Source organism: Rutilus rutilus (assembly GCF_951802725.1).
Source record: "Rutilus rutilus genome assembly, chromosome: 9".
Lineage (NCBI taxonomy): Eukaryota > Metazoa > Chordata > Actinopteri > Cypriniformes > Leuciscidae > Rutilus > Rutilus rutilus.
Window position 1 is genome coordinate 11142340 of NC_140223.1, and position 126751 is coordinate 11269090.

The window sequence follows — 126751 nt, forward strand, 5'->3', positions numbered from 1 at the left end:
ATCAGAGGAGAAGCTGGATGAGTTTGATTTTAATGATTTTGTTGTAAGAGACAATAAAACTGAACAACTAAATGTTCTTCAGAAGCTGCTTCCTGTGATTAAAGAATCCAGATCAGTTCAGTAAGTACATGTATCAGTCAGAACAATCAGTTCACTGTTAAAACATTAGGAAAATAAAAGTTCATAAATCTTCAGTGCTGCAGATGTTGTCTAGAGTTCTGTGGTCACTATTTTGATGCGTTTCCCAAATCGTGACAATGAAAAATTAATTTAGACATTCAAATAAAGTCAGAAAATTTGTGTATGAATAAATAATTAAATGTTCTTGCACATAAAGAGGGAATTTATATATTTGAAATATATATATTTTTTTAAATAAATAAATTGCATAAAATAAATGAAGACAATTAAACATTCACTAAAACTTTTGAAAAACCCAATTTTATGAAGAATCAAATCACTGAGTATCTGAAATTTGTGAGATGCAGAAATTAGTTCAGATGTAATGTGTAGCAACGGCTCCACCCTAACAAGAATAGCATTGTACAATGAGACATTTAAGATTATTTACAAGTCATTGCTTTTACAAATATTTGGAATGGAATATCAAAAATATATTGATATGAATCTTTTTCTGTTAATCTATTAGTCTGCATTTACATTGTGCGTATCTATTTTGACATGCCGTTTTGCAGTGTGTAATTGGCCATCGGTTCTCTCAGCAGCAGAAAAACAAAACTGTCATTCAATGGATTATGTATAGCCTAGAAAGAGCGCTCCCTTTACAATAACTAAAAGCTGTCACTCATCTCAGTTCACAATCTCACAAAGTTCCATTATAAAAAATAAAGATGTCTACACTACATAAAGAAAATCTTACTAGCATCATGTCTTTTTGTTAATGAGAGGATTTGCAAACATGCAGAAATCAGCACTGAACAAAAACTCCAGCGTTTTAAACAGTGAGTGGATTCTGACTAAATGAAACACCTCTGATTGGCCATTGCGTTCAAGAGATCAGCAAACATGTCTGTGATTGGCTACATTTCTCACTGTTGCAAAAACATGTTGTAAATAAAACATTTGACCATGAACCTTGGATAAGAATTTGACATTGTTAAATAATATTGGAATTAAAAAAATTTGGAAAGCTATTTGATGGTGTTTAAATTATGCTATTCGTTTTTCATCTCTCTACAGGTTGTATGATTGTGGCGTCACAGATGAAGGTTTTGCTGCTCTGGCTTCAGCTCTGAGATCAAACCCTGAACACCTGAGAGATCTGAATCTGTCTAAGAATAAAATAGGAAAATCAGTGAATCTGCTGTCTGATGTACTACAGAATCCTCACTGTAAACTGGAGAGACTGTGGTAAGATTTGACTCTCACACATGAATCACAATGTAAAGTATATTTGAAGTGTTCAGCCTCTTTCTGCTGCTGTGAGTTCAGGTGAACGTGATTTCACCAAGTACCACATGTTCCTGGATCAACAGTAAAGTTTGGGTAGGGTTAGGTTTAGGGGTAGGGATAGGGTTAGGACTAAATTTTGGGGCAGGAATGTTATTCCAGGATCAACAAAATATGTTGATCCAGGAACATGTCTTACTTGGCAAAATCACAGTAAATGATTGAACACATGAGCTGATCCTCAGTAACATGATACCGCAGGACTGAGAGTCACACTGAAGTACACACTTTCACACACAAATGTAAAATGAAATCACACACACACACACACACACACACACGCACTAATTGATACTCCATACATATTACATACTACAGATCTAAGTAACATAGTAAAACTAGCCTATGTATAGGAATAGAGCAGTCATTCTCAAACTTTTTACACCAAGTACCACCTCAGAAAATATTCGGCTCTCCAAGTACCACCATAATGACCAATATTAAAATACAGTAGCGTAGTAGGCCTAACTATTCAGCTACAGCTATGCACAGCTCAAAAACAAGGCAGGTTTATTCCTAATAAGACATTTTTTAATGTCAGCCACTTTAAACATTGTAAATACACAGTTTGAACATTAAGACTGCATGGTGCTGCTTACATACAGGTAAATAAAAGCTTAAATAATTATTAAATTAAAATGTACTGTACCTAAAATTGGTTTCATGCATTCATTGCTAAGAACTTTGCCACATACCACACACTGCGGCCTGGGCTCTTCCTCTCTCCCACTCCAAATAAATCCAAATTTGATGCAGTTTGAGTCATAATTAGTAATAACTTAATGAATCTGTTTGAGATCAAATTAATGCTAGATGTTTTGCTATAAATTACGGACATGGCATCTGAGGACTATTTCTCTTTTTTTCAGTTATTTTGCTTTATTTCCAGATTCAATCATAGGCTCGTTCTTACGTAGGCTACTAGAGCACGTACTCGCATGCGGACACTTAAAACAACGATGCTTTAAATCTCTTTAAAAGACGTAAATGATGACAAACTAAAAGACGTAAATGACATTTGTATGAATTCTAAATAAAAGATACAGATTGTACTGAATAGCTTGCTTATTTGGCTCAAGATAAGGATTTACTGAGTCCACATGGCATGAAACTAGAAACTATGCTTCTAACCACAGGTTGAGAGCTGTCGTTCCTACCACACAACTTTTCGATGTTTAATCTGAACTGAGAGAGTGAAGAGTGTGTCATTGTTCTCTACAGGTTGAGGGATTGTGGCGTCACAGATGAAGGTTTTGCTGCTCTGGCTTCAGCTCTGAGATCAAACCCTGAACACCTGAGAGTACTGAGTCTGTCTGGGAATAAAATAGGAAAATCTGTGAATCTGCTGTCTGATGTACTACAGAATCCTCACTTTAAACTGGAGGAACTGAGGTAAGATCATATTTGGCTCTCACACATAGGGTTGCCAACTGTCCCGTATTAGCCAGGACGTCCCGTATTCTGGGCCTAATTTATTTGTCCCGTGCGTGACCTACCTTGTCCCGTTTTTTGACTAGCCTACTACGCTTATCTAACCACTGACTGATACAACAGCAACAGCAGCAGTGCTGATCACGACACTTGAGAATGATCACTGACACCTGTCATCATCCAATCACAGCTTTTTTTAATCATTGTTTTGAGACAAATCATTGTTTGATTTGCGAACATAATCCTCTGCCGTGTGGTCGCTTCCGCTTCAAGCCGGACTCGTCTCGCGCTAACGGTAATTCCATTTCACTGCCCACGTTTTGATTTCAGCAAATCTATTTTGCCGAATGCAAACAACGTGATTATTGTTCATGAGTCCAACATCCAGCCACGCAAGAAAACATGTAATCTACCTGAGGGAATAATATGCTCAAAAAAAATATTTCTGATTATTATTTTATTTTTTCCCCAGGATTCTTTGATAAATATAAAGTTCATAAGAGATTTATTTGAAATAGAAAGCTTTTGTAACATTATAAATGTCTTTACTGTCACTTTTGATTAATGTAATGCATCCTTGCTGAATAAAAGTAGGCAATTACTTTCTTTAATTTCTTTCCAAAAAAAAAAATCTTACTAACCCCAAACTTTTGAACTGTAGGCCTGGTGTATAATGTTAAAAAAGCTTTCTATTTTAGATAAATGCTGTTATTTTGAACGATGGTTTGTTTGTAATGTGACATTTTTTTATGTATGACATTAAAATTCTTTTTAGAATTAAATTGTACATAAATAGGTTAAGCAATACAAATGTGTTTATGTCTGATAACCTTTTAAACACATACTTAACTGCAGACACTGAAATGACGTACACTGTGTGATACAGTACGAATATTTTGAGTGTCTCATTTTCCTATAAAGAACCACGATTGTCCCGCATTTTCCTTTTCTGAAGTTGGCAACCCTACTCACACATGAATCACAATGTAAAGTATATTTGAAGTGTTCAGCCTCTTTCTGCTGCTGATTGAGCTGTAAATGATTGAACACATGAGCTGATCCTCAGTAACATGATCCTGCAGGACTGAGAGTCACACTGAAATACACACTTTCACACACAAATGTAAAATGAAATCACACACACACGCACACACGCACTAATTGATACTCCATACATATTACATAGTACAGATCTAAGTAACATAGTAAAACTAATCTATGTAGTGAATAGTGTCATTTATTATAACAGATTTTGCACAAGACATACATTTAAAATAGTGCAAATAAGAGATTATTTTTCCTGATTGAATGATACTTTAGATGATCAGTTGAGCAGTAAATATGATCATGTTTGGTGACATTTTAGATCTCAATCTAATGATCCATCAAACATATTAATTTGTGCTTTAAGTTTGAAATTTCTCTTTAATAATGGATTCACTACTAAACTGATGTGATCTGATCTGAGAGAGTGAAGAGTGTGTCATTGTTCTCTACAGGTTGAGTTACTGTGGTGTCACAGATGAAGGTTGTGCTGCTCTGGCTTCAGCTCTGAGATCAAACCCTGAACACCTGAGATATCTGGATCTGTCATTGAATAAACTAGGAGATTCAGGAGTGAAGTTGCTCTCTGATCTGAAGGATGATCCACATTATAAACTGAAGGAACTATTCTACTGTGAGTATATTTTTATTTCAAGCTTTTAAATTGACCCAATTTCAGTGACAGGTCCCATATGTGTGTAACTGGAGAATATAAGATAATAATTCAGCTCCACTTTTGTCTCTGTAAACCTTTTTTAATAAGAGTTTAATTTTGTGATGTGAATATGAGCTATGAATAGGCTAGGTCTATATGAATATTTTCATCTCTTACATGTTTACACGCACAACTTTTGTTTCAATTGGAATTAATTAATTCAATCCAAACATAGTGTTTACATGAATGATAAATAAAATGATCGTGTTGATGTGTGCGTTTATATGTCACAAGCTTCAAATCAGAATTGAGTTTTTGACATGCACACACTGCACGAATATTTATTGCTGTTTGCACATAATGTTTTTCTACATTGTTTGTTTGTTTGTTTTAAACTGCAGACTTAATAATTATATATTACGTGTCAGGTCCTAATAGGAGACAATGAGCATATGAACCGCTGTGCCTTGCTGCTTATATTTATCAAGCAGTAAAAACACCCATACCTGCACCCAAAACAGCCTGTGGATGAGAGTATGAGAGAAGGACTGGTGGGACGATGTCCTGCTCCACTTCACAGATTATGAATGGAAGGAGAATTTTTGAATGACACAAATATGTACGAATAGCCGTGAGATTGTGTTGGTCATTCATGACACTTCATTCAACAACTACAACAGCTCGTACGCGCCATACGTCATTACATAAATTCTACGTCATTGCACACGCACAGCACTTTCCAGTTTGGGTTTTCAGTCTGATCAAGTGTTTATATGTCCTCTCGATCGCATTAGAAAAAGAATAAACCAAATCCGATCGAAATTTCATTCCGATCAAGCTCATTCGATTAAGGTGTTTAGTTGAAGGCTTTTCAGTGCGAGCCGTCAATCTGATTACTAACGGATTATTTGGTTGGATGTAAACATGGTGTGTGTGTGTGTGTGTGTGTGTGTGTGTGTGTGTGTGTGTGTGTGTGTGTGTGTGTGTGTGTGTGTGTGTAAGTGATAAAGTGAGTTATCATTTACAGTTATTAATCTATTAGTTTTTCATTAATATCTATGGCTGTGTTTTTCCTGAAATGATCTCCAGATGTGATGTGACAGCAGTAATGTCTCATACTCATATGTGACTGTCTGTGTTTTATTGTAGGACTCTCAGTATTTAGACGTCAGTCCAGTTTCCTCAGGATCAGCTGATGGTGAATAAGGAGCCGCTACAGAGACTGAAGACTCAGAGACACACAGCGATCGCACTGACATGTGTGTGTGTTACTTCACACCAGTTTCTTGTTTTACAGTGATAGCTCATGAAAATGAGTGCTGAAAATAGCAGCTTTGAATTGTTTCAAAAGTCTGAGACTACAGAAAAGACAAATGTTGTACATTTTTCTACCAGCAGAGGGAGACAAAGATTATGCAAATAATTTCACTGGACATTTATTTCTGTAAAATATTTTTTAGTATTTATCTATTTTTGTATATGACCATCTATTAAAGTTTACATCACCTAAATCTTCACATTCTTTTACTGGTTTCTTTTCTCCTCCTGCCTCTGAACACCATTAACTACTAATTGCTATATGTTGACACTTATTCTTCTTGATGGCAAGTATTTCTAAAGCCAACAACAAAAAGCAGTGATATGACAGACACTCTTGCTTAATTTCTTACTTTATATTCATAGGAAAAGAACTGTCTTCTGTCAAAGAAACAGGAATTCTGAAATTAAATTAAATATTTTTAATGTCCATTTCATTTGCATGGAAATGTGTCTTTATCTCAGGACACTCAAGATCTGTACCATTTCAAGCACATCTTTACTCACATCAGAACTACTTAATTTCCTCAAAATATATAGTCTCTGCATAGACTTCTTATAGATACAGTCCATATTTAGAGTTAAGTTCAAATTATTATCCAGAAACAATCCAATATATTTAAAATTTCCGACCTTTTCAACAACTTGGCTGTTAATATTATTGTATAACTTTATCTGTTCATCATTATATAACTTTAACTTTTAATCATATAAAGCGATCGCGTTTATTCAGAAAATTTAATAATAATAATAATTCGTTACATTTATATAGCGCTTTTTCTGAGACCTCAAAGCGCTTTACATAGATGGGGGAATCTCCTCAACCACCACCAATGTGCAGCATCCACTTGGATGATGCGACGGCAGCCACATTGCGCCAGAACGCCCACCACACACCAGCTTACTGGTGGAGAGGAGACAGTGATGAAGCCAATCAGTGTATGGGGATGATTAGGAGGCCATGATGGACAGAGGCCAAGGGGCAAATTTGGCCAGGATGCCAGGGTTACACCCCTACTCTTTTTCGAAGGACATCCTGGGATTTTTAATGACCACAGAGAGTCAGGACCTCGGTTTAACGTCTCATCCGAAGGACGGTGCTCTTTTGGCAGTATAGTGTCCCCGTCACTATACTGGGGCATTAGGACCCACACAGACCACAGGGTGAGCACCCCCTGCTGGCCTCACTAACACCTCTTCCAGCAGCAACCTGGTTTTCTCAGGAGGTCTCCCATCCAGGTACTAACCAGGCTCAGGCCTGCTTAGCTTCAGTGGGCAACCAGTCTTGGGCTACAGGGTGATATGGCTGCTGGATAAAGCGGTCGCGTCTATTCAGAAAATTTGGACTAGACCGCTCAAATCATATGGATTGGTTTTACGAAAGTAAAGCTTAAGTGGTAGTTTTGTGAACTGTCAGCGGAGGGACAGAAAAGGTGTGTTCAAAATGATACATTTCATGTGCAAAAACAGGTCAGTTGTGAATAAAAGTCACTTTCAAACAAGCAGCTTTCTGTTGGTCAGCGCGCCGAATTCACATGACCAACTTGTAAAACTCTTGATTGCGCGTACAATCTTTCAAATCCTGAAGTCAGTCACAAAACAGAATAATTGGGGGAGGAACCACAAAAGGAAGCCAATGATAATTTCAGGGTTGATCAAAGTCAAAAAGACAGCTAATTAAATAATAATAAAAATAATAAATAGAGACAAATCATGACAAGACAAATGAAAACCAAGTCATGGAAAAAGGAACTAGCAAACATGTTAAAGCTTCTTTTGCAGAGATGAGCAAAATAATTAAATGGTTTTCTGAAGCCAAATACAAAGCAGGCCATTATTGAATGCAGAGCTGAGCATTAAACATAATCATCATCATCAACAACAACACAATCCGCTAGTGTGCATGTTTTAAAAAGTTTTCTTTTACATTTTGAAAACTCTCTATTGAAGAAAGAAAAGAACAAAAGATTTGTACAATATCCTGTTAAGCAATTATTATCCAAGCACAAACTAGAGGGAAATGTGTGTCCCACTTTACCAATTGCACTTTCCCAATTTACCTGAAACCGGCTGTAAGAATGGGTTCTTATCAATTTTGAATCTCTGTATATTTATATAAAAAAAAAACAAAAAAAAACGTATTTGTTTAAAATATTTAGTTTACCAAAAAGTGTCCCAATTTCGCTGACTTCACCGACAATAAAAGCTCATGTGGCCGTATGTTCTTTTAATTTATGGAGACCTCTGAGTGTAAGTACTGTATCACAGTCGTACGACTGTTCGTTCACGCATGATTGTTTAACCCTCTGGGCTTCTTCGCCCGGAAACGGGCGAAAACTTGAACGTTTCGAATTGTTTAATTTTTTTGCTTCATCGGATGGGGGTGAAACTTGGTGACTTTTGTTTTATTATATGAACACACACAAAAATCAAGGAGATGATTCTGATATGTTAAAGGGTCGTTAAAAAAAAAATCACACTTAGCTTCCTCCCGCCCGAAAACGGGCGACATAGGAAATGAATGGGAAATACGAAAAAATAGGAAAACTCAGAGAAACTTTTGGTGGTACAAGCTACAGATCAGCCACTGTGCTGAAAAAAAGTGTACAGCAATGAAGGGGTGACACTCTAAAACATCAAGAGTGCAAATAAGACACCCTCCCCCCCCCCCCCACACACACACCCACACACACAAACACACACACACACACAGAGAGAAATGAACTGGTAAGACTGAAACAGTATGTGTATGTATGTATATGTGTATGTATATGTGTATGTATATATATATATATATATATATATATATATATATAAATTTATGTCACGGAGTGACAAATGAGGGCGGAACTAAAGTTCGCCGCAATTGTGTCCCCTCCGGTACAATAATAAGGAAACACTACCCCTCCGTGTAAGTGTATATCTGTTGCCCTGCCAACCGGGATGAGGAAATTGACACCAGGTGTGAGCAATTAATTTGGAGCCATGACAAAGCCATGTGGGCATTGAGAAGGATATAAAAAGCCAGTGAAGAGAGACTGTGGTGTGGTTCTCTCCCGTGAGAAGTCGTTCTATTTGAGTGTTGCAGAGAGGAATTGCGGGGTGCAAAGGGAAGTGCTGCTGGAGGGGACTTGAGGAGTGTGGAAGAGTTGTGAAAACACACCGTTTGCCTGGAAGGGAGAGAGATAAGTAATCGACCATCGTATCTCGTACCTGCATGTTTCAACACTGAATTTGAGGTGGATTGGAGTGCTTTGATTGTGCTACCTAAATGTCACTGAGTGAATTATATTGATTCATGTTCGATCTCTTGCCCTCTTCCCCCGTGTTGGAACGGTGATGTAAATCCGTCTATGTTTGTGGAGGAAAACCCTGAAACATCTTTTCCCCAACATTGGAGCTCGTTGCTTGTGGCACGGAGACCCCTGGGTGAGTGCTGGCCTTATCTGCACTTATTGAAGTGGATTGCAGTGCTTAAATTGACGTTTCCCCCCTCACGTTGCATGTTTGGAGTGAAATTGCCGTGTGTGTGTGGAAGATTTATTTTCTCTTGCCGTGCACTCCCCACGTGCCATGCTGGTCTACTGTCAGTAATTGGAGCTTAATAATTCGATCGGTCCCATCTGTTGAGGACTAGAAGGAATAGCATCTGTGAGTCAAACTAACCTCTCTGTTTTGAAGTAGTGATTCTGACTGTCTTAGAAGAAGCTCTGTCCAGCCTGTTGACTTAAGTTCGCTACTTGCCTGTCAACCCACCTGTATGGTGAGAAGGTTTGCCCCCTTGCAACACACGTGAGACTGCACACTCTATCTGCAATCGTGATTTTGTCTGTCTTAGCAGGAGCTCCGCTCAGCCTGTTGACTTTGAGTCTGCTGCAGCCCTAAGCCCACCTGTACGGTGTGAAGTTATCTGTCCCCTACAACACACGTGAGAACTGTATACTGCTGTTGAAGTTGATTCTGTCTGTCCTAGAGAAGCTCACCTCAGCCTGCGACTGGAGTCTGCTACAACCCCAAGTCCATTCTGCATGGTGCGAAGTCATCTGTCCCCTGCAACACACGTGAGAATTGTATACTGCTGTTGAAGTTGATTCTGTCTGTTCTAGAGAAGCTCCACTCAGCCCGCGACTTGAACCTGCTACAACCCCAAGTCCATCTGCATGGTGTGAAGTTATCTGTCCCCTGCAACACACGTGAGAACTGTATACTGTTGTTGAAGTTGATTCTGTCTGTCCTAGAGAAGTTCACCTCAGCCTGCGACTTGAGTCTGCTACAACCCCAAGTCCATCTGCATGGTGTGAAGTTATCTGTCCCCTGCAACACACGTGAGAACTGTATACTGCTGTTGAAGTTGATTCTGTCTGTCCTAGAGAAGTCCACCTCAGCCTGCGACTTGAATCTGCTATAGCCCCCGGTCCATCTGCATGGTGTGAAGTTATCTGTCCCCTGCAACACACGTAAGAACTGTATACTGTGGTGAAGTTGATTTTGTCTGTCTTAGAGCAGCCCTGCTCAGCTGCTACAATCTGTTACAATCCCAAGTCCATCTGCATGGTGCGAAGTTAGCGGTCCCCCGCAACACACGTGAGAGTGGTATATTGCTGTTGAAGTTGATTCTGTCTGTCCAGGAGAAGCTCCGCTCGGCCTGCACTTTGAGTCTGCTATAGCCCCCGGCCCATCTGCATGGTGTGGAGTCACCTGTCCCCGGCAACACACGTGAGGCCTATATACTGCTGTTGAAGCTGACTCTGTCTGTTCTAACTGTCTGCCCTAGAGAAGCTCCGTTCAGCCTGTTGACTCGAGTCTGCTGTAGCCCTAGAGTTCCAACTGTCTACTCACCTGTGGAAACTCACCTGTCTGTCGTCGGTCCCTGTGAACCCTGCATCAGTGTGGGAAGAGGAACAGCCCGACCGTCTACTCACCTGTGGAAACTCACCTGTCTGTCGTCGGTCCCTGTGAACCCTGCATCAGTGTGGGAAGAGGAACAGCCCGACCGTCTACTCACCTGTGGAAACTCACCTGCCTGTCGTCGGTCCCTGTGAACCCTGCATCAGGGTGGGAAGAGGAACAGCCCGACCGTCTGCTCACCTGTGGAAACTCACCTGTCTGTCGTAGGTCCCTGCGGACCCCGCATCAGTGCGGGAAGAGGAACAGCCCCGACCGCATACACACCCGTGGAAATCCATCGATCCATCTCAGGCCATTGCGAACCTTGTATCGGCGTGGGAGTGGGCCCCGGAGACTGCTGCATTGCCTCGATTCCGGGGAAGAAGAGGAAAGGAAGATTTTAGCTTAGGTTATTCAAATTACTTTTAACTTTAATAAAAAGAACTGTGATTCCCTTGAATTCTGTTTCCGTCTCGTCTCTGACACGCTCCTCAGGGTGGTCCTGGTTCAGGGGTGGGCGCAGTCCGGCTTGGCCCATCCCGACCTGTGACAGATTTGGCGTAAGTCGGCAGGATACCACCTTGAGTTGAGCGATCAGAGTGAGATGGCTGAAGAAGAAGAGCCAGTAGTGCGGCAACCGGCAATGCCGATTTTTATGGGAGCCCCGTGGGCCCAGAAGTACGGAGGCCCTGGATCAGAAGTGAGTTTGTCATGTTGGAAAGCGCAGGTCGAGTACTTAGCCGGACTTCAAGGTCTGAGTGCCCCCCAGAAAGTACAGTTTGTTTTAAATTCCCTGGAAGGAGAAGCAAGAAGAGAGGTACAGGCAGCGCCGGAAGCAAATCGAACGACGGTCCAAGCAATCTTTGAATTTCTCACGGGGCAATATGGAGACACCACCCCGGTAGCTGTCCTGCGAACGCAGTTTTTCAATTGTAGACAAGGGCCTCGACAAAATGTCCGTGCATTCACACTACAGATGAGGGAACAGTTCTCCCGTTTGAAAGGAAGACAGGATCACGGTCTGGGTGATGAGGAAGTCCTGTTGAGAGATCAGTTTCTATTAGGATTACGAGAAGGCCCTGTGCGTCAGAGTCTGCGGGTCCAACTACGACGAGAACCCGACCTCACTTTTGAAGAGCTGCGTGGAGAAGCTTTAGCCCTTGAACGTGACCATGCTGCGAGCGTAGACCCTCCCAGTTGTCTGGCTACCAACGCCACTAGTGTTCCACCGCCCCCTGCTACATCGGACTGGAAACAGGCCCTTCGGGAGGAGCTGAAGAAGGACGTACGTGAGCAACTGTCCGAACTGTCTAAGTCCCTCGTGGCAGAACTTCGCCGGGAACATCCCCGTTCATTGCCTCCGCCACGGGAGCGGGCGTACTCCGATGGGGGCCATCTCCCAGAACGCCGTCCACTTCGGCCTTTGGGGCCTCGATTCCAGTGGGATGAACAGGGTCGTCCTCTCTGCAATAACTGTGGAGAACCGGGTCATTATTTCCGTCAGTGCTCCTCCAGACGGGCATCGCAGGGGGGTTTTTAGAGCGTCCGGCCACTGTGGGTCAAGTGGTCGGGACCCCCTTGTTAGACCCTCAGCTTCCCACACTCCCCAACGAACACCTGGTGGGCCGTTGCCCGGTTGTGGCGATTCAGGTCAACGGCCAGGAAGTACAATGCCTCCTGGACACCGGGTCACAAGTAACCTTGTTTGCGGAGAGCCTGACTCATGAGTTATTTGGTGCCCAGGGTCGGTCGACGGCCGAAGCCCCCTGGTTGACCCTGCGTGGGGCAAATGGACTTGACATACCATACGTTGGATATTTGGTGATGGATCTGGAGATACACGGGGTTGTGGTACCCCAGAAGGGAGTAGTGGTGGTGCGAGATGGCTGTCTGGGGTCTCATCGGGCCCTACTGGGCATGAACGTGATCTCTGAGTGTTGGGAGGAACTGTTCCGGGGCAGACCAGTGCGAGCTGCCTCGTCATCGGATGGCCAGGAGTGGGATCGGGTGAGAGCCGACTGTCGCCGGGTTTGCCTGGCCGAGCAGCAGGGCGAACGGGAGAGTACTGGGAGAGTGGCCTGCCGTTATGCCTTGTCCGTTCCCGCTCGAAGTGAAGCCGTGGTCTGGGCCAGGGTGCCCTCTCGGCTTTATAGCCCCCAGGAGTGGGTTTTGGTGGAGCCCTACCCGGATGGCCCCAAGGTGGAAGTTGCTCGGGGGCTGGCGTCCGCAAGGAGAGGCCGAGTCTCAGTTAGAGTCCGAAACACAAATTCTTTCCCGATCCATCTATACCGCCACCAACGCCTGGCCCGAGTTACCTCGGTGAAGCCCCATCAAATTCGAGAACAGGGAGAAGTGGAATTCTGTCGAGTAAGTCCAACAGTGGTAGAGGTGGCCCTGGCACAAACGGGTCGACACGTGGAAGAGGTTGGAGGAAGACTGCCGACACACCTGGAAGGAGAGTCGTTACGCGGAGAGGGATTGAAAGAGGACCAAGTCCAACAACTCCAATGTTTCTTGACGAAGTGGCAACATTTGTTCTCTACCCACGACGAGGACTATGGCCGTACGGATGCAGTTAAGCACCAGATCCCGACCGGAGAGGCCACACCCAGCAGGGAGCGTTATCGACCCGTGCCTCCGACCCTGTATTCAGAGGTTCGCACCCTCCTGAGGGGGATGTTGGATAAGGGAATTATCCGGGAGAGCAGCAGTCCTTGGGCCGCGCCGATAGTACTGGTACGGAAGAAAAATGGTTCTTGGAGGTTCTGTGTGGACTACCGGCGGCTCAACCAGGTGACCAAAAGGGATGCTTTCCCATTGCCCCGAGTAGAGGATTCTCTCACCAGCCTTACCCAAGCAGCTTGGTATTCGACACTCGATCTGGCCAGCGGATACTGGCAAGTCCAGGTGGATGAGCGGGACAGGGAGAAGACTGCGTTCACTACCCCCTTTGGGTTATATGAGTGGGACCGGATGCCCTTTGGCCTCTGCAACGCCCCAGCCACCTTCCAACGGCTCATGCAGCGTTGCCTGGGCGGCCAACTAATGGAAACCACGCTTGTCTACCTCGACGACGTGATCGTCTATTCTCCGGATTTCGGGTCCCATCTCCAACACCTGGAACAGGTCTTTCTCTCCCTGGAGAGGTATGGGCTGAAACTCCAGCCGGGGAAATGTCAGCTTTTCCGAAAGGAGGTAAAATTCTTGGGCCACATTGTGAGTGCTGGAGGGATTTCTGTCGATCCGGAGAAGGTGGCGGCTGTGCAGGGGTGGGCCACCCCTAAGACGGTACGGCAGGTTAGATCCTTCCTGGGCTTCGTCGGATATTATAGGCGGTTCATTAAAGACTTCTCCAGAATCGCCAAGCCGATCAACCAGCTGCTGGGAGGTACGGGACGAGTTCGGGGTCGAGGGTCGCCGTCGATCCAGTGGGATCCGGCGTGTGAGGAGGCCTTTCAGAGGCTCAAACAGGAGTTATTACAGGCCCCGATTTTGGCTTATGCCGACTTCACACAACCTTTCATCCTGTACACAGATGCCAGTAACCTGGGGTTAGGAGCTGTTCTGGCTCAGAAGCAACAAGGAAAGGAGAGGGTAATCGCTTGTGCGAGCCGAAGCCTGCACCCCACCGAGAGAAACGACGCCAATTACAGTTCCTTTAAACTCGAGCTGCTGGCAATGAAGTGGGCGGTGAGTGAAAAATTTAAAGATTACCTGTGGGGAGCCAGGGTGCAAGTGGTTACGGACAATAATCCGCTCGTACATCTGCAGACCGCCAAGCTGGGGGCGGTAGAACAGAGATGGGTGGCACAACTGGCGAACTTCGATTACCAGCTCCAGTACCGGCCAGGGAGGGAACATACCAACGCCGACGTCCTATCTAGGCTGCCAGAGGAAGGATCATCGGGCCCGGTATTGGCTCATGAAGCAGGACATGATGAAGGACTAATGGTGGGGATTGTGGAGGCACCAGGCCAGCCCTTGGAAGAACCCCCGGGTTGTTGGGGATGGGACCCGCAGCGCTGGAGGGTATGGCAGGGCGAGGACGAGGATCTGCTGGTGGTCCGGACTTGGCTGAGGCGGAAGGCATGGCCCGATGGTGCGGAATGCCGAGCTCAGACCCGGACTGTTGGGCCAGAGAGAGAGACTCTACTTGAAGGAAGGGGTGATCTGCAGGGCCCTTCAAGATCCCAAGAGGGGTGACAGGGTCTGTCAGGTGGTGGTCCCAGAGGGCCGCTGGCCAGCGTTGTTGGAAGCCTATCACACCAGGATGGGGCATCAAGGGCAAGAGAGGACGACAGCCTTATTACGGCGACACTTCTATTGGCCCGGAATGGAGGGCACAACGAGGGCCTATCTACAGAAGTGTCCACGCTGTATATTGTTTAAGACCAAGAAAGAGGTACGGGCTCCCCTGGTTCCAATTCAGGCCAAGGCACCCTTGCACATTGTCGCTATGGACTATCTGACCCTGGGTCGGCCGGTGGACCGGATCCAGTATATCCTTGTGGTGACGGACCTGTTCACGAAGTACGCTTGGGCCGTTCCGACCCTAGATCAGACCGCTATTACCACCGCCAACGCCTTGTGGAAGTACGTGATCCAGCCGTTCGGGTGTCCCGAAGTACTCCATTCTGATCAGGGGCCTAACTTTGAGTCCAGGGTGATCCACGAGCTGTGCCAGCTGTATGGAGGGAAGAAGACCCATACGACCCCTTATCACCCCCAAGGGAACGGGGGTTGTGAGAGATTTAACCAGACGCTGCTGAGCCTGCTGGGGACCCTGGAGGAGGACCAGCAGGGCCATTGGGCCGACAGACTTCCGGCATTAGTTCAGGCATACAACAATAGCGTACACAGTACTACGGGCTACGCCCCAACTTACCTGATGTTTGGAAGGCATGTGAGGCTTCCAACTGATTTGCTCTTGGGGACCATGGCGGCGGAAGAAGGGAGCAGTCTGACCGATTGGGTGACCAGGCACCACCAGCGCCTTCAGTCGGCTTATGAGCAGGTCTCGGATCAGATCAATCGGGCTGCAGCGAAGAACAAAAGGCTATACGACCGGACGGCTCGGGAAGCACCGCTACTACCAGGGGAGAGAGTATTGGTAAGGGACAACCGTCGCCAGGGGAAGGGCAAATTAAGCGACCGGTGGGAGTCACAGCCCTATGTAGTCCAGCGGCAACCACACCCAGACCAGCCGGTTTATGCCATCCGTCCCGAAGGGAGAGCCGGTCCAGAGCGGGTGTTGCATCGCAACCTGATTCGCCCCTGTCCGAACTATCCGACTCCTGCTGCCGAAAAGCCCCCCGGTGAAACAGCATGGATGCCCCAGTTGGTAGGATGGGCGGTGGTCCCGAGGGGACTAGGCATAGAGCCACGGCCCGAAGAGCCTATTTCTCCACCCAGGCGGCCCCAGCGGGAGAACCGAGGTCGGCCCCCAGCTAGATATGGAGAATGGGTGTCTGGCTCCCGTTCTCGGGACTAGAACGTTTTGGCGGGGGAGTATGTCACGGAGTGACAAATGAGGGCGGAACTAAAGTTCGCCGCAATTGTGTCCCCTCCGGTACAATAATAAGGAAACACTACCCCTCCGTGTAAGTGTATATCTGTTGCCCTGCCAACCGGGATGAGGAAATTGACACCAGGTGTGAGCAATTAATTTGGAGCCATGACAAAGCCATGTGGGCATTGAGAAGGATATAAAAAGCCAGTGAAGAGAGACTGTGGTGTGGTTCTCTCCCGTGAGAAGTCGTTCTATTTGAGTGTTGCAGAGAGGAATTGCGGGGTGCAAAGGGAAGTGCTGCTGGAGGGGACTTGAGGAGTGTGGAAGAGTTGTGAAAACACACCGTTTGCCTGGAAGGGAGAGAGATAAGTAATCGACCATCGTATCTCGTACCTGCATGTTTCAACACTGAATTTGAGGTGGATTGGAGTGCTTTGATTGTGCTACCTAAATGTCACTGAGTGAATTATACTGATTCATGTTCGATCTCTTGCCCTCTTCCCCCGTGTTGGAACGGTGATGTGAATCCGTCTATGTTTGTGGAGGAAAACCCTGAAACATCTTTTCCCCAACATTGGAGCTCGTTGCTTGTGGCACGGAGACCCCTGGGTGAGTGCTGGCCTTATCTGCACTTATTGAAGTGGATTGCAGTGCTTAAATTGACGTTTCCCCCCTCACGTTGCATGTTTGGAGTGAAATTGCCGTGTGTGTGTGGAAGATTTATTTTCTCTTGCCGTGCACTCCCCACGTGCCATGCTGGTCTACTGTCAGTAATTGGAGCTTAATAATTCGATCGGTCCCATCTGTTGAGGACTAGAAGGAATAGCATCTGTGAGTCAAACTAACCTCTCTGTTTTGAAGTAGTGATTCTGACTGTCTTAGAAGAAGCTCTGTCCAGCCTGTTGACTTAAGTTCGCTACTTGCCTGTCAACCCACCTGTATGGTGAGAAGGTTTGCCCCCTTGCAACACACGTGAGACTGCACACTCTATCTGCAATCGTGATTTTGTCTGTCTTAGCAGGAGCTCCGCTCAGCCTGTTGACTTTGAGTCTGCTGCAGCCCTAAGCCCACCTGTACGGTGTGAAGTTATCTGTCCCCTGCAACACACGTGAGAACTGTATACTGCTGTTGAAGTTGATTCTGTCTGTCCTAGAGAAGCTCACCTCAGCCTGCGACTGGAGTCTGCTACAACCCCAAGTCCATTCTGCATGGTGCGAAGTCATCTGTCCCCTGCAACACACGTGAGAATTGTATACTGCTGTTGAAGTTGATTCTGTCTGTTCTAGAGAAGCTCCACTCAGCCCGCGACTTGAACCTGCTACAACCCCAAGTCCATCTGCATGGTGTGAAGTTATCTGTCCCCTGCAACACACGTGAGAACTGTATACTGTTGTTGAAGTTGATTCTGTCTGTCCTAGAGAAGTTCACCTCAGCCTGCGACTTGAGTCTGCTACAACCCCAAGTCCATCTGCATGGTGTGAAGTTATCTGTCCCCTGCAACACACGTGAGAACTGTATACTGCTGTTGAAGTTGATTCTGTCTGTCCTAGAGAAGTCCACCTCAGCCTGCGACTTGAGTCTGCTACAACCCCAAGTCCATTCTGCATGGTGTGAAGTCATCTGTCCCCTGCAACACACGTGAGAATTGTATACCGCTGTTGAAGTTGATTCTGTCTGTTCTAGAGAAGCTCCACTCAGCCTGCGACTTGAATCTGCTATAGCCCCCGGTCCATCTGCATGGTGTGAAGTTATCTGTCCCCTGCAACACACGTAAGAACTGTATACTGTGGTGAAGTTGATTTTGTCTGTCTTAGAGCAGCCCTGCTCAGCTGCTACAATCTGTTACAATCCCAAGTCCATCTGCATGGTGCGAAGTTAGCGGTCCCCCGCAACACACGTGAGAGTGGTATATTGCTGTTGAAGTTGATTCTGTCTGTCCAGGAGAAGCTCCGCTCGGCCTGCACTTTGAGTCTGCTATAGCCCCCGGCCCATCTGCATGGTGTGGAGTCACCTGTCCCCGGCAACACACGTGAGGCCTATATACTGCTGTTGAAGCTGACTCTGTCTGTTCTAACTGTCTGCCCTAGAGAAGCTCCGTTCAGCCTGTTGACTCGAGTCTGCTGTAGCCCTAGAGTTCCAACTGTCTACTCACCTGTGGAAACTCACCTGTCTGTCGTCGGTCCCTGTGAACCCTGCATCAGTGTGGGAAGAGGAACAGCCCGACCGTCTACTCACCTGTGGAAACTCACCTGTCTGTCGTCGGTCCCTGTGAACCCTGCATCAGTGTGGGAAGAGGAACAGCCCGACCGTCTACTCACCTGTGGAAACTCACCTGCCTGTCGTCGGTCCCTGTGAACCCTGCATCAGGGTGGGAAGAGGAACAGCCCGACCGTCTGCTCACCTGTGGAAACTCACCTGTCTGTCGTAGGTCCCTGCGGACCCCGCATCAGTGCGGGAAGAGGAACAGCCCCGACCGCATACACACCCGTGGAAATCCATCGATCCATCTCAGGCCATTGCGAACCTTGTATCGGCGTGGGAGTGGGCCCCGGAGACTGCTGCATTGCCTCGATTCCGGGGAAGAAGAGGAAAGGAAGATTTTAGCTTAGGTTATTCAAATTACTTTTAACTTTAATAAAAAGAACTGTGATTCCCTTGAATTCTGTTTCCGTCTCGTCTCTGACACGCTCCTCAGGGTGGTCCTGGTTCAGGGGTGGGCGCAGTCCGGCTTGGCCCATCCCGACCTGTGACATTTATTTTATTTTTTTTCTTTCTTTTCAATTTTTATGTTGTTGTTATATCCCTATGAGGGTGGTGGGTGGAAAAATGTTTAAAAGAAAGTTGTATACAGAAAATGTGTTAACCTTAAAATCAGGGATTTTTACCTCGGTATGCTATATGAATGATTTTCTTAAAAAAAAAAAAAAAAAAGAGTGCAAATAAGACACCCTCCCCCCCACACACACACACACCCACGCACACAAACACACACACACACACACAGAGAGAGAAATGAACTGGTAAGACTGAAACAGCAAATTTTGCCCCAAACTATATAAAAATTATATAATCATAATAACTCCAAAACTATAGCAAGGAGAGTCAAAAGGTAGGTATCGTTTGAAAGAACTCTTTTTACATTTTTTGAAAATATAAATTACATTACATTTGGACATTGTCCTGCCAAGAAACAGCGGATAAAAGACAATATATATATAATTTTTATTATGATTTTGCATATCTTTCTTATTTGTCATGGAATAACTCAGGAAGGAAATAAGGTAGGAGGAAAATTCTTTTTTAGTGAAGTCCCCCTACATGTTAGCTGCATCTGGATAAAAAAATTATAATTTTTGGATAAAGGAATCAAAAGTTACAGCATTTGGAAAAGAGACAGCCTTTTTGTACAGTCTTTGACACCCCATCATGGGCAATTTTTTCTCCATGAAGAATATCTTGTCATAAAAGCAATAGATTATGTTAATTTTGGGCTCATTTTAATTGTAATAATATACTGTAAAAAATGAAGTGCCATTTTCAATTATCTGAGAATGTTTCATGAGCTGTATGATGTTTTTGACACATTGCAGTACATTATTTTATAGATTATGAAAAAAAAGAAATTCTATTTATCAGCAAATAACTCAACAATACTTAAGAGTTTTTCAAAGTGGATACATTCACTGTAAAGTTCAGACTCTAAGCTTTCAAATGACATCAACTTTGTGTTAATGAAGGCAAGATTTTCTTTAAATATGGTAAAGAATATTTTCGCAGCTAGGTGGCGCCTGCTGGCGGTACACTCGGTTTTAGAGGGATTACTCAGCACTCGTTAGGAGTTAATAAATGTATTAGATGCATTAAAAAGCTGAGATCCTAAGCTTTAAAATGATATATAATTTGTGTTGTTCCATTCTGTGGTTGCTTAGTAATATATTTTTTTCTTTCCGAATGGGAATAAATCAAATAAATAAATAAAAAAGCTATAGGCCACCTATAGGCGGTTATAGGACGACACAAATTAATACATTTTGAAGCCACTAGATGGCGCTCTTCTCACTTGAATTTTTTTTTTTTTTTTTTTTAGGCCTGCACTCTATTTTGATGTGAAATGTTGCATTTATTGAAAAATAAAATAAAATAAATAAAATAAATATATATATATTAATTCTAATGGAAAAAATAGCTCATAAAAATTATATAATTAATGCAAAGTATCATAAAAAATTCAAAAAAATTCTAAATAATAATCAGAAAACATTATAGAACAAAAATATATTTGATTGGTTATCCTGGGAAAAAGTAAAGTAAAATGTTAAGGCTTCGCCCGTTTTCGGGCGGGAGGAAGCTAAGTGTGACTATTTTACGAAGAAGCCCATAAGTTTTGTAGCCCTATTGTTTACAGATGAACGTTCTCATCTTTTTTCTTTTTTGGCTAATTACCACCATGTTGGGCTGCGTGTCTATTTTTGTTAAATGCATCAACCCAGAATGGCTAATGCTGATTTGATTGCTTGTGTTACAAGGGAACAAATTTAAATATGTTTTTGTCTACCTGATGTAGATTTAATGTGGGTGCGGTTCGGGTCGCGGTCTGACTTTATGTCAAGCTGGTCGGGTACGGAATTAAATTAGTGCTGCTAGCCTATATTCTTTATATATTCTATTCTATATTCTGCTATATTTCTTTAGTTTAGTAGCCTACTTTACTGCCGGTGCGGGTGCGGGTGTACCATACAGGACCCGTGCAGTAGCCTACTCTGCGCGTGCGCGTAACGTGACGCCATCATTGTTTTGCGCGTAACAAATGAAAAGTGAAAGTTAATGATCCGAATTGATGTTTCGCCATTTAAACAGTCAGAATAGATTCTAGACTGAGTATCAAAGTGTTTAATGGAGACCTTCATAATAACGAAGGCACGGATTTCCTTGAACCGGCGGTGGATTTTTTTTAAAATCTGAATGTGATTAAACAGTGAGTGTTCAGGTCTCGAGACGCTTTACATGTGACTTCTGCATTTAGGCATATATTAGTTCCCCTAAAGGACATATTCGTTTTTTTTATAGCCTGTGTTGAGAGAGAAAAACATGGTTTCGTGTTGTCTGTGGTTTATTTTAGCATTTGTAGACAAGTCTACGGCTAGCATTATAGAGTGAGCGCCCGCGTCTAATGATCCTGTTTCTCTGAATCTCAGATTCCGTTCAGCTGAATTATTGTGAATTATTGTGTTTGTTTGTCATTTCCATCCAGAGTCATTGTTGGAGATTAGATTCTTTTTCAACTGTTCAGATTCATCATGGATGACACACAAACATCCAGAGATGAAGAGTTTAATCCAGGATGCAGGTACTTAAACTCTAGATTAAATAATCTTTAAATTATAGACTAGAAGTTGTTTTTATTTAGTTAAAAATCTAAATTTTATCGAAAACAATTAAACCAGACTGTTTATTTATTTATTTCAAAACACCTTTTAAGAACTTATATTAAAATTATTATCACCATTAATATTTTTATTTTTTTCTGTTATAGTTCAGTTCATCAGAAGAGATCAGAACCAGAGCCCAGCTGTGTGTCTATGAGGAGTGAAGCGTCAATGGGTCTGCCACTATATTTTAAGAGTGAAGATACACAGACTGATCTTGGGTATACTGTTTCTGTAAAAATATGACTACAGCATGGTATTTTATATTATCAGAATAATATCTGTGATATTTTCTTCAAGATATGAGAAATTCGTTTTGGACATTGTTTACAGGTTTTTTTTGTTTGTTTGTTTTTTGTAGCTAATATTTTAAACTATTCAGTGTTACTCACACATGAGAGACATATGAGAGCACTTAGTTCATTTTACAGTTTTTTTTTTTTTTTTTTACATTGTGAAAATAAATTCTTTAAAGGGATACTCCACTTTTTTCGGAAATAAGCTCATTTTACAACTCCCCCAGAGTTAAACAGTTGAGTTTTACCGTTTTAGAATCCATTCAGCCGAACTCCGGGTCTGACGGTACCACTTTTAGCATAGCTTAGCACAGATCATTGATTCTGATGAGTCCAGTAGCATTTCTTTCAAAATGACCAAAGAGTTTCAATATTTTTCCTATTTAAAACTTGACTCTTCTGTAGTTAAACCGTGTACTAAGATCGACGGAAAATGAAAAGTTGCGATTTTCTAAGCCTATATGGCTAGGAACTACTCTCATTCCGGCGTAATAATCAAGGAACTATGTGGCTGTACCATGAGTGCAGCAGGCGTAATGATATGACGCAGCGCCTGAAAATAGTCCCCAGCTCGGTAACTTCTTCCAACGTGACCGGGACTAAGTTTGTCTAACCTATTAGACCTATTTTCAGGCGCTGCGTCATATCATTACGCCTGCTGCACTCATGGTACAGCCGCACAGTTCCTTGATTATTACGCCGGAATGAGAGTAGTTCCTAGTCATATAGGCTTAGAAAATCGCAACTTTTCATTTTCCGTCGATCTTAGTACACGGTTTAACTACAGAAGAGTCAAGTTTTAAATAGGAAAAATATTGAAACTCTTTGGTCATTTTGAAAGAAATGCTACTGGACTCATCAGAATCAATGATCTGTGCTAAGCTATGCTAAAAGTGGTACCGTCAGACCCGGAGTTCGGCTGAATGGATTCTAAAACGGTAAAACTCAACTGTTTAACTCTGGGGGAGATGTAAAATGAGCATATTTCCGAAAAAAGTGGAGTATCCTTTTAAGGATAAATGAGTATGTATTTTTTAAATACAGTAAATCAATTTATTAACTTTAATCTTTTTCTGTTATAGTTCATTTCATCAGAAGAGATCAGAACCAGAGCCCAGCTGTGTGTCTATGAGGAGTGACGCATCTATGGGTCAGCCACTATATTTTAAGAGTGGAGACACACAGACTGATCTTGGGTATAACATTTATATAAAAAATAAGATTATAATATGGCATTTTATATAATCAGAATATTATCAGTAATATATTGTACAAGATATAAACAAGAAAAATGTTTTAATGTAATATTTGAATGCATATAGTGTTTCTCACCAGAGACACATCTGTGAAAGCATTCATTTCAATGTACAATTTTTGTAATAACAGTGTAAATTAAATAATCATGAAGAGCTCTTTGGAGTTGATGTTTTATTGATAAATTGATATGTTGAAATGGCAAATATGTTAAACTTTAAACTCTGTTATAGTTCATTTCATCACAAGAGATCAGAACCAGAGCCCAGCTGTGTGTCTATGAGGAGTGACGTGTCTGTGATTCAGCCAATACATTTTAAGAGTGGAGATACACAGACTGACCTCAGGTATAGGCCTTATTCGCAAACACCGGAAGTTGCTAACCGCGGCCATATTGTTGACATGACATCTATCCTGCCCCTAGCCGCACGCAGATTTGAGTTGAGGCAGAGCTGCCAACTCTCACGCATTCACCGCAGTTGACACTTTTCACGCGCTCTCACGCCACACATCCATTTTCTCACGCACAGAAAAATCGCGAAGCAGAGAGGACACGGAGACCGACAGACTAGACAGAACAGGTTACTTATGATATAAAAAAATCTCAGCTCTCAGATTCTGTCACTTTTATTACGAAATTCAAACAATAAATACCGTTTTGGCGCTTGTAAATGTGACGCGACAGATCCCTAGGGGCACGTGAACCGATCATCTCTAGCTAGTAAATAAACACGAATGAACAATGTTGAAAGATACAGTACAACTTACCGAAATGTATATTCCTCATACATAATATCGACCAGTCAATCAAACAAAGGGGTTAAAAAACAGCTGGAGAACAATTGTCACATAACATTTACCTCAGGAAAGCCATGACCATAATATATAGATAATATATATATAGCCTAGCACGTTATTGGCTAGAAAAAAAAGCTATAGAGAGTATTTTGCTAAATATGTGTAGCCTACTATATTACATATTTTTTATATTTTTTACTTATATCATTAAATAAAGTTACTTATGTTATTATAATTAAAAAAACGCATTATATATCTCTCTGTATGTTTACAGCATTAGGTGAGTTGTTTCATGCCTATCTTGTGTAGCCTACCTAATATTTATCCAAATTACTCAATATTAAATCAAATCACAATAATTGAATTGAATTGAATTCGAAATAATAAAAAAGCGTAGCTTACCAGAAATTGTACCATGTAAACATTGTAACATGTCACTAAACCTAATAAAATTCAGTTTAGTTATTAAAATGTTTTGACAATCACAATACACTTATTGTGATGCCATTTTTTTTTTTTTTACATCCCCATTTATATATGTTCATAGGTAAGCTAACTACTAACTGCAAATTACTGCATGATACTGATGTCTGATCATGCCTGAAAACTCTCAGTGTAGGTAGAAAACTGTGTTTTGGGGATCTGACTAACTTGTCTAGTTCACGCGCATAGGTTTAGTACCTATGATCACGCGCGTGAACTCGACAATCGACTACTGTGGACTTCGACCGAAAACAGGATGTAAATACAAGTATGTGCGCTGGCTGAATAAACATCATTTTTTATATATTTCTTTCACATCTACTGCAGTCAGATTCACCCGCATTCACTCAGAAGGAATCACTCACATGACCTGTGCACTTGTAATGACACATCAAGGATGTTAAGAGGCTAAAAGCAGGTTTAAAACTTGCCCCATTGAAGTCAACAGGGTGCAAATTTTAAAACGAGGATAACACGGTGTAGGCAACACCGATTTTTGTCGTTGTTCTCTGTACTGACAGCACTCCAAATGTACAAAAAAATGAGCTCAATGTTAAAATTGACCGGAGTTCTCCTTTAATACTAATTTAATAATTGTCTCAATTTATGGCAGCTTCCTCTATTTGAAAGAGCAGTTTCAGCCACTGCTTACAGCTAACCATATGTGATAAAATTATGGGGACAGACTTTGCTGAGAGGTAACATTAAGTTATCTAAAAACTGTAACTTTAACCTACATGTGATAAAATGATGGGAACAGACTTTGCTGTGGGGAGTTGGCTGAAAGTTTAAGCCTACTTCGTAGCTAGCCACAAGTCTCTCCTGCGCTGGCTCAACTCTGTCTCCCTCCCTTCACGTTTTCTGACAGTCGGTATCGCATAAAAACTAACTCCGGGGTTCTTATTGCTGTTGTTAGAACAGCCGTGTATTACACAACACACCATCGCGCTGTTTAAAAAAAATTAAAAATACAGCGATAATACCGACGCTGCCTCGCTTGTCAATTGACAGACTGACAGTTGCCGTGGTTTCTATGTCAACAACATGGCCGCCGCAAACATTGATGACGTAGATCGAATAACAACTATTACATTTCAATATATGATAAAAAAAAAAAAAGACATTGTGCTTATTAATACTGTGGTATTTTAATTTTACAGCCATGAAGTCCTCAACAGGTTTAGATCAAATCTGATGAAGAAGTTTAAGTGTCTGGATGAGGGAACAGCAAAGCAGGGAAACCCAACACTCCTGAATGAGATCTACACAGAGCTCTACATCACAGAGAGTGAGAGTGGAGAGATCAGTAATGAACATGAGGTGAGACAGATTGAGAGACAATCCAGGAGAGCATCAACAGAGGACACACCGATCAAATGCAATGACATCTTTAGACTTTTACCTGGACAAGACAAACCCATCAGAACTGTCAACTGTGCTGACAAAGGGAGTCGCTGGCATTGGAAAAACAGTCTCTGTGCAGAAGTTCATCCTGGACTGGGCTGAAGAGAAAGAGAATCAGGACATCCAGCTCATATTTCCTCTTCCTTTCAGAGAGATCAATTTGATGAAGGACAAAACACTTAGTCTTATAGATGTTCTTCATGTCTTTTTCTCTGAAACTAAAGAAATAGAAATATTCAATGACAAATATAAAGTGTTGTTCATCTTTGATGGTCTGGACGAGTGTCGTCTGTCTCTGGATTTTCAGAGCGATGTGAGGTTGTGTGATGTAAGTGAATCAGCCTCAGTGGACGTGCTGCTGACAAACCTCATTGTGGGGAATCTGCTCCCCTCTGCTCTCGTCTGGATCACCTCCAGACCAGCAGCAGCCGATCTCGTCCCCTCTGAGTGTGTCCATCGAGTGACAGAGGTACGAGGCTTCAATGATCCACAGAAGGAGGAATACTTCAGGAAGAGAATCAGTGATCAGAGTCTGGCCAATACAATCATCACACACCTGAAGTCATCAAGGAGCCTCTACATCATGTGCCACATCCCAGTGTTCTGCTGGATCTCAGCCACAGTTCTGGAGAAGATGTTGAGCGAAGCAGAGAGTGGAGAGATTCCCAAGACTCTCACTCAAATGTACACACACTTCCTGATCATTCAGACCAACATCAAACAAGAGAAGGATTATGAGAAGAACGTGACAGATGGAGACATGATCCTCAAAATGGGGAAACTGGCTTTTCAGCAGCTTGCGAAAGGCAATGTGATCTTCTATGAGGAAGACCTGAGAGAGTGTGGCATTGATGTGACAGAAGCATTAGTGTACTCAGGATTGTGCACTCAGATCTTCAGAGAGGAGTCTGGCTTGATTCTGGCGAAAGTCTTCTGCTTTGTTCATCTGAGTGTTCAGGAACATCTAGCGGCTCTATATGTGCATCTCTCCTGTACAAACAACAACAGAAATGTGTTTGACTCAATCACTAAACAGAGTTTGTGGTGTAAAGTCAAGGACTGGTTTCAACTCAATTCATCAGAACATGTTTCATTATCTGAGCTGCATCAGAGAGCTGTGAATGAGGCTCTACAGAGTAAAAATGGACATCTGGACCTTTTCCTGCGGTTCCTTCTGGGTCTGTCAGTGGAGTCTCATCAGGTTCTTCTACAAAGACTAATGAAACAGACAAGAAGCAGATCTGACAGCAATGAGGAAACAGTTGAGTACATCAAGGAGAAGATCAGGTCCATTGACTCTCCAGAGAAATCCATCAATCTGTTCCACTGTCTGAATGAACTGGGTGATCATTCACTAGTGGAGGAAATACAACAGTATCTGAAATCTGGAAGAATAAAGGAAGCCAAACTCTCTTCTTCTCAGTGGTCAGCTGTAGTCTTTGTGTTGTTGACATCAGAGGAGAAGCTGGATGAGTTTGATATTAATAATTTTGTTGGAAGAGTCAATAAAACTGAACAACTAAATGTTCTTCAGAAGCTGCTTCCTGTGATTAAAGAATCCAGATCAGTTCAGTAAGTACATGTATCACTCAGAACAATCAGTTCATTGTTAAAATATTAGCAAAACAAAAGTGAGAACAACCTCCAAACAACTGCAGAAGGGTCAATGACATATAAGGATTTTCAACAGGCCAATTAAAAAAAAAAAAAAAAAAAAAAAAAACCTGTTGCAATTGTTCAAATATTAAGGATGTTGTGTACACCTAAATTCATTAAAAAAATTTAATTAAAATGATTTTAGTGTTTTTTCATCTAGATGAATTGTCCGTAGCCTTAAAAAATGTCATGTGGTGCGACCATGATTTATCTTAAAATTAATTAATTTCCTTAACATGCTTAAACATTTTTTACAAGTTCTTGGTAATTAAAGTGTTTAGAAACCAAGTATTTGCATTTCTTTTGAGTTTTTGTAAATAATGATCTAATTTTTTGTTCTATAATTTCCGAGTTGCCTTCTTAAATCTAGTTAACAGACTTATTTTTCTTGTAAATCACATAAAACTGATAGAAATGTTTTAAAAAATATAATTTACTAAAACATACTGAATCAGTGATTCATATTTCAGCCACAGAAATAAGATATTTTATTTTAAATTTAATACAGTGATTGCTTTTATCGGTCGCACCACATGATAAGTGGTCGCTCCAAATGACACGAAGACCTTATATAGTTAAAAATCTGTTTAAAGAGATCAATGAACAATACATTTTATACAAAAAAAATAGATTTAAACCAGATTTTATACAAATTGCACAGAATTTTCCTGAACATAAACATCACAAAATCACATCACAAACACAAGTGCATTTAATTTAACTTGACTTAGAATTTCTTTCTAACAAATAATAATGTTATAGATATAAATTATTTCATAAAAGTATTGTATACAGTTAACATTTGGGGTCAATCGTTTTTTTAAAGTAATTAATACTTTTATTAATCAAGGACACATTCAGTGTCACATTCAGGCGCAGGCTATAATGTTACGAAAGATTCTATTTCAAATAAATGCTGTTCTTTTGAACTTTCTATTCATCAAATAATCCTGACATATAAAATGTATCACAGTTTCCACAAAAATATTGATAATAATCAGAAATGTTTCTTGAGCAGCAAATCATTAGTGACTCTGGATCACAAAACCAGTCACAAGTCGCACAGGGTATTTGTGGCAATAGCCAACAATACATTGTATGGGTCAAAATTATTGATTTTTCTTTTATTCCAAAAATCATTAGGATATTAAATAAAGATGTTTTATATTTTGTAATTGTCCTACCATAAATTTATAAACAGCAATATTGCAAACATAAATGGACAACTTTAAAGGCGATTTTCTCAATGTTTCGATTTTGTAGCACCCTCAGATTCCAGATTTTCAGTTGTATCGGCCAAATATTGTTCTATCTTAACAAATCATACATCAATAGAAAGCTTATTTATTCAGCTTTCATATGATGTATAAATCTCAATTTTAAAAAATTGACCCATATGACATTGACCCATTGAGTGGTTTTGTGGTCTAGGGTTACATATTAGAATGATTTCTGAAGGATCATGTGACACTGAAGACTGGAGTAATGATGCTGAAAATTCAGCTTTGATCACAGGAATAAATTACAGTTTATTATATATTCACATAGAAAACAGATATTTTAAACTGTAATAATATTTCACTCTTCTCCTATCAAGGTACTCTGCTCTTGCTGCAGGGTCAGAAATTTTTCGCTTGGCAGTGGCATCTGGTAAAATAGATTAAAATAGTTTTAAATAAATAAATAGGCAATAATAAATACACTACAAATAAATGCAGTATTACTAAACTGAAATTACATGCTCTAATTTTTTAATTTTTTTTGCATTTTTCTCATTGTACAAAGAGTAAACATAAACTGTCTGAAATATATTAAAAAAATCCCAAATTGCATAAAAATCTATTCCAAAATGATACTAAAGTAAAGTACTTTTTTTATATAAACTGTCAATTGAATATAAAAGCATAAAACTGCCAATCTAGGACATATGTCTATCATTGAAAACAGTCTGCAGTGGTCGCACCACATGATATTTGGTCGCACCACATGATATTTTTAAATTCAGTCATAATTTACAGGCACAGAATTGGCCACCTAAACAAAACAAGCTAGCTTGCCAAAAAAGGTCACTGAAATTTATAATAAAAATATATATTTGTAGAAATAACTTTAATATTAAATTTGTTTTGAGGTCATACCACATGACATCCAAATTTGGCAACTACATACCAACCATTACAAAGGTTTTTTTTTTTTTTTTATATATGAGAGAATTACAAACCTGCTTGCTGCTTCCATGGGTCCTTGGTAAATTGGTTTATGATGTAACTTTCTGTGTTTGAATAGTTTTCAACATATAAGTCCCAAAATGGTAGTTCCTTGATGGTCGCACCACATGATATTTCATAAAATGGACATCATCGGACAAAGTTTGTTTGTATATTATGATGGAAATATAAATGCAAATGCTTTGAATTTTTTTAAAGGATTACAAAACATTTTGGAAATCATGCCAAATAGTGCACAATATAAATTTGAATAAATTCAGAGTAATTTCAAAGATGTTTTCAAAACAGAAGTTATGGCCGGACGGTCGTACCACATGATGTTTTGACACTTTAAATAACAAAAAAAAATAAAAAAATAAGTAAAGGCCCGTTCACACCAAGCACGATAACTATAAAGATAACGATAAAGATATAATTCTAAAAATCGTTCTCCATATTAAAGAATAACAGAGTTCACACCACAACTATAACGATAAAGATATGAGGAACGATATCGTTGGGATCACTTTCAGAACGATTTTTTTCCAGCTGTCAAACGATAAAACACTGACAGGCAATCAGAATCCATTCTAATTTAAAGGTCTCGCGCATTTAAAATGGGGCGGGCGCGCGCGTGCTTAGAATAAAAAGACCGTTATCGGTCGTTGGTGTGGACGCATATGTAGTTATCTTTATCGTTATCTTTATAGTTATCGTGCTTGGTGTGAACGGGCCTTAAAGGTTTTTGAAAAGTTAAAGTGAGTACATACATGGGAGAGGTACTACAGTATCTTTTTAGGCATTTAAACCCATTTTTGCCTGAAAAAATGCAATCGGACAGAAAATTTAGGCGTCACGTCATTGACCCAGAAACAGCTCATTAGTCAAGTAGCTCAAATCTCCTAAAAAACATTTGATGTATGGTTAACATAGCAGAGTCATACATTTAAATTTTACTATCAGATAGACAATTAAACATATACTTGATGTTTAGCTTAAAGTTTACTAAAACTTTTGCTAAAGATTGACAATTAAGAATCAAATCACTGAGTATCTGAAATTTGTGTGATGCAGAAATTAGTGCAGATGTAATGTGTAGCAACACCATAACAAGAATAGCATCTATTTTGACATGCCATTTTGCAGCATGTAATTGGCCATCGGTCCTCTCAGCAGCAAGCCTGGAAAGCCAGACCTACATCAAGATGTTAGGTCTGGCAACTCACCATTGTCAGGGCTCAATCCGAGGGGCGGGATAAATGGCTGTCTTTCAAATTCGCTCTGCATGCAACAGGACAATGCTACAACCAACCAGAGCGTTTTCCCAACAGCAGAGCTAGTTGATGATAGATTAAACTTTTGCCGTATCTGGCCGGCAAAACTACAAACACATCTTCCTGTTTTAAGAATGACTTAAGTGCCGTTCTTTGTTCTTTTCTCAAAGAAAAGCTTAACTCCAAGTCCTCCAGAGTCGCGGCCAAAGCCGATTCGAAAGACCGCTGTTCGCCAGCAGCAGCAGCTCTTCTTTGTTTTCAAGTAGCAGGGAATTCACACGGAACCGTCACACTCACAACTCTGTCGTCATTATGTAAAGCCTGCCCACTGACTCAATACACGATTTGATTGGCCTGACTAGAGTTTGTTTTTTCCAGCTTGTAAGTCAACAGAGAGTTGCTAGACTACACTGGCTGCAAAATAAATTTTGCTGCCGCTAGGGTGTGTCTAGATTTCTAGGCTACTCAGCATCAGAAAAACTAAACTTTCATTCAATGGATTATGTATAGCCTAGAAAGAGCGCTCACGTTACAATAAAGCTGTCACTCATCTCAGTTCACAATCTCACAAAGTTCCATTATAAAAAATAAAGATGTCTACACTGCATAAAGAAAATCTTACAAGCATTTTTGTGAATGAGAGGATTTGCGAACATGCAGAAATCAGCACTGAACAAAAACTCCAGCGTTTTAAACAGTGAGTGGATTCTGACTAAATGAAACACCTCTGATTGGCCATTGCGTTCAAGAGACCAGCAAACACGTCTGTGATTGGCTACATTTCTCACTGTTGCAAAAACATTTTGTAAATAAAAACATTTGACCATGGACCCTGGTTAAGAATTTGACATTGTTAAATAAAATTGGAATTGAAATTCTTTGTAAAGCTATTTGATAGTGTTTAAATTATGCTATTTGATTTTCAAAAAAGAGAAAAAAGAGAAATGAAATGGAAATAAAAAAACTACTAGCAGTAGTAGATCAACTCAGTCTTTGAAATCCGTGCAGAAAACGTCTCAGGCTAATCCACGTTTGCAGATTCGTGTCCACATTCATTCACAAATTGTCCATAAAAAAGAAAAGAGAAAAAATTAAACATATGATAAACATTTCATTCATTTCATTGTAAATCAACAGCATCAAACAATAATTTTAATGGGCAGCAACAATTACGAAAAAACACTAAGCACACAGAATGTGCGAATGTGAAAGGAATGCGAGTGTGTGCGTGTGTAGTAGTGTGTTTAATGGCGGCGCAGAGGTACTGACCCAGTTTGCAGGTATGAAGGCAGCTAGAGAGTATCGCGGGTCATCGTCAGACACCAGGCGGATAAGCACAGAAATTTACCAAATAATCCACAGTGAAATACACCGAATAGGCTACAAACAAATAATGCACTGCTGAGACATTCACATTGTTGGAAAAAAAAAACCCCACTATCCTAGCATTAAGATCGTTTGGAAGGTAATGGTATTGATCCTGTCTCTCATGTCACTATTCTCTAACGCTCCAGTGGGCGGGGCCAAAGCTGCCCTGTGATGTCACAAGTCTCCCCTTTTTAGATCCTGTCATTTGCTGGCCTTGGTTTCAATAAAAGCAGTTTTTGGAATAACAAGAAAGTTTTGAAGACAGGCAAGAGTGACAAACACGCAAGAATTGCAGCACTGTAAAAAATTTCTAACCCTCCCAAATCAAAAATTTCAAGTGACCGATAGCATCTACATTTTTCAATTGGCCCAAGTGAAATTCTGTAAATTATAAAATTAAATTTATAGATTTTCACTTGGGCCAATTGAAATTTACAGAATTTCACTTGGGCCAATTGAAAAATGTAGATGTTATCGGTCACTTGAAATTTTTGATTTGGGAGGGTTAGAAATTTTTTACAGTGAGGGGAGCTAGACGCGCTTGATTCCTGCCGGTTCCATAATGAGAGCGGCGCGGCGGCATATTAAATATATTATAAATAGTTTTTCCACGCGAGAAATACAATGTGTGGCGGGAGTGCGTGACCGAAATGAGTGACTGTCATGCTCAATGCATGACACTTGAGAGCCCTGTGAGAGTGAAGAGTGTGTCATTGTTCTCTACAGGTTGTGTTATTGTGGCGTCACAGATGAAGGTTTTGCTGCTCTGACTTCAGCTCTGAGATCAAACCCTGAACACCTGAGAGAACTGGATCTGACTGGGAATGAAATAGGAAAATCAGTGAATCTGCTGTCTGATGTACTACAGAATCCTCACTGTAAACTGGAGAAACTGTGGTAAGATCATATTTGACTCTCACACATGAATCAGAATGTAAAGTATATTTGAAGTGTTCAGCCTCTTTCTGCTGCTGTGAGTTCAGCTGATTGAGCTGTAAATGATTGAACACATGAGCTGATCCTCAGTAACATGATACTGCAGGACTGAGAGTCACACTGAAATACACACTTTCACACACAATCAACATTTCAGTCTCTTGACTTTAAACAGACTCGAGCTCAACACAGTCAGAACTGAGAAATGAGGAACATGCTGGATTCATTATTACTGTTAATTATGTTCATCTATCTGCATTGACACTTTCTAAAGTGTTGTTTTTAATTTTGTAAAATCAGACACACACACACACACACACACACACACACACACACACACACACACACACACACACACACACTCAGTCTGGTTCGTTATCTTTGTGGGGAATCTTCATAGACGTAATAGGTTTTATACTGTCCAAACTGTATTCTCTCCCCTTACACTAACACTACCCCTGAACCTACCCATCACACAAAACTTTCTACATTTTCAAAAAAACTAATTCTGTATGATTTATAAGCTTGTGTACCTCAGTTAAGGTCCCAACAGTGACACAAGTCCCCATGAGTCTGTGTGCATATTGGTTTAAGTCCCCAACGGGATAGAAAAATACACACACACAAACACATACACTAATTGATACTCCATACATATTACATAGTACAGATCTAAGTAACATAGTAAAACTAATCTATGTAGTGAATAGTGTAATTTATTAATGCAGATTTTGCATAAGACTGACTTTTAATGTAGTGCAAATAAGAGATAATTTTTCCTGATTGAATGATAATTAAGATGTTTTATGTTCATGTTTTGTGACATAGATCTCAATCTAATGATCCATCAAACATTAATTTGTTCTTTAAGTTTGAACTTTCTCTTAATGGATTCACTGCTAAACTGATCTGATCTGAACTGAGAGTGAAGAGTGTGTCATTGTTCTCTACAGGTTGTATGATTGTGGCGTCACAGATGAAGGTTTTGCTGCTCTGACTTCAGCTCTGAGATCAAACCCTGAACACCTGAGAGCACTGAGTCTGTCTGGGAATAAAATAGGAGAATCAGTGAAACTGCTATGTGATGTCCTACAGAATCCTCACTGTAAACTGGAGAAACTGAGGTAAGATCATATTTGACTCTCACACATGAATCACAATGTAAAGTATATTTTAAGAGTTCAGCCTCTTTCTGCTGCTGTGAGTTCAGCTGATTGAGCTGTAAATGATTGAACACATGAGCTGATCCTCAGTAACATGAAACTACAGGAGTGAGAGTCACACTGAAATACACACTTTCACACACAATCAGGGCCGTAGCTAGAGAATTCGGGGCCCCCTGAAAAAATATTGATGTGGGCCCCCACCACCCTCCACCAATATACTGTACAATAGATGAGCATGGAGGCCCACATATAACAGAAGAAGGTGATGTTGTTGTAAAACCTTTATTTTAAAAGTTGAATTTATATAAAAATTACAACTAATAAAAAGAAATTGTTAAATAATAATAAAATCAATTTTAAAAAAGTAACAGCAAAATAATGTTTTTTTTTCCCCATCAGGGAAAGTCTGTTATAATTCATAAATCAAAAAGTAAACATTTATAAATTGACAAAAATGCAGACAAACTTAAAAAATAAAGTCATTTATTGTCTTATTTTTTAATAAAGAAATATTATTAAATAAAACTAAAATTTATTCATTCAAGTGTAGTGTGTATTCGTGTTTTATTGATGTAATAAATACATCATCAGCCAGCAGGTTAGGTGCATAATGCAATGCGTCGTGACTCGTGTCAATTTTTTAACTCTATTTACAATAGTGTAAAAAGACAGGGATTTTGAACACGTAATCATTCGGTCGACTATGGTGCGTATCGATAATGAAGAGTGACAATAGCCTACCCGGCAGGCTGTGGACGGTAGTTTTCTTATACACAGCGAAATAACAATACAACCTGTCTTTAAGAACGTCTTGATCGACTGGGATACAACAACTCTCCTGGCCTCCCTCTCATTCTGTTCATGGCGTTTCTGGTACCCTAATTTATGGTTTCTTTTCTGCGACATTTTGTCAGTCAGTCTCCTGCTCTTGCACCAAGTTCTTCGTTAACTTCAGGCACTCAACTGTGATTGGTTCTGTTCACGAGCTGGGGTGGGACTTACAATTTTATTGGGTCCATCTGATGCTTGTCACTGACTGAATAATTAATAAATACTTTAGATCAGACTAAACCATTTATAGGGAGGTAAGAGAATATTTGGAAAAAAATATTTAACCAAATTGCATGTTTTTGTGGTTTTCATTTAAATCTCAGGCATACAACTAATATAAATATTAGAATTATTCATACAACAGGGGCCTATATAGTATAACTGCTGGATTTTGCGGGGCCCCCATGAGCACCTTTCACCCCACTAGCGACGGCCCTGCACACAATCAACATTTCAGTCTCTTTACTTTAAACAGACTCCTCAAGCTCAACACAGTCAGAACTGAGAAATGAAGAACATGCTGGATTCATTCTTACTGTTAATTATGTTCATCTTTCTGCATTGACACTTTCTAAAATGTTTTTAAACGTGTTTGTAAACACACACACATTCAAATTGATACTCCACACAGATCTAAGTAACATAGTAAAACTAAACTATGTAATGAATAGTGTAATTTATTAAAACAGATTTTGCACAAGACAGACATTTAATATAGTGCAAATAAGAGATTATTTTTCCTGATTGAATCATACTTTAGATGATCAGGTGAGCAGTAAATATGATCATGTTTTGTGACATTTTAGATCTTATTCTAATGATCTATCAAACATATTAATTTGTGCTTTAAGTTTGAACTTTCTCTTTAATAATGGATTCACTGCTAAACTGATCTGATCTGAACTGAGAGTGAAGAGTGTGTCATTGTTCTCTACAGGTTGAGTGATTGTGGCGTCACAGATGAAGGTTTTGCTGCTCTGACTTCAGCTCTGAGATCAAACCCTGAACACCTGAGAGAACTGAGTCTGTCTGGGAATAAAATAGGAAAATCAGTGAATCTGCTGTCTGATGTACTACAGAATCCTCACTGTAAACTGGAGAAACTGAGGTAAGATCATATTTGACTCTCACACATGAATCAGAATGTAAAGTATATTTGAAGTGTTCAGCCTCTTTCTGCTGCTGTGAGTTCAGCTGATTGAGCTGTAAATGATTGAACACATGAGCTGATCCTCAGTAACATGATACTGCAGGACTGAGAGTCACACTGAAATACACACTTTCACACACAATCAACCTTTCAGTCTCTTGACTTTAAACAGACTCGAGCTCAACACAGTCAGAACTGAGAAATGAAGAACATGCTGGATTCATTATTACTGTTAATTATGTTCATCTTTCTGCATTGACACTTTCTAAAGTGTTTTTAAACGTGTTTGTAAACACACACACACATTCAAATTGATACTCCACACAGATCTAAGTAACATAGTAAAACTAACCTATGTAGTTGTTGTATTACAAATGTATTAAATGTTTAATTTAGATTCCAATAAAATAGTATATAAACTGAGAAAGTTTAGTAGACTGAATTTAGCATTTGAGGCATAGATGATGATATTCAAAGAAGATTAAGTCAAGCAATCCAGGTGTCTGACATTAATCTTTTGGCTTTTGTCTTTATGCACCTCCTGAACAGTGTCATTGTCCCAAGTTAAGCTTTGATAATGTGAAGGTATGGGTGATACTGTCAGGCTGATTGGATCATTTGAATGACACTGTTATGCTGATGAGATCAGGAAATCTCTGTAAACGAGCTGACTCATGTAGGCTACTTCATTTACATGCCCCCTTTATGTAAATCCCTCCCCCTTGGAATGTATATAAACTACAATGTATACTGTTTGAGTTAGACTTGATGACTACAGCAACGCACAGTGAGTTTTGTGACATTTTATATGTCAATCTAATGATCTATCAAACACTATTAATTTGTGCTTTAAGTTTGAACTTTCTCTTTTATGGATTCTCTAATGGATTCACTGCTAAACTGATCTGATCTGAACTGAACTGAGAGTGATCAATGACGCGTACCTGTCATTGTTCTCTACAGGTTAAGTGATTGTGGCGTCACAGATGAAGGTTGTGCTGCTCTGGCTTCAGCTCTGAGATCAAACCCTGAACACCTGAGAGATCTGGATCTGTCTGGGAATAAACTAGGAGATTCAGGAGTGAAGTTGCTCTCTGATCTGAAGGATGATCCACATTATAAACTGAAGGAACTAAACTACTGTGAGTGTATATATATATTTTTTTTCAAGCCTTTAACCCTTAAAGACCTAGAACATTTTTGGGGCGCCTGACTCACCTGTACTTTTCTTTGTTTTTCTAACCCATTCTAGCAGCTAGCATCAAGTGCCATATATCATTTTAAACAGGAGAACCTAAAGTTTCCAGCTAGCTCATTTAAAGTCCCAGTTTTACATTTCTTTTGTCAGAGAATTTATGAAATTAACAGGATTTTAAGAAAACCGGCAGCAAAAAATGTGGTGTTTTCAGTGTGAACTCAAACAGAACTTCCTGAAGTTTTGTTTTTTTCTTTTAGAAAGTTAGACTTGGTTGTTTTAGACTTCCAGATGAAATTTTGTCTACATGTAACAATCCCTCAGCAAGTTATAGCCATTTATTATAATATTATTCTAGGCGTTTTTGAGTAAACAGGTGTATTACATTTACTGACAATGTAGATGTGTCCAAATAAGTTCAGGAAGTAAAGTAAATAGAAAAGTTGTTATATTACAACAGAACATTGAAGCAAACATTTTTCTTCAGAAAATTATATTATAATTTGACTATGAACAACAAATGCAAACAATATAACAAGTAGTGACAACTGTGCAATATAAATACTAACAATACAATATACAGAGTGTAAATGAACAAATGGTTCAAATAATCTTCACAAACTAAATACAAAAAGAAATAAACAGTGCAAATGAAGAAATGGTTCATTGAGGGTAATATACTGAGTGCTAATGAACAAATAGTGCAAATAATCTTCACAAACTAAACACAAATAGATAAATAAACAGTGCAAATGATTCAAACAATCTTCTGAATCGGAAGGTTCCACCAGGTCTAACGACTCGTTTAAAAAAATCAATTCTAACACATCCTCCGATTTGTACTGCTGTTTTTTTTTTACATACTCATGCTCTTTCGTGTCTGTGCTCTTTCATGTTTTGCGCTCTTTCGTGTTTTGCGCTATGGTCAAAAACTTTGCATCCGTTAGTTTTCATGCGTAGTTTTCAATGCATTGCGTTTGTTAAAAATGTATAAAGAAACGTGATTGGTTGTTAAAATCACCAATCACTATGTTTGTTGGTTGAGTTGATGACCGTTTGGACGAATCTGGGCATGGGGGTGGGACTAAGCATCAACAATCGTTCCTGTTTGGCTCAGAGAAAGAAACCACATGTGTTTCCTTGACGAATCACTGCTGCAGATTTTGATGACGCAATCACCGGCACTACGCAGCCTATGAATGACCAATAGAGACAACCGTGATAACACGGGAAAGCTGTGAATCTCATCTTTACGGTGCATTACAAAAGCATACAGATTGGATTAGCGACTCAAAAGTTATTAAACATTTTAGAACGATAGTTATTTTATGCCGCGGGCGGCCGTATCGGTCTTTAAGGGTTAAATTTACCCAATTTCAGTAACAGGAGAATATAAGATAATAATTCAGCTCCACTTTAGTCTCTGTAAAACTTTTTTAATAAGAGTTTAATTCCGAGATGTGAATATGATTTATATAGGCTAGGTTTATATGAATATTTTCATCTCTTAAATGTTTACATGCACAACCTTTGTTTAAATTGGAATGAATTAATTCCGATTGATGAATCCAAATGTAGTGTTTACATGAACGATAAATAAAATTATCGTGTTGATTTGTGCGTTTATATGTCACAAGCTTCAAATCGGAATTGAGTTTTTGACATGCACACACTGCATGAATATTCCCCACTGTTTGCACATACTGTTCTCCTACTTTGTTTGTTTTAAAGTCCTTAAAAATTATATATTATGGGTCAGGTCATAATTAGGAGACAATGAGCATATTAACCGTTGTGCCGTGCTGCTTATATTTATTAAGCAGTAAAAACACCCGTACCTGCTCCCAAAACAGCCTGTGGATGAGAGTATGAGAGAAGGACTGGTGGGACGATGTCCTGCTCCACTTATAAGATTATGAATGGAAGGAGAATTTTTGAATGACACGAATATGTACGAATAGCCGTGAGATTGTTTTAGTCATTCATGACACATTCAACAACTACAACAGCTCGTACGCGTCATACGTAATTACGTCATTGCACACGAACAGCACTTTCCAGTTTCGGTTTTCAGTCTGTCACATGTCTGTCCTGTCTTGTGCTGCACATGGGTGTTTTGTTATGTTGGGCCATGTGCTCGTGTAATTGTCTAGCCCCTCCCATCTTGTTACCTGATTATTTAATTATTTGCCCCACCTGCTTTCCCCGTTATCCTCTTTTGTTTGTTTCCCTATTTAGTCTCCCTGTGTTTGCAGTCCTGTGCTGGTTCGTTGTCTATGTTTCCCTTGTGTTATGTTCCTGATTTATACCTGCCTTGTTTTCCCCCACGGGGAGTTTTTGTTTGTAGTTTTATTTTGTTTATTACTTAATAAATTCCTTACCTGCACTTGGATCCTCGCTTCACTCTTTGACCTTCCGTGACAGAACGAACCAGCCAAGATGAGGATTCAGCAGAAGGACTCCCACCAACCACCGATCACCCCTGTTTCCTGCCCTCACTATGAGCGCATTATGAGGTTCAGTAATTTGGCTTCTCTCCGGCAACAGGGGACCAGGATGAAGGAGTTCGCCCTGAAATTCAGCGCGGCAGCGGAAGGACTCGGTCTTGGGGATGCAGCACTTAAGGACTTATTTAATTATGCCCTTGATGAGCCCAGAAGTTCTCTAGGAACGTCTGACTTTTGAGAGATTCTTAAATTACGTAGAGCGTCAAGGGAATCCACCAGCCGGGGAAGTTGCAGATCCCCCAGAGGTAGCCGTGGAATCTGCGACGGAGACGGATACGGATACTCCCACACCACACTCTCGGAAACGGAGGAGGAGAAGGAAGACTCCCTCCGTGACTGTTCCGGTGGTCCCTGTTCCGGTGGTCCCTGTTCCGGTGGTCCCAGTTCCGGTGATCCCGAGTCCGATGGTCCCGAGTCCAGTGGTCCCAGTTCCGATGGTCCCGAGTCCAGTGGTCCCAGTCCCGGTGGTCCCAGTTCCGGTGGTCCGGAGACGGAGGAGGAAGAGAAAGGCCTCCTCAATGACCTGTCCCGCGGCTCCTAATCCGGAGGCCATCCCGGAGGTGACTGCCGTCCCTGATGCGCCGCCCAGGCGTCTTGCTCTGCCCGCGCCGCCCAGGCGTCTTGCTCTGCCCGCGCCGCCCAGGCGTCTTGCTCTGCCCGCGCCGCCCAGGCGTCTTGCTCTGCCCGCGCCGCCCAGGTGTCATGCTCTACTGGCCCCGCCCGAGCTGCTCGCACTGCCTGCACCACCCCAGCGATCCGTCACGTCTGCCCAGCCAGAGACTGTTCAGGTCACGTCTGCCGACCCAGAGACTGTTCTGGTCACGTCTGCCGACCCAGAGACTGTTCAGATCGCGTCTGCCGATCCAGAGACTGTTCAGGTCACGTCTGCCGATCCAGAGACTGTTCAGGTCGCGTCTGCTTATCCAGAGACTGTTAGGGTCACGTCTGCCGAGCCAGTGTCTCCGGACAAGATGGCCGCCTGTGAAAAGGATTTCGTTCTATATGTGCACTAGTTCAGGTGGGTGCGTGTTCGCAATGGTGGGTCGGTCAGGACACCTGAGGCAGGATTCAGTTCCCAGAATTGAATAAAATTATTCAGAAGTGACAGCACAGTCAGACCACAGGGCATTTATTGCTCAAAAGTCTCATATGGTGGACATTTATAGAGATGTGGTCTGTGAATAACAAAGATAACAATGAGAAGACAGTAATAACAATAACTTTCCACAATTGGCAAGAAACAATCATTTTCTCAAAGTATATGTACTGAAAAACATTACTGTAGTACTATGCAGTGCCACTAGATGGCGCATGAAGCGCACGGAAAGAAAGTAGGCTAAAGGTCATTCTAATTTCACTCAGCACGGTAAATGTGACGATCGACAAGTAATTAACAATCCACTAATATACAATATCAAATACTATAAGTTTACAACCTACAAACATCACTTAAAATCACTGAATGAAGAATTAAACTTAGTAAGGCAGCAATACGGAGAATGAACTTGTACACGGGAATTGCCCTGCTCGTGCGAGTTAACAAACAAGCGATAACAGACCAATAAGTCATAAATTACTTGTCTAACATAAATATAGAGTCACCTAGTAAATACAGCAAATTGAACTTACATATTTTCAATGACTCACGAAAGGGAATGTCCACTTTATGGAAAACGATTACTACTGTTTCCTCAGCCTCAGAAAACTTAACTCTGTCTTCAGCAGGCATAAACTGACTGACGTCACGCAGTGAAGCACGCTTATTGGCTGTCTTCTTAACACTGCCGCCCCCAAATATGTTGAGCATATTTGTTCATCTACAGGCTTAATCAGTTTGTGGGGGTTAAGTCTTTGACAGGTAAATCCTCGTCTGAGAAAGAAGGAAGGGGAATCAAACGAGCAACAGGTCGGGTGTAGATCTTATCATTGATTTGGATCTCAGCTGCTCTGATACAGCCATCTGAACCAGGAAAGGTTTTCATAACTTTGCCCACTAACCACAATGCACGTGGGACCTGTGGGTCTACAACCATAACTACATCTCCATTGGAGATGTTCCTGACCTCAGAATGCCACTTGTTACGAGACTGTAGTGTAGGTAGGTAGTAGCGGACGAAGCTTGACCAAAACTGATCAGCCAGTACCTGACTTTGCCTCCACCTCCGCCGCCCCATGAGTTCAGTGTCTGGATAGACCACTGGTGGCAAGGAACTATCTGGCCGCCCCATGAGCAGGTAGTTAGGCGTAACAGGATCAATGTCAGCTATATTACTTGAGGTGTATCCTAGTGGCTTGCTGTTTAGAATGCCTTCAACTTCAATGAGGACTGTCAGGAGAACCTCTTCGGTCACAACCTGGGAGCCAATGGTAGTGCGTAGGGCATTTTTCACTGACCGAATCTCTCTTTCCCAGGCCCCGCCAAAGTGTGGAGCATTTGGTGGGTTGAAGCGGAAGGATATTTTCCTTTTGGCCAGCTGTTGTTGTAGGTGAGGGCTGAGAGAAGAGAAGGCTTCTTGCAGCTCTCTTTCTCCTCCACGGAAATTGGTGCCCTGGTCTGAGATTAACTCAAATGGTGTGCCCCGCCGGGCTACAAACCTCCTTAAGGCCATCAAGAATGAGTCTGTATCTATAGAAGTGAGAAGATCCAGATGTATACTTCTTGAAGTTAGGCATTTAAAGATTACTCCCCACCTCTTCTCACAGCGTCGGCCGATTTTAATTTGAAATGGGCCGAAACAGTCCATGCCAGTACTGTAGAAAGGTGGTTTACGTAGTCTCAAGCGGACCGGCGGTATATCTGCCATTTTGGGAACAACTGGCTTACTCTTCCACTTTTGACACTCCTTGCATAGATGCTGCTGCTTGCGTATGGCTTCGCGTCCTCTCAATACCCAAAAGTTTCTCCTCATTTCTGCAAAAACTCTCTCGGGTCCTGGGTGGCAGAGTTTGCTGTCGTAATCCTGAATTAGTAATTTAGTGCTGAAATGATGAGGATGTAGAACTACAGGGTGGATTACTGATGATTCCAGTCCTTCAGCCCTTCGCAGGCGACCACCAACTCTGATGAGCTGGCTGGACTCGTCGAATTCTGGTGCAAGGGTAAGTAGCCGACTGGTTGACTGTACATGCTTCCCAGCTTTAAGTGATCTGTACTCATCAGGAAAACTGTCACTCTGGGATTTCTGGAGGATGAGTAATTCTGCAGCTTGATAATCTGCCGCTGACGGCTGTTCGGTTACTTTAAGGTTCTGGACTGTTGCCTCTACTAGCTCCTTCCAGGAACTGTAGGTGGCAGGATCAGGAATGTTTGGGATAATAATTTCTGTTGAAATGCCACAAAAAATTCCCTTACGGTGCTCTACTTTATCCTCCGGAGGTTGGATACTAGGAGTTAGTGGCCATGCTGACTCAGGTTCAAGGAGGAATGCTGGTCCTTGACTCCATCGGTTGGTCACTGACAGGTCTTTGAGGGTTTTACCTCGGGTCAGGTCATCTGCTGGATTCCTATCAGAGTCCACGTACCGCCACGTACACCCTGCAGTAAGGTCTTGGATCTCCGCTATCCTTGTTCCGACGAATACTTTAAATCTGTAAGATTCTGATTTGATCCAGGAAAGTACCGTTGTGGAATCTGTCCACATAAACACTCTGCTGATTCCCACAGTGAGTTCAGTCTCAAGCAGTTTGGCTAGCTGAGCACCATTCAGGGCTGCGCATAACTCCAATCGAGGTATGGTTTGTCTCCGCTTAGGAGCAACTTTAGATCTGGCCATGATGAAGGCAAGCTGGACTCGACCTGTATCATTTTCTGTTCGCAGATATGAGACAGACCCATAAGCCTGCTCAGAGGCATCACAGAAGATGTGTATCTGTCTTGTAACCTGGAACTGGTCAGTGTCTGAAGATACAAAACAACGAGGCAGTGAAATGCTGGCTAAGGTAGGGAGTTGTTCTTCCCATTCATTCCAGGATTTCAAAAGGTCATCCGGTAGATTGGGGTCATCCCATTCTCTCTGCTTATCCCACAACTTTGTACCAAAACTTTAGCTTGTGTGGTAAATGGGATGATGAAACCAAGGGGGTCGTACTGAGTTGCGAGTACTCTGTAGATATGACGAAGGGTACGTGGTCCAGGCTTCACTGGTCGGGTTTTATACCCAAGGGTGTCTAATTGGCAGTACCACTTTAAACCCAGTGTGGATTCCTGTATGTCAGTCCGGTCTTGTGACAACCACAATTCTGTGCTGTTGGATCGTGCGTCTGCTGGCAGGTGCTCAACCACGCTTGGGACATTACTTGCCCACTGACGAATATCGAAACCACCACTGGACAGAAGTTGGCTGAGTTTATCCACCAGTTGTTTTGCTTCCTCAGGTGACGGTAGGCTCTGCAAGCAGTTGTCCACATAGAAGTTTTTCTCTACCGTGGCTCTGACATCATCATTGGGCTTGCTGTGGTCCATGATGTGCCGTTGAAGGGCATAAATGGCACAGCACGGGCTACAGGTGGTGCCAAAGGGTAACACCTGCCACTCGTAAACATCAGGAGGTTTGGTTCTGTCGAGGTCCCGCCACACAAAGCGGAGGAGATGTTTGTCTTCAGGAAGAAGGCGGACCTGGTGAAACATCCCTTTGATGTCACCACTTATTGCCACTCTGTGCTCACGAAAGCGTAACAGTACGCCCAATAAGGATGGGCCTAACGCTGGTCCAGGCAGTAGGTAGTCATTCAAGCTGTGGCCTCTAAACTGGAAGGAACAGTTAAAAACCACACGATTCTTTCCATTATGTTGAACCATATGGTGAGGAATGAACCATGACTCACCCTCATCGTTGACTTCTTCAGGGGAAAGTTTGCATGCATAGCCAGAGACTTCAAGTTTCCTTATTTCTTCCTTGTATGCAGCAGCTTTAATGGAGTCCCTTTCCAGACGCTTCTCTGTACTCCTTAGGTTTGGCAGTACAGCCTCTTTAGAAGCCTGAAGAAGAGCCATGTCTCTCTTGCGTAGGAGTGGTGTAGCATATCGGCTTACTCCATCAACCAGTACTCTTGTGGTCTGAGTCTGTAGAAGGGTAAGAGCTTCTTGATCTTGTTTTGACCTTGTGACCAGCCCTTCGGATCTAATGGGGAGGACGTCGGCCTGCCAGAGTCGTTCGACATTCTGAAAAAGCTCCACCATTGAAGGATTAATAGTGATATGCAGACACTGCTGAGACTTCAATTTCTCTTCAAGAACTCGTGCTGGACCTTGCAGAGTCCAGCCTAGACGTGTTTTAATGGCTGCCGGACCCCCCGGTGGACCAAGGCGGACTGGTTCTATAGGGGTTATTAGGTGAGGATGGTCTGCTCCAATCAACAGCAGTGGGCTGGCTTTATGGATGGGCTGAAGTGGTAGACCTCGCAAGTGGCTGTATTTCTGTTGAAGAGCTGCAACCGGATAAGAATGTTCTGCTAGGCTCAATGGGTCGGCTGTAAAGGCTCTCTCGATGAGATAGCTCTTATTAGGTTGAGAGGGTGTTGAGATCCTGAAGGAAACTGCTGTACCATGAAGCACTGTGATGTCCTGCCTTATAGTCCTCAATGCTAAGTCCTCTGACTGCCCTGTGAGACCTAGTCTTTGAGCTGCAGACGACAGAAGGATTGTACGCTCTGAACCGTCATCGAGCACGGCATATGTGTCTAAGCTCTGACCCTTGTGTTGCAGGATGACTCTAATGACCTTAAGAAGGACTCGATTGGACCCTTCAGGCCTGTCCATGTACAGTGGTGTATTGGTAGAGCTGACAAGACAGGTGCCTTCCTTTGTTGGCTTATTCACATCGTGGAGGATTTGCAAGTGCTTACCATTGCATAAACGACATGGCTTCTTCAAAGTGCACTGCGCAGCTCGATGGGAGCGTCCACACTTCCAACATCTATTATTCGATTTTATCCAGTCAGTCACTTGGTCTTTGGAAAGTGTTTGGAAGAACGTACACTGGCTCAGGTAGTGGTCTTTGCCATCACAGTAAGGGCAGAAGGCGTTGCTTTTATTTATGGCTTTAGCTGGCTGTGGCAGCACCGATACTGATGGTTGATCTGCACCATGGAGTATTGTGGTTGGTTGATATTTCAACTTGGAATCCCTGCGGAAGTCTGTTCTTTGTTTGACTCTGTGAGCTTTGTCTCCACCAATGCTTTCATGGTCCTGACACCATGACTCAAACTTGAGCCACTTAGCAAAGTCAAGGAGTGTGTACACAACACCTGGTTCATAACTCATGTGTCTTCTAAAGGATGACCGCAACTCTGGAGGTAGTTTAGTCAGGAGTCGAGCCACATGTGATCCACACCGTAATTCAACTTCTCCTTCTGTGCCCAGTGTATTCAGGAGACCTACCAGTGCCTGGATTTGTAGCGCAAAGCGTTCAAAGCCTGCAGTATCTCCAGAATGGACGTCTGGGGAGTCCATTACAGCAGCTATTCTATTTAGAGCAAGTTGGTGAGGTCGCCCATACCTCTCAGTGAGTGCTGCCATAGTGTCTGAATATGGAGTAAGGGAGTTCAAGAATGAATCTGCTATCAAGCGGGCTTCCATTAACTTTAAGTGATCAACTAGAACCTGGTACTTAAAGAGTTCCGTTGCATCCTCTGGCAACAGATTACCCAAGGCTAACTTAAGGCGGGTGAATTCACCTGGATCTCGACGGGAAAAATACGGTATAGTTGGCTGAGGACCTCTGTAGGTTGTCTCCTGTCTATTCACATTCATCTGCCACATTCGAGGGTTTGCTGGTAACCAGTTGGGCTGGACGGAATAATGCGCAGAGGGCATGGAGGGAGTAGGGGCTGAGCTATCCACCTCTGGCTGCTGTCGACCCGAGTAATGTCTGTAGGGGTTATGTGTACTGGATGGAACCTGGGCTGCTACTCTACCAGTAGAAAGAGTGTCATCGTACTGATGTTGAACTGAAGGAGGAGCATGATGGTCATGGCTGTCTGTACTATAAGGGTTTGTACTCTTCGGAGTGGGAATTCTGCGTGGTGCTGGTACTGGATGAGCACGGGTTACTGGTTTAGGCACAGGTCTTTCTGACTCCATGTAAATGGTTCTAGGTGAGGGCACCGGAGATGTTCGAGCTATATACTGTTGTTTAGCAATGGGAGATGACCTTTGACTTGATTGACTCCTCATGAACATGTCTTGCATACCTTGTTGGATTTCTGTCAGTCGTCTGATCTCCTCCCTCATTGATAATTGAGATTGACGAAGCTCTCTATTCTCTTTTTCAAGGCCATACACTGTCTTGTGAAGTTCCAGAGGTAAAGAATGGCTATAGTCATCTTGTGCACTCCACTGGTCCTTAAGAAACCATGGCTCTGTTTGTGGACTCTTTACCTCTAAAGAATCAGGTGTTCCACCTTCAGCTCCTTCTTCTAATCTGTAATCTAGGGATGTTTGCAGACGAGCAATTGGGGTATCGTCCCATTGTTTATCTTCTCGCCCTTGTGTCTGCTGTGCTATTTGTCTGAAAGGTACATTTACTTGAGTGTTCGCTGGATACTGGACTTCGAAGTCTTGGAGGTATGCTGGCTGACGAACTGAACGTCTAGGCCGTGCACCTTGGATCTGATATTCTACACTCTGGGGTTCTGACATCCTGGGTCCAGTGTAAACACTCTTATCCGGCTCGAAGGACCATGTGAAAAGGATTTCGTTCTATATGTGCACTAGTTCAGGTGGGTGCGTGTTCGCAATGGTGGGTCGGTCAGGACACCTGAGGCAGGATTCAGTTCCCAGAATTGAATAAAATTATTCAGAAGTGACAGCACAGTCAGACCACAGGGCATTTATTGCTCAAAAGTCTCATATGGTGGACATTTATAGAGATGTGGTCTGTGAATAACAAAGATAACAATGAGAAGACAGTAATAACAATAACTTTCCACAATTGGCAAGAAACAATCATTTTCTCAAAGTATATGTACTGAAAAACATTACTGTAGTACTATGCAGTGCCACTAGATGGCGCATGAAGCGCACGGAAAGAAAGTAGGCTAAAGGTCATTCTAATTTCACTCAGCACGGTAAATGTGACGATCGACAAGTAATTAACAATCCACTAATATACAATATCAAATACTATAAGTTTACAACCTACAAACATCACTTAAAATCACTGAATGAAGAATTAAACTTAGTAAGGCAGCAATACGGAGAATGAACTTGTACACGGGAATTGCCCTGCTCGTGCGAGTTAACAAACAAGCGATAACAGACCAATAAGTCATAAATTACTTGTCTAACATAAATATAGAGTCACCTAGTAAATACAGCAAATTGAACTTACATATTTTCAATGACTCACGAAAGGGAATGTCCACTTTATGGAAAACGATTACTACTGTTTCCTCAGCCTCAGAAAACTTAACTCTGTCTTCAGCAGGCATAAACTGACTGACGTCACGCAGTGAAGCACGCTTATTGGCTGTCTTCTTAACACCGCCACTGAGCCTGTGTCTCCGGACAAGATGGCTGCCGCCGAGCCGGTGTCTCCAGACAAGATGGCCGCCGCCGAGCCAGTGTCTCCGGACAAGATGGTCACCGCTGAGCCTGTGTCTACGGACAAGATGGCTGCCGCTGAGCCAGTGTCTCCGGACAGGATGGCCGCCGCTGAGCCAGTGTCTCTGGACAAGATGGTGCCAGTTCCAGTGCCCGAGCCGGTGGTGCCAATTCCAGGGCCCGAGCCGGTGGTGCCAGTGCCTGAGCCCGAGCCGGTGGTGCCAGTTCCAGTGCCTGAGCTGGTGGTGCCAGTTCCAGTGCCCGAGCCGGTGGTGCCAGTTCCAGTGCCCGAGCCGGTGGTGTCTGTTCCAGTTCCTGAGCCGGTGGTGTCTGTTCCAGTTCCTGAGCCGGTGGTGTCTGTTCCAGTTCCTGAGCCGGTGGTGTCTGTTCCAGTTCCTGAGCCGGTGTCTGTTCCAGTTCCTGAGTCTATTCCTGTGCCATGGCCGCCCGAAGGGTCGTCTCCGCCCTGGCCGCCCGAGGGAAAGTCTCCGCCCTCGCCGCCCGAGGGAAAGTCTCCGCCCTGGCCGCCCGAGGGAAAGTCTCCGCCCTGGCCGGCCGAGGGAAAGTCTCCGCCCTGGCCGCCAGATGGACTGACATTTCCGCCCTGGCCTCTTGAACTCTGTGGTCCGCCCTGGCCTCCCGAACTGTCCATTTCCCCTGCCCCACCCTGGTCTGTCCTTCCTGTTTCCCCTGTCCCACCCTGGTCTGTCCCTCCCGTCCCACCCTGGTCTGTCCCTCCCGTCCCACCCTGGTCTGTCCCTCCCTGGGCTGTTCCTCTCGTCCCTCCCTGGACTGTTCCTCCCTGGTCTGTCCCTAGTGGAGCGTCTGGTAGCCGCTCCTTAAGGAGGGGGTAATGTCACATGTCTGTCCTGTCTTGTGCTGCACATGGGTGTTTTGTTATGTTGGGCCATGTGCTCGTGTAATTGTCTAGCCCCTCCCATCTTGTTACCTGATTATTTAATTATTTGCCCCACCTGCTTTCCCCGTTATCCTCTTTTGTTTGTTTCCCTATTTAGTCTCCCTGTGTTTGCAGTCCTGTGCTGGTTCGTTGTCTATGTTTCCCTTGTGTTATGTTCCTGATTTATACCTGCCTTGTTTTCCCCCACGGGGAGTTTTTGTTTGTAGTTTTATTTTGTTTATTACTTAATAAATTCCTTACCTCCACTTGGATCCTCGCTTCACTTTTTGACCTTCCGTGACACAGTCTGATCAAGTGTTTATTACTAACAATCTAACCGAATAAACGAATAAACCAAAAGAATAAACCAAGTCCGATCGAAATTTCATTTGGTAAAGCTCTTTTGATCAAGGTTTACATGAAGGCTTTTCAGCCCGAGCCGTCAATCTGATTACTAATGGATTATTTGGCTGGATGTAATCATGGTGTGTGTGTAAGTAAGTAAATTATAAAGTGAGAGTTATCATTTACCGCTATTAATCTATTCGTTTTTCATTAATATCTCTGGCTGTGTTTTCCTGAAATGATCTCCAGATGTGATGTGACAGCAGTAATGTCTCATACTCATATGTGACTGTGTGTTTTATTGTAGGACTCTCAGTATTTAGACGTCAGTCCAGTTTCCTCAGGATCAGCTGATGGTGAATAAAGAGCCGCTACAGAGACTGAAGACACAGAGACACACAGCGATCGCACTGACATGTGTGTGTGACTTCACACCAGTTTCTTGTTTTATAGTAATGGCTCATGAACATGAGAGCTGAAAATAGCAGCTTTAAATTGTTTCAAAAGTCTGAGACTACAGAAAAGACAAATGTTGTAAATTTTTCTACCAGCAGAGGGATTTCTGTTAAATATTTTTTTTGTATTTATCTATTTTTGTATATGACCAGCTATTAGTGTCCTCTTAAATCTTCACATTATTTTACTGGTTTATCATATAAAGCGATCGCGTCTCTTCAGAAAATTTGGACTAGACCGCTCAATTCATATGGATTGGTTTTACGAAAGTAAAGATTAAGTGGTAGTTTTGTGAACTTTCAGTGGAGGGACAGAAATCTCTCAGATTTTATTAAAATATCTGCATTTGTGTTTGAAGATGAACAAAAGTCTTACGGGTTTGGAACAACATGAGGGTCAGTAATTGGTGGCTTTTTTTTTCTCTTTCATTTTTCACCCTTTAATTTTATGATTAGCAGAGATGTGAATAAAAAGTTTTCCTTATGATTGTATAATTTCTGCAAATTAACTGAATCAGTTTTATAGTAGATTTGATACAGAAGATCATAATGTGTCAATTAATAATGTGTGCAGCTTATATCAAAGAACTGGGACTCAATAACACTGACAGAGAGTGAGGTCATAGCTATTCTTGTCAAGGGGGAAGGGGAAGGTCCTTAAAGGCTGTATGCATCATCTAAAGACTGTTGTCAATATTTGTTGTTTCAATATTTTCTAGAAATGCTGTGCCCTATTCATAGAAATCCATAACAGTACCAAAAAATACTGAATTATTAGCTCTAAAATAATTTTAGGCTAATTGCCCTGACTAGTATTCTGAGCAAATGTATAGAAAGGGTGTTTGTATATCTCACACTTCTTGAGGACAGATAGACAGCCTTTAATGTCTATATTAAATTGTGATCCCTCTTTTATAGTATTCAGCATTAAAGTTGATTGATTCAGAGTTTCATGACTCCTGTGCAATAAAAGATTTGAGATTGAAAGTCACGTCTTTGTTCTTCCATTCAGTAGGCTACTGTCTATTTGAACTTGTGTTGCTGTTAAGTTATTTCCGTGGGTATTTAACCCCGGTGGCGTAGTCGGGATCAATTGTGACCTCACGCCACGGTTACAGATGATTCAGGGAATTTGGCCTTTGTGTTTCCTCACATTTAAACTCCTGTGAAACAAGAAGTCATAGCTGGACAATTTCATGTTCCTAGTCACTCTGGTGTGCTAAAAAAAGGTACATATTAATGGGAATATACCTCAGAGATATGTTATTCATAAATTCTAGGGGTATGAATAATTGTGGCCAATGTGTTTTGGAGAAAAACATTTATTTCATTATTTTTATTTTTTTTTCACTTTCAATTCTTTTACTTCAATGAAAGGTTAGATTTTTGCCTTTTTTTTATGAAAGATCAAAAGGATAAATGATACAGATTTATTTTTTACAGCCAATTTTGGTCATATTTACCAGGGGTATGATTAAGTCTGAGCACGACTGTATATTTAAAAATGAACTCAGCCTGCAAAAATTCTGAAAATAGTGATATTGTTACTCTGTAAAGCAAGGGCGTAGGTTTGATTTTGAAATTGGTGGGGACGGGGACATCCCCTGAAGCTGAGCTGCATCTGTCATTAAAGGGATAGTTCACCCAAAAATGAAAATTCTGTCATCATTTACTCTCCCTCAAGTTGTTTCAAACCTGTATGCATTTCTTTCTTCTGCTGAACACAAAAGAAGATATTTTGAAGAATGTCGGTAACCAGTATTGAGTTTTTTTTTTCTATGGAAGTCAATGGGGTCCATCAACTGTCTAGTTACCGACATTCTTCAAAATATCTTCCTTTGTGTTCAGCAGAAGAAAGAAATGCATACAGGTTTAAAACAACATGATGGAGAGTAAATGATGACAGAATTTTCATTTAAAAGTGAACTTACAGAAATGAACTGTTGGCATATTTGTTTCACATCAATAATGTCCAGTTTGTTCTGTTGGACATGACACACAGCAATACTGTTAAGTGTCACTTGTGTCATTGTTCTGACTGAGCCATGTTTTCAGTGTCCTAAGAGCACTGAAACTTCTTTCAGCCTCAGCTGATGAGACTGAGTTTTAACTTAATCAAACATTCCTCTCATTTCAACAAGACCAAGCAATGTTGTGTTTTTATGTTTTATGGGGACTTTTTACAGACATAATGATTTTATACTATACAAACGGTATATCCCCCTACACTAACCATGCCTATCACAGAAAACTTTCTGCATTTTTACATTTTCAGCTGTTTTCCAAAAATAAATAAATAAATAAATAAATAAATAAATCCCCACAAGGACAAGTATTTCGGATATTGCCATCTTTGTGGTGACGTTTTGTCCTTATAATGTAGTGTTACACACACACACTTAAGCATACACAAGCTCTCTCTCTCTCTCTCTCTCGATTGTCAAACTAACGATTGTTCGCCACTTATCCCGCGATTGTAATACAGTGGACACACGTAGTAAAAACTGATTTGTCCCGCATTTTTGTGCACAGAACTGTTGATTTCTCCCTAGCTTACCGCATCTAGGTTTCCTTCGGAGGAGCATTGCCGCTTTACACAAGAGCCTCTCACAAGTTAGAAGTTAGAAAAAACAAAGCCAATCAGTTTAGCGATGTGTGTTAGCAGGCGGGACTCAGATATATAGGCTATTAACCGTTTGTGTACCATGAATTGCGCATTTTTCTCAGAACGCTCTTGTAAGAGATTTTAATCTAAATAAGATGTTTCTTGATTAAACAAAATAAGCATAATACATAAAAACCACAACCTGACAACAGTGGTTATATATAAATATATTTTAAGTTTTAATCGAAATTATTGATAGGGACATATCAGTGTCACTGGATATTGGTAGGGACACGTCCCTAGCGTCCCTACTAAATTCTACGCCCCTGCTGTAAAGGATCTTGAAAAGTAATTTGGCTCCACCTGGTGGTCATTTTCGTGAACTACAGTCTGGTATTTATGTTGCACTTTTACTCGTGTAGAGTTGTGATTCACTAAATAAGATGCAGTTTGCACTTTGCCTAAATTTCCTAAATAGCACTGCATTGAAATGTGTATTGTCATGTTGTTTTCAATTTGTCATGTTATTTTCAAATGATCATGTTTTCCAATTTTTCCCCACTAAAGCATATACACCACATTTCAGAAAAAAACATGCTGTAAGTAATTTTCTTTAACTAAAGAAATCGAGACCCAAGAGCCATAATCTTTTGTAAACTAATGATTTATATTTTATCATAAGAGCAAGCACGTATGCGTGTCAACCCGATTCAGTGCAATAATTCAAGTACAATTTGAATTTAATTATATTCAGTGTTGCACAACCAAATTTATGCAAGACATTATATAATTTTTTGCATGTGTTTACAATTGGTTTACATTTATTAATTTAGCAAAAATACTCTCTATTTCAAACATGTTTTGATTTTTGCCAGATCTGGTGCTTTCAGCCTCTTTGCCACAAACCAATTCACAACCTGCAGTGAAGCTACAGACTCCAACAACAATAGTAAACCTGTAAATGTTGGGAATATATTTGTGATAACTGTATGAAATATGTGGAGATTGTGGACATAAATTATCCTAAACCATGTAGCAATATACATAAAGATACTGAGAAACAAATCAGTTGGTGTTCTTTCTTGATTCTTCACTATTGACTGCTGAGAGGTTCTCCAGATTTGGTGGCTGTAGTTATAAAATCATATCTGAGATATAGTATGAGTTGTGAACAGATATACTTGACCTCTGATTCTTGACCTTTAAAATGCTAAATCTGAATATCATGACCACTAAAACATGTTGTGATTTGTGTTGTCAACTTGCCTGTGATTAGTCATGTGTTGCTGTAGTAAAACCACTTGTACTTGTACCCCTAAAGGTAAAACATTTGCACAATTTTTTTTTTTCTGAATGATTTATTAACAACAATTACAGAACGTCATACAATCCATTTGACCTTTTCACAATAAATTACAAATATATAATTGCACAAACTAGCCTAATTATATAATGCAGTACTGTTCAAAAGATTGGGGTTGGTAAGATTTTTTTATGTGTTTGAAATAAGTATTTTCTAATATGAATTACAGTAAAACAGTAATATTGTGTAATATTATTAGAATTAAAAATAGGCTATCTGTTTTCTATATGTTAATATATATAGTAAAGTGTAATTTATTTCTGTGATCAAAGCTGAATTTTCAGCATCATTACTCTAGTCTTTAGTGTCACATGATCCTTCAGAAATCATTATAATATGCTGATTTGCTGCTCAATAAATATTTCTGAATATCATTGTTGAAAACAGTTGTGTGAATTATTTGATGATCAAAGTTAAAAGAACAGCATTTATATGAAGCAGACTCTCAGTCACCCTTAACTGTCAGTTTTGACAATGCATTATCCTTGCTGAATAAAAGTATTAATTTCCTTTAGAAAATCCAACTGACGTCAACATTTTGAACCGCTGTGTACACTTTTTGTTTGTTTATTGTGAAATAGCTAACTCCCTATTGTTTCTCTGTCATCCAATAATAAGCATTGTTCAGGGCTTCGTTTCCCAAACGCACCGTGAGCGAACGCTCTCTCTTTGGCTAATAATAATAATAATAATAATAATAATAATAATAATAATAATCTTACAATATCAGTATGTTGGCTTTTCCAAGCCAACTTAATTATGACATAAATCATATGCATTAGTACACAAATGACATGCTTTTAATAATAAAAAAAGCATATTATGCCCTATTGCTTAATAAGAAATAACTTAGTCACAAAACATACTTAATGTTATTTCTTTAAAATAAAAGATTATTATATGAATTAAGGGGTTTGATTGATTACATTAAGATTTGTGATTCCACAATTGTATTATACTGTTCTTTAGTCAAGGCTAGACAACCAATTAATATTTATACCCACAAAAAATAGCTAGCATTCTGTAATTTATTTAAATGTCTAAACTGTTAATAAGAAAAATAGTAATACACACAAATAAACATTATTTTATGGATCTTTTAATAAATAAAAGTGTACCTGTAACAAAATGCGCTGATTATTGCGATAAAAAATAATGACAATTATAATTGCATTACGAATTGCTGTGAATACGGTAAGGCTCAGCTATCAGTGCAGTAAAGCTCATAGCACGATCATCGGATAACGTTAGCTGTATGCTATGCTATTATCTAAGGCTAAGCTAACTAAAAAACACACTAACAACGAGAAATGTTTGATTTCACAATCTATAGCTTCGGTTAAATACTAGTATATGAAACGTATAATTTAAAATACATTAAATACATGAATGACTCGTTATAACGTAGTACAAACGTCTTCTATAATAAAGTGATTTTGTATTATTTGTAACCAGGCACTAAAGCGATTACCCATAAAACGTGCTTTGAACCAATCGGATTGCTTGGGTCCTACGCCCGGACTATTTACACCCCCCATGATTCATACCGAAGTGACCGGATAATTCACCACACCGGAGTTTATGCTGGATTTAGTGCGTAAATCAATTTGTTTACAAATTAGACGCTTTGCAGTTGTTATGTTAAAGGTTTTGTTTTGGATGTGTTCATTATTGTGATTATATTGGCTGGGTTTATAAAAGTTTATAAAATTGAAAGGGATATTTGCTTGGTGCATTTGGAAACAAAGCTTGTCTATTTCTAAATGTAATCGCGTGCATCGCTGATCATGATTACTGTCCGTGTGTTGAAAAAAAACTTAGATTAAACACACTCACAACAGACACACCCCAAAGCGGAGACGTCACAGCGTTGCCAGCGGCACTGAGCGGAGTTTACAGCGAATACTGAAACAAAAAGTAAGTTTGCCGCGCTTGAAAAGCGATATGCTGTGTCCTCCTAACAAAACTTGAATGCGCACGTAGCGTGACGTCTTTGTTTTTGTCTTTGCCCACAGAACCTCTCACTCTACGACTTTAACATAGTAGGATGTCCTGTTACTTTATCCTCTACAGTAAAAGACCTGGGTGTTATACTAGACTGCAACCTGTCTTTTGAAAATCATATTTCATTATGTTACAAGACAAGAACAGCCTTTTTCCACCTTAGAAACAATGCTAAGCTACGTAATATGCTATCAGTTTCTGATGCAGAAAAATTAGTTCATGCATTCATGACCTCGAGACTAGATTACTGTAATGCTTTATTAGCCGGTTGTCCTGCATCCTCAATAAACAAGCTACAGTTAGTCCAAAATGCAGCCGCTAGAGTTCTTACTAGATCAAGAAAATATGATCATATAACACCAATTTTAACATCACTACATTGGTTACCTATAAAGTTCTGTATTAATTACAAGGTATTGCTACTGACTTATAAAGCCCTAAACGGCTTAGCTCCAGTCTATTTAACGGATCTTCTATCGCCCTATAATCCATCGCGCTCTTTAAGATCACTAAATTCAAGGCTTTTGGTCATACCTAGGATTTCTAGGTCCACCAAAGGAGGGAGAGCATTTTCACATTTGGCTCCAAAACTCTGGAATAGTCTTCCTGATACTGTTCGTTGCTCAGACTCGCTCTCCCAGTTTAAAACTAGATTAAAGACGCATCTCTTCAGCCAGGCATTCATATAATATTTTAATCTTACAGTTAAATCTGACCTCTAGGTCATAAACGCCAGAGGAGAACTGGCCCCCGACTGAGCCTGGGTTCTCCCAAGGTTTTTTTTTTTTAGGTCACCTGATGGAGTTTTTCGGTTCCTTGCCACTGTTGCCTTTGGCTTGCTCAGTTGGGGATATTTAATTTAATTAATCAATCAACAATACTATTTATCAGCATTACCAAACGTGGACGTTTTCCACTAGAAACAAACATTGATGTATTATTTTAATTTAATTCTGTGAAGCTGCTTTGATACAATCTGTATTGTGAAAAGCGCTATAATAAACTTGACTTGTTTTTCGCGTAACAAATAAAAAGTGAAAGTAAATTATTTGAGTTAATGTTTCGCCATTAAAACAGTCAGAATCGATTAAATGCGAAGTATCATAGAAACCTTTATGAAAGCTAATACATTCATTCATGTGTAGATAGAGGTGGATAAAGACGGTGGATTTTGTGTATCTGTAGCTAATTAAATGTTGATCAAGGTGAGTGTTCAGGTCTTGAGACACTTTACAGGTGACTTCCGCATTCATATTTCCCCGAAGGACCTATTACTTCTTCGATATGTGTTTGTTATTTCTCCTTTTTTTCGCAATTGAATGTGTTGTATGTGGTTTATTTTAGCATTTGTGTTAATATATAGTGAACGGCTAACATGTGTTGAGTGAACGTCGGCATGATCCTGTTTTTCAGACTCCCAGGATCCGTTCAGCTGAATTATTGTGTTTGTTTGTCATTTCCATCCAGAGTCATTGGTGAAGATCAGATTCTGTTTGAACTGTTCAGCTTCATCATTGATGACACACAATCATCCAGAGATGAACATTTTTCTCCAGGATGCAGGTACTTTGAATAAACACTATTAAATCACAGAATAAACACTATTAAATCACCTTTGGCAGATGGCAAGATTATGTTTTTGTTAAGTGAAAATTTTAAATTTTATTAAAACCATCAAGACCAGTCTTTGCATAAAGTGTTATTTAAATATTTTTTAAGATCTTATTATGAAAGTGATTATAATCATGAAGGATTAAATCTGTTATTATGTTATAGTTCAGTTCATCAGAGGAGATCAGGACCAGAGCCCAGCTGTGTGTCTATGAGGAGTGACGAGTCTATGGATCATTTTATAGAGTTTAAGAGTGGAGATACACAGACTGATCTCAGGTATGACAGTTCTAGAAAATATGATTTACATTTTTATGGTGTTTTGGTATTATGATGTTCTTTCTAGGTATTTTTATCTTTGTTGTATTTTTTAATATTGTTGCTCACAGATAAGGACACATCTATGGCCACGTTTACACAGCATCAGAACAACACGGTTGTCGGTTCTGTATTTGGGTCCTTAATACAGTTTACTGTGACAACGGGATTCATTTATGGGAGCGACAACTGTAATATAGCCGAACTCACACTCGTAAATTTTCAGGACTCTCTAAAACATTCTCAGAAAACTGTTACTGTGTGAATGTAACTGGACTGGACTGCTTGTTGTCTATCATTTCATTTAGTGCGAGAGAGCTGCTCTGTTCTGCACTAATGTGTGTCTAACGTGTGTTGCTGGTTTTTATGTGTGGTTTCGATAATGTACGTCGATGGCAGTATGAACTGAAGGTTTTAGATCCAGTCACTGTTCTCCACTGGAGCTGCTACTGTCAAGAGTCACGAGGCATTTATTTGTCAATTGCACAATTTACACTGGCAGAACTGGGAATTGAAATGCTTGTGATGAGGCTCAGACTTACAGTAACAATAACAGGACCACAAATTAAAACACAAAGTGGAGGGTACTGGGATATTAAAGTATCTATTTTGTAGGCAGAACAATACAAATAAGTGGCTGTACCGAGCAGATGTGAGATCTGACTAGATGCTCACAGCACTTTATGATGACTGATATCAGTGCTATAGGGCAGTATTCATTCAGGATACTTTATTCGTTATTTTGGAAACATGGATGATGATGGTCTGCTTGAAGCATATGGGGATCCCTGTCAGACTCAAGGAGAGGTTGAAGATGTTAGTACATATGCTGGGGTCAGAGGCGTGATAATCTGACTCCACTCTGTCCTGTTTTGGCAGATCTGATAGCCTTTTGTAGACCATACCTGGACGTCTTGTAAGCAATCAGATCCCCAGAGTTCAAGGCTGTGGTTTCGTGCTCTCAGCCTGGTACGCACCTCGCCATTGACCCATGGTTTCTGGTTTGGAAATTACTTTATATTGACCAATGGGACAGTATCCTCTGTGCATTTGTTGATGTAGCATATCACAGAGTCTCTTTTTTCATGTATGTTGCTAGCTACATCTTGAAAAATTTGTCATTCTGTGTATTCAAAGCAGTCCTGCAGTCTGGAGATCCTCTCTCCATTAGTGAGCTGTTCTAAAAAGTGTTTCCCTGTTTGAGGCATTGTCTGTAGACAGGTAAAAGCAGTTACGTTTTCTACGCGTGACTCATATGCTCCTCCCTCGATTCATTTTTATGGATGTCGCCGTCTTTAATATTACTTTGGTCACCGTCACTGGTTATTGGTAAATGTATATATTTTTTAATACAGTAATTCAAAGCATTAATTCAATCTCTCTCTGTTATAGTTCAGTTCATCAGAGGAGATCAGATCCAGAGCCCAGCTGTGTGTCTATGAGGAGTGACGAGTCTATGGATCATTTTATAGAGTTTAAGAGTGGAGATACACAGACTGATCTCAGGTATAACATTTTGATTAAATATGATTATAGTATGGCATTTTATGTAATCAGAATAGTATCAGTAGTATTTTATGTGATGTGAGAAATTCTTGTTGTACAAAGTTTACAGTTGTTTTTGTTTTTTTAATCTTTATCTGATAGTTTGTTGTATATGACTCAGAGACACATCTGTGAAGGCACTTCAGTTAAAAAAAGAATAAAAAATTATGAGCATAGAGTAAATAAAAAATCATGAAGTTATATTTAAAGTGATTGTTTTATTGATAAATGAATATGTCATTTGTTGAATACAGTCATTCAAATGATTCACTTTAATCTCTTTAATTAATTTCTTTATTATAGTTCAGTTCATCAGAAGAGATCAGAAGAGTCTATGGGTCATTCAGTACATTTGAGTGGAGATACACAGACTGATCTCAGGTATAACATTCCTGTAAAATATTTAATTTGAAGATATGATACAGAATAAAAAAGTCATTGTACTTTTTAGTTCATGTAATAATGTGGTATTATTTTTACAGCCATAAAGTCCTCAACATGTTTAGATCAAATCTGATGAAGAAGTTTGAGTGTCTGTATGAGGGAACAGGAAAGCAGGGAAACCCAACACTCCTGAATGAGATCTACACAGAGCTCTACATCACAGAGAGTGAGAGTGGAGAGATCAGTAATGAACATGAGGTGAGACAGATTGAGACACAATCCAGGAGAGCATCAACAGAGGACACACCGATCAAATGCAATGACATCTTTAGACCTTTACCTGGACAAGACAAACCCATCAGAACTGTGCTGACAAAGGGAGTCGCTGGCATTGGAAAAACAGTCTCTGTGCAGAAGTTCATCCTGGACTGGGCTGAAGAGAAAGAGAATCAGGACGTTCAGCTCATATTTCCACTTCCTTTCAGAGAGATCAATTTGATGAAGGACGAAACACTCAGTCTTTTAGATCTTCTTCATGTCTTTTTCCCTGAAACAAAAGAAATGGAAATATCCTTTGACAAATATAAAGTGTTGTTCATCTTTGATGGTCTGGATGAGTGTCGTCTGTCTCTGGATTCTCAGAGTGATGTGAGGTTGTGTGATGTAAGTGAATCAGCCTCTGTGGACGTGCTGCTGATGAACCTCATTGTGGGGAATCTGCTTCCCTCTGCTCTCATCTGGATCACCTCCAGACCAGCAGCAGCCGATCTCGTCCCCTCTGAGTGTGTCCATCGAGTGACAGAGGTACGAGGCTTCAATGATCCACAGAAGGAGGAATACTTCAGGAAGAGAATCAGTGATCAGAGTCTGGCCAATACAATCATCACACACCTGAAGTCATCAAGGAGCCTCTACATCATGTGCCACATCCCAGTGTTCTGCTGGATCTCAGCCACTGTTCTGGAGAAGATGTTGAGCGAAGCAGAGAGTGGAGAGATTCCCAAGACTCTCACTCAAATGTACACACACTTCCTGATCCTTCAGACCAACATCAAACATGAGAAGGACTATGAGAAGAACATGACAGATGAAGACATGATCCTCAAACTGGGGAAAGTGGCTTTTCAGCAGCTTGTGAAAGGCAATGTGATCTTCTATGAGGAAGACCTGAGAGAGTGTGGAGTTGATGTGACAGAAGCATCAGTGTACTCAGGATTGTGCACTCAGATCTTCAGAGAGGAGTTTGGCTTGTTAAGAGGAAAGTCTTCTGCTTTGTTCATCTGAGCATTCAGGAACATCTAGCAGCTCTATATGTGCATCTCTCCTGTACAAACAACAACAGAAATGTGTTCGACTCAATCACTAAACAGAGTTTGCTGTCTAAATTTAAGGACTGGCTTCAGCTCAATCTATCAGAACATGTTTCATTATCTGAGCTGCATCAGAGAGCTGTGGATGAGGCTCTACAGAGTAAAAATGGACATCTGGACCTTTTCCTGCGGTTTCTTCTGGGTCTGTCAGTGAAGTCTCAGCAGATTCTCCTACATGGACAAATGAAACAGACAAGCAGATCTGACAGCAATGAGGAAACAGTTGAGTACATCAAGAAGAAGATCAGGACCATTGACTCTCCAGAGAAATCCATCAATCTGTTCCACTGTCTGAATGAACTGGGTGATCATTCACTAGTGGAGGAAATACAGCAGTATCTGAAATCTGGAAAAATGAAGGAAGTCAAACTCTCTTCATCTCAGTGGTCAGCTGTAGTCTTTGTGTTGTTGACATCAGAGGAGAAGCTGGATCAGTTTGATATTAATGATTTTGTTGGAAGAGACAATAAAACTGAACAACTAAAGGTTCTTCAGAAGCTGCTTCCTGTGATTAAAGAATCCAGATCAGTTCGGTAAGTACATGTATCAATCAGAACAATCAGTTCACTGTTAAAACATTAAGAAAATAAAAGTTCATAAATATTCAGTGCTGTAAATCACAGAGTATCTGAAATTTGTGAGATGCAGAAATTAGTGCAGATGTAATGTGTAGCAACGGCTCCACCATAACAAGAATAGCATTGTACAATGAGACATTTAAGATTATTTACAAGTCATTATTTTTACAAATATTTGGAATGGAATATAAAAAATATATTGAGCGTATATTACAAATATTACATTGTTCATGTCTATTTTGACATGCCGTTTTGCAGTGTGTAATTGGCCATCGGTTCTCTCAGCAGCAAGAAAAACAAAACTTTCATTCAATGGATTATGTATAGCCTAGAAAGAGCGCTCCCTTTACAATAACTAAAAGCTGTCACTCATCTCAGTTCACAATCTCACAAAGTTCCATTATAAAAATGAAAGATGTCTACACTGCATAAAGAAAATCTTACTTGCATAAATGAGAGGATTTGCAAACATGCAGAAATCAGCACTGAACAAAAACTCCAGCGTTTTAAACAGTGAGTGAATTCTGACTAAATGAAAGGGCTGAACATGAGCTGGGGCTGGGCGATATATCGAATGACATTGTTAGGCGCATCTCGTCAGTAAAGCCGGTTCCTTGATTAGTAGTAAATCGCCATCACCTGCTTTCAGATGGAGCGGCATTTACTACACAGAGCAGGGGCATGTTCAAGTTCAAAACGGTGCGCAACGTTTTGCTACAGTTTCCGGGTTGAACGTCATGTTTTCTGGAAATGGCGTGCACCGGTGTGCAATGGGGTTTGAGATGCGTTTTCTCTTGTTTGGTGGGTGTGTCAGAACTGCAGTCCAATCAGCAGCAACATGTATATAAAGCATGCGGTATTAAAGTGAACTCGCACAATGGGTTCAAGGAAAGTAATTTACAAATGTGTTCGATGCAGCTCGGTATACGCAACAACTGGGGATATTAGAAGACATGTTTGTCTAAGTTTTATTGTAAAAATATAGGTATCAACATAATGATGTAGTTGTTTATATTTTTAGCTTCATTGCAAGTGTATGACATTTGGTATAGAAATAAACAATGGTAATTAAGTGCTTTTCCTAAAAATGAGACAGAAAATACAGGGTATTAACACAGTATGAACTACAAATAAAGTCAGTATGTGAGGCTAAATAGATGTGTTTTAGACTGAATTAGGTAAGATGTGTGCTTCCATTTCCGTTTCAGCAATCCCTTCACTCGATTAGGATGCTCTCTTTTGTTCTGGGCGGCAAGTGCAGTAACTGTAACATCGGGCATATTTTGTAGTATTAAACACATATTTATACCGACTTCATCAGGCTCCGAAAATTCTTCACAAAGAACACAAAGAATGGCCTTCTCAGCTGCCATAGTTGCAACTCTTGCGTCATCAGAACAGTGTGTTCAACACATCACCGTTTCTGTTTAAAAAACGTTGTGCAACGTTTTGTCGGGGCTGAACGCAGCCCTGTAGTTAACTGACAAGCTGAGCCATATCGCATTAATTATCGCGGACGTATTGCCTGCGATAATTAATGCGATATGGCTCAGCTTGTCAGTGAACTACAGCTCTGGGGTGCGTTTCCCGAAAGCATCGTTAGCCAACTATGGTCGCAAGTTCCCTCGTTACCAATAGAGTTCAATGGACATTGCGATGAACTTGCGACCACAGTTGGCCAACGATGCTTTCGGGAAACGCACCCCAGTGTTGTAAATGCCGCTCCATCTGAAAGCAGGTGATGGCGATTTACTACTAATCAAGGAACCGGCTTTACTGACGAGATGCGCCTAACAATGTCATGTGATATATCGCCCAGCCCTACTCTGATTGGCCATTGCATTCAAGAGATCAGCAAACGTGTCTGTGATTGGCTACAATTAGGGCTGCGCGATAGACACGTAATCAATATCAATAAAAAATGCGTTTGATAAAACGTAAAAAAAAAAATTTCTTCGTCGGAAGAAACCAGAGGTTGCAAAGCAAGTTTGGTTGCATGAACAAAGGCAGTAAGGCACTCGCTCTCTGGTAACCTAGCAACTAAGGGGGTGACACGCTAACAGCCAATCATTGATTGATTGATTGATTGAGTACTTTATTATCCCCTTAGGGAAATTTTGTTCACATACTCGCATACACATACAGCACCAACAATACACGTCACATAATAAGAGAAAAGAGAATGAAGACAATAATAATAAGATACACAAAATCATCACTGAGACCCGCTCAGTACGCAGCTGCATTACCTTTGTTCAACAATTTGACTGCCTGTGGCAGGAAGGAGTTTTTCCCCCTGTTTTTAAAAATCGCTGGCATCCTGAACCTTCGCCCAGAAGGTAATCTCTCAAATTTATCAAACAGAGGGTGCCTACTATCTGCTGTGATTTTTGTTGCTTTACTGAGGCATCTGTTAAGATAAATTTGTTCCGGAAATCTCTCAAGGGGATACCAATTAGTTTGCTCGCTGTACTTAAAACTTTCCTAATTGAACTCTTTTGTTTCAATGTGGCATTTCCAAACCAACAAGTGATACAAAATGTAAAAACACTTTCAATAAAAGAATTATAAAAAAGTCTGAGGACTGAGACACTTATATTACATGACAACATCTACCTAAGGAAGTAGAGTCTTTGCTGTCCTTTTTTGTTCACATAGCCTCTGTCCATTTATCCCACCTCAGTTTATGATCAAAGATGACCCCAAGATATTTGTACTCTTCAACACTTTGTATTGGCTCTCCTTTGATAGTGGTTACACTCACTGAAGACTCCTTCCTAAAATCAATGCACATCTCCTTTGTTTTTAAAAATTTGACATGTCACACGAAGAAATAAATTCATTTAAAACAGGTCCATGACTGTCCTCGTCCCCCTTTAGGAGACTGACTAATGCAGTATCATCTGCAAATTTGATAAAAAATCTGCCTGAGTGTGCACTTATACAGTGATTTGTGTACAATATGAACAATAGGGGTGAGAGGACACAGCCTTGTGGGGATCCGACATTAGTAATTTGTTTCTCCGACATTGATCCACCCACACTCACTCTCTGTACTCTATTCCTTAAAAAATCCCGCAACCACATAATCAGTCCCCCATCCAGGTTAAACTCTGTGGTTAATCTTTCGACCAACACAGTTGGCAATATTGTGTTGAAAGCCGATGAAAAATCCGCAAATAGGATTCTCACGTGGTTTTTGGAATCTTCACGGTGTGAATATACAATATGCAACAATGTTAAAATTGCATCATCTACTCCCTTATTTGACTGATAGGCGAATTGTAAAGGGTCCAATAGATGCTGGGTTTTTGACACTACATACCTTTTAACAAGCCTTTCAAAGCTTTTAAACACCAAAGAGGTCAGTGCAATTGGTCGATAATCACTGAGCTCTGGTTTATTGATTTTAGGAAAGGGTATAATTAGTGAAGTTTTCCAAATAGTTGGTACTATGCATCGATCTAAAGATCTTTGGAATAGTGAAGTAAAAACCGTGGATAATTGCTCAGCACAGTTTTTTAATACTCGTCCACAGATGCTGTCAGGCCCGGGACTCTTATGAATATTACAACTATGAAACATTTTCTTTACATCCGCCTCTTTGATGATAAAGTTATTAGTTGATGTAAGTAAAGTTTCCTCATCCCTGTTAGTATTCTCACTATTTCCTTCAAAACGTGAGAAATTATTTAACCTATTCGCTAGCTCCAGATCCCCGCTTTTGCTATCTGTGATCGTTATATTTGTATTATATTTTCCTTGACCTTTATGTGATACACTAATCATCATCCTAACACCTTGCCATGCCTGTTTTGAATTACCTTGTGACATTTTAGCCTCAATTTATTGTTTATATAGGGCCTTATCTACCTTAATTTGTCTTTTAATTTCCCTTTGAATATCCCTTTTAACTAAAACATCATTATTATAATATGCTACCTTCTTCTTATTTAACAGTTGTTTAAGTTTCTTTGATACCCATGGTTTATTATTTGGAAATAATTTATACGTTTTCGTGGGTAAAACTGACTCCACACAAAAATGTATGTAATCAGATACCACATCTGTGAATGTCCTGCGAATGTCATGTGCTGTATGGTTGCGCCCAGAGCCGTTGAAAAACGTATTTAATCATATTTAACAGCTCTGGTTGCGCCATATTGTTGTCTCGTGTTGGATTCTTAAGTAACAGAACCGGCGTGGAGTGATAAGTGGGAAATGAGTGCTGCAGCGAGCGAAGAAAACGTTGATAAAACAGGAAAAGTCAGCTCCCCAGTATGGCAGTTTTTTGGGATTTTATGAGTCTGACCGTAGTCTGCCTTTATAACTGAGTGGATTATAATCAGAGGAAGGTTAAGTTTAAAATAAAAATGTTTAAATGTAATATATTTGTCTCCTGGTCCTTATTTTAAATAGTTCATAAAAAATATCAATAATTATCGATATCGACCGATATGAAACACATATATCGTGAACTTGTGATACAGTTTTCAGCCATATCGCCCAGTCCTAGCTACATTTCTCACTGTTGCAAAAACATGTTGTAAATAAAAACATTTGACCATGAACCTTGGATAAGAATTTTACTTTGTTAAATAATATTGGAATTGAATTAAGCTGTTTGATTTTCTTCTCTCTACAGGTTGAGGGATTGTGATCTCACAGATGAAGGTTTTGCTGCTCTGACTTCAGCTCTGATATCAGACCCCGGACACCTGAAAAAACTGGATCTGTCTGGGAATAAAATAGGAAAATCAGTGAATCTGCTGTCTGATGTACTACAGAATCCTCACTGTAAACTGGAGATACTGTGGTAAGATCATATTTGATTCTCACACATGAATCACAATGTAAAGTATATTTGAAGTGTTCAGCCTCTTTCTGCTGCTGTGAGTTCAGCTGATTGAGCTGTAAATGATTGAACACATGAGCTGATCCTCAGTATTATGATACTGCAGGACTGAGAGTCATACTGAAATACACACTTTCACACACAATCAACATTTCAGTCTCTTGACTTTAAACAGACTCGAGCTCAACACAGTCAGAACTGAGAAATGAAGAACATGCTGGATTCATTCTTACTGTTCATTATGTTCATCTTTCTGCATTGACACTTTCTAAAGTATAGGTTTTAATTTTGTAAAATGAAATCACATACACACTGTAACGGTGGTGGCCTATGGAGCTAGAATTGTGTCTTTATTACATGTGAGAAAATAAATGATCTGAGAGAAAAAAAAAGTTTGAGAGAAAAAGTTATCACACTGATAGCAAAAAAGCATTTCATGAGAGGAAAAAAAGAATATTTGAGAGAAAAAGTTTTCATACCAATAGCAAAAAATAATATTTGAGACAAAAAAAAAGTTTTGAAAGTATTTTCTCATAGAACATAAAAAAATATAAATTTGACATTTTTAAAATTATTACTGAGAAAAAAAATCTCTCTCAAAATACTTTGAAAAAAGAACCTCTCAAATATATATTTTTTTGCTATCAGTTTGAAAACATTTTCTCAAAAAAAAAAAAGAAGAAGATTTTCTCTCAAAACGCTTTTCTTTGCTCTCGATGCAATTTCTTGCTCTCGTGTCAGGATTTTGCTTTCGCTGTGAAAATTGTGTCATGGGCGGGGCCACGTTCCTATTGGCCAGTCGGGTGAGCATCGTCTTGTCTTGGGAGTCGAACTGAATCATTACACCATTGTTCGGTTCACCGGCATAGATGCCGCCTCTGCCTTAGTTGAGCACGGACACTCCAATGTTTGGGTAAAATGATGACACACAACCCACAGGTGTTTCTAATGAATTGATTGCATTGTCTTTGAAGTCTATGAAGTAGAGCCAATCAGACAAATGAAACAGCTGTGTGGGTATTCGAAATGATGGGACGACATGAAAAATAAACCCATGAATTGAAGCCATGTAAAGATCTCTTGAACTAAAGTGTTTGCCATTAATGTTGGTTATAATTATAATGTAACTATGTAAGCAGTGTTTCCCACAGAACTTTTAGAGACAATGATGGTTGGACCTCAGTTCAGGGGAACGCAAGGAGGGTCCTGGGGTATGCACCCCTGGCCGGAAATTTGTACATGTTTAAGTCAAATGCATCATTCTGGTGCGCTCTGAGAGCAACATTAAGAGGTAATTTCACATATGCATAGCCTTCATGTCAACTTATCTGTATTTCCTCCATTTAAATTGCATAGCCTAAGGCAGGGATGGGCAACTTCGGTCGTGGAGGGCCACTGTCCTACAGAGTTTAGCTTCAACCCTAATTAAACACACCTGAACAAGCTAATCAAGGTCCTCAGGATTACTAGAAAATTATTTTGAGCACTTCTTGTGTTGTTTTTGCCTCTTCACGATGACTCGCTTAAATGTAAATGTACAGGCAGGTGATTTTTTTTCAGGGTTGGAGCTAAACTTTGTAGGACAGTGGCCCTCCAGGACCGAAGTTGCCCATCCCTGGCCTAAGGCAAAGATTTTAGAGCTCTATAGCCTACCTATAGTGAGAGATACTATAAACACATGCTAAACACATTAATAACAATCATTTTAGGTTATAGTTCAGTTATAGGTTCAAACAGGAAATGTATCATATTGACCTTAAAACAAATAGTTTATTCTGAGTCCATGGAGTAAAACTGTACAGGAGGTTGTATATGATGAACTAGGGCTGGGCGATATATCGGTCAGTAAAGCCAGTTCCTTGATTAGTAGTAAATCGCCATCACCTGCTTTCAGATGGAGCAGCATTTACTACACAGAGCAGTAGTTCACTGACAAGCTGAGCCATATCGCATTAATTATTGCAGGCGATACGTCCGTGATAATGAAGGGGAAATTGCCCCGGTTGTCAGTGAACTACAAAACTAGTGAAAACTTCACTTACAGTATAACTATCAAAATCAAAACATTCATTTGGCATTTGATTTAAAAATAGTATAAACCAGGTGAGTTTGCAAGTTTACATAGCATGATGGCTAATTAGTGATTAGCTTTACTAGCGATTAGCAAGCTAATAATATAATACACATTCATTCATGAATATGAGTGCTATTTTTTTAATGTTTAATCTTCAGTGATGCTGAACTTGCTCAGCCAGCTACCCATCGAGTTGTGTGTGTCATCATTTTACCCAAACATTGGAGTGTCCGTGCTCAACTAAGGCAGAGGCGGCATCTATGCCGGTGAACCGAACAATGGTGTAATGATTCAGTTCGACTCCCAAGACAAGACGATGCTCACCCGACTGGCCAATAGGAACGTGGCCCCGCCCATGACACAATTTTCACAGTGAAAGCAAAATCCTGACACGAGATCAAGAAATTGCATCGAGAGCAAAGAAAAGCGTTTTGAGAGAAACACTTTTTTTTTTAGAGAAAACGTTTTCACACTGATAGCAAAAAATATATATTTGAGAGTTTTTTTTTTTTCTAAGTATTTTGAGAGAGATTTTTTTTTTCTCAGAAATAATTAAAAAAAATTCTAATTTATATTTTTTATGTTCTATGAGAAAATACTTTATCTAAATTTTTTTTTAGTCTCAAATATTATTTTTTGCTATTGGTATGAAAACTTTTTCTCTCAAATATTATTTTTTCTCTCATGAAATGCTTTTTTGCTATCAGTGTGATAACCTTTTCTCTCAAACTTTTCTTTTCCTCTCAGATCATTTATTTTCTCGCATGTAATAAAGACACAATTCTAGCTCCATAGTGGCCGCCCTAACATAAATTATTTTAAAGAAAACTTTGTGCGCCAGTGTTACGTCCCTAAAGTGGCTAAGGGCATGAGGGAACACAACATAAAATAAATTTATATTTTCCCAGATGGTTTTAACCCTGGTACGTGTTTAAGGCGCTGGTGCAAAAGAACACAGGAACAAAGGGAGTTTAAATTAAAGAAAAATAATACATTTATTCACAATATGAGAACTCAAAGAGAGAGAAACTAACAAAAATACCGGACACAGGGAGTAAGAACCTGAGCGGGGCTAAATCAAAGAAAGAAATAAAACAAAACCCACAATAATCCCCCCTTCCCAATAAACTATCAATAAATTAAAAAAAAAAAAAAAAAACATCTTCGGCGTTCAACACGCCCTACCTAAACTATACTACTTAAGAAAACTCAAAACATAAATATAATGTAATGTAAACCAATATAAAGAAAACATAAAGACTTAAAGTTTTTACATGCTTCGAAAACAACAAATCACTGAGAGAAAACAAACTGTTAATTAAAACAATTGAAAAGATTAAACAAAGAATCAGAAAACAAAAACAAAACACGCCAACATTCCAGCGTGGCAAAACAAAACGTCTCGGTTACTAACTTAACCTTGTTTCCCTGAGATGAGGGAACGAGTATTGCGTAAGTAGCTTACGCTATGGGAAAAGTCCTTTTCTCGAGAATATTGAAGCTAGAAAAAGTTATTTTTAAACGCAGTGTGGCTGCACAGCACACACAGATGAGCGGCGAGCATGGTCATTGGCTGTGCTGCGGCGACTGCACGAACCTATGATGGGGCGGGTCAGACGCTTAGTCCAATCAGGGCAATTCGCGCCCTGACACGTCAGAGCCCGCTAAGATGGGCGTGGCCAAAGGCTATAAATTGAGCCCATCGTCCGTCAAAGTCTTTAGGTTAAATCGACTGAAGCGATCCTTGACCAAAGCACGAGCATGGCAAGTTACGCAATACTCGTTCCCTCATCTCAGGGAACCGAGGTTACGTTAGTAACCGAGACGTTCCTTTTCGAGATTTCTCTCCTATTGCGTAAGTAGCTTACGCTATGGGAACCCCCTTCAAAATGCCGTGCGTGCTTAACCCTCTGGGGACCAAGCTGTTTTTGGGGTCCTTGAGATGTTCTGACATGCTCTGGCATTTGTGCTTTTTTCAGTTATTTATAAACATGTTAATGGCTAAGGTGTAAATTCACTCTATATAGCACAAACAGGGCTACCATAATATGCGAGCAACGTGTATGTAGATGTTTGTGTTTTTAAGAGAATAATGTTTATGCGTGGTTATTGGAAAAAATTTAAATGAAAGTTGCTGAATTAAGACCACAAAACACATATTAAATATGTGTCCACAAGACTTTTGACTAATTGATGTTGTCCCTTTGAGTTCTAGCTTCAAAATTATGTGAAAATAGTCTTGCTTTATCGTTCACAAAAAAAAATACATTGATTTAAATGGTGTAAAACAGGTTTTGCTTGGAAAGCCAATATGCAAGGGGGAGGAGTAGTTTACACCTTAGATTACAATGTCCCACCCACTCTGCATAATGACTCTGCATAATTAGCCATTCATTCAGGTGTGACACTGACTGAGCCACAATGCAAGGACAAAAGATGTATTTAAAAGAAGACTTATATTGACCATTTAAGATTTCGCTTACATCTATCTTGTAAATATGTTTTGCTATTTTATTAAAAAATTTACAATTACAACAATAATTACAATTTCAACAATATTTCAAGTGTACTCTTTCTTTGTAAAAAAGAAAAAAGATTATAGGCCTACATTTTATCATATGTAGGCTATTCATTAGTTTGAATATAGCAAATATATATATATATAATGTTAGATATGAGCAGAAATTGCTAAACAAAAGCTTGTGGCAGTATATACAGTAGCCTAAAAACTGTACCCAAATCTAGTCAACAAGTGACTGACTGTAACGTTGTTTTTATGAAATATTAGGGCATATAAATGCTAATTTGCAGTTTAATACGTTGCTTATACAAATACATTTTATTTCAACATATTCCAGTCGATTTTTACTCATCTCAGTAGGCTATAGCAAAGCAGTTTATTCTTTCACACACAGACGCGCGATTCATATTTAGGCTAAACAGTCTTTACAAATATGTACCCTTCATTCATCTCACAGAAAGGCGAGTCATATTATAGAAATGCGATTCATCTTTTTGCGGTTTGCATAGGCCTACACTAACGTTATTCCATAACGTTATTCCACATCAACACTTGAGAAAAGAAAACAGCCTACCTCACTCCTCAGCGGGATCTGCTCCTCATATCAGGAGATATTGCTCCTCATATCAGCACTGTTCTGATGAAACTTTTCTCCATAAGGTAGGCTATATTATGCCTCACTCGATTGCAACGCGCTTTGTTTACAGCTGATGTGGGCGTTCTCAGAATTTGCGTTTGAATAGCACGAGCTCTCCGGGGAGTGGTCAAATTACTTTTGAATGGCTCGTAATGAGCTCGACTGGAGTCGCTCTCTTTTTGTACAGATTACAGAAGCTGAGAATATTTGTTTTTTATATAAATTACTTCATTTAAAAGATGCGATCTCAAGCTTTATGCCCGTGGGTCTGTTTGCCTGTTTGACTGAATTTTCGCGGAGTTATAGATCATTTTCGAACGCGTTTCAAATGGGAGTTTACTGACAGAGAGAAGGCAGAAATCGCATCATGTTCATTTTTCTTTATTTGTCAAAAAGCAAAACACTTTATTTTTATTGTGAGTATACAGAAAAAAAATAGAAACTGAACAGGACCGACTGATGTATTACACGAAAATGAAAGATCAAAATTAACAGAGCATTTAGTGTTTATTTTCATTGCTAAAAAAAAAAAAACGAGCAAAACGCGCGGGCGCGTTTTTGGTCCCCAGAGGGTTAAAGGGCACCTATTATGCAAAATTCACTTTTACATGGTGTTTGAACATAAATGTGTGTTGGCAGTGTGTGAGCAAAACCACCCTAGAATGATAAAAATCCACCCAGTGTTTTTTTTACAATCTCAATAAATCATAAGCACTGTCTCAGAATGAGCTGTTCTAAGATTCTACGCAATGTGACGTAGAATTGCACAGGCCCCGCCCAAGACTGTTGATTGACACTTCAGTTTGAGCATAGACCCGCCCTGAGTGAGCTGGACACAGAGTCCGCCATTTTTCTACGCTTGAGCAGCTGTAGACAAGAATGTCTCCTAAGCGATTGAGGTGTGTTGTTGTTGGATGTAAGCATGAACATATCAGTCTTCATTTACTCCCGTTGTTACTCGAGGATGGATCAGTACTGTTCGTGATCCAGCTTACAGTCTCCGGAGCGACAGGACTAACGTTACTGACCACGGCAGAAATTAAAGTGAGAGCGCGCACTTTATGACAGCTCATCGAGTCGTTTTACGGATATAAGGTTTACCAGTTTATTTAGCACCCACTGAAAAGGTGTGTATATATTTGTTTACTGTTAGTTGTAACGAGTGTTTTGTGTACTTCGCTGTGTATGTTGATGATAATGAAAGGGAGAGAGAGAGAGTTTATGGATAAGACTTTAATGCTCACTTCTTATACTGTGTTTATTCAGCTCTTACTGTGATTCTCTGGAGTAAAACTAACGCTCATCTTTTGTGTGATGTACAATAAACTTCACTGAACTCATCAGTATATTTTGGTCATCATTCGGACGGGGTTTGCTACAGCAGGCTTGTATTAATAGTGGATAAAAGCAGATGACAAATAAATTAGAACCATAATTAAACTAAACTATACCTGTTCTACCTCTATACAGCATATATTCTCTGGCTCTGTGGGCATTATTGTTCGACTCCGAAATGAACACCCAACTGAGAGTTTCTGTTGAGATTGTCCTTCTGGTTCTTCTGAGTGCAAGCTCGTGAGGCTCCGCCCCCTGGGCCGGCAGCAGCAGTTAATTTGCATTTAAAGGGATACACACTAAAACAGCACGTTTTTCTGAGCCCCCAAAAATGACAATTTAAACATGCTGTAAAAAATTATCTGTTGGGTATTTTGAGCTAAAACTTCACATACATACTCTGGGGACATCAGAGACTTATTTTACATCTTGTGAAAAGAGTCATAATAGGTGCCCTTTAACTTCGCTCTAATAAAAGCCTGAGGCAAGATGCCTGAAGCCTAAGAGTAAAGTATGAACCCAATAAGCCGGTCAGTGAAGGGCTCCATAATGAGGGCCAAACCTTAATAAATAAGTAATGTATAGTATATGAACTATAGTTCGTGTAAAACAGGACCGGATAATATCGGGCCCATGTTAAAGAGAAACCCCTTATATGATGTATGTATAGTATAATATATGAACCATAGTTTGTGTAAAAACAGTATCGGGCCCACGTTTTATGGGGGTTTTGTGCTTACACATTTCATACTGACAGTACCCTGGAATGCAGAGCAGGGACTTGTAGGTTATAAAACCTGATAAATGTGGACGGCGAGGCCCAGCCGGCCGCTGCACAGATATCCTCGATGGGTATTCCACTTGACCAAACCCAAGACGAGGCCATGCCACTTGTGGAATGAGCTCTGATGCCTAAAGCCCAATTTATACTTCTGCGTCGAACTTACGCCGTAGCTACGTCGTAGGCTGTGTGTAGTGCGCGTACCCTTCGGAGTACCCTGACGTGCACCTCTCCAAAAATGTAACAACGCGTCAACTCTACGCGGACGCAAGCGCTGTGATTGGTCTGCTAGGACCGCTCCCTCGGGTTTCACATGCTCCCTCTGCGCGCGTGAACGCGGACAACGACGCAGAAGTATAAATGAAAACCAACGCGTTGCCTACAGCGTAGACTAGATGCTCCGGCGTAGGACCGACGCAGAAGTATAAATCAGCCTTAAGGGGCAGTGAAGGCCCTTAGACTCATTAGCCACATCTATAGCGTCAACTATCCAGCGCTATAGCATCAACTATCCAGCGTGATAATCTCTGCTTTGAGACAGCGAGACCTTTGGTGCGGCCGCCAAAGCACACGAAAAGCTGTTCTGACTGTCTGAACGAGGCAGAACGCATCTTGATACACTCTGAGAGCCCTGACGGGACAGAGTAAATGCGTGTCTCTTTTGTCCTCTGGTGAGGAAAGAGCTGCTAGGGAAATAACCTGTGCTCTGAAGGGAGTGGAGAGCACTTTAGGAATATACCCTTGTCTTGGCTTAAGGACGGCTCTGCAGTCGTTAGGTCAAACGGACATGTTCGTCTTTTAGATATGGGAGCAGGGCTCTGAGCACTAAAGCGACCGCTCTCATCTCCAGACAGTTGATGTGTAGGCACTTCTCTGGGCTTGACCAAAGGCCAGAGACAGGCCTGCCCTCGTAGAGGGCTCCCCAACCTAGGTTGGAGGCATCTGTCGTGATCAATTTTCTCCTCAAAATCACACCCAAACTCACGACAGACTGGTACCAGTCGATAGCTTTCCAGGGAGTCAGGGCTTTGACGCAGCCACGATTCACTCTGATCAGTAAGTGGCTGGAGCGCCACGCGTGAGCTGGGACACGGCTCTTTAGCCAGCATCGGAGCATGTGCAGTAATCCAAGCTGGAGCACCGCTCGTACCCCCCTCAAACCAATCGTTTGAGGGGGGCGCGGGCACCTGCTCTGAAAGATGCCGCTAGGCACTGAATAGAGAGCGCGCGCTCTGAAGAGAGGTGCGCTTTCATTCGCATAGTCTATTACTATCCCCAGAAAGGAGATATTCTGGCTGGGAGATAGTGTGCTCTTGGAAAAGTTGATCTTTAGACCCAGCCATTACCTACACATTTTAAATCGCCCAAAAAGGGAATACGAAGCCCATTTATTTGTATCTCTATATATAAATAATTAACCACAACGAATTACAATTAATTATGAATATACAGATGGGCTATATATCAAATTTGTGAATGCCTACAAAATTAATGTCACATTGAATAATTTGTTTGTCTGCCAACTGAATCATGCCATTTTCTTATCAACTCTTAAAGGGATAGTTCACTTTGAAATTAAATTTTGGTTTGTTTTAGCTTACCTCAAGGGCATCCAAGATGTAGGTGTCTTTTTTTCCGCAGTAGTTTCAATTTTGATATTTTTAGGTCAAACCGTTCTTGTCTGTCAGTCATTTAATGCAGGTCTATGGTTACTGGGTTGTAAAAAAATAAATAAAACTTGCATCACAAGGTGTAAATGTGATTGTCAAAACATTTGGTAACTAAACTGAATTTTATTAAGTTTAGTGACAACATGTTAAAATGATTACATGGTACAATGACTGGTAGGCTAGGCCTACTGTTTGTATAGCTTAACACAAATTTAACTATTTCAATTCAATACTTGGGATTTGATTTAAATCTTGATTCAATATTGACTAATTTTGGATAAATATTAGGAAGGCTACAGTAGATCGCCCACATGTTTTTTCTCATGAAAAAAAATATCTCACATAATGCTATGTAACCATATAAAGCCCTATCAGCTGGTATTATTAAAGGTTACAAATAACTAATTAAATCAAATATAATGTGGTTTTCATTATAATAACAATTATGTAATGACACAAGTATAAATATAATAAATATGTAAAAAAGTGCAGTGCACATATTCAGCAAAATACTCCTCTTTATCTATTTGTTTTAGTCATCTAACATGCTGCTGGTCATTAAATGGTTTAAATGTAATGTTCTGTGACACAATTGTTCTCCTGTTTCATATCAAGAGTAACCTGCTGTGTGTTGCCATCTCTGCCTCCCTCTGGCTGCTGTTGACAAAAAGAAACGCGTATGTGTGACGAAGTGAGCTTTTTGGGTTTCCGTAGTGTAAACAAAAGCATAGCGGAAAAGGTTTACGGTGCGAATGTAGTAGTGACGCAGTCGATAATTTCCAGTTAAATGCTAGCAAGAAAAGTGCCTTTTATGCCCGTCAATGTGTACCACTGCACTGTGAGTAATAAAGCCCGAGTTCATTGCTGCAACCATCCGACACTTGACTGTTTTGTGCTTCGGCTCTGTTAGCCCGGACCACTATTGGCAAGTTACCTGCCACGAGCCAAGTTATTATGTTGAGACCAGCTCGCTCCCAACCACGGTTCGGAGCGTGGAAGCTGTTAAGGTAACACTGGGGGCTTCGTCCGGGATCTAACAAGCAAAAAAAAAAAAAAAAAAAAAAAAGGTTCATCGGACGCGGAATGACGGCGCTCCGGGGCTCGAGCTAATGCTAGCGCTAGGACTACGAGGTCTGTTGAGATGGAAACCCCAAATGTAAGCACCAACCCGTTTTTAACGGATATAAGAGACATTAATGTGGACTCAGTTAATCACGGAGACGGCCGATATGCCGACAGCACCAACCCTTTCGCGGCTGGCACAGAACGAACGTTAGCCGCGGACGGCGCGATTGTTTACGGCCGGATGCCGTCATTCAACCTAGCTTCGCCCCCCACACCACCGTCATCACGGTTGACTAACCCGTTCCTAATGCCCGTGGAACCTCAGAATAAAACAGATGGTGAGTCCACATACTTTTATCAGCAAACATGTGACTGTTCAAAACGTATGACATCCAGCTCAGCTGCAGCTCCATCGTACAGTTTGAAAAATAGCCCCACTCCAACGTTTGCCCTTCGCAGTGCAAACCAGCTAGCTAACCCGTTCACTTCCATGAGCTGTACGGCACAAAACCCATTTTCCCCGGCCCACGCATTGCTCTCCCAGTTCACTTCGACACCTTTTCCACCCTGCATGCCCCGGCCCGTGGAACGTAGTAGAGTAATAAGCTATGAAGATGACTATGCCTCACACTGTGATCGATATCAATATGGTCAGTCAGCTGTGCAAAGGGCCAAGTCGGCGCCACTTATATCACACAAAGAGCCAGATGTTGAAATAATGGACACTAGTGATGATGAGTATTATGGGCATAAAGAGAGAATTCCAATATTAAAGCCAGGCCATTTCGATGGAACGGGCTCCTGGAAAGACTTTATTCACCGATTTGAAAGCTGTGCGAGGGAAAACCATTGGTCAGAAATGACAATGGCGGTTCAACTGAGATTCAGCCTGACTGGCGCAGCTGGAGCTATCGTCCATAAAAACCCCAGATCTGACCGCTGGAGCTACCGGCGGATTGTGACTGAAATAGAGACCGCCTACAGGCCGCGCTCTGACCATGCGGCAGCCATCGGCATTGAACTGAGACAGAGAGTTAGGGGGCAAAACGAAGCCTTACACCTATTAAGGGATGACATATATGAGAAAGTGTCCATTGTGTATGCTGACCGTACAGAGCTGGAGCAGGACGCCATCAGTGTGGAGGTCTTCACCAACGCCCTGGCCGACCCTGAAGTGGTGCAAAAACTACTGGAGAAGCAGCCGCGCACCCTATCCAGAGCGTATGACATTGCACACAGCTACGAGACTACCAAGAGGGCCGCCAGAACGGTCACACAGTTCATGCAGCCTGGCCAACGTGGTTTCGTAAATCAGAGAGCCACAGTACGTGAGAATAGCAGCAGGCCAGCTTGCGTGGAGCCAGTGGGGGTAGCTGTTTGTTCCATCGACTCGCCAGAGAGGGCTCCAAGATTTAATCAGCAGCGGCGCCAGAAGAGAGACACAAATGTCAAAATGCCTATGGGGGATGTCCAATGCCATAACTGCTCCGGTCTGGGGCATATCCAGAGGAACTGCCCTTCCCCCCGTCGACCCAGACAGCAAGGCTGGACAGTCAATAAGAACACAGCACCCGACACAGGTAAAGTGGTCACCTGTACTGCGAGTCAGGAAGATGACGTGTGTGTTAAAATATGGATATATGAATTGGAAATGTGTGCTCTGCTTGACTCTGGTGCTAGGAGGAATGTGTTGCCCCTCCATGTCTTTAACTCCATTCCCACAGAGTCCAGAACCCCAGTGGAGCCATCTGTCGCACAGGTCCTGCACGGTATCGGCCCCAGTGGTTTGGCAGTGCTGGGGGAAGTCAACCTACCAGTACAAGTTGGGAGCAGAGCTACCAATGTGAACTTTATTATTGCCGACACAACAGAGAACACAGAGGTAATTCTGGGGCACCCTTTCCTCCATCAGACAAGTGCCCAGCTGGACTATGGTCGCCGTGAGATAACCCTCTTCGGTGAAAAGGTACCTCGTTTTAACCCAAGCCATCAGTCCCGGGTGCACATTGTCAGAGTGGCCCGCACAACAGTGTTGGAGTCTGGGTGTGAGTATGTAGTGCCTGGCACCGCCCATCTGCGCTATGCTACTGAGGGAGACCTGATGCTGAGCCCAACCAAGGGTTTCATAGAAAAGCACCATGTTCTTGTGGCTCACATCGCCGTACAGGTGCAGCGGTCAACCAATGTGCCCATCAGAGTCTTTAACCCTGGTGCCCTACCTGTCACCTTGAAGAGAGGTGCTGTGGCGGGGATTCTACAGCCAACCACGGTGTTGGGGAAGGTGGAGCCCCAGCCACCCTTGGCCCCACCGGCCCTTGAACCTACTAACTCTGTCTGTGCTTCTTTACCGACCCACCTGCAGGTCCTGTATAACGAGAGCTGTGGTAGTCTGTTCAAGGGCGACAAGGAGAGGTTGGCCCGCCTGCTACGGTCTTACAGTGATGTCTTTTCCTCTGGGCCCACTGACCTGGGCCGTACGGGACTCGTGCAGCATGATATCCTCACCACCCCGGGTCCACCTGTGAAACAGCAACCACGCAGGATGGCTAGAGACAAACAAACTGCAGCAGACCAGCAGGTGCAGCAGAGCCTGGACACTGGTGTGGCCCAACCCAGCAACAGCAGCTGGGCTGCACCAATCATTATAGTCAGAAAGAAGGACGAGACCTTGCGGTTATGTGTCGACTACAGGCCCCTAAACGAGAGAACCATAAAGGATGCTTATCCACTGCCCCGCATCCAGGACACCTTAGACACACTGTCCACTGCCAGGTACTTCAGCACGCTGGATTTAACATCAGGGTACTGGCAGGTGGAGATGACGCCGAGAGCCCGAAAAGCTGCTGCTTTCTGCACCCGTAAGGGCCTGTTTGAATGGAACGCGATGCCTTTCGGACTGTGCAACGCGCCAGCCACGTTCCAGAGGCTCATGGACCGTGTCCTGGTGGGGCTGCAGTGGGAGACATGTTTGGTCTACCTCGATGACATCATTGTCCTGGGGCGGGACGGAACTGAAATGTTGGAGCGGCTGAGTCAAGTGTTTGACAGACTACGCGCAGCCAACCTGAAACTTAAACCGTCAAAGTGTGTCCTGTTCCGAGAGCAAGTGGCTTACTTGGGGCACATTGTCTCCGCCAAAGGTGTCGCCACCGACCCCCAAAAGATCCAAAAAGTGGCTGGGTGGCCCGCACCCCAAAACGTATCTGAAGTGCGTCAATTTATCGGCCTGGCATCGTATTACCGACGCTTCGTTAAAGATTTCGCCTCCGTTGCCAAGCCCCTCCATGAACTGACCAAAAAGTATGCACGTTTTAACTGGACGGACGAATGCCAGGAGGCGTTTGAACAGCTGAAAAGCCGTCTGACGTCAGCACCCGTGTTGGGTTATCCCCTCGACAGTGGCCAGTTACTCCTCGACACGGATGCCAGTGACTGGGGAGTTGGAGCAGTCCTCTCCCAAGTGCAAGAAGGTGAGGAGAGAGTACTCGCTTATGGGAGCAGGAGATTGTCAGCCACTGAGCAAAACTATTGCACCACCAGACGAGAACTTCTGGCAGCTGTCGAATTCACCTCTCATTTCCGGCAGTACCTGCTAGGGAGATCATTCATCATACGGACTGACCAAAGCAGCCTGCGTTGGTTGACTCGGATGAGGGAGCCCGAGGGCCAACTCGCTCGCTGGCTGGAAAAACTGGCAGAGTACGACTTCCAGGTGATCCATCGTCCAGGGAGACACCACCAAAATGCAGACGCGCTCTCCAGAAGACCCTGCGGGATGTCCTGCCCATGCACAGTGCCAGAGCCTAGCCTTCATAACCAGCTTCAGCACAAAGGGATTCAGTGCAACATGGCAGAGAGTCCAGCTGCAGAGGATGCTGGGGAAACTCCTGCAGAGCAACCTCCAGTGGGAGTAGTGGTGCCCAAAGGTAGCTATGGAGGCAGCCCTGCAGTCAAGCCTAAGTATCTTCCAGTGGGGGTAGTGGAAGCTGTCAGTGACAACCCAGCTGCCTCTTCGTTCCGTCCAGGTGTCTACAGGGTCAGTGAGCCAGCCCAAACCAACCTGTTCAGTGGTTGGACCAGGGAGGAGCTAATCAGTGCCCAAGAAGCTGACCCAGATATAGCACCAGTAAGGAAGTGGATGGACAAAGGGATGGGCAGGCCATCCTGGGTTGACATAGCACCCTACAGCCCTGCCACCAAAGCCTACTGGTCACAGTGGAAAAGGCTCTACCAGAAAGACAGAGTTTTGTTAAGGAAGTTTTACTGTACGGATGGAAGGGTGTTCTATCCACAGATCCTGCTGCCTCAAGAGTACCGCGTCTCAGTGACAGAACAATTGCATGATGGCCCAGTCGGTGGCCATTTTGGAGGAGAAAGGACCCTCGCACGTCTCAAGGCCCGGTACTACTGGTACAATATGGGAGATGACGTCACCCTGTGGTGCCGTACTTGCACCAGCTGTGCAGCGAAAGCCTCAAGCCGCCATGGGCACAGTGCGAGTTGGTGCCCCCTTTGAACGGATCGCAGTTGATTTAATGGGACCATTAAATGAAACTGAAAGGCACAACCGCTACATAATAGTAGTACAGGACTACTTTAGCAAATGGGTGGAAGCCTATCCTGTTCCCAACGAACAAGCAACGACAGTGGCTGAAAAGATTGTTTCCGAGTGGGTGTGTAGGTACGGAGCTCCACAGTGCCTCGACATCGACAAGACGCGGACCACGCCGTTTCGCCCACAGTCAGATGGCCAAGTAGAGCGTTTCAATGCCACCCTGCAGAAAATCATAGCCACCACTGCGGAACGATGTCATTGGGACTGGGACATTATGACACCATATGCAGTCATGGCTTACCGCGCTACTAAACACAGCTCCACGGGCCTGATGCCTAATATGATGTTGTTCGGAAGGGAAATTACAGAGCCAGTGGATCTTGTTGCTGGGCTGCCACCTGACCCAGACAACACTACTACCCCTCCATCTTATGTTGTACAGCTCAGAAAACAGCTCGAGCTATCTCACCAGTTGGCCCGAGAGGCGCTGGGAAAATCTGTGGAGCGTGCTAAACGACAGTACGATAAAAATGTTTGCAGAGTCCAACACAAAGTCGGTGATGCAGTATGGCTCTTGGTCAAAGGCACAAAGAGAGTACAGAATAAAGTGCGAAAGTTCCTGCCTTCCTACGAGGGCCCATACTTCGTCGTTGGTGTACTGGACGATTTGGTCTATCGGATTAAAAGGGGCCCGAGGACAAAGATGAAAGTCGTTCATCACGACAAACTTAAAGCTTTCCATTCCAGGACAACACTTGACAATGACTGGGTCTTTCAGGAGGCTGAAACGTGGGCACCAGTGGAGGCACCACCCCCGTTGTCAGACCCCAGCTCTTCAGAAATCATTATTAGCCCCCTTGACCTTTGGGGCGAATCACCAGAGGCAGAGGACCCTGTGGTGGGTTCCCTTCCGGGTCTTTTCTCTTTAAATCATCGGCAGCTTCACCGAGCAGCAGCCAGCTCCCTTGCCACCCCGCTGAGCCTTCACTAATTGAGGCTGGGACCCAGCATGAGGCAAGGGGACAAGCTGCTCGCCCTGTTTTGAACTCCACCCCTCAGCGTCAACCCCGGAGGGTCCGCAGAGCTCCTGACATGTTTGGTGACTGGATTGGTTATTGAGCACATCTGCCTGAGGTTGGGTGTAGGCGGATCGCTGCCCTCCTCAGAGGAAAAGAGTTCCAGTAAAAAGAAAGACAACAAAACAAAAGAGTTCATGTGTTGTCAAAACAAAAGAGTTCCAGTATTGTATCATTACAAAAGTAACTTGTTTATGTTGTTAAAAATGTGAAGATAGTTTGGGCTTAATATAATTTTTTACTATCAACAGTCGGTAATTTGGATACTAATGGGCTACATATTTTTGTTATAGCATCCTGGGTATGTTTACTGCTAAGAACTTAGTTTAACAGAATATTTTGCTTCAGTTTTGCACTTGAAATCCTGCACCCCTGGGTAATTTTGCGCTAACTTTGGGTTGAGTGGTTAAAGTAATAGTCCCATTTTTCTCAGGGAATGTATAAGTGTCATGTCTACATTGCCTAGGACATTTGCTTACATGCGAAGGAGTATGCAAGATGCTTTAATGGACGTTGCCTCTTCACCTTAACTTTCCACTGGAGGAGGGTCCTTCAAGGACTGTGGGAAATACGGGTCATGGTTGGGGATGTTTGTATTATGACTGTCTAAATTAATATTTCCCTGTGTACAGTGTAATGATGCTGGAGATATGTTAAAGGTTTAATCATTCTCCAGAGTGGGGGTAGTGTTGCCATCTCTGCCTCCCTCTGGCTGCTGTTGACAAAAAGAAACGCGTATGTGTGACGAAGTGAGCTTTTTGGGTTTCCGTAGTGTAAACAAAAGCATAGCGGAAAAGGTTTACGGTGCGAATGTAGTAGTGACGCAGTCGATAATTTCCAGTTAAATGCTAGCAAGAAAAGTGCCTTTTATGCCCGTCAATGTGTACCACTGCACTGTGAGTAATAAAGCCCGAGTTCATTGCTGCAACCATCCGACACTTGACTGTTTTGTGCTTCGGCTCTGTTAGCCCGGACCACTATTGGCAAGTTACCTGCCACGAGCCAAGTTATTATGTTGAGACCAGCTCGCTCCCAACCACGGTTCGGAGCGTGGAAGCTGTTAAGGTAACATGTGTCTTGTTTGACGGTCTTCGTGTCCTCTTTGCTCCGCGATTTTTCTCTGCGTGAGAAAACGGATGTGTGGCGTGAGCGTGTGAAGAGTCTCGCGCTGAATGCGTCGATTTGGCAGCTCTGCTTTTAGAAGCGGGATGGATCCGGATAGATCGGCGGCGGCCATAGACTGTAGGCGGCGGCGTTCCTCCTTCCACCATGCTGCTTCTCCATGTGAGGACTGTTTACATTAGACTAGAAGTGCGCACCGGCCGCATGCTTATACACGTGGCGATTGTTTACATCAGAGTGCGCACGTGTTTCGCGCAGCATATACGTAGTGTTTGTTTAAGCGGTTGATGGAAAATAAGCTATAATATGTATGTTTGTACACCTGACGTAAGCAAGACACACACAGTAAGACAAATGATTAAGAACCTTTAACTCCTTAGGTATGGAAGATAATTTAGCCTAGGTGGGTTAAAGGGGTCATTCTATTCTAAATCAGCTAGATGTGGCTGTGTGAGTGGAAAACTACAGAGGAAAGACCTTGGAGGAGTATAAGCAGGGAATTTCCTGGGCTGGGTGTCAGCTGTCAGGTCTTGCTCACGTCACGGGGTAGCTGCTGTGATTTTGTGACTAAGCCTCATGGAGGAGAATAAATATCTTTCAAAATACAATTTGATTCTTGGTGTCTCTTATGCAGTGATGATGATTGTTTAATTTTTGTTTTTGCCACAACACGTGTGAAACATCTTTTCTTACTTTCGTCTCGACCACGGCTGAAAAGTGCGGCGGTCTGCAAGCAAACTGTAGCGAGTAGCCGTGTTTTATTGTGTTCAACACCCATTTTGATATGTTGGGGATAGGCTGGGGATGGGCCGCTGTGAGATAGGGACCCGGCCGTCAGCTATTGATGCCGTGTCTACAGCGCTCATAAGCGGGGGCGCGCGCTAGGGGTTTTACAACTACTGATTTTTGCTAGTCGACTAGTTTTGCATAACAGTCGACTAGTCGTTAAATTATTTATTCATTAAATTGACGCATTAACGCATTGAGCATTGTTAAGGAAGACAGAGGAAGGAGTTCTGGTGAATCATTGGAAATGTATTTTTGAAATTCAGAAGTAACATAATAAATTCAGTTATTCTTTTCATCAACGTGTTAATACAAAAACAGCAGCATTCATTTAAAACATTCTTGTAATTAAAACATTCTTGTTATGAACCGCGTCACACCACGCGCATCAGCGAACGTTGAAGATGTGCATTTTTCATTGCATCTTTAAGCAAATATCATTTAAGCATGTAGGCCAGGGATCTCAAACTCAATTCCTGGAGGGCCACAGCTCTGCACAGTTTTGCTCCAACCCTAATCAAACACACCTGATCCAGCTTATCAAGGTCTTCAGGATTACTAGAAACTTCCTTGCAGGTGTGAGTTGGAGCTGGTTGGAGCTGGTTGGAGCTAAACTGTGCAGAGCTGTGGCCCTCCAGGAATTGAGTTTGAGACCACTGATGTAGGCCAATACAAGTTTGACGTAGGTTATACTGAACCACTATAGTTTTGTATAGCCGGCGACACACTGGCTGCGTGGCGTGAGTTTCTCAGCTTAACAGGTTGGAGTTTGCACACTGCCTGTGTGAGACATGCGTCTCAGGCGCGGCTCGAGCCATGCAGAAAACGCGTGCATGCTAGAAATAAGTGTTCCAGCAATGGGAGTGTTCTCTGGCTAGAGCACACAACAGCGGAGTTTGTATGGACTGAAGTGCATGCCTGAGCTTGTGTTTTGGGTTAAGCTGCGTTGCTTTGACATTGTGGAAAATAGAATAATAGAAACAAAATGTATTAGTCTTTTTACCCGTTATTATCAATCTAAATTAATCTCGTTTTTAATTTAACTTAATTTCGTTTTTCTTTATTTAAATTTCATTTTTTCTTTATTTAAATTTCATTTTTCTTTATTGAAATTACTGTGTCAGTAATTTGTTAGAAAAATATTAGACTACCTTAAAAGTATTGCTTAAGTTAACAGACCTGTGTGTGTGCGTTTTATATCACTAGTGCAGTGTCCGTTCTCGTAGCATATAAGCCCTGCCCGTGTGAGGTGCGCCGTTTCCCACTCGCGCTGTTCTGTAGTTTACTAAATGTTTATTTATTCTGAATGTGTCCCGTTTTGCGTATCCATCTATATTGCACCAAATGCACTCCATGACCTTGACCGTTTTGGACGCATAGGTACCTCAACGCCTGACGCAATTTTGTTTCCGACTAGTCGATTAGGGCCGACAGCGCCGACTAGTGGTTGTGACAGTCGACTAGTTGATGAAACCCCTAGTGCGCGCTGCACAGCGGGCATACCCATAGTCACATATCCAGCATGGGTTAGAGGGAAAACTGATGCGGGAACAGTTTTTATGTGTAAATGTGCGCGCTGAAGAGTGGGCACACAATCTATCTTTATTGTCTCTCTGGTTGGGGGTAGAGTGAGCGTCGAGTTGACAGTATTTGTGTGTAGGGGTGCGTGTTGTAAGGCAGGCACACGCTACTTTTATTCAACTTCCTGGGTGAGCTGGGGAAATATTTGTGGCTGTGGGAACGGTGCTTGTGTGCAGGGGTGCGTACATGACAGTAGGAACGCGCGCTACATTTATGAAACTTCCAGCGTGAGCTGGAGGAAAGTTTGAGACTGTGGAAACAGTGCTCGTGTGTAGGGGTGCATACATCTCAGTAAGCACACGCGCTACGTTTATTAAACTTCCAGCGTGAGCTGGGGAAAAGTTTTAAACTGTGGGAACGTACTTGTAGTGGGCACGTAACCTACATATGGCTCTTTTGTGCTTTATTTGCGTCTCTGTAAAACCGGCGTCTGTTTGCAGGTGAGCACGTTTTGTAACAGGCCCATTGACTGCAACATCGACATTTCCAGCCACCTGTAGAAGAGTACTGGGGAATGTGGAACAGCTTATATTTGCAGGGGAGCATATATTGCTGGGATTACATGGGAGGCGGGGTCAAAGTTGAGCCCGACCAACCCCGTCTTCGGACGCTGCCAAAGAGAGTGAGTCACGCGTGGGTGGGGCCGGCATGAGCTCATTCACTTTAGTGAAAAGATTAAGCGCAACCGAGATTCGAACTCCGGCGCGAAAGTCTCAGATTGCACCACTGAGCCACAGAAGGGGTGTGAAGCACAGGAGAATAAAGTCTGTTTCTGTAAAAAGTGAGCCACGCGGGGGCAGGGCCGGTGTGGGCTCATGTTTAACGCTCATAAATACTCGAGCCCCGCCATGTGAACGGGAGAGCGCAAGGGGTGGGTTTGCTTTTTGTACGTAAGAAAGCTGGCCGCTGTAATTTTTATCTGCCGCCAGAGCCGGGATTCGAACACGGGTCTCTGGCGCAAAAGCCTTAGATTTTGCCACAGGGGGAAATGACATAAGCTTTCAGTTAGCGTGAGCAGGTAAGTGAGCGTCATGTTTTAGAGTCTGTTTCTGTAAAAAAATGAGTCACGCGTATGTGGGGGAGGGCCGCCGTGGGCTCATATGTTTAAAACGCTCATAATACTCAAGCCGCGAGGACGCTTACGTAAGAAAGCTGGCCGTAAGCTCAGAGAAGAGAACAGCATACTTTATATCTGTCGCCAGAGCCGGGATTCGAAACACTGGTCTCTGGCGCGAAAGTCTCAGATTCTACCACTGATTAGAGGTGTGAGCCACAGGGGAAATTGACATATAAGACAGCGTCATGTTTTGTGTCGACGTCTGTTTGCAGGTGTATAACAGGCTCATTTGCTGCAATATTGACATTTCCAGCCGCCCGAACTAAAGAGGGAACTGAGAAATGGAAATGGAGGTTGGTCCGGCCTCGGCGGGACTAAAACACTCTTTCTTCCTTTCGCCGGTGAGTGACGTATGCGAACGGGGCACGAGGGCGGGGGTAGCTTTCCTGAACGTAAAGAAAGCTAACCGCGGGCGCTGAACATTGCTCGTGACCGTCCGCTCTGACATCCTTTGTGCGCGGCTTCAGTCTGGGCGGCTCAAGCAAAGGGAGAGAGAGCAGGAAGCAAGCAGGGTTGTCATAGGCGAAATCAGCCAGTAAAGCCCACAGGGAGGGGAGACAGGCGAGGGGGAATCCTCCAGAGAGAGCGAGGCATGCGTGGACTGGGCCGGCGCGATATCGCTAGTCTCCATCCGCTCAGGCATCCTTTGTGAATGGCGCTTTTTCTTGCGCGGCTCGAGAGAGAAAGAGCGGAAGTGGCGGGGTCATCCTCGGTGAAGACGGCAAGGCCGCAGTGTGGGGAGATCCATCTCGTCACACTCAGGGCAGCCGCCCTTAGCAAGTGCAGCTTCCGCGTGGTAACGTCCCAGACAGGAAGTGCAGAGAATATGACGGTCTCCAACGGCAAGAGGACCTCTGCAGAAGGCGCAGTTGGTGCGAGGCATTTGAAACAACACTTCGCTGGAAACACTTCGTGCCGGATTGGCTCAGCAGAACATAGACTTGATACAGCGCCGATGCCACGTGACTGTGACGTATGCCATCAAAGTACCGCGAGAGCGATTCTAGTGTAGCTGGAGAACTCATCCAGCACAGCTTCTCAAGAGCGGCTGCACAAGGGCTGATGACGACACAGCTGCTCCACGATGGGCCGGATTCACTGCATGACAACGATCACGTGTGTTTCGTGTTCATTCGAATACCTTTAGTTACTCTAAAGCTCACAAATCAGTTTTTCTATAACAGTAAACACTCTTTTCACATCGTTGCAATGTTATATTGTGTCATTTTTATCAAATTAAAACTGATTAAAAAACGTAGACTCCACTTCATTGATAGTAGCTTGTTGAACTTTATTCTTGTTCAAACAGACGCTGTATGAAGCAGTATGTAAAGTACTGAATGAAAATGTCTCTGAAATATCTTTGTATAATTTGGCAAATATTGCATTTATTTCACTTCAGCTGTGGTAAAGTATACAAACACAACGTGAGCGGTCATTACGGGAACCAGAAAGTGTCCGACTTCATGTCTCCGTTTGCAGCTCCTCCCCGCCTGCACGCGGCTACTCTCGCCGATCGGATACATTCAGTTGCAGCCGATGTCGAACACACCAATAGCCTCTGGCCACGCCCATCTTGGCGGGCTCTGATGTCAGGGCGCGAATTGCCCTGATTGGACTACGCCCCGTCATAGGTTCGTGCAGTTGCCGCAGCACAGCCAATGACCGTGCTCGCCGCTCATCTGTGTGTGCTGTGCAGCTACACTGCGTTTTAAAAAAATGGCTTCAATATTCTCGAGAAAAGGAGTTTTCCCATAGCGTAAGCTACTTACGCAATAGCAGCTCCTCTCGAAAGGGAATGAATTAACTCCCTCCTTCTCTCTCCCCAGCTTCCGGTCTGCCTCACTTTTATAACAGGGACGCCCATTCAGGTGTAACTGTCGAAATGATGATTGACAGCCAACAGCACCGCCCGCCGGTGATGGCGGATAAAGTGAAAGTAAAATAAAAAAACAACAGAACACCATATCTTCTGAGCATGTAACAGCCAGACAGGATTAAACCTGTCAAAATTTTTATTAACCCACGATAGCAAAAAGTAGGCTAACCACCTGTTACACAACAAATCACAGTAATAATCCCAGACAAAAAATCAGTTCACAATGGATATTTATTCTTCAATTATATAATGTTCATAATAAAAATAATAATAACACAAACTCCTTTAAAAAAAGATAAATTAAATTGAAATGGAAATAATTAAAAAAAACATAAAAATAAAAGTTCAACACTAACAGTAGTAGATTAACTCGGCCTTTGAAATCCGTGCAGAAAACGCGTCACGCTAATCCACGTTTGCAGATTCATGTCCACATACATTCACAAATTGTCCATAAAAAAGAAAAGAGAAAAAGGTAAACATTTGATAAACATTTCATTCATTTTGTTGTAAATCAACAACATCAAACAAAAATTTTAACGGGCAGCAACAATTACGAAAAAACACTAAGCACACAGAATGTGCGAATGTGAAAGGTATGCGAGTGTGTGCGTGTGTAGTAGTGTGTGTAATGGCGGAGCAGAGGTATCGCGGGTCATCGTCAGACACCAAGATAGGCAGATAAGCAGCTTTGACTTGTCTTCAGAACAACTAAAAAACAGTCGGTCTAGAAGTGCAACACTAGTCAAACTTCGCGACGCACCAGACATCAAACACAGGAAGCATTACACCGTCTTTCCACAATAATCCGTCACTCTCACTACTGGCAAACCTCGCATGCAAACAAACGGATGATGCGCGTCTTTTCCAGGGGCCTAGCTGTACCATGAAGCTGGTTTAGGTGGCTAGCCAGCTATGTTTCAGTTTAGTTTCCGCCAACCCTGGGTTTACTATGAAAGTAGCTTGGCTTGAATAGTTTCATTAATAGTGTTCCCCGGACATTTATCGACCATGTCCATAAAAGAGGGCTTTTATAAAATTGCCGGTAAGATATATTGATAGGGTGACATCACATGAACACATTTATTTATTTATTTTTCAAAAAGCACATTTCACAAATGTACTATACAATACATGTTAAGAATTATTTTAAATATTTTGTATTATTATTCTGTTAATCTTATGATTCCCTAGAGTCATTGCAACATGTATGCAGTGTATTGCTCCAATCTCCACTGCTCTAGGGGAACATGAGGCAGATTATGTTAATAGGAAGTCCTATCACAGCCTTAATGTTCAGGTAGAGATGATGTGAATATGTGAGATGATTATTTTCTGTGAGATGAATCTTTAAATTAATAGTAACATTAACAGATATAACAATGATCTACTAAACATTTCATCTGCAGACGACTTGTGGTGGTCATGAACGTATGATCACAAGTTTGGATGCCAAATGGCCTGGCTCCAGTGCTTGACTCACGAATTTTCCGTGAGTCTTTGTTGTGTCAGCGCTTTGAGGAAAGCAAGTTAAATTTGGTACAGTACAAAACACTTAATTTGACCTGAGATAGAAAAACCTACACAATAACCCCCTATCATGACCCTCAGACAGGGCCACAGCACCGCTTAATGTGGCCCTCAGTTAAACCAGAGTGAAGATAGAGATGACCTTTGGCCTCCTAAAGGCTCGTTTCAACTGTGTTCGGCGCTTCAGAGTCACCAGAGCGGACCACCCAGCTGGTGCAGATGTAGATGCAATCACCATACAATATTACACTTAATAAAAGCACACTGAAACTGCAGATAGGTCTCAAACTGTTTTATTGGTTTTGTGGGATGAGAGGGAGAAAGAGAGCAAGACAAATTTGCATTAATAAATATTCATACTAAAGTGTTACTTGGTTAAATAAGTTCACATACTGAGATCAGTTTTATCCAGCTGTTTGATCTCCAATTCTTTTTTTCTTTTTTTTTTGGAGCCTCCTCAGCTCAGTCCAGCTCCTTTAGTGAACAGTCTAGTTCAAGTCTCCTTTATTGTGCAGTCTAGTTCAAGACTCCTTTAGTGTGCAGTCTAGTTCAAGACTCCTTTAGTGTGCAGTCTAGTTCAAGTCTCCTTTAGTGTGCAGTCTAGTTCAAGTCTCCTTTAGTGTGCAGTCTAGTTCAAGTCTCCTTTATTGTGCAGTCTAGTTCAAGTCTCCTTTAGTGTGCAGTCTAGTTCAAGACTCCTTTTGTACAGGGCCCTGACTGAGTCTGTTTCCACCTGAAACATAATTCCACCACAAACATGATCATTACAAGTTTTCTGGAGGCTCATCAAATCACAAAAAGTTCATTGACTTCCTACAAACACAGGACTGACTGTAATTTATGTCCAGGGTATTAAATCTTTACACATTTCTTCTGAAGGCCATTGAGGTAGAGGCTTCAGTTTCTGGGGCAGGTTGTGAAAAATCCTACAATAAAAGAGATGTGTAAGGGCCAGTCCAGTTTTATGCCACACATTCAAATGTTTGCATAGTAAAAAGCCCAGTGCATTCACATCAGCAACTGTCTGAGAACACACAGACAGAGTGTCTTTCATCATTTCCTCCACCCTAATAAATAAAAGTATAAGGCAATATAAAGCATAACTGTTGTAAAGCAGGTTATGTTTGGTGTTCTGTCTACTGCATACTGACCTCTGTGTGGGAGACTGTGTGTATGTGTGCTGGCTTCAACAGGGACACTGTATTTCCCTCTACTGCAGAACATACAGTCAGCCATATTTAAAACTTAAAAAGTAGTAATGTATTGCACACATACCCAGTGTTACTTGCTTAGAGGAGCCAGCACCAGGGTCAGATTGTACAGCACCTGTAATCCCATCCATAATCGGCCATCCCTTATTGCCTACTCAGAGCCAACTCCTCCGCCAGTGTATTCTGGTTTTCTGAATTTAACTCTTTTTCTGTTTGCTGCAAACAAGTGTTTGTGATAAAATGTTCATAAAAGTAATAAAAGGTTGTACTAAATACTCACCACTTTGAATTATATTTTTATATTTTGTCTTTATCTGCTGCCAAGAACATTTGGAGTTGGGATTGCATCTAAAAATCAATGAATATTAATCTTTCTTAGCACATGCACATTTTTATATATTATAAAAATAAGCTATAGGCTATATTACACGCATAGGCTACACATACACATAATTTTACATAAATATAGAACGTATTTGTTTAACTTACACATTAACAATCAGCAATCTTTCTCCAACAGTCTTCTCTTGCTTTGGCAGCAGAGACCGTATTGTTTCGAGCTTGAAATACATATTTAAATTCATCGTAATTATGAATGATTATCTCTTGCTCCTCCGCGGAAAAATATATCGCTCTCGCTCTACCCGCGATTGGTTGGTCAGTGTCGACGTCACTCTTTTATGTGCACGCGCGCATGGAGTAATCATAGCTTAAGGATCAAAGCCTGAGTTGACAGAGAATGTTGATGAACTGCATCATGGTACCAATAAAGCCTGATTGCATCGGTTTGGTTTTGTCAACTCAAAACTAATCCTGTAACCCCGAGTTTGTACAGCTACCTTCATGGTACAGGCCCCAGGTACGACACACCTTAGTTTATGTATAATACTATAATAATAGCAATAGAATATGAAATATCAATTATAGAATATAGACAATAAAAAATAATAAGTTAAATAGTTACTATGAATAGTACAATAATTTAACAGCATAACTATAATAGATTGATAATCGTAAGTGGTATATTATTATAATAACAATAATAAATAATGTAAATTTATATATTTTAAAATATTCTTACATAGGCTATATAAAATAAAATGACGCAACCCTGTCTCTTTTTGTTAAATTTCAGTTTTTAAAAGGTATAAGAAGCTATACAAGTCAAGAAATAAAGTAAACGATTCAGTCAAACACAGCAGGCTACAACGTTAAAGTTAAATAGCCTAAGTTATGAAACTTCACTTTGCCCTCAGCCAAAACGATTTGCCAAGGAACAAATTATAGATTAATAAGACCAAAGATCGCCCGTTAGATATACACAAGACGAATTATTCTCATGTTTTATCACTAGACTAAAGACATCAGATCCAGCGGCGAACGTCAGAAGCACTAGCCGAGGTAAGGCTGCTCTCGGCAGGGGTACATGAGCGCTGAGCGCCCGGTGATCGATGGATCTCTGGATCTTTATAAATAAACCACAGATTTGAGCTTTAAACAACTACATTGTCGACTGAAAAACTCTTAAAACTACATTTCGTGACACAATAACAGTAGTATTTTTAAATTTCGCGGCCTTTCTCCTCTGAAAATAAAAATAGTAAATGAAATACAACCAGAAACAAATTTTCAGTTTTGCTTGTGAAAGGTAATTCCCTGAGACCTGTTTTTAATTGTGTGGCGATTTGTAAAGCCCCAAGCAGCACACGAAATAGGCATTTTTCTCAATTCTCCTTATGAGAGGTATGGGAAAGTTGCCCTCCGCAGTATGGCGGCGCCGTTGACGTACGATCCAGTGGCTAATAGGGCGTCTATGTATTTATTATGTCTATGCGACACACTTCCCTATTTCTAACTTCCTTCCGTAGTTAATTGAAACACTACCACCCATTCACGCAAAGGGAAAGTGAAAGTAAAACAAACAGTGTTGTGCCACAGATTTCCTTCACTGCCAAAACACACACACACACACACACACACACAAATTGATACTCCATACATATTGCATAGTACAGATCTAAGTAACATAGTAAAACTAACCTATGTAGTGAATAGTGTCATTTATTTTAGCAGATTTTGCATAAGACTGACTTCTAATATAGTGCAAATAAGAGATTATTTTTCCTGATTGAATGATACTTCAGATGTTTTATGTTCATGTTTTGTGACATTTTAGATCTCAATCTAATGGTAAACCGGTAAATCGAGAGCTGAGCCGCACCACGACAGACTGGTACATCGACCGCATTACTGCAGAAGCTGCAATGATCCGTCAGTCAATCTCCCGTTCCATCCTTCCCTCACTCGTGAACAAGACCCCAAGATACTTGAACTCCTCCACTTGAGGCAGGAACTCCACCAACCTGAAGTAAGCAAGCCACACTTTTCCAACTAAGAACCATGGCCTCGGATTTGGAGGCATTGATTCTCATCCCAGCCACTTCACACTCGGCTGCAAACCGTCCCAGTGCATGCTGAAGGTCCTGGTCTGATGGGGCCAGCACGACAACATCATTCGCAGAAAGCAGAGACGAAATAGTGTGGTCCCCAAACCTGACACCCTCCTGCCCCTGGCTGCGTCTAGAAAGTGTCCATAAAATTCTTCTGAGTCTTTCGTTCTTTTGTCACGTGATGAACGAATGACTCGAACCCGAAGTCGATAGACTCGAAACGTGAGCTAATCAATTCTGTATCCGGTACTACAGACTACATAGCTCAGTTTATGAGGATGTCACGGGATGAAGAATGGCTTCAGGAGGTGAGGTAAACTAACAGACTGCATAGCCTGAAGACCAAGATTAATTAATCGTTTCTGTTTCTCATAATTTGGTCTTTTCCTTGCATTGCAATTTTTTCCTTATTCTAAATGTGATCAACATTTGATGTGTTTGGGGAATTTGGCTAACATGTAACATTTTAAATACATTCTGCTGAAATGAACGAAATAACTCAAAAAAAGATTCATTCATTTTGATGAACGAGATTCAAAGATCCGAGTAAGTAAAATGATCAGAACTTCCCACTACTACTAACAATGCTTTTGAGAAACGCAACACTGATCTGCACTTCTCCTGCCAGATTGAAGCCATGATAGCAGTTTCGTTGAACTTTTCATCATTGCATCAACAACCAGTAAAATTTATATTTAATTCAGTGATTCCTCTGTGTACCACAGTTTGAGAATCAGTGGAATAGAGTAATTTATTAAAGCAGATTTTGCATAAGACTGACTTCTAATATAGTGCAAATAAGAGATTATTTTTCCTGATTGAATGATACTTTAGATGTTTAATGTTCATGTTTTGTGACATTTTAGATGTCAATCTAATGAGATCACCATCAAACATATTGATCTGTGCTTTAAGTTTGAACTTTCTCTACAGCAGAGCCGGACAGAAACGGAGTACATTTACTTGAGTACAGTACTTAAGTACAATTTTGAGGGATCTGTACTTTACTCGAGTATCATTTTTGGGGAGTACTCATGACTTTACTCAAGTACATTTGAGAGGCAAATATTGTACTCTTTACTCCACTACATTTCTATCCATAACCGTGAGTACTCGTTACTACTTCTAAAAATTTGTAAAAAAAAAAAAGATTTATGTTGTTTCCCTCTCAAACGTGATTGGATTGTGCAGGCGCCACTGATTAGGACAGCCTATCAGCAATTACCTTCAGCTTTCCGCCAAAGTCAACTCCATGGTCAGATTTAGATAAGAGACGAAACCATGGACGAAACAATGGATGAAGACGCAGCAGGTCCATCCCGGGAATGTGCCAACCCGTGGCCCCACCTCGCCAGACTATTTCAATTTTCTGTCAATTTATCAAAGTTAATGATAGTTTTCGCTTCAAGTGTTTGCTGTGTTTACCAATGTAAGCACTGTGGCAGTAGTAATGCAATATTTAGAAAATGTACTCTTGATACTCAAGTACTTTTAAAAACAAGTACTTCAGTACTTTTACTTAAGTAGACATCTGACTGTTGTACTTTTACTTGTACTTGAGTAAAATTTACCAAGGGGTATCTGTACTTTTACTCAAGTAATGAAGCTGTGTACTCTGTCCGCCTCTGCTCTACAGGTTGAGGGATTGTGGCGTCACAGATGAAGGTTGTGCTGCTCTGACTTCAGCTCTGAGATCAAACCCTGAACACCTGAGAGATTTGGATCTGTCTGGGAATAAAATAGGAAAATCAGTGAATTTGCTATCTGATGTACTACAGAATCCTCACTGTAAACTGGAGATACTGGGGTAAGATCATCTTTGACTCTCACACATGAATCACAATGTAAAGTATATTTGAAGTGTTCAGCCTCTTTCTGCTGCTGTGAGTTCAGCTGATTGAGCTGTAAATGATTGAACACATGAGCTGATCCTCAGTAACATGATACTGCAGGACTGAGAGTCACACTGAAATACACACTTTCACACTGTAACAAGGTATGTTGTTATGGGAAGAAGGAGGCGGGAACCGGCGAACATTTAAAGATTTTTTAATGATAAAAATAAAACAAATACAAAACGAAAGTAAAGGACAGCAGCCCCTCACGGACGACTGCTGTCACAATAAAACAGAAACAAAACACAACAAAAGTCCAGGCCTGTTCCTCTCTCGATCACCACTTTCGTCGCTCCTCCTTTTATGCTTCCGCTCCTCCGTGAGAGATGCGAGACCGGTGCGTCGCGCACGTGTCGCTTCGTTATCAATCACGCCACCAGCCTCGCGCCGTCCTCCCACGGCCCTCGACCTCGTCGTGCTCGCCACACACACACAATCAACATTTCAGTCTCTTGACTTTAAACAGACTCGAGCTCAACACAGTCAGAACTGAGAAATGAAGAACATGCTGGATTCATTCTTACTGTTAATTATGTTCATCTTTCTGCATTGACACTTTCTAAAGTATAGTTTTTAATTTTGTAAAATAAAATCACACTTATACGCACACGCACATGCACACACACACGCACACAAACACACACACACACACACACACACATTGATACTCCACACAAATCTAAGTAACATGTAGTGAATAGTGTTATTTATTAAAACAGATTTTGCACAAGACAGACATTTAATATAGTGCAAATAAGAGATTATTTTTCCTGATGTAATGATACTTTAGATGATCAGTTGAGAAGTAAATATGATCATGTTTTGTGACATTTTAGATCTCAGTCTAATGATCCATCAAACATATAAATTTGTGCTTTAAGTTTGAACTTTCTCTTTAATAATGGATTCACTGCTAAACTGATCTGATCTGAACTGAGAGAGTGAAGAGTGTGTCATTGTTCTCTACAGGTTGTGGAATTGTGGCATCACAGATGAAGGTTGTGCTGCTCTGACTTCAGCTCTGAGATCAAACCCTGAACACCTGAGAGATCTGGATCTGTCTGGGAATAAACTAAGACATTCAGGAGTGAAGTTGCTCTCTGATCTGAAGGATGATCCACATTATAAACTGGAGGAACTATACTACTGTGAGTATATTTTTATTTCAAGCCTTTAAATTGACCCAATTTCAGTAACAGGTCTCATATGTGTGTAACTGGTGAATATAAGTTAATAATTCAGCTCCACTTTAGTCTCTGTAAACCTTTTTAAATAAGAGTTTAATTCTGTGATGTGAATATGATCTATGAATAGGCTAGGTCTATATGAATATTTTCATCTCTTACATGTTTACGTGCACAACTTTTGTTTCAATTGGAATTAATTTGTGTGTGTGCGTGTGTAAGTGTTAAAGTGAGAGTTATCATTTATTGTTATTAATCTATTAGTTTTTCATTAATATCTATGGCTGCGTTTTTCCTGAAATGATCTCCAGATGTGATGTGACAGCAGTAATGTCTCATACTCATATGTGACTGTCTGTGTGTTTTATTGTAGGACTCTCAGTATTTAGACGTCAGTCCAGTTTCCTCAGGATCAGCTGATGGTGAATAAGGAGCCGCTACAGAGACTGAAGACACAGAGACACAAAGCGATCACACTGACGTGTGTGTGACTTCACACCAGTTTATTGTTTTATAGTAATGGCTCATGAAAATTATTGCTGAAAATGTAGCTCAAACAGTAGAGCGTTGGCGCTAGCAACGCCAAGGTCATGGGTTCGATTCCCAGGGAAAGCAAGCATTGATAAAATGTAAAAAAAAAATGTGTACCTTGAATGCAATGTAAGTCGCTTTGGATAAAAGCGTCTGCCAAATGCAAAAATGTAAAATGTAAATGTAAATGTAAATGTTTCTACAGCAGAGGGAGACAAAGATTATGCAAATAATTTCACAGAACATTTATTTCTGTAAAATAGTTTTTAGTATTTATCTATTTTTGTATATGGCCAGCTATTAAAGTTTCCACCTAATCTTAACATTATTTTACTGGTTTCTTCTTCCCCTCCTGCGTCTGAACACCATTAACTACAAATGTTATCTGTCTTTGCATGGAATTAATTGTCATACATTTGACCTCCTATGCCATATTGTAGAGTTGTATAATATAGCCCATTGCACCACACAGAATCAAATGCAGGTTTGATAGTTTGTTAAATGTCGAAATATTTTAACCTTTAGAAGGCAAAAATTCTGAAAGTAGTGATTTTAATTTTAAGTAGTGGTGGATCTTGAAAAGTTTAATTTTGTCTACACCTGGTGGCCATTTTCATGCACTACAGTATATGATCTCTATCTGGCTGGTTATATATTTGTGTTGTGCTGCTGCAGAACGAGGCAAAAGTAAGTTACAGATGGTAGAGATAAATTAGAACCAAATGACTCTGGAATGGAAAATGTGTATTTTCACTGCATTCCACAGCATAGGGTAATATCCGAGTTTTTACAGCACTACATTCCAGAAAGAAAAAAAAAGGCTGACATTATTTTTAAGTTAAGATATCGAGACCTTCTCTGAGACCCAATAGCAAAATGAGATTCGTGACCTAATTATTTTTTTGTGCCTTATTAAGGCACATAAAATAATTTTGCTCATCATCATTCCATGTACTGACCAGGGGCCTCATTTATAAAGCTTGCGTACGCACAAAACGGGGCTGAAAACATGCGTATGCCAGTTCCTGCGCAAAAGGTGGGATTTATAAAGAAAAACTTGACGGGAAAATTTGCGCACCTGCACGCAAACTCTGACCCATGCGTACGAACGTTTTGGAGATGGAGCACTTTGGCGACACCGATGGTGAGCTGGAGTTAAATTTATTTTTGGTCACTTTTATACAGAAAATCTAAAGAAAATTAAACATATACAGAAAGATTATACAAATACAATTTCAATCACCAAGCCTGTCACGACTCACTTGAAGCAAAAATCCATTCCTTCTTAAATGTCCGCGGCAGCGAGCGTGTTGAGCCGTTTAGTGAAACTGACGCAAATAACAGTTTAAATAAATAAAATACTTCTGATATAAACATTTATATTAAATATGCCATTCAAATTAATGGAGTTAAACACTTAAACATGAAATCATTACTGAAGTTACAAAAAAATTTTAAATTCAATCATTAGAAATATTTGTTGTGGATGCGATTGTTTTTGAACACTTTTCCTGTGGCGTGCTTTAATGTTTTAACCACAGATATAATTGCTTATCATGATAATACCAGATTGTCTGAGAAAATAGTTTCGTGCAAATAATGCCCAAGGCCTATCTGTTTCCATTAAAAATATAAATCAATTAAAAATACAATTCGGCAAGTGGAAAAGATTGAGAAAAACTTTCTCTGAAATGTATTTTACACTATTTGATTTATGTAGGCTATTCAAAAACAAGGCAAGGATAGAAAACTACTTGATTTGTATTAATGTAATGTTTCTTGTACCGTTTATATCATTTGCATATGATTATTCATCCACGTGATAAAGTTTAAGTTATCACGTGGATGAATAATCATATGCAAATGATATGTAGATGAGGATCTGCATAGTAAAACTACACTGTAAAAAATGATTTGTTAGTTTGACTAAAAAAAGTAAGTTACCTGGTTGCCTTAAAATTTTGAGTTCATTGAAACTAAAAATGTGAGTTTTTACAACAAGTGATTTTGTTGTTTCAACTATTATTCTGTTATTTGAATCAAAGATTATTTTTTAACTTAACGTTTTTTGTTGTTGTCATAACTTAGGATTAAATATTGTATCAACTTATTCAAGCAATCAAAGGGATTAAGTTAACTTACAAATTTAAATTCACTCAACTTAATTCAATATTGTATGAACAAACTATTTTAAGTTAACTCAACGTAATCTTAACTACATATAGTTTGTTGTAACAATTAACTAAGAAGTTTACACGGTTGCCTTCAAATTATGAGTTAAGTCAACTTCATTATGAGTTAAGTCAACTTCAACTTAACTACATATAGTTTGTTGTAACAATTAACTAAGAAGTTTACACGGTTGCCTTAAAATTATGAGTTAAGTCAACTTCATTATGAGTTAAGTCAACTTCAACTTAACTACATATAATTTGTTGTAACAATTAACTAAGAAGTTTACACGGTTGCCTTAAAATTATGAGTTAAGTCAACTTCATTATGAGTTAAGTCAACTTCAACACAATTTAACATGACAAAAGCTTTTTTGTTAAAACAAATTCTGGAATAACTGAGCACAAATAAACCATAACTTTAACATTTATTATAACATTCACAAAAATATGAATTCATTGAATTGTCTGACAAGTATATCTTAGTATAAATTAGTAGGCCTATGACAGAATTAACTGCTGTTTGAAAAAAACAAAAACATTAAAGCAACAGGATACAGGCTGCTGATATAAATGTCAAGCATGTGTGAGAATAAACAAATGTCAGTGTGATGACATTAACATCAGCTTGAATTAAGTGCAATATAATTAAAAACAAAAAACCCATTTAATGAACATTACACATGAAAATCATTTGCTCAAAACAATATTTTGTCTGTTCGATAAAACAATACAAGTATGGAGTATAAGAGTATGTACAACCTCATAAAGTGAATGAAATGAGAAAACTGTTGACAAGCAAACCACAAAATATCAGGCCACTATTCATAACAAATCTCAACAAATAAAAAGCATTTCTCAAACAGAATTTAAAGGGTAAGTTCACCCAAAAATGAAATTTGTCAGTACTCACCCTCATGTCGTTCCAAACCTGTAAGACATTAATTCATCTTTGGAACACAAATTAAGATATTTTTCATGAAATCTGAGAGCTTTTTGTCCATCCATTGACAGCCAATGCAACTACCACTTTCAAGCCCCAGAAATTTAATAAAGACATCATAGAAGTTATCCATGTGACTCCAGTGGTTTAACCCTTAAGTTTATGAAGTGATGTGAGTGCTTAGTGCAAAAATACAAATATTTACAAAATATGAATCAATCAATCTTCAACGCACATTCATATTTTTTTTTTTTGTGCATACAAAGCTCTCACTTCATAAACTTGAGCTTAATCCACTGGAGTCACATGGATTACTTCAATTATCAGGCATGAAAACAGGTCAGGGGTAAAAAAGGTGAGAAAGATGCGACATATATAAAAAATAAACACTTACATTGAAGTTGCATATCTTTGAACAAAATGATTTTCTCCTTTTCATTAGAGCTAGCAAAGAGTTATATTTGTTTCTGAGATTTTGTCTTCAAAGTTGATGAATAAAAACATCAAGTCAGAATGTCAGTGAGTGTGAGTAGGGGAGAGTAAAATCCTCTTCCACTAAACACTGAACAGTTTGTTCCTTATTCCGCAAACATGCCTCGCCACCAATTTTCATGAGCACTTTTTGGAGTACTTCAAATGTATATTTGACCTCTTCGGGGTAAGTGATATCCAGAGCATAAAGAAGCCCCATTAGTACAGCAAAGGCATTTGACACGTCCTTTAAGCCATCAAGCACAATCTCCTCCTCTAACACCACAGCCACATCAATTATTTCCTTTGGGAGAAGGTTTGCAGTGTTCTCCTCTGTGACCACCAAGAGCCCAACATTCATCCCCTTCACCACCTCTTCCTCATCAGTTGACTAATAAGAGAAAAGGGAAATTACTATGAATCATAAAATTACAAAATTACAAAGCATTTGTAGGTTAACAATGAATGAGTTTTAAACAGAGGCAAGCATAGTCCATAGAATCTATAGTAGGGCTGCACGATATGAGGAAAAGCTGCGATGCGATGACGATACGACTTGCGATAAATATTCAAATGTGAATGTTAGCTATACTGTTCCCATGTCTTAGTACTTTAATTGTCAGGGTTGTAACAGGCAGGATGCTGAGACGAGGTTTAAGTAATTCAAAAACAAAGTATTTATTTATTAGAACTGAAATGGTTTCAGATTACAAAATCAAAAGACAAAACTCCAGGAATCAAACATTAACCATACAAAGACAACCATAATCTGACGACGACAGACCAAGACTGAGTAAAACACTGGGGTATATATACACAGGCAAACAGGATGATAAACAAGACACAGCTGACACAAATGAACTAATTAAACAGACCGGGGAAAACAGGACTAAACCAAAATCACAAAAGACAGGGGAAAACGGATCACAGAAACTGAAAACATAGAAACAGATTCATAAAACAGAACTCAAAGACCTCAAAACGTCACAGTACCTCCCCCCTCCCCAAAGGCGCGTCCTCGCGCCGTAAAAAACATCCAAAGGGGTGGGCATCCTAGACTCCAGGACGGTCCAGGCGGATGCAGGTTGGTCAGGAGACCAGGGTGGAACAGGCTGTGGACGTGGCCATGATGGAGCAGGCTGTGGGCGTGGCCATGGTGGAGCAGGCTGTGGGCGTGGTGGAGCAGGCTGTGGGCGTGGCCATGGTGGAGATGACCCTTCAGGTGGCCATGGTGGAGCAGGCTGTGGGCGTGGCCATGATGGAGATGACCCTTCAGGTGGCCATGGTGGAGCAGGCTGTGGGCGTGGCCATGATGGAGATGACCCTTCAGGTGGCCATGGTGGAGCAGGCTGTGGGCGTGGCCATGATGGAGATGACCCTTCAGGTGGCCATGGTGGAGATGAACCTTCGGGTGGCCATGGTGGAGATGAACCTTCGGGCGGCCATGGTGGAGATGACCCTTCAGGCGGCCATGGTGGAGATGACCCTTCAGGCGGCCATGGTGGAGATGACCCTTCAGGCGGCCATGGTGGAGATGACCCTTCAGGCGGCCATGGTGGAGCTATTTTTTCAGGTGGCCATGGTGGTATTGGGAACCGCGTCAGAGAACCCTCCGCTGTTCCCCTAGCAGGTATGCGCCCCCCCAAAATTTTAATGGGGAAATTGACAGGTTCTGGCTCTTGCTCTGGAACAGACACCACCAGCTCAGGTTCAAGAACAGACACCACCGGCTCCGGCTCAGGAACAGACATCACCGGTTCAGTCTCAGGAACAGACACCACCGGCTCAGACTCAGGAACAGACGCCACCGGCTCGGGCTCAGGAACAGACGCCACCGGCTCGGGCTCAGGAACAGACGCCACCGGCTCGGGCTCAGGAACAGACGCCACCGGCTCGGGCTCAGGAACAGACGCCACCGGCTCGGGCTCAGGAACAGACGCCACCGGCTCGGGCTCAGGAACAGACGCCACCGGCTCGGGCTCAGGAACAGACGCCACCGGCTCGGGCTCAGGAACAGACGCCACCGGCTCGGGCTCAGGAACAGACGCCACCGGCTCGGGCTCAGGAACAGACGCCACCGGCTCGGGCTCAGGAACAGACGCCACCGGCTCGGGCTCAGGAACAGACGCCACCGGCTCGGGCTCAGGAACAGACGCCACCGGCTCGGGCTCAGGAACAGACGCCACCGGCTCGGGCTCAGGAACAGACGCCACCGGCTCGGGCTCAGGAACAGACGCCACCGGCTCGGGCTCAGGAACAGACGCCACCGGCTCGGGCTCAGGAACAGACGCCACCGGCTCGGGCTCAGGAACAGACGCCACCGGCTCGGGCTCAGGAACAGACGCCACCGGCTCGGGCTCAGGAACAGACGCCACCGGCTCGGGCTCAGGAACAGACGCCACCGGCTCGGGCTCAGGAACAGACGCCACCGGCTCGGGCTCAGGAACAGACGCCACCGGCTCGGGCTCAGGAACAGACGCCACCGGCTCGGGCTCAGGAACAGACGCCACCGGCTCGGGCTCAGGAACAGACGCCACCGGCTCGGGCTCAGGAACAGACGGCTCAGGAACAGAAGCCACCGGCTCAGGCTCAGGAACAGACGCCAAAGGCTCAGGAACAGACGCCAAAGGCTCAGGAACAGACGCCACCGGCTCAGGCTCAGGAACAGACGCCACCGGCTCAGGCTCAGGAACAGACGCCACCGGCTCAGGCTCAGGAACAGACGCCACCGGCTCAGGCTCAGGAACAGACGCCACCGGCTCAGGCTCAGGAACAGACGCCACCGGCTCAGGCTCAGGAACAGACGCCACCGGCTCAGGCTCAGGAACAGACGCCACCGGCTCAGGCTCAGGAACAGACGCCACCGGCTCAGGCTCAGGAACAGACGCCACCGGCTCAGGCTCAGGAACAGACGCCACCGGCTCAGGCTCAGGAACAGACGCCACCGGCTCAGGCTCAGGAACAGACGCCACCGGCTCAGGCTCAGGAACAGACGCCACCGGCTCAGGCTCAGGAACAGACGCCACCGGCTCAGGCTCAGGAACAGACGCCACCGGCTCAGGCTCAGAAACAGACGCCACCGGCTCAGGCTCTGGTTCAGGTTCGGCTGGGCTGATGAGAGGATCAGTAGATCTGGTGGTATGTGGAAAAAACTTGCGTGCTCTCCGAACGGATACCCAAGGTGGGTCAAATATTTTAGACCCAAGATCAGCACTATTAGAAATAAGTTTTCGTGCTCTGGGCCAGGTGATCTTTTTAAAATGTGCTGGACTCAGAACAGGCTTCGGAACAAGACTTGGAACTGGCACCAACGCCTCAGGCACTGGAACTGGAACTGAATCGGTTGGGTTGGTTGGATGTGAGGCGTACTGGGGGGTAAAACTTTGCCAGCAGATGGCAACAGCTTCCCTCCAGCTCAACCCCGAGAAATCGGGGAGTTGACGAGGATCGACGCTTACAGCACCGATCATATATGCTGTGATAATGGTTTCATCACATACATTCCAGTCTTTAGCCATATCACTGAACTTCACCGTATACTCCAGCAGGTCGTGGCTCTCCTTAATTACCCCTGTGAGTTGATCCCAGCACATTTTCTTTTTTGTTGTGGTCTGTCGTTCTGTCAGGGTTGTAACAGGCAGGATGCTGAGACGAGGTTTAAGTAATTCAAAAACAAAGTATTTATTTATTAGAACTGAAATGGTTTCAGATTACAAAATCAAAAGACAAAACTCCAGGAATCAAACATTAACCATACAAAGACAACCATAATCTGACGACGACAGACCAAGACTGAGTAAAACACTGGGGTATATATACACAGGCAAACAGGATGATAAACAAGACACAGCTGACACAAATGAACTAATTAAACAGACCGGGGAAAACAGGACTAAACCAAAATCACAAAAGACAGGGGAAAACGGATCACAGAAACTGAAAACATAGAAACAGATTCATAAAACAGAACTCAAAGACCTCAAAACGTCACATTAATAGGTTCTTTGCGTGATTCTCAAACGTTTATTACCTGCCTGGTTCAGATTACATGATTTTGGCACGATCCGTTTGACGTAGGGTGTCGTGGGGATTCGTAAACGACAACGGGCGTTGGGACGCAAGATTTGATCGTTTCATCTCGTATAGTGTCATAGTGGGCGACAACCTATGTTGCGTCTGCGATGCTTCACGACATCACAACAGAAAGACTAGCATGTTTAATTTTTTTAACGGTCCTCTACGACAGGTTGAGTATTTAAACGAGAGTGAGTGTGCGCGAGTGAGTGAGAGTGCGAGCAACAGTGAGTGTGTGTGAGCGAGTGAGCGTGTGTGTGTGTGTGTGAGTGAGTGAGTGAGTGAGTGAGGGACAGTGAGTGTGTGCGCGCGAGTGAGCGAGTGTGTGTGTGTGTGTGTGTGTGTGTGTGTGCGCGCGAGTGAGCGCAAGTGAGTGATTGAGCGAGGGACAGTGAGTGTGTGTGTGTGCGCGTGCGAGTCAATGTGTGCGTGTGACGGCACGCGATGACTGGCCGGAAAGCAACGTGTAGTCTGACGTTTCTTGTCCATGACACGAGTCAAGAGTCAAAATCGTGTAATCTGACACCGTGACTATCGTAACAGACACAAAAATCTTGTAATCTGAACCAGGCATTATTCATCGTGTCAGGCTGTCTGTTGCAATGTGTTCATTGTGCGAGATCATATCGCAATGACGATGAAAATTCGATGTATCGCTCAGCCCTAATCTATAGTACAATTAATGGCAAATGTTCTTTAATGTTTTAATTATTTTAAACCAATAATGCTAGGTCTTGGCCACGTCAGTTAAAATAGCTTAAAATTATTTCAGTTACTCCAAAGAACTTTACATTCTACATGTGGTAGACCCCCCTCCCCTGAAAAAAAGAAAAGACATTGGCCAAACCCCATCCCCATAAGAAAAAAAACAAAAAAAAAACAAACATGACACTAATAATGTGACATAAATTATTTTACTGAAAAACGTATAGCTTTGCAGTCCAACAAAGTGCGATGTGTTGATAAAATATTTTAGAACACAAAAATAGACTTTTCTTGGTCTGGACGATATATTGTTTAAAGGAGAACTCCGATAAATTTTAACATTGAGCTCATTTTTTTGTACATTTGGAGTGCTGTCAATACTGAGAACAACGACAAAAATCGGTGTTGCCTACACCGTGTTATCCTCTTTTTAAAATTTTCACCCTGTTGACTTCAATAGGGCAAGTGCTAAACCTGCTTTTAGCCTCTTAACATCCTTGATGTGTCATTACAAGTGCACAACCAATGTGAGTGATTCCTTCAGCGTGAACACGTGTGACTCTGACTGCAGTAGATGTTAGGGTTGGGCGGTATTACGGTAATATCGGATACCGCGGGATCTTAAAATAGCACCGGTATCAGTTTCAATACCGTCATTACCGGCACTTATATAGCCTATAATATATATAATTTATTTATTGCCTAAAAAATGCTTATGTGTGGTTGCAGTTTGGCAATATTTCTGGTTCCAACCAAATGAGAAGGGAGAGGCGGTAAATACGAGAGATGTAAACACCTCTAACCTAATGTCGCATCTCCGAAACAACCGCCCACTCACTGCTGCCAGGATGCATTTTGTTCTCGAGTTCATTAAATAAGCGCATTAAGTTTCGTATTTGTTAAAATATTCTAATGTTATTTTTTCCATCTTTGTTGATTATGAAAAGTTAACGGCACAAATAAGATGGGATGCATAGGGAGTCAGACGATCCACTTCAATAAATTTCGTTTTGTAAAAGGCCTCTTTAAAACGAATTTTGTATATTTTGTTTCTTAATTTTAATAAATTTTTCATCAACCAATTGCCTGGATAATCATGACATGATGGGCATGCCGCGGTCACTTGCATTGAAATCTCATAAATTAACCGAAACTCAGTGTAGGCTATGCCTCACAGACATGACAAATATATATAAATAAAGCTTGAAATTTATTTAAACGAAACAATTAAAAACGAAAGAAATAGGCTACTCACTGATTAGGCTAAGTAATCCATGATGTGCATTTCTCTCTAGGCGCGTTCATACGGAGATGCGATCATCAATTTCATTAAACGAAACCATTCAAAACGAAAATAAATAGACTAGCCTAACGTACTCTCTGTAATCCATGATGTGCATTTCTCTCTATAGCGTTCACTACGGAGATGCCGATCGTCAATTTCTTTAAACGAAACAATTCAAAAATTCAACTTCCATCTTTGCAGAAAAGTTTTATTAATAAAAATCAATGGACACGCGTCACCGGATTACAAAGGCACTTCTTGCTTGTTGCACGCACACAGATATTATGTTGAATAATGCGGGCTCGGGCTCATAATAACAGTTAATGCCGTCGGCCGGACTCAGACACAACGTGCACGGGTTGGGCTTGATTTTTTTTTTTTTTTTTGCCCGATCTGGCATTCAGTTTCTGAACGGTGTAGGCACAAGCCAACAGTTTGGTGACGCCGTCTGAGCCCATTATGTCATAATTTTTAATTAGTCACGGTAATACCGTATACCCCGGTAAAATAGGGAGGAGGTTTGACGGTATCAAAATTCGAATACCGCCCAAGCCAAGTAGATGTGAAAGATATCAATAAAAATTATGTTAATTCGGCCAGCACGTTTATACCTGTGTATACATCCTGTTTTCGGTTGAAGTCCATAGTAATCGATTGTCGAGTTCACGCGCGTGATCATAGGTACTAAACCATTGCGCGTGAACTCGACAATCGATTACTATGGACTTCAACCGAAAACAGGATGTACTGTATACACAGGTATGAGCGCTGGCTGAATTAACATCATTTTTATTGATATCTTTCACATCTACTGCAGTCAGAGTCACACGTGTTCACGCTGAAGGAATCACTCACATTGGCTGTGCACTTGTAATGACACATCAAGGATGTTAAGAGGCTAAAAGCAGGTTTAGCACTTGCCCTATTGAAGTCAACAGGGTGCAAATTTTAAAAAGAGGATAACACGGTGTAGGCAACACCGATTTTTGTCGTTGTTTTCAGTATTGACAGCACTCCAAATGTACCAAAAAATTAGCTCAATGTTAAAATTGACCGAAGTTCTCCTTTAAGCATCGACTATGATATTTGTATCTGCGATAGCCAGTAGAAAAAATCCTTAGCATTGAGCCCTGACTTTATTGTATTACAACAAACATGATATTTACATACCTCACAAATTTTGATGAACTTGGAGGTTTCCTCTTTAAGGAAGTAAGGAAACCCAAAAAAGGACAACTGCTCTTCTACATTGGTTTAAGCTCTGCAATGAAAAACATTGTTTTAAATAAAAACTAGTAGTCATAAGCCACTTTTCCACTGTCAGGCCAGTGCAAGCCAGGGCAAACAGCGTGCCGGGAGAGGGCCAATAGCCTCGGACCTCGAGCACTGAGGCCAAAATCAAGTTGCGTTTCCACTTTCAGGACAGTAGCTCTGCAGTGATTCCCTCAAACCCACCCTTAACATGGCTCCCTAGAACAACATCAGACAACCCCACCATTACTTAAAGACTTGAGATTCTAGTATCAATATTTGACCAATGTTTTACAATAAAAATGTTACAGTGACGTTAACTTATTACTTTGTGTCAGGAGTGCTTATCAATCATTCTAAATCAAATGGTATTAATCATTTCATATAAAAGAGCATCAACAAATGGGAAAAAAAGGGAAAGGGAAAAAAGAGACATAAAACATGTGTATTTATTATCGCTATGGTTAGCATAAGTAGCCTTTAGCATCACATATAAATATATATCTGCTTCACAGTGATCACAATCTCCATCGAATCGCAACACTCGCTGGTGTCTTAAAGTGAGTTTTGAACTGAAAATTGTCTTAAATGTTGAAGTTAGCTGGTTGCCTGATAAAATAACATGATACATTTATTTTATATAATAAAATACCTCCAAAAAGCTCTGGCCATTTGCCCCGAGGAAGCCCATTTGAGGCCTGATCAAGGCCCTGGCACGCGCACTAGCATGCTCGATTTTGGCCCGATTGTGGAAACACGCCTATGCTGTTGCATGGACATTTTAATTAATCAGGCATGTGACACTGGAACCATTTTTCTAAAAATAAATTAACATATACTCACATCATCCTTAAGAGACTGAATCAGGGTCTTGAGTTCTCCAATGTCTTTGGCTTGGTACAACCGCAAAAATCCATTACTCGTTACTCATCAAGCCCATGGAAAAAGGTCGCCTTAATGTCGGTGGACACAATGCGTCGAAATTTTCAGCAATCTAGTAAAATGACAGACCCACAATTAGAATATTACAGGTTTTTTTTTTTTTTTTTTTTTACAATTGCTAGGACACATTTTCTCAATACTGAGGTCACCTTTTCAGTTTTCAAAAGAGTAGCCTATGTAAACGTGCAGATTGGCCTGTAGGTTTGGTAATGGTTGTCTGTAAGAGACAAGAAATCATGCAAAGATTAATTGAAAGATATATTCATTGAATTTATTTTGTGCCAAAGCAGTGATAAATTATCCACAGTTTAACCCACATAGACCACTGTTGTGCTTACTGTGTGAAGAGTTTTGACAAAGTAACCCAAGTATTGAGAAAAGGGGTTCTAAAGATTAAAATAAATAAATAAGTGTTTTAAGTTTTAGAATAGGTAGTTTAAAAAAAATGGTTTATAATGCAAGGCAATGTTGTATTACAAAAGTAACAGTTAACCCATGTTTTAGTAAAGAATGCTAACCTGTCTCTGGGTAAATAAAGCAGGCTGCTCCTCACATCTTTAACATGTTTAGGATCCGTTCACAAATGATCTCTAAAATGTAAAAAACGTATAAAAGGCTCATGTGTGAAAGCAAAGTACGTTAACATTAAACCACTAACGTTAACGTTATGTATATAAATGGACTCAATGGAAACGGGTCAACGAAAAAGAGGACGACATTTTTGATGCAGAATTATAATAAATTTAAACCATTTTCGGACTTTTTGCCGCCTAGGAAATACATTAAATTAATCTTAGACTAAACCAGTTGAGATTAATACTTACCATAAACAGCCTAGAAGAAGAATATGGCGCCTTCCCGTTCAGCTGTTACAAAGTTACGTCGTGTAACTTGGCAAACATGTACAAAACCTCAACACGTCTGAAATATCACATAAAAAGATTCATTTGAACACTTATTGCTTAAGAAGCAAGTGTATAACGTTAACAGTTCAATCTCTATTACTTATTGCCGTTTCCTTCTCTTAAATGTAACGTTAACTTAACCTGAATACATTATATTTTAAAACGGGCAATACGCATTCGTGTTTAATCAAGACAAAAATGAAAAATAACTAAAATATTGTTATTTATCAGGATTATTTTAAGGTTGAAACGCTTCACTAACAGCCTTACTAAACTGTAAAGATAAGAAACACTATATAAAATATCCTCAGTGGGAACTTCTGGAATTTCTGAGGCAAAATTATTACAGAATTAAACCTTCTTCCGAATTCTCGCTTCCTAGCAAATAAATTAAATTACCCTTAGAGAAAACCAGTCTATTAAGACACTGAATTTTAAAATTACTTACCATAAACCGACGACTGCTTCTGAAGAAGCTAGAGGAGAAAATCGCGCCCTCTCGTTCAAGTCAATTAAGTGTCGTCGTGTCGTAGGCTACTCCCGGTAGTCCGGCGCATGCGCAGGGAAAATTAAGACTCAGAAGTCTAGTGAACTATCTATTAGTAGAATCAACTAATGTTTTTATTTTATATCAGTGAATTGCCACCAAACCATTAGTTTAATAAACCTTAACTAAAAATGTTTTGTTATCTGAACAACATTAGTGCATCTAAGTTGATTTGACAAAAGAAAATATGTTGTGTTAACAAATCATGGAAATAATTTTTTACAGTGTAGGCGTTGTAAGCTCCATATATGGTTATTTCGGGTGGAGACGCATGTACGCACAATCTTCCGCTGGCTGGGATTTATAAAGTGAATTCTGCGCAGGTTCTGGCGTACGCACGGTTTTATAAGTCTGAATATTTTTTCGCGTACGCCATTTTTGGCTTTCGGGCGCACGTACACTTTTAGTAAGGTTCCTACGCACAGTTTTATAAATGAGGCCCCAGGGGTCTCATTTATAAAGCGTGCGTACGCACAAAACGGGGCTGGAAACGTACGTACGCCAGTTCCCACGCAAAGGTTGTGCTCTATAAAAAACAAACTTGACGGGAGAATGTGCGCACCTTTAAGCAAACTTTGAGCCGTACGTACGCACATTCTGGAGACAAAGGGAATTGGCGACACCGATGGTGAGCTGGAGTTAAGTGTCTTTTTGGTCACTTTTAGACAGACAATCTAAAGAAAATTTAACATATACAGAAAGATAATACAGATATAATTTCACTCACCAAGCCTGCCACTTGAAGCAAATTCCATCCCTTCTTAAATGTCCGCGCCAGCGAGCGCGTTGGGCCGTTTAGTGAAACTGACGCAAATAACAGTTTAAATAAATAAAATAATGATTTAAACTAATGGAGTTAAGCACTTAAACATGAAATCATTACTGAGAAGTTACAACATTTTTATATTCAAATTCAGTCAATAGAAATATTTGTTGTTAATGCGGTGTTTTTGAACACTTTTCCTCTGGCATGCTTTGTTTTAATGTTTTAACCACAGAGATAACTGCTTATCATGATAATACCAGATTGTCTGAGAAAATAGTTTCGTGCAAATAATGCCCAAGGACGATCTGTTTCCATTAAAAGTATTAAAAATACAGTTCGGCCACTGGAAAAGATTGAGAAAAACTTTCTCTGAAATGTGTTTTACACTATTTGATTTATGTATTCAAAAACAAGGCAAGATATAGGCAACTACTTGATTTTTATTCATGTAATGTGTCTTGTACCTTTAAACGTTATCACGTGGATGAATAATCATATGCAAATGATATGCAGATGAGGATCTGCATAGTAAAACTATAGCGTTGTAAGCTCCATATATGGTTATTTCGGGGAGGAGACGCATGTGCGCACAATCTTCCGCTGAGTGGGATTTATAAAGTGAATTCTGCGCAGGTTCTGGCGTACGAACGGTTTTATAAATCCGAATATTATTTTGCGTACGCCATTTTTGGCTTTCGGGCGCACGTACACTTTTAGTAAGGTTCCTACGCACAGTTTTATAAATGAGACCCCAGAACCCTACACAAACTACGAGCACATATGAGTCAAAGATGACCGAGCCAATGAGAGTAGTTATGTAGTTGTAGTTTTGGGCGGGGTGATGCATGTAGCCACGCCCCGAACGCAGCACGAGTGCAGTGCTGAGAGTTTGACCAGTTCAAGCTGATGGTCGCATCGCTGATGAGGCTGTTTCTAGAGTTTGAATTGTGGAGCGTCGACGACGGATGGCGGACAGAGATATGAAGGAGATGTTTGACTTACAGAAAACAGAGATGCCAAATGCAGGTACATTTTCTGTTTGGTTGGTGAATTTCGCAATATCACATTCACACATTTACATTTAGTCATTTAGCAGACGCTTTTGTCCAAAGCGACTTACAAATTAGGACTAAATTAAGCGAATCATCGTGAAGAGGCAAGAAACAACACAAGAAGTGCTCAAAATACGAAGTTCATGCATTGTTCAGAGTAGCATAAGCCCGATAAGCGAGGGTTTAAAGGAAAAATGTTTTTTTTTAAATTGTTTTTTTAGGTTACGTGCTCACGGAAAAGATTGGGTTTTCAGCTGTCTTTTGAATGTTGTCAGGGATTCTGCATTCCGGATAAGGGTGGGGAGAGCATTCCACCAGCATGGAACTGTGAATGAGAATGTTCTGGAAAGTGATTTTGTGGCTTTCTGTGATGGAACCACGAGATATCGCTCGTTGACGCTTCTGGTAGGGATGTAGACTCGTAGAAGTGAGTGAAAGTAGGAGGGAGCTGAGCCTGTGATAGATCTGTAAGCAAGCGTCAATGCCTTGAACTTGATGCGAGCAGCAAGACTCAAGAGGTAGCCAGTGCAGTGAGATGAACAGAGGAGTGACGTGGGCTCATTTACTGCAGTGTATGTGTTTCTGGCTCCAAGCTGATGCTAAAATAAGTTGAGATTGTTAATTTGTCTATACCATATAGAATAGATATAAATTTAGGTATGTTGCAAATTAGCGACAACAGGCATTTAGGGTATTTTTTTTTTACAAAATGGTCAAATTAATAAAGCACATTTTCCCATCGCAGGTATGTAGATTTTATTCATGGCACAAAGTTATTAGAACTTATAAACTTTAATTGACAAATTAATGAATCTTGACAACAGCAAGAAACAAAACACTCTCCTACTCCCTAACATTGACAGTAGTTTTTATACATTCCATGTTACACTCTGTTTAACTCTTTCCTTGTTTCTCCAGTGCATACATTATATATTCTTATAGTGTTATATCCTAACATGCTATTTTTTTGTAAAAAAAATGCTGAAACCATCTAAATACAGCATTATTATAATAGCCCAATCCAGCCGTTATGGACGAATGTCGCGAATTTGCTACAAACAGAAATCTACAAAGTACGTAAAAAATATTCGTCACATGAAGTCTATATACACGGGTTTCTTGTATACAAACAATACCGGATGCGCGCGCATCCAGGAGGCAGAAAACCGCTATCTGTTATGCCAAGTTCTGTAAAAGAACATTGTAATTAACGTAGATTTCGCATTGTTTGTAATTTCTTGTTGACTCAATAATAAACGGCAATTTCAGAGTTGGATCTGTTTGTTTGTGTTTCATATTAATATAACATTATGTAAAACGTCCAACTGTTTACGAATCAAAATCCGGACATACTGTGATGCATGTATGTATGAATTATCATGTTGGACTAAAGCCCTATTCGCACGGGATTAGTATTACCCCTGGACCTCTGTAATTAAGAAATTACCCCCTGACGTCTGTTTTTGGTGACTCATTCACACGGGCAAATAAATGTTCATAATTCCCTCGAGTTTACGGACTTTACAGCGCGCGCCCACCCATTCACACTTCACTAGCTGAACGTGCTGAAACGAAGATCGCGCTGCAGTATTGCAATTCAAAAAAAGAACTTATTTAAAACCAATTTATTAGAGAAATATATTATATATATTATAGAATATCATATTATTGTATAAATATATAATATATCTTATTTTTCTTTTATTCTTTGTCCATATTTACAACAAGCCTGCCTGAAGAAGGTATTATTAATGTCGCGATAGGCTTGTTCTTCTATTCATTTTATTTGGTTTATTTCATTTTATATCATTTTTACTCTTTTACACTTTGATTTCTTGAGATACTTACAGGATGGACGTCTTTAGAGGCCGTGTGAGACAAAGAATTGCTCCACGATACAGACTACTAAGTTACACTTCCACAAAAAGCGTCCAAACTTTCCAAAAGAGCTTCCATGTTGCGCCAAAATGCTTAATTTGACGTTTCCATGACAACGGTCCGAGTTGAGCTTCCGGATCACGTCTTTACTGTAGTTTGTTTTCTCTTTTGCAGCACTTCATAGTTTTTATTTATAGGCCTGCATGTAAATAAATTACGCAACAACTCCTTGGCATTTTGACTTAGCTAGCGACAACACCACCACTATGCTACTAGCCTAAACCCTTTACTCCATTACGAAGACCGCGGGTCTTTCTGCCTCCAGGTTGCGTGCGCAAGCAGTGATGACGTCGCCGAGAAATCCATGTATGAATAACATAGCTATAGAAGCAATCAATAAGCTGGTACATATTTTTATCTTAGCACAACTTAACTCATTTTGGGCAATTTCTCCACATTTGCGCCCTTGATATGTGGATTTTGCAAACCAAAATATTAGCTTCCGTGAACCGGATGTAGTTCCCACTCCGACCGCTCCTACGAGAAACCAGTGCGTGCAAAAGGTTCCTAGGTATGTATCGAATATGCACAAACAGGCATTGGGGGAAAACCATAGACTGTAAAAAAATATGGACGTAGTATCCGTGACGTCACCCGTAGGTTTCTGAAGACCGTTTTTGAAGCCTAAAGTGGGCGGAGCCGGCCGTCGCCATCTTGGCCTCGCGTCACTCCCGGATAACAGAAAATGGGCAAAGAGGCGGGGCGTGAGTGGAGCTGAGGAGCCTGGCTATCTGATTCTGAAATCACGCCCGCCTAGCTCGACGTGATCGAGATAGCTCATATACTGTCTATGGTTAGCTCAGGCTGGGGAGGTAATGCTATAACGTTATGCTACTTACAGTACCAAGTCTGCGACTGCACATGGCCTCGCGCTAAAGTGACAGTTGATGATGTAAAGCCAATTAAAAGTTCCTATTTTTGCCCTTCGAAATATTATAATAGTTAAAAGACATGGCTACAAGTGAGACTGTGTATCGTGATTCTGTACTATTCTGCTAGTTGAAAATGTATTATGCAGTAACTTAATATTACTCTTGAGTGTGTGTGTGTGACAGTGATTTGTGCATACATGTCAGTCACTTTTTTTATAGTCTATGGTCCGTCAGCGCGGCATCGCTCGTCAAGTTCATAGAGAGCTTATTCAGTACATTTTAAATTCTGATTTTGGCCGCCTCTCAAATGGGTTAAATCATAGATATACTGCCTATGAAGATCAAGTAAATGCGCTAGAAAATACACGCTCATTCAGGGATGTGCATTTATTGCATGGACGGAGAAAGCGCCGACACCTGCAGGATTTCATCTGACGGTACATAAGCATATTATAATCTATCTGTTCCGTGAGAGCAGAACGAGCCTTTATTGACGTTTTTAAATCTGAAAACTCCAAAAAGCAACGAAATTGTCAGACATCTGTTAGTGCATGTTCACAGAGGAAAACAACTGAAATACAGCGCTGGTTCTCTCGAACGATACTCGATGGCAACGACGGAATCCTAAGCCGTGGGCGAAGTAATGGGTGTATTAAATTGCATGAAATAATCCCGAAAAAAAGCACTAACACTGCAGAGATGGCAAGTTCAGCAGCTAAAATTTGCTGAGGTGAAGTGACGGCTAACAGCAGACAAACGGCTAGCATTGACATCAGCAGCAATCCACCTGTCACTCAAGTGGCCACGCCACACCCTTAATTATGCAGAACTTTAAATATTAATCAACTAAACGGATGAGTTATAAAAAAATTCACCCCCCTCACAGTTGTCATGAAGGGCAAACTTAGCTGTATAGACCAAAGCCACATACAGACACCAGGCTGTAAATACGTTTTTTTCTGCTGTAAAATTTGGCATTTTAACATGGGGGAGATACAGATTTGACTCCCTTTTGACAACAGCCTCAAGCGGCTAGTCAATGAATTGCAGTTTAATTCACTTCCGTGTTGGTTTCAAGAGAGAGACGGGGAGGTTGCCGCTTGGGGAAAACACACGCTATCTCGCCTGCAGTCTGAATGGAAGGGGTTTGTTGCGAATTCGCGACAGTAGGCGTTAAGGGGGAGTAGAAATTATGTTTTATTTAATAGGCAGCCAATACTATCAGTCGCATTATTAATATCTTAATTATATAATAATAATTGCATTATACTTATAACATTGAGTTGCAGATCCCCTCTTGGCATGTTTTTTTTTTTTTTTATAAAAGAAATGCATATTTGAAGTTATATTCTGAAAAATATCATATAATATGGTATCCCTTTATAATAACTGCATCCTATTAATCATTAGTTAATCAATAAACAGTTAAATAATAAAGCAGACATTAATAATCAGTTCATAAATACAGCTTTAAATGTTGTATTATTGATTTAGAAGCATATCTATAATGTGTTTAATAATTTTATTTTCATATTTTATTAATTATCAATTTCATCATTTCTAAATGCAGTATAGCATTATTTTAAACCAGTTATTTAGGTGTTGTCAGTGATTAATAAGATCACTAAGAAAGTGTAAGTAAATGTAGTAGATTCAGGTAGTTATAAAGCATTTAGTAGTGGTCAGTTCACTATTTTGTGAGCTCATCTGAAGTGAGGACTAGTTATGCCTTGTAAATAATTTATAAAGGAGATTTAAAGACTCCGTTTTCTTCTAAACAGAAAAAGGAAACAAACACAACACAGCGATAGAGAACATAGAAATATTAACAGCCTTTAAATCTCCTTTATAAATGTTTTACAAGGCATAACTAGTCCTCACTTTAGATGAGCTCACATGATGAAAACTCGTTTTCAAAAGCTTGCATTGTCAGGCCCCCAAAATGGCATTTTTGTTGAAATGAACGGCCAAAACGTTTTCTGTTTTCAGTTGAAAATGATGTCATGTAAACAGACCCTAAAGCGTTTATTATTTATTGCACTTTAGTTTTGTTAATTGTTCATTTAAGTTGGCCTATTTATTATACAGTTATATATACAGTTTTATTCTGGTTTACTGTGTTCACAGAAGCACTGCGGGTGCTTGATGTGACGGTGTGTGAATCCTCATGTTCTGTTGTTTATGCTGCTATTTGCACATGTAAATCTACATGTTTGAGGTATTTGAATCAGTCACAGACTATTATCTATTCTAATTCCATTTAATTCTAATCTAACCTTCAAATCATGTCAGTTAACTGATGATGACTGGTTAACAAGAATCAGCTTTCAGTCAGAAAACAAAATGTTAAATGAACATCCCTACTTCATATATTTCAACTGAACCAACTAAAAATGTTCAGTGCAGCAAGTCTACGTAACATTTTGAGATTGATCTCCAAAATCTTTACAGTGTGTTTGTGATGGCAAGAAATGTACAAAGCAGCCAAACAAGTATCATTCTATACCATCCAACTGGGGATGCGAAGTTCATTTTAAATTAATAAAATCATTATTCACTGTATAAAGTATGCTTTACACTATACTAAATATAGGTCACCTGAAATCGTTACCTTAAAGGAGTCATAACCTAGTATTACATTGGATACCTACTGCTGTATTATAGTCTTTCAGGCCCTTCTAAAAAAGAAAAGTGGAAAAAAAAATAAACACAGACCTACTTTTACCCTTATTTCTGAAGGCATTATTGTCTCGCGAGATCATTGCGATGTTTTGGCTGTCGTGGACGCTCATTTTAATAATGCAAATGAGGGGCGCGTTGATTGGTTGAAGGAAGGAGGGGGGTTGACACGCAGGTAACTTCAGCATCATTACAAACTGACATCATGGCGCAAGTGGTGAATGAACCCGACTCGGCCGCGACCTACGGGATTCAACCCTACATGTTTGAGCCGGACTCTGAACCAGAGCTGTAAAGGGAAGATGTAGAGTTGTTGGATGGACGTCTACATCAAGATGTCTCTGAATGGTAAAGACAATCATTTTGACTGAGACATACATTAACATCGGTAACAAGCTAAAACGTTTGTTGCTATTTTCTCCCACATAGGTTTACCTTTTATTTAATGTCGATTACATTAACGGAGATGTAGTCTACTTATTTTATCAGCTTCGAGGCCAACTTCGCCTGATATTGCCCCAAATTTGTAAATGATTCAGGTGTAAAATGTTTAGCGCACACACATAACGATACGCCAGTTGAAAGGGTTGTTGGGACAGCGTCATTAAAAATGAATTTCATCCACTGGTCCCTGATAGTTTCGTCCGATTTTGGGAGATAAAACACATTTACATGTTTTTTTATGGCAATCAACCACAGAGCAAGTCCGGTGTGCACTCGGTTTCTCCATCTTTCTCGATAGAACTGACTATGAGGGGGAGAGGGGAAGGGCAGGCTTGCTTCCTGCTGCGGTGTCCATATATGGTATATCCTACTACCTCATGACGTCAAGAGGGAGCTGAAATCAAAATCTCGTATTTGAGTGCGCGTGCACGCGCGCTGGTTTATTTACCCTGAGGTAAACAAACGCTTCACTTTTAAATATCGGCTTCCCGGCCAGTGTATAATCGTTAGTCGATCATAACATACATTGATTCTCGTGGAAAAGTGAAAATTGCAGGTTATGACTCCTTTAAAGAGCTATTTCTGTTTGATTAATCCCATAAACCCTAAAGGGACTGCATAACCAAGCAGAAAGTGTCTATGAAGAGAGAAAATAAGCATTAACTAAAATGTTATGAATGAAAAAAGGCATAATATATAATATACTACAGGGCTCCAGACTGCGACCAATTGGTCGCATTTTGCGACCATTTTTTCTGCCGGTGCGACCAAATATTTATTTAGGTCGCGCTGGCGCGACCACAACGTTGCCGAGCAGCGAATGCAAACAAAATGAAAGCGGAACGAAAATGCGCTACTTATTTATGCTTCGCGGACCGTTTATTAGTTCGGACCAATAATAGACAGCGCAGCGCCCCGAACTTGCCAGTCGCGGGCCGATCTCGACACTGTTACTAGGATATCCAGAAAAGAAATCCATTGAATTCGCCCCAGAATTAATAACATCATCGCTGCGAGATCCAGTGAGAAACATTCCGATTAGGCGCAGAGTTCTCTGTTATAAACCATGGATATCAGATCAAACAGCGCTGACGTGGAAACCAGGATAAACATTTACAGAAGGCTTTCAGTCCAAAAATCAGCAACATTCACCATGGATTTAGCCTAATGTAGTAACTCTAACCATAACTATGGTATTGTGACAGAAATAGTCAAACGCTTACAAGTAGTCTACTAACGTTACACATCTTTTTCCAGCACTTCAAAACTATAATATCATATATAAATGTTATTTTTAATGTGATGACCAACACATTTTTTGTTCATCCTTCAAAGATTGTCCTAAAACTAAACAATTTAAGATTTAAAAAAAAGAGTTTTCCTACATCACTTATTTAAAAATAAATAAATAAATACCATTGTAAACAGTACAATGCTTATTGGCTATTTTGACTCCCTAATATCAATTTTTTCACTCGTTTTGCTTTTTAACTAATATTAAGACATTATGAATGATAATAATTAAAGTTAATTTCATCTACACCCTAAATTAAACTTAGTGCTTTATTGTCAGCCCCAGTGCTACCAGATTTTTTTGTAGAACTCAGTGTCTCCGGTGCTGCTGCCCTCAAATGTTAGTCTGGAGCCCTGTGAACTTAAATGAAAACTGCACATTGTAATATCTGAACGTTAAGTCTATTTATTATTAAAGAATTTGTCATTATTACAGTTATTTTGGGGGAAATTTTACTAATTGCATTGCAAGCTGGTGTGCCCCTAAATTTTGTGCTTGCGCTCCTAAAATTTTCAGTCAGGGGCTACAGCGCTCCTAGTAAAAAAAGTTAGTCTGGAGCCCTGTACTATATAATATACTAGTTACATAATGAAGGCAGACTTCACTGCCAGTTCACTTCACTGTTCTCACACACACACACAGCTCCATTGCAGAGTCCCCACTTGTATAGGTAGAGATCGTTCAGAAAGTCCTCACTTGGCCAGTGTAGAGCGACATTGGTCTGTTAGTAATATAGACATGTATGTGTGTGTGCAATGGCACATAACAATGGCAAGTAAATTGGTAGGGACTGCATAACCAAGCATACAAAGTATCTATGAAGGCCTATATATATATACAGTATATATATATATATATATATATATATACTTATAGTTTCAAAATAAAGACAGACTTAACTGTTCACACACACACACACACACAGTTCCATTGCAGGCTATTGTGAGTCCACTGTTGTATAGGTAGAGATTGTTCAGAGTTGAGATTCCATCTTGGCATGTTTAAGTTTTTTTTTTTTTTTGCATATTTGAAGTTATATTATGAAAAAAATTTGTATTTCATTTTTGTTTCTTCAAAATGACCAGATGCAGCAAGTCAACTCAAAAGTTTTGAATTTGATCTTAAAGTAGGGTCCACTGTTGGATGGTAATAACGAGCGACACATGTTTGGTTGCATTTAAATTGAGCAATATTTCAAACACTGACTATCTCTGTACATCAACATCCTAGAAACAAAGGAAACAGAAAAAATGACATCTATTGATTTTATTAGAGTAGAAATTATGTTTTAATGAATAGGCCACAACAGAGAATGAACTTCTTAAAGCAATAACTTTGCTGTAATGTCCACATCATAAAGCTTCTGATGTTTTATAGTGCTTTCATTGAAAGTGTTATGATATTCTGTATTATTTGTTGGTATTGAACTGCTACTGAGTTACAGAAGAAATTATTAAGAAAATTAGTAACAAGTAAATTGTTAGGGACTGCATAACCAAGCTTAGAAAGTATCTGTGAAGAGAGAGCGTTAAATAAGAAAAATAATATTATGAATGATAAGAGGATATTATTGCCTCTGCTTTTGAACTGTTGCCGCCGGGCCGTCTGTATTTTTTACCCCGTTGTAGATTTAAATGGTCTTTTTTTTTTTTTTTTATAACTGATGGGTTATATATATATATATATATATATATATATATATATATATATATATATATATATATATATATATGAAGAGTTCAGATGCAAAAGCCTCTAAGTGCCATCTGAAATTTTCTTCTAGAATGATCATTTTTATCACGCTTGTATATTTAAGTTAAGTAATTTCACTTTAATGACAATTAATAGGTAATTTCCATTGCCATTTAAGTGAAATTGTTGAACTTAAATATACAAGCTTGATAAAAATGATCATTTTAGAGGAAAATTTCAGATGGCACTTAGAGGCTTTTGCATCTGAACTCTTCACACACACACACATATATATATGTATATATATAGTTACATAATGAAGGCAAACTTCACTGCCAGTTCACTTCACTGATCACACACACACAGCTCCACTGCAGAGTCCCCTCTTGTATAGGTAGAGATCGTTTAGAGTTTCAGGTCCCCACTTGGCATGTTTTTAAAAAAATAAAAAAATGCATGTTTGAAGTTATATTATGAAAAAGGAGATTAACCCTCATGTGGTGTTCAAAACCTTATAACACCTGTGGTGTTCCCGGTCAAAAATGACAGGCCCATAAAAAAAAGCTTATAAATCACTCATTATACCATATTTTCACCCAATCTTGGATTCAATCTTTTTGTCAACATGTTCTCTTTCAATTAGGACTGGTTTTATATTTTGATTTGCATCTGAATAATCATAGGCCTAATTTATTTGAGAGTAGGCATTTCATTTTTTGAGTAATTTTTTTTAAATTTTTGAAATATTAAATAAAATCGGAAGAAAATTGGTATTGTTGATCACACTAGTCTACTCTAATGTTTCACCAGGAATTTTGTTTTGAAACTTTTGTTTTGTAAAAAATATGGCACATAGTCACACTTGTGGTGTTCCCGGTCAAAAATGACCGGCCTATAAAAAATAGCTTATAAATCACTCATTATACCATATTTTCACCCAATCTTGGATTCAATCTTTTTGTCAACTTGTTCTTTTTCAATTAGGACTGGTTTTATATTTCTGTTTGCATCTGATTAATCATGGGCCTCATTTATCTGAGAGTAGGCATCTCATTTTTTTGAGTAAAAAACAAATAATTTATGAGTAAATTTGGAAATATGAAAAAAAAATATGAAAAAAATGGCTACTGTTGATCACACTAGTCTACTCTAATATTTCACCAGGAATTTTGTTTTGAAACTTTTGTTTTGTAAAAAATATGGCACATAGTCACACTTGTGGTGTTCCCGGTCAAAATGACCGGCCTATAAAAAATAGCTTATAAAATACTCATTATACCATATTTTCACCCAATCTTGGATTCAATCTTTTTGTCCACTTGTTCTCTTTCAATTAGGACTGGTTTTATATTTATATTTGCATCTGATTATTCATAGGCCTCATTTATTTGATAGTAGGCATCTAATTTTTTGAGTAAAAAACAAAACATTTTTGAATAATTTTGGAAAAATTAAATAAAATCTGAAGAAAATTGGCACTGTTGATCACACTAGTCTACTTTAATGTTTCACAAGGAATTTTGTTTTGAAAAACTTTTATTTTGTACAAAATGGCACAGAGTTACTCTTGTGGTGTTCCACTGGGCCATTGAGGGCCATTGTTTCAGTTGGCCATTGAAAGTGAATGGGAGAGACATGTGTTAGAAGTCCATGAGGAATATCTTTAGATCTGAGTGATGGATTATGGTGAGTTTGGGCTCTTTTAATCTTAACAATCTCATGTAAATAATGATGTGCCATTTTCCACAATTTATGGATGCTTCATTGAGTTATGAGTTAAAACGCGACATAAGTGCTAGGCTACATCTATATTCAAGGCTCTGTGTGCGCCTGTTGGGGTTTGTGTGTTACAACTCCATTAGGAATATCTTTAGATCTGAGTGATGGATTATGCTGAGTTTGGACTGTTTTTAATCATGATAGTCTGCTGAAAATAATGATGTACAGTTTTCTACGATCTGTGCATGCTTCGTGAAGTTATGAGCGAAAACCAAACGTGAGTGCTTCATGAGTACAGTATATACTTGGCTAGATGCGTCTGTGGTATTTTCTGTGTTAGAACGCCATGAGGAATATCTTTAGATCTGATTGATGGAATATATTGAGTTTGGGCTCTTTTAATCGTGAGCTCCGGCTGTAAATAACGATGTGCCATTTTTCATGATCGATGTATGTTTCATGAAGATACGAGTAAAAAGGCCAAGTCTAAGCTACCTTGATTGGCTACGTGAGTCTGTGCGTCTGTGGTATTTTTTTGTGTTAGAACTCCATGAGGAATATCTTTAGTTCTGAGTGATGGATTATGTTGAGTATGGACTCATTTTAATTGTAAGCATCTGCTGTAAATAATGATGTGTCATTTTCCACAATCGGAGCATGTTTCATGAAGTTACGAGCGGAAATGTGTCTAAAATTCAGAATCCATACATGGTTTACACATGGGTCTCTTGAAGGGCTTCTTTTAGAAAAACCTAGCTCAAGTTTAGCAAAAAGCCTGAAACAATTATGCTTGTTGTATTCTACTCATTGAGACCTTTCAAATGACATATGACACAGGACTATCTGAGCTGTATGATGTATTTGACATATTGCTGAATGTAATACAAAAAAGTAGTTTATAAATTATGATTTTTTTTTCTTCTAATTATCAGCAAATAACTCGGCACTACTTAGGAGTTTATCAAATTGGCTACATTCATTGTAAATTTCAGACTCTAAGCTTTCAAATGACACCTATTTTAAGTTGATCAAGGTAATAGTTTTGAAAAATATTATGATTATTTATTTCGTAGCTAGGTGGCGCTTGCAGGGGGTACACTCAGTTTTAGAGTGATAACTCAGCAGTCGTTAGGAGTTGATCAAAGTGATTAGATGCATTAAAAAGCTGAGATTCTAAGCTTTAAAATTATACATATTTTGTGTTGTTCCATTCATTGGATGCATTGGTCTCTCCCATTCACTTTCAATGGCCCATTGAAACAATGGCCCACAATGGCCCTCAATGGCCCAGTGGAACACCACAAGTGTAACTCTGTGCCATATTGTACAAAATAAAAGTTTTTCAAAACAAAATTCCTGGTGAAAAATTAAAGTAGACTAGTGTGATCAACAGTGCCAATTTTCTTCAGATTTTATTTAAAATTTCCAAAATTATTCAAAAATAATGTTTTTTTACTAAAAAAATTAGATGCCTACTCTCAAATAAATAAGGCCTACAATTAATCAGATGCAAATAGAAATATAAAACCAGTCCTAATTGAAAGAGAACAAGTTGACAAAAAGATTGAATCCAATATTGGGTGATAATATAGCATAACAAGTGATTTATAAGCTATTTTGTGTAGGCTCGTCATTTTTGACCGGGAACACCACAAGTGTGACTCTGTGTCATTTTGTACAAAATAAAAGCATTTCAAAAGAAATTTCCTGGTTAAACATTAAAGTAGACTAGTGTGATCAACAGTGCAATTTATTTTCATATTTTTCTCAATATTGCCAAAATTATTAACAAATAATGCTTTTTTCACTCAAAAACTGAGGTGCATAAGCTCGGATAAATGACTCCTACAATTAAACTGTTTGAAAATTGAATACAAAACCAGTCCTAATTGAAAGAAAACAAGTTGATAAAAAGATTGAATCCAATTTTTGGGGCTAATATAGCATAACAAGGGATTTATAAGCTATTTTGTGTAGGCCTGTCATTTTTGACCGGGAACACCATAGGTGTAACAAGGTGAAAAAAACAACACAAAAAAAAGTAAAAAAATAAAATAAAAATTTTGGACAAGTTGTTATAGTCTCTGTGAACAAAGTCACTAAGTTTCAGTTCAATGCGATAACATTAACTAGTATTTTCAGGAAAAAGAAAATCTTCTCCAGTCAAAAATGACATGAACACCACATGAGGGTTAAAAGAAAATTTTGTATGTCATTTTTGTTTCTTCAAAATGACCAGAAACACTAGTCCCCTCTTGGCCAGTGTAGAGCGATAGTCCCCTGTTAGTAATATAGACATGTATGTGTGTGTGTGTGTGTTTGTGCGCGGAGTCATTCAGAGTTCAAGCTGCGTTGTGAACTCTTGCTCTCCCCCCTCAGGGGAGTCAGTATGTGTGTGCGTGTCTCTTGAATTTATGAGATTAACATCAGGGTACGTGGTCGAACATCTGGTTAAACAATGTTGGCTTGTTGTAAGGTGTCGTGCACCATGGGGGAATAACCGGGAGACCCCAGCGGGATCTCAGCCAGAGTGGCGCCTTTGCTGGCCACATGTCTCCGCCGAAGAGTAAAACAGGATGCTCTTTGTTTACTCAGGAAGAACAGAGCTGTGTTCGCGAATCAGAATCCAGTAATTTAATCAAGTGGCAGACACCATTTGCTTTGTGTCACAATCCAGGAAGAACAAAGTTGTGTTTGTAAATTAGAATCCAGAAATTTAATCAAATTCAGAACTGACCATCTGCTTTGTGTTACAGCACTGTACATTCAACCACATATCCGCTTCAAAAGCCAACCAGAGGAATCTGTGAACACTTAAACTCAAACACCCTTAAACTGGTAAAAACTGGACATTTGTATTGATG

General features: G+C 40.9%; 2 protein-coding genes, 1 long non-coding RNA gene and 2 pseudogenes across 7 annotated transcripts in view; 4 read left to right on the forward strand and 1 right to left on the reverse strand.

The window, feature by feature from the left end:
• LOC311297547 (NACHT, LRR and PYD domains-containing protein 3-like) overlaps positions 1-6115 on the forward strand; it is a 14876-nt gene extending 8761 nt beyond the window's left edge. For both annotated transcript variants that reach the window (XM_084419882.1, XM_084419883.1), the window contains exons 6-10: positions 1-120; positions 1201-1371; positions 2692-2862; positions 4401-4579; positions 5750-6115. The exon at positions 1-120 is cut by the window's left edge and continues 1683 nt beyond it. In XM_084419882.1, the coding sequence (XP_084276008.1) occupies positions 1-120; positions 1201-1371; positions 2692-2862; positions 4401-4579; positions 5750-5751 (643 nt within the window). In that variant the 3' untranslated portion in view covers positions 5752-6115. The remainder of the gene's footprint in view (positions 121-1200; positions 1372-2691; positions 2863-4400; positions 4580-5749) is intronic.
• A 15008-nt stretch (positions 6116-21123) lies between these two features.
• On the forward strand, positions 21124-51488 carry LOC311297544 (NACHT, LRR and PYD domains-containing protein 3-like; annotated as a pseudogene). Its single transcript, XR_014630304.1, has 11 exons — positions 21124-21288; positions 21565-21660; positions 21847-21960; positions 23118-23231; positions 23523-23636; positions 25731-27546; positions 33206-33376; positions 34369-34539; positions 36350-36520; positions 37526-37704; positions 50357-51488. The product of XR_014630304.1 is annotated as an NACHT, LRR and PYD domains-containing protein 3-like (transcript).
• A 4524-nt stretch (positions 51489-56012) lies between these two features.
• On the forward strand, positions 56013-98460 carry LOC311297548 (NACHT, LRR and PYD domains-containing protein 3-like; annotated as a pseudogene). The gene is made up of 10 exons (XR_014630305.1): positions 56013-56065; positions 57944-58039; positions 58253-58366; positions 59798-59911; positions 60254-60331; positions 60433-62237; positions 66928-67098; positions 96164-96334; positions 97392-97570; positions 97980-98460. The product of XR_014630305.1 is annotated as an NACHT, LRR and PYD domains-containing protein 3-like (transcript).
• A 2927-nt stretch (positions 98461-101387) lies between these two features.
• LOC311297637 lies at positions 101388-110851 on the reverse strand. 2 transcript variants are annotated; one of them, XR_014628853.1, is made up of 5 exons: positions 110804-110851; positions 110498-110569; positions 109881-110031; positions 108957-109047; positions 101388-102113 (listed from the first exon to the last, which is right to left on the reverse strand). It is a non-coding gene; the product is annotated as an uncharacterized lncRNA (long non-coding RNA). The 2 variants fall into 2 exon arrangements; XR_014628854.1 differs by having other exon boundaries at positions 110498-110837.
• On the forward strand, positions 102787-103349 carry LOC311296869 (uncharacterized protein; the record flags this gene model as incomplete). The annotated part of the gene is made up of 2 exons (XM_084418853.1): positions 102787-102869; positions 102945-103349. Exons 1-2 carry the CDS (start codon positions 102801-102803, stop codon positions 103347-103349), a joined length of 474 nt encoding a protein of 157 aa, XP_084274979.1. The 5' UTR covers positions 102787-102800.
• Positions 110852-126751: the final 15900 nt, after the last annotated feature.